This window comes from Nuphar pumila, chromosome 2 (assembly GCF_984573655.1).
Source record: "Nuphar pumila chromosome 2, dmNupPumi1.hap1.1, whole genome shotgun sequence".
Lineage (NCBI taxonomy): Eukaryota > Viridiplantae > Streptophyta > Magnoliopsida > Nymphaeales > Nymphaeaceae > Nuphar > Nuphar pumila.
In genome coordinates, this window is record NC_143250.1 from 48494578 (window position 1) to 48638756 (window position 144179).

At 37.9% G+C, this 144179-nt stretch overlaps 3 protein-coding genes and 1 non-coding gene across 4 annotated transcripts; 3 read left to right on the top strand and 1 right to left on the bottom strand.

Annotated features, from left to right (window-relative positions):
* Positions 1–39755: 39755 nt before the first annotated feature.
* On the top strand, positions 39756–39827 carry TRNAQ-UUG (transfer RNA glutamine (anticodon UUG)). The gene has a single exon. It is a non-coding gene; the product is annotated as a tRNA-Gln (tRNA).
* A 2273-nt stretch (positions 39828–42100) lies between these two features.
* LOC149845426 (uncharacterized) lies at positions 42101–76590 on the top strand. The gene is made up of 5 exons (XM_089997618.1): positions 42101–42526; positions 44326–44588; positions 62106–62223; positions 75065–75273; positions 76001–76590. The coding sequence occupies exons 1-5, from the start codon at positions 42185–42187 to the stop codon at positions 76452–76454; spliced, it is 1386 nt and encodes a 461-aa protein (XP_089853744.1). The 5' UTR covers positions 42101–42184; the 3' UTR covers positions 76455–76590.
* Positions 76591–79688: 3098 nt separating this feature from the next.
* On the top strand, positions 79689–82781 carry LOC149845427 (zinc finger CCCH domain-containing protein 56-like). Its single transcript, XM_089997619.1, has 2 exons — positions 79689–80635; positions 81746–82781. The coding sequence occupies exons 1-2, from the start codon at positions 79825–79827 to the stop codon at positions 82015–82017; spliced, it is 1083 nt and encodes a 360-aa protein (XP_089853745.1). The 5' UTR covers positions 79689–79824; the 3' UTR covers positions 82018–82781.
* Positions 82782–84104: 1323 nt separating this feature from the next.
* Positions 84105–88631, bottom strand: LOC149845428 (RGG repeats nuclear RNA binding protein A-like). Its single transcript, XM_089995742.1, has 7 exons — positions 88227–88631; positions 87289–87586; positions 87121–87189; positions 86841–86973; positions 85525–85683; positions 85348–85410; positions 84105–84543 (listed from the first exon to the last, which is right to left on the bottom strand). The coding sequence occupies exons 1-7, from the start codon at positions 88387–88389 to the stop codon at positions 84352–84354; spliced, it is 1077 nt and encodes a 358-aa protein (XP_089851868.1). The 5' UTR covers positions 88390–88631; the 3' UTR covers positions 84105–84351.
* Between the last annotated feature and the right edge of the window lie 55548 nt (positions 88632–144179).

A 144179-nucleotide genomic window follows, 5' to 3' on the forward strand; every position in this document is an offset into this window, starting at 1 on the left:
AAAAACCATCAAAATGGTGAACTCTGAGGCCAAGCCCATCCTTGGTGAAACAAATACGGCTATCCAAGTGGGGAGTTGGTCCGGTTAAGTCAACTTCTCTGTGGTGCACCTGAACGATTTTAAGATGATTTTAGGTATGGAGTTTCTGCGGAGCCAAAATGTTATGATGTTGTCAAAGTTTAACACGTTGATGATCATGAGGCCAAACCTGTCTCACACAGTGTAGTGCCTTACAAAGAAAGGCAAGTTTTCAGTGTTATCGGTGATGCAGTTGAAGAAGGGTGTCAAGCATGAGGAGCAAACATTCTTAGTTGTGCGCACAAAAGAAGGGAATGTAGAAGCATCAGTGTCGTCGACCCTAGTCCCACTGTTGGAGGAGTTTCGATGGTTGTTGCCTTTGAAATTGCAGAAGCATCTTCTACCAAGACGTGAGGTCAACCACAAGATTGAGTTGACCCTAGGAACGAAGCCTCCCGCAATGATTCCATATTGCATGGGGCCAACTGAGTTGAAGGAGCTGCGCAGACAGCTAGATGAGATATTGGATGCAGGCATCATTCATCTATTGAACACCCCATTTGGCGCCCCAGTCTTATTTTAGATGAAGCATGATGACTCCAAGCGATTGTGTGTGGATTACTGTGCGCTAAACGAGGTCACAGTAAAGAACAAGTACTCGTTGCCACTAATAGCAGACTTGTTCGATCAGTTGGGCAGTGTCTGAGTCTTTCCAAAGCTAGACTTGAGATCGGGTTACTGGCAGGTGGGGATTGCAGATGACGATAAGCCGAAAACAACTTGTGTCACTCGCTATAGTGCTTACAAATTCTTAGTAATGCCATTCGGGTTAACGAATGCTCCAGCCACGTTCACAACCGTAATGAATCAGATTTTCTACCCATACTTAGACAAGTTCATGGTAGTCTACTTGAATGACATCGTGATCAACATCAGCAACATGGAGAAACATGTCAGCCACTTGCGAACAGTGTTTCAAGTGCTGAAGGAGAATGACCTCTGTGTCAAATGAGCGAAGTATCTCTTCAAACAAGAAGAGATCAGCTTTCTTGGTCACGTTGTGGGGCGTGGTGTGCTGCACATGGATGGACAAAAGATAAGAGCCATCTAGGAATGGGTTCCGCTAAACAAAGTCCCAGAGTTGCGGTCATTCATTGGTTTAGCAAACTATTATCGGTGTTTCATCAAAGGCCATTCCCTTATTGTTGCGCCTTTCATAGATTTGTTGAAGAAGAATCATGTATGGCTCTAGACAGAAGCATGCCAAGATGCCTTCGATGACTTGAAGAAAGCCTTAGTGAGAGAGCCAGTGTTGCGACTGCCTGATCACTTAAAACCTTTTGAGGTCCACACATACGCATCAGACTTTGCCATCAGCGAAGTTATTATGAAGGAGGGTCACCCGAATGCATATGAGAGTCATAAGCTAAATGATGCAGAGAGGCATTACACGGTCATGAACGTGAAATGACAACTATCGTGTATTGCCTCAGGACTTGGCGGCACTACCTTCTGGGTGCCTAGTTCGTCATCAAGATGGATAATGTGGTCATGAGCTATTTTTAGACACATAAGAAGTTGACGCCTAAACAAGCTCAGTGGCAAATGTTTTTGGTTGAGTTTGACTTTGCCTTGAAGTACAAGGTTGAAAAGACCAATGTTGTAGTGAATGCCTTGAGCCGCAGGGCTGAACTGGCAGTTGCACGCACAGAGCCTTATGAAGTGCATTTAGAGGGCACATTGTTGAGCCGCATCCGTGAAGGTATGCAATAGAATTCGACAGTGCAACACCTTGTTTCTCTGGTACAGGCAGGGAAGACTTAGTGATTTTGGCTATAGGATGACCTCTTCATGACAAAAGGGGGATACGTCTTTGTGTCGTGGTGGGGAAGCCTTCGTCGAGAATTGCTTAAGGAGTGCCATGATACAATATAGGTCGACCATCTTGGTTAGGAGCGGACCTTAGCAGTCCTTGAGTGCGGCTACTATTGGCCACATATAAGGGACAATATAAAGGAGTATGTGCAAACATGCCTCATCTGCCAGCAAGATAAGGGACAAACCAGAAGGCTACTGGTCTTCTTGAGCCTCTACCAATTTCAGAATGTCCTTGGGATAATATCTTTATGAACTTCATTGTTAGTCTGCCAAAGGTAGAGGGTCTCAGTTCTATTCTGGTCGTAGTGGATCATTTATCAAAGTATGTCACCTTCATCTCAGCTTCTAAGGAGTGCCCTACAGAGAAGACTGCAGAGTTGTTTGTAAAGCATGTGGTGAAGCACTGGGATATACCAAAGAGCATTATAAGTGACCACGATGCTCGCTTCACGGGGAAGTTCTGGCATGAAGTATTTTGGCTACTTGGCTCTGATTTGCTATTTTCAACAAACTTTCATCTACAGACATATGGGCAAATAGAGCGCATCAACGGGATACTTGAGCAGTACCTTAGGCACTTTGTTAGTGTCAATAAGAAAAATTAGGTGAAGCTCCTTGACATGGCACAGTTTTGTTATAATCTGTAGAAGAGACTCTGCACACTCTTGCCGCACAATTTTGCCACAACCCGTTTGAGATAGCCACATGGTAGCAGTCACTGACTACGCACATTGTTGCCGCACAAGAAAAGAGAAGGTCATCCTTCGCCTATCAGTTTGTTCACGACTGACACAAGCAGAATGAGTTGGTGAAGGCATTCTTATACAAGTCGACAAAGAGAATAAAGAAGTGGACGGACAAACATCATCGACCCGCTGGGTTCCAAGTGTTGGTGAAGTTATATCCTGGTCACACAGGCATCTTCCGCGGGCGGCACCGTGGATTGCTCAGAAAGTATGAAGGACCCTTCACCATCACAAAGAAGGTGGGCAAGCTGAAGTTGCCCCCAGACTTCAAGGTGCACCCGGTGTTCCACCTGTGCAACCTCAAGCAGTTTCATCCAGACGATAGAGATCTGAAACACAGTATGCCACAATATGCTCCCATCATGCAGAGGGCCTTGACAGCACAACGGCTTGAGAAGCACCTCAGTCAGATCCTTTGCCACAAGGTCAACTACTTAGGCGAAGCGAAGAAATACTTAGTGCAGTGGAAGAAAACAGTTGAACCTACGTGAGAGCCAACTTTTCAGATGAACAACCACTACTCGGCTGAAGTCAGGGCTTACGACGAAACAGATGGCACTGAAGACGACACATGATTTGAAGGAGGGAGCATGTTCCCTTGTGACTTACATTATAAAGTTGCGCTTAGAGTCTATTTTGCTTTTGTTGAGTCTGGTGTAAGCTGCCTGGTTCAGGTGAATCAATACCCTAAAGGGGCAGCCCATATACTTGAACTGTAATAGCCTGCGGGCAAAATTATGAATGAATCAAATGTGTTCAGCTTTCTTTTGTTCACCCTCATTGTGATTGCTTCTTGTGATTGCAATTCTTCTCCCTCTATTCTCTCTTGCTCTCTGATTACAAGCTTTCGCGACTGACAAGCGAGCTGATAATTAGGCTTGCAGCGGTAAGGAAGGTCCATCGCCCCTCGCTGACCTATTGAAGGAAATAGGTCTGTGACACTGATGTTATCTTAGCAAAAGTTTCAGTAGCTTCAGCCAGCTTCAGCCAGCTTTGCGCTTTATCCTTTATTACATTCAATTTCATGTGGTTATGTTTCTATACATACCAAAAAAGGTAGATGCCAGACCATTTTTTAGCCTGACCAAAACAGACGTGGGCTATAAATCGACATCAGTCAGGCTCAAAAAGTGGTCAGGCACTTACCCCTACTTCCTATACATATACTAGTTCAAGAGTAACATTTTAGGGATAAAGAAATTTCTTTTTTCAACATCACGAGAAAACCTTCACCATGAACCAGACCGCTTAATGGGCCCACCATTCTATGAGTTATTGATAAAGCTTTCTCTAGTTTTAAAGACAGATTAATTGTTATTATTTTAATAGTTTTAACATGTGTCATGTTATGATTAGCACGCAATCATTTTTTTTTATTTTTTGGCTGATATAGAATGTTTCACTTGAGTATCGGTATCAACAAATACAACTGAATTGGTGGCCAAACGATTCAGGGCCAATACCAATACTGACAACATTGATCTGACCCATTAGGGTGCATGGACACCTTCCTAAATAACACACACACACACTGTTACGACAATGAAGTCATACATGATACTTCAAGTACAAGGTTTTGATGATGAGCAAGTGGAATCAACTGCATTTCAGCTAAGGCTATGAAGAAATTGAAGAATTCAGTGAAGAATCTTTGAAGACTAGTGTGCATATGTTTAATTCATTAAAAGTCTTAGATTCTTGTAAGAGCCTTACTTAGAGTGCATATTTAGGTTGCATTTCACCTTAAAAGTCTTTGGAAAAACTTTTCTAAACGAAACTCTTTTTAGAAAACTCTTTTCTTAAATTTTCATGTTTATTAGTCGACCAATAGACTTATCAGTCAACTAATCCTTTCGCGCCATATTTTCTAAAAAGTCATTCTTGTCAAATTAGTCGACCGAAGGTTTTATCAGTCGACTGGACAGAATGTCTGTTTTCTGGAAAATTAGCAGCAGTCGACTAATGGTTTTATCAGTCGACTGAACAGAACATGTGTTTTCTGAAAAAATTTAGCAGCAGTCGACTAATGCTTTTTATCAGTCGACCGAACAGAATGTTTGTTTTTCAGAAGTTTTTAGCAGCAGTCGACTAAAAGGTTTTTCAGTCTACTGATGATATTATCAGTCGACTAACTTTTCTCAAGTCGACTAAGTTTCAAAAGTTCAGATTTTCAAACGGCTCGATTAACAGATCAGTCGACCGACGATAACTGTCAGTCTACTAATAACTAACTATTAGTCGACTAACTGATGTTTCAATCGACTAATTTTGCCGTTTTCCTGAAACTTCAAAAAAGGCGTGTCTTTTCATTTTTCAAACATTTTGATCGTTCAAAATGGACAGTTTTGACACCCTTTCATACTCTCAACGTATGGAATATTTTAACTATAAATATGAGTGCATTCTACACTCAAAAACAATAAAATTCAATAGAATTATATTGAATTACTTCTTGCTTTTCACTCTTATTCATTCAAGTATTTGTTTTCTCATTCACGTGATATTTTCACTTCAGTTTTTCACTCAAATCACTTTGAGAGATAGTGAATTCGTGAGTAGAGTGTTTCAACAACCTCAAAAGCCAATTGCATCTCATTTGCATTCAAAAGGAAGACTCATAGGTTGTATTGTAAGTTGTTATTTATTTTCTATAAAAAGAAGGACTCCTTGGTGTAAAGGAGTTGTTTGCTTTCAGTGGGATTGTTACTGAAAGTGGGACCGGTTATGGTCTGTGTGATCTTATAGTTTACAAGGTTGATAGTGGAAAATCTCAAGCGGGTTTTGCTTGGGGACTGGATGTAGGTCGGGTTTGACCGAACCAGGATAAAATCTTGTGTTCTTTGTGTGTTTGCTTTGAGATTTGCAAAATCCTTCAATATTCCGCAGAAAGTTTTAAAAGCACTATTCACCCCCCTTCTAGTGCTCGTTGCCTCGATCCTAGTGCACTTTCATTTGGTATCAGAGCACAGGTTTGCTATTACTTTGATTTGACCATCATCTAGCATGGCAACTACAACATCTCAGCACAAAGAAGGAAGTTCCTCTGTTCGTCCTCCTCTCTTCGACGGAACAAACTATGGATACTGGAAAGTAAGAATGACAATATTCCTGCAATCCATGGATCTCGATATCTGGAGAGTTGTTTCAGAAAAGTACCAAACTCCATCAACTGATTTCAGCTGATGGACCGATGATGAAAAGAAGACTGCTTCACTTAATGTCAAGGCAATGAATGCCTTATATTGTGGCGTTGACAAGGTAGAGTTGAATCGCATCTCTTAATGTTCTACAGCTAATGAAATTTGGCATACTCTTCTCGTAACACACGAAGGTACGTCAAAGGTAAAGGAATCTAAAATTGCTTCTTTAGTTCATAAATTTGAATTGTTCAAAATGAAGCAAAATGAATCAATATCGGACATGGTAACTAGAATGACCGATATAACTAACACTTTGAAATCCCTTATAAAAGAATATTCACAAGTGGATTTAGTCAGAAAGATTTTAAGGTGTTTAACTCCTGAATGGGAGAGAAAAACCACTGCTATTGAAGAAGCAAATGATCTCAATACTCTCACTCTTGAAGACTTAGTTGGTAACCTAATGGCATATGAGGTCCAACTTCAAGACAGACAAGAAGAAGAGCCTAAAAAGAAATCTCTTGCTTTTAAGGCTACTTCTGACTCAGAAAATTCTGAAGAAGATGAAGATGAAGATATTGCCCTCATCACAAGACAATTCAGAAGATTCATCAAAAAGGGAAGATTTCAAAGAAAGGCAAAGAAAGCAGATTCTTCCATTCCCAATGAAGTAAAGTGTTTTAACTGCAAAAAGGCAGGACATATCAAGAAAGATTGTCCTCTTCTCAAATTCAAGCCCAAGGACCAATTCAAGAAGAAAAAGGCATTTCAAGCCTATTGGGATGATAGTGACTCCTCTTCCGATGAAGAATCAAATGAAGAAGTCGCCAACATGTGTTTTGTAGCACAAGAAGATTCGGTAAGTCAATTTGACTATGATGAGTTATTTGAAGCATTTAATGATTTATATGCTAAATTTAAGAGTCTTAGTTCTAAAAATAAAGAGTTAAAAACTGAAAATTTAACTCTTGACTCTCAAAATAAAGTGTTACTTCAAGAAATAGAAGATCTCAAGAAGGAAAATTCTTGCCAAGCACTTGAGATAAAAGAAATTGGAGTTAGAACCAATCTCTTACAAAATGAAATATTTAGTCTTAAAGAAAAGTCAAATGATTTTCTTTCTATAGTGACCAAATTCACAAATGGTCAAGAGAATCTAGAAAAACTTCTTGGTTCTCAAAGATGCTCGGTTAATAAAACCGGATTGGGATATAGCTTCTTTGATACTCAAAATAGACCAAACTATGTGGTGAAAAATCAAAGACATTATTCTCAACCTTTTGTTCATAAAACTAAACTTTCTAGTTCTAATAGAAATGCATCTAGAAATGTTTATTCTAAATTCTTTTATAGAAAAAATATTTATTATCAAAGGAAACCAAAATCCAAATGGATATGGGTTCCTAAGACTAACTCTCATGGACCCGAAAATAGAAAGGGGTCAAATGCTCTGTTTTCTGATTTTGTTGTAGGTACACAACATAAGGAGCAAATGGATATTGGACAGCGGTTGTTCCAAACATATGACTGGAAGGCCGGAGTTATTTTCCACCCTCCAAAATAAGGATGGAGGAACCGTCACCTTTGGTGACAATAACAAGGGAAAAGTGATAGGTATTGGTAATATTGGTAATCCAAAATTTCCCTTGATAGAAAATGTTCTTTTAGTGGATGGTTTAATGCATAATTTAATATCTATTAGTCAATTATGTGATAAAGGTTTTCATGTTTCTTTTGAAAATGATTTATGCTTAATTTCTGATTTTCAATCTAAAAAGATCATTTTTAAAAGTAAAAGAAGAAACAATGTGTATGAACTATATCTAGATGAATTACCCTCTTTTAATGAAAAATGTCTTATTGTTTCAAATGAAATTCAATGGTTATGGCACAAGAGACTTGGACATGTTAATTTTAAAATTATTTCAAAATTATCCAAGAATGATCTTGTAAGAGGCCTACCTAGAATATCATATAAAAAGGATCACTTATGTGATGCTTGTCAAAAGGGTAAACAAATTAAGAGTTCTTTTAAAGCTAAAGATATAGTTTCAACAAAACGTCCTCTTGAACTTTTACATTTAGATCTATTTGGACCATCTAGAATTCAAAGTTTGAATGGTAGCAAGTATGCTTTTGTTATAGTAGATGATTATTCTCGGTTTACATGGGTGATTTTTCTAAAAAGCAAAAATGATGCTTTTTCAGAATTTTCTAAACTTTGTAGAAGAATTACAAATGAAAAATCTACATCTATTATTAAAATTCGTAGTAATCATGGTGGTGAATTTGAAAATGAATCTTTTCTAAAGTTTTGTGATTTACATGGTATATCTCACAACTTTGCTTTTCCTAGAGCGGCTCCACAAAATGGAGTTGTTGAAAGAAAGAATAGACCTTTGCAAGAATGTGCTAGAACCATGCTTCAAGATAAAAATTTACCAAAATATTTTTGGGCTGAAGCAATTAATACAGCATGTTATGTCTTAAATCGTGTTCTTATTCGACCAATTTTACATAAAACATGTTTTGAATTGTATTATGATCGTATACCAAAGATCTCATATTTCAAAAATTTTGGTAGTAAATGTTTCTTGTTAAATACCAAAGACAATCTTGATAAGTTTGATTCAAAATCAGATGAATCAATATTTCTTGGATATTCTTCTAGAAGTAAAGCATATCGTATTTTCAATAAAAGAACATCTTGTATTGAAGAATCTCTACATGTTGCATTTGATGAGAATTGTGAGCAGGTTATTCCTCTAAGCGAAGAAGAAGAAGCAACACTTCAAGAAGAACCCTTGATAGAGAGTACTTCTCAAGAAAATATTCCTCTTCAACCGGTTTGGAAAGAAGTTCCTAATCATCCACATGAACAAGTTATTGGTAAAATAAAGAGTGGTGTCCAAACTAGAAGGCAGTTAGAAAAATATATTGCAAATGTTGCTTTCATATCTAAATTAGAACCAAAGAATATCAATGAGGCATGTGATGATGATTTTTGGCTTTTAGCCATGTCTGAAGAACTTAACCAATTTACTAGGAATGATGTTTGGGATCTAGTTGATAGACCAAAGGATCATCCAGTAATTGGAACAAGATGGGTCTTCCGAAATAAGCTGGATGAAAATGGTGAAGTCATTCGTAACAAAGCAAGGCTAGTGGCACAAGGCTATAATCAAGAAGAAGGCATAGATTTTGATGAAACCTATGCACCAGTGGCTCGATTAGAGTCAATTCGTATGATGCTTGCTTTTGCTAGTTACATGAACTTCAAGTTATATCAAATTGATGTTAAGAGTGCATTTTTAAATGGACACATCAATGAAGAAGTTTATGTAGAGCAACCCCCAGGCTTTGAAAATGAAAAATATCCAGAAAAGGTCTACAAATTGAAAAGAGCTCTGTATGGACTCAAACAAGCACCAAGAGCGTGGTATGAAAGACTACGAAATTTTCTAGAACAATCTGGTTTTTCCATTGGTCGGGTAGACTCCACTTTATTTATTAAACATTTTAATTCAGATATTCTTATTGTGCAAATTTATGTTGATGACATAATATTTGGTTCTACTAATGATTCTCTTTGTAAAGAATTTGCTAAGGCTATGCAGGAAGAGTTTGAAATGAGCTTGATGGGCGAATTAAACTACTTCCTTGGACTTCAAATAAAGCAAACTGAAGAAAAAATCTTCATCAATCAGGGTAAGTATACAAAAGAACTTTTCAAGAGATTTGGGATGGACTCATCGAAATCAAGAAGGATGTAACTGTCATTAAGGATTTGCTAAACTCTCTTTTCTGATCTTTGATCTTTGAAAAACTTACTTTATGGGTTGTAATATTTTTAAACTTGTAATCTCTATTTTGCTTATGCTATTTTTGCCCTTACTCTTTTTTATTCTGACAAAGGGGGAGAAAAAGATAAAGATAGCATTACATTGAAATTGCAGGAGATCTTGAGAAAAAAATGATAGCAATTACATTACAGGAGATCTTGCATGAGAAATGCAAAATTAAGAGAAAAAGAAAGCTTTGAATGAATGTATTTCTAAATACATGAAGAAATGATGAATGGAAATGCAAACCAATCAATATGTGATATATGTGCTTTAAATGTGCTAACTTTTAATGTTTTGCAGCATATTGATAGGGGGAGTAAAATCTCCATTTATGCATCTAAAAAGTTTCATCTTTGATTAAGTTTGTCATCATCAAAAAGGGGGAGATTGTTACGACAATGAAGCCATACATGATACTTCAAGTACAAGGTTTTGATGATGAGCAAGTGGAATCAACTGCATTTCAGCTAAGGCTATGAAGAAATTGAAGAATTCAGTGAAGAATCTTTGAAGACTAGTGTGCATATGTTTAATTCATTAAAAGTCTTAGATTCTTGTAAGAGCCTTACTTAGAGTGCATATTTAGGTTGCATTTCACCTTAAAAGTCTTTGGAAAAACTTTTCTAAAAGAAACTCTTTTGAAACTCTTTTTAGAAAACTCTTTTCTTAAATTTTCATGTTTATTAGTCGACCAATAGACTTATCAGTCGACTAATCCTTTCGCGCCATATTTTCTAAAAAGTCATTCTTGTCAAATTAGTCGACCGAAGGTTTTATCAGTCGACTGGACAGAATGTCTGTTTTCTGGAAAATTAGCAGCAGTCGACTAATGGTTTTATCAGTCGACTGAACAGAACATGTGTTTTCTGAAAAAATTTAGCAGCAGTCGACTAATGCTTTTTATCAGTCGACCGAACAGAATGTTTGTTTTTCAGAAGTTTTTAGCAGCAGTCGACTAAAAGGTTTTTCAGTCTACTGATGATATTATCAGTCGACTAACTTTTCTCAAGTCGACTAAGTTTCAAAAGTTCAGATTTTCAAACGGCTCGATTAAAAGATCAGTCGACCGACGATAACTGTCAGTCTACTAATAACTAACTATTAGTCGACTAACTGATGTTTCAATCGACTAATTTTGCCGTTTTCCTGAAACTTCAAAAAAGGCGTGTCTTTTCATTTTTCAAACGTTTTGATCGTTCAAAATGGACAGTTTTGACACCCTTTCATACTCTCAACGTATGGAATATTTTAACTATAAATATGAGTGCATTCTACACTCAAAAACAATAAAATTCAATAGAATTATATTGAATTACTTCTTGCTTTTCACTCCTATTCATTCAAGTATTTGTTTTCTCATTCACGTGATATTTTCACTTCAGTTTTTCACTCAAATCACTTTGAGAGATAGTGAATTCGTGAGTAGAGTGTTTCAACAACCTCAAAAGCCAATTGCATCTCATTTGCATTCAAAAGGAAGGCTCATAGGTTGTATTGTAAGTTGTTATTTATTTTCTGTAAAAAGAAGGACTCCTTGGTGTAAAGGAGTTGTTTGCTTTCAGTGGGATTGTTACTGAAAGTGGGACCGGTTATGGTCTGTGTGATCTTGTAGTTTACAAGGTTGATAGTGGAAAATCTCAAGCGGGTTTTGCTTGGGGACTGGATGTAGGTCGGGTTTGACCGAACCAGGATAAAATCTTATGTTCTTTGTGTGTTTGCTTTGAGATTTGCAAAATCCTTCAATATTCCGCAGAAAGTTTTAAAAGCACTATTCACCCCCCTCTCTAGTGCTCGTTGCCTCGATCCTAGTGCACTTTCACACACACACACACACACACACACACACACACACACACACACATATATATATATATATATATAATCCAATGAGAATTGTCCTCCCTTAATGGTGCCTAAATGAGATTTATTCTTCCACAATGATGATACAATAACTCTCATTTCTCATATGCAACCAAATATTTGAAAATGAGACAATTAGTCTAAAAAATCATATTTTGGGACATTTTACTCACTTTGCATGTGATTCCAAACCCAACCTTGAATTGAATAACAAAATCCCACCTAACCCACTCAGTTCTGGTTGAAGTTGGGGTTTAAACTATGCAGGGTCAACAACATGGAAGCCCAAACCTGACTCTTATAATTTAAAAAGATAAAGGTGATGGTCTTGTTTGGACCCTCTAGAAGTTAAAACTCAGACATTTAGTTTAAAAAATCAAAAAATGGTCATATTGTATGGATAATTTATCGTGATATCTTAAAAACCTTATAATTTTTTATATTTTTTGATGTCCAAAATCACAAACATTCAACATCATTAGGATTTTTTTACCCTTTGCAACTATAAGTTTAAAGATTTTTTCGATAAAATTATACTGCCCATCGAATATGTCAAACGCCCACTAAAATCTATAATCACATGTTGTTTTTATGTAAATTTAGACATTACGAACTCACATAAATTTATTTATGAAATCTCGATGAAACTGAAACCACCAAAATCGAAAATATCATACTTTTTTGTATATAATAAATATTTTAGCATAAAAATATTTGTGAAACATCTCTCGCAAATAATATACTTTTTGCATATATCATAAAATCACATAAATTTATGTGTGAAACTTTACTTAAAGGGAACCAACAAAATCATAAATATATTACTTACATATTTACAAATTTTTTGTTATATGTGATTTTTCTTAATAGTTGTGATTTTATTGAATCATATATATACTCATTTTTGTTCTAGGGCTTCTTCTTCTCTTTTGTGTCTGCAAAGAACTTCTAACCCTTGCGGCGATTCTTGCATTTCGAGGAGGTTGTAGTATCATCCTTATGATCAACTTCTTTATCTATAATTTTGAAATATGAGTTTCATACAATATATACATGCATATCCCCATGTGTATTTCCTAGGAGGTTACAATATCATCCTTGTGATCAACTTCTGTTTAGGGTTAACTATGTTTACGGTTGTTTTATCGAAATATATATTGTTTTACTTAACCTTATCTAATTTTGTTAATATTTGTTGTTCTTATGTTGGTATAATGGGACTAGGGTTCACTATGCACATGCATTAAAATGGCTAAAGTAATTATTGTGGTTATTGTAGGCAATCAATGATGATGTCTGAAATGGCTAAAGTACACTACCGTAGGTCTGATTACACTAATTTAAAAATCTATAGTAGTCACAAAAAAATATTACCTTTAAGAAATTTACAACTTTGATATTTCATAAAATCGGATATGCGGCTTTAACCCTCTGATATAGTTATTCTTTAAACAACTAATAAATATAGATAAATATTGAGGAGGAGGATGATATAAAATTGATGTTATTTAGTGGTGATGTTTACTTGAAAGTATGCAAAGTTAATAAATGATCAATTGATCAATGGAATGATGTAAATTCCGTGAAGAATATGCATCTATCTCAGGCACCATCTATCAATCTGAGTCATTTGTTGATTATTCAATTGTTCCAAATAGTAAATGATATTGATGTTGTACTTGATCAATGGATCACTACAAAGGATATGAAACCATATGGGAAAACTAGTGTCAGTGATCTTCATCGCAACAATTTAAAAGACATGTAGCATTTCTGGGCATACGACAATGTGACCCAAAGCAACTTGATTATAATTTAATTCGTAACAATTGTAGGTGGAAAGTTCATATTCTTCAGTCATTGATAAACAGTTTATGGGGCAATACTCCACACAATTACCATAAACGAATATCTCCCCTAGATGGAAGAAGATCTTTTTTGAAAAGTAGTTTGACCCCATCTGCTAGAGCTTAAAGAATTCCCAAGGGACCGGCATACTGAGGACCAATTTGTTGTTGTATCCATGTAGATATTTTTCTTTCCAGTTGTAATTTTGATGTAATTGATGATTGAGATGCAGGTGTGATGATGACTGTGATATTTTTATGGTTTAACTTGAACGCTAAAAATGTGAGAATGATGCATGCATGAAAGTAAATGAAGTGGTAGATACAATAAATTTTGATGTAGTTGGTGAAACCAAACAGTCAATTAGTGATAGCAGTGATCATGTTGATAGTGTAGAATCAGATGATATAGATGATGATGAGTATACCATGTTGATAGGAGATGGTGAAAGCGATGAAAGCTATGTATCAATGGCAATGGAGAATGTAAACCCTTGGTTATTGTTTAATGGGCTCTCATACAATAAAGAGCAATTGAAAATTTTAAAGCAGAGACATTTGATTGGTATGAGCAATTGTGTAATGAAAGGCTTAATGATTGAGAATAATTTAAATGGCTATCAACACACTCAAATGATCTAAAAATTACTTTGGGCAAAAGGTTTAATGTTCTCCAGCACCGCCACAATTTTTTTTTTTTAAAATCATGTGATCAGAAATAACTCTAAAGCAAAAATTTTAAAGAGCTGCAATAACATAGTCATTGTCGTATACACAAGGAAGAATGCTAATATGACAAATGATCATATCTGAAAGATCCATTGCATGAAGGTACACGAAGCGAGTTTCTTTCAAATGAAGAGGTATGATAGCAAGTATACTTGTGGTGGATTATTGGGCAACTTTGTAGTGAAGAAAGTGACTGCCAAGTGGATTTTAAGTGTTATTCACAAACACATGCACGATAACCCAAAGATAACTTCAAGAGAAATCATGAAACATCAATCGCGAGGAAGGTGTGAAGGTTACTTACAAACAAGCATGTTGTATACGAGAATACATCAAGACTGCATTATACAGTTCATTTGAATAGTCATTCAAGATGCTTCCTACCTATTTAGATCTTTTGATGAATACTAACTGAGTATCACTAGGGTATATTAAGATCGATTTAAGTATATATTATTATCCTTCGAGCTAAACATCAATGATTTTTAAAAGGATGTCCTTCAATTTTTATGGTAGATGACACATTCCTAAAAAGAAGATATGCGGGTATATTATTATTGGCTCATAGTATTGATCCTTGTGATGAGATGTTTCTAGTAGCATTTATAGATATTGATAAAGAATTCAAAGATTCATAGTCATGGTTTTTAGAGGTATTAAAGCATGAATTAATACACTTCACTGGCCTTAAAGAGAGAAGAGTATTGACAAATATCTCATATAGGCATTCAAGTTTAAATTATGTTGCCCCTCACTCATGGCCTACATGCCATGTTGGATTTTACATGAAGCATTTGATAGAGATTTTTTTAAAGAAATTTAGTTCACCACTCATTTCACTTTGTGGAGTGCAGCTCGAGTAGCCACGAAACAACAATGCAATTATTTTCTTAACAAAGTTAAGGAACAAAGCACAAACATATACAATTATATTGAGATTGATGTGCATCCAAAATATTGTGTTAATTGTCGCTTTCAAGTGAAAAGATATGGCCGCTTAACATCTAATATAATAGAGAGCTTCAATTTATAGATTATTGTCATATGTGACAACCTCCAAATTTCACTTATTGAAAAGTTTTGTCTCATGTTGATGAAACTTTTTGAGAAAAGAATGATTGTGGGACAACATATGATAGGTATTATGATGCCAAAGGCCAAAGAAAAGCTAGAAAAAATGGAAAAAAAGGCACAACAAATATATGTGCAAGTAATGCATTGCCTCCAACAACGGTACAAAGCCCGCAACCGATCTCACGGTTACAGTGTTGATATTCAGAGGCACTTACGCTCTTGTGAAGAGGGGCAAGTTAGCGAGATTCTTTGTGAACATATGATCACATGCATTTTGTATGAGGGCAACCTACCAGAAGATTACTACGACAAGTGGTTTAAAGTTTAATTGTATCGAGCTGTATATAATCAATATTCATTCTTTTCGATGGCGGATAATGTCTAACACATCGCTCCACCTACTCTTATAGTTGTTTATTCACTAAAAGTGGTTCACAAAAAGTGTAACCTAAGCTTAATAGACAGAGAACAAAATATAGAGATGTTGTGTCATGCAAGTGCAATATATGTGGTTAGGAATGACAGTGGACCGAGGTGGAGGCAGACGACAAGGTCTCCACCCCTACCCCATCTCAAAATTGTGCCCTCCATCCCTGCACAGGTTTTGATTTTAACCTTCATCCTCGTTTCATGTCCTCCATCCCCAGTCCAAATGGGGTGAGGTGGGGCGGGGCCCCATTTTTCCTTGGTCCACTGTCATCCCTAAAGAGTATTTTAGCATTTTATTAATGAGGATCAAGGATGGGGAAAAGCGGAGCAAGGCGAGGTTGGGGAAAGCATAAGTCCATCCTCTCCTCCATCCCCACACGGGTTTTGATTTTAACCTCTATCCTCATTTCATGTCTTACATCCCGATCCAAATGGGGTGAGGCCTGTTTTCTCCCGGTCCACTGTCATCCCTATATGTGGTGAGGTTGGCCACAACAGGCGGCACCATGAATAAAAATATGTATATTATATCCAGTGTTGTTTAATGAATTGCTTCTTTGTGTGCATGTCTATTATTTTTTAATTAATTGCTTATTTATGTGCATATAAAGTATTTTTTTAATTAATTATTTCTTTATGTGTATGTTAATTGTTTTTTAATTAGTTACTTCTTTATATGTATATCTAGGTAGTTCCAGATGTATGGTCATACACATTCTTATAAAAGAAATGGATTCGAAGAGCTCTTAGTTTCAAATAGTAAGGAACAACCGATCGTACATGAGGTATAAGAAATATCCCGAATCATATATGAATATTTAATATTAATAGTATATAATTTATTTTGTTGTTAAGAACAAGTTAATTAAAAAAACAAGTATAGAAGAGAACACCCCATAACTGAAAGAGTATTTGGCAAATAAACTCTCTTGGCAAGTGATGAAAGTGTCAGTTTTACACGTTAATTTGTTTATCTTTTTGTTATGTTTGCACGTAATTTTGTTTGTTTTTTTGTTATCACATTGGATTTACTATCTAGTATATGGTATGATTCACAGAAAGAATTCAAGTGGCTCACAATGAGGATAGAGAAAGTAACAACTTACCAAAGACCCTTTACCTTATCCCGTATTTCTCTAAGTTATAAAAGTGATGTTTATATTTTTTTACTATCGATTAATAAAAACTAACTGGTAAACCTTATCTAATCATAAAAAATGGTCACAAGTAAAAGGCAGCAAGGTGAGGCAACTGACTGTTTGGAGTGCAATGACTTGTCGTACCATTTTTTTGATATTACAAGATATGTTTTTTCACAACTTTGCATACTTACAAATCAATTTTCGTGTGCACAACAACATTACACTATATTTATGTTGCAGTTTTTAATTTCTTTCAATTTGGGAAAAAAGTACTTTATTCTTTAAAAAATGAGCATCAAGGAAAAGGACTTCAGGTTGTACAATTCTACACCGAACACATATTTAGTAGGTAAAAATTTTAAACAAATAGTATGATAACATAACTTAATAATGTATGTATTTTTTTTTGTGTATGTTTGTTATCTCCTTTTCGTGCGTGTTGCAAATTAAATTTTTTTTAGCATAACTGTTATAAAGATTAGACAATGTAAATGATGAAGGGTATTCCTCAATAAGAGAATAAGTAATTACTTTGCATTCATTTGTTAATTTATTTCGTACATGTACATGTTTTTCACTTGATATTTTATTGTTTTATATGTATGATCGTGATATATTTGTCATGTAATATTGCAGTACTTGGGTAGAAACTAGATATTGAACTTCTTAGAGGTATGTGTTTATATGTTACTTGTTTACTACTTTGAGATGTTTGTTATAGTTAGTATTTTGCTAATAAAGGGTTATTTTCAGCAAGATGTCATAAATATAAGGAATCATATGATCAAATTTTACAAGCACATAAAGGAGATGGCTTCCAAGGGTGCAAACGATAATGAAAATGAGAGACATCAGTTAGAGATGTGTCAGAAGAGTCTGGCCGGCTAGCTGAGCTATAATTATGCACATTTATAATAGATTAAGTTAAACTTATATTTATAATTGGATAGATCAAGTTAAACTTTGTAATTGAATATATCAAGTTAAACTTTGTAATTGAATATATCAACTTAAACTTTGACTACAACTTTGTAATGAAGCCCATGTATTGAATGTAACTTTGTAATTGTTAAACTTAAGTTATCTGATTTTATGCAAACTAACTATATTTAGTTATATGTTAATCATATTAACTGTCTGATTTTTATAATTATTAATAAAGAAACAAATTTGCAAAATTGTCCATTTTTTGCCGATCATTAGGATTTTCACAACCTTTTGAAACATATATGCGATTAAGTATGATATACGCAAATGAGTTGAAAATAGTTGCTGAAATTAATAGTCAAAAGAGAAGCATGTTGTGGATCACTGGTTGGAGAGACAAGACAAAAAAAGATTTAGATTATGCGAAAATAAGCACGTTGGGGACCACAATAGGTTTCTATATGAGTTGAGAAATTTGCCAAAATAAGAAATATTGTATATTTTTCATAGTTTCATAAATAATTAAGTACGATATTTGTGATATTTGTTGATTCACAAATAACTTCATGCGAGTGTGTGCAATATATGAAAAAATGTAAGCTATTTGCGAGATTAGTGGTAAGTGTTTTGCACATAAATTTATGTGTTTTCAGGATATATGTGAAAGTATGTTATTTGCAAGAGATGTTTTGTAAATTTTTTTATGCAAAAATATTTATTATATGTGAAAGAGTGATATTTTGGTAGTTTCAATTTCACAAATAAATTTATGTGAGTTCGTGAGGTCTAAATTCTCGTAAAAAAACCTGCAATTCTGGATTTAAGTGGGTGTTGAACATATTCGACGGGTAGTACAATTTTATCACAAAAATGCCTAAATTCACAGTTGTGACGGGTAAAAGGGTTCTAACAATGTCAAATATTTATTATTTTGGATATTAGAAGAATAACGAAAATTGTAGGGTTTTTAAAAATCATGACAAATTAGTTGTACAATACAATTATTTCCAGTTAGAAAATCATATTTAGGGACAGTTTACTCACTTCTCATGTGATTCCAAACCCAACCTTGAATTCACCAAACTCACTAAGTTTTGGTTTAAGTTGGGGTTTGAAGTATTCACTGCTTATTTATTAAAAATAAGTTATCTTTCAAATTAATTTAATGTAAAAATATAAAAAATTTATCATCGAATTTTAGTATAATATCAATATGTACTTTTTTCACCTATTTAAAATACACATCTGATGGTAAAAAATCTTAATCAAATACATGTTCACTGTTGAGTAAATGATAAATTCATCTAATGGTTTAGATACAACCAAAAATACTTGAAAGTATGATTTTTGGAAGGTGACAACGAGACCTAACAAAAACAACGTAGGACCATCACCCCTTCTCATTTAAAAATGTTCAAAATATGTTTTTTTCACTTAAAATTACATATGGACCTTTTTGTGTAGAGGTTGGATATCTGACAGCATCACATATTTGAGAAGACCAGAAAAATATTCACATTGACATTTCTATGTTCAAAACTATGGCATATATAGAGATATGGGTACGACACAACATGCGAGTTTGATTTTTTTTTTGAAAAATAGGCTGCAGTGATAATATATATATTTATTTATACCAACGGAAACTCCACTTGGCTGTCAGGAGCAGTTAGTGCACCTTGTGTTGGGAGGTTGCAAGTTAGAACCCAAATGGTATGGTTGTATAACTGGTAGGGTCTGCCTGACCCAGCTTTATCTGTCAAATATATATATTATTTCAGCACATAAATTGTTGATACATTATTAAAATACTAAATAATATTTAAAAAATAAAATAATGTTTGTACACGTCTGTGGCGACTGGTGTGCCACTGACATATTTTCCTACTAAAAAGATTATGTTCAGGTTGGGTTAGACACTAAGAAGGATCCAACCCATTGGCCGCCCTACCACAAAGTAGAGATATGAGGAAGGCCGTGCTGTGGTGAATAATCAACACTAGAGATTAGGGGTGAAAATGGGTAGGATATGGGTTAAGTACCCAAAACGACCCATATCCATTTTCCAGGCCAAACCATATAGGGAATACATCGGATAAGATCCGGCTGGACATATATGGATATATGGTTTGCATGTTGTAGTCAGATTAAATGTGGATCAAGATCCAGTTATATCCAATTCATTTTATACTACAGATAAAAAATAAGTATACTCAATGATGTTGCTATTTTAGTTTATGCAGTCATTAACACAGATTTGGACTTTGGAGATGGGTTTGCATATGGATGTGGACAGACATTCCCAACATCCGTCCCATACCCGACCCAGATTATCCCAGTTGATTGAAAGACGAAAATGCCATCACGGGATACAAGAATTTCCACGCGGAGGTTCGGTCATTTGAGCAACAACAGATGCATTTTTGGGAAACTGGGGTAGTTTGGTAGTTTTCTTCAAGAACAGTGGCATGGATTGAAGTTGAACCTGGAAGTTTCTGACTTTGGTATTAAATTCAAACTTCAAAGGATGCCGTCGGTGGGACATTTGACTTTCCTAATGACCGATTTGTTCCCCCTTGTTAATTGTTATGCCTCTTCCTTCGTAGGCAATACCGTCATTTGGAAAGCACGTCCTTGCGTGTCCGAATCGTGAAGGAAACCAACCGCGACGTCGGAAGGAAATACCAAAAATTAAGCCAAAATTGACCTTCAGAGACTAAATTACCCTCCGCATCTTCTTATTTTTTATTTTTGAAGACATCTAAGGTTTTGATTTAAGGATAATAAAAAACAATATAAGTTTTTGATATTGTTAAAAACACACATTAATTATCGTAGTTTTGCATTGTTAGAGCAGTGATAGTAAGTACGACAAGCAGAGCCAGTGCGGCTAGTCCTCTGATCATGAGTGTGGTTTTTTTTTGTGTAAATATAAAAAAAACACATAAATTTATGTTGGGTTAATTAAACATACACTTTAAATTGGGTTATTATTAACTCAAATTTGAGTTAATAAGATATGGTTACTAATTTGCCCTCAAAATAATATTTTTTACTTAAAAGAGTTTTAAGAAACACACCTAAAGTTTTGACTATTAACCCAATAAAAAACACACTTAAGTTTCCGTAATTGCACTACATATTTTAATGGCAACTTTGATGAAAGTAAATCCTAAGTCTTTTTTTTTTTCTTTTTCTTACACCTTATTTGGAAAATAATCACGTATAGGCTCATCTTCCTTGTCAAAGTGCTACGAAAGACTGTTTTTGGGATGTGTTTGGAAGCATTGCATTGAGATAGAACATTATTTCCACATGTAACAACACGGCTTTGCCAAAATGTGGTATTGAAGATGGAATTGCCGAAAACATCTGACAATGAAATATGATATTGGAGCTGTCAACTCACTCCCAATGTAGTGTTTTAGCAATACCATTGCCTCCAAACAGCAGAGTACTGGGAAAATCACAACACGCTTTCAATTCAAGTCTCCCAAACAGAGCCTTAGTAAATTCTGTCATAAGGAGTTGGGTATATAAAAAGAGAGATACTGTCTGATCTTCATCGAGAGCTGATGACTATTTTGGTAATTCAGAAGACTCTTAGCTACGCCATAAGCTGGTTTCTGCTAGCAAACAGCAGCAACTCATACCATTGAAAGGTCGTCTTCCCCTGGCAAATCATACAATTCTACCCCTTGCTTGTCTGGCTGATCCAACAAAGGTAAAAAAAAAAAAATCTTACTCGCCCCCTGCCATAAAATGATGTTTTGAGTAAATAACAAAAATGTTCTCCCGCCAGAAAGAGTTAAAATCATCATCATTTTTGCCCTAAGGAGTAAACTCCTCTGCTTTAACAGGAGTTTCTCGCAATATGTCGCCCTAAATGTTCTAGATCACCCTTTGACGATGTACCATCTGCTGTAATAGGAGCTCCCTTTGATGATGCAGCCTTTGACGTCATCTCCTGCCATGGGAGCACCCTCTGCCATCGTGTACTGCCGTCAGAGCATCCCTTTGTCGTTGTCTGTTGTCGCCAAAGCACCCCTTTTTGTCATCTATTGTCGTCGAAGCATAGTCGGAGCATCGTTACCACCATCGGCTGCATCTACCTTCTAGGTGTTTCTCCTCCACTATCGGATTAGAAAAACTTGTATCCTTTCGGTGAGTTTTGTGTAAGATTTCGTTATGTAAACAAATCAATTTGTAAATCTGAATGTTAAATCTTATAACTGGTTATACTATTCATGCTAAATAACACCTATTTTCATACTGAAACAAATCAATTTTCACCTATCCACCTTCTGGGCGTCGAAAAATAGTTAGCATGATTTATTCTTATGAAGGCCAAACATTACAACGATATGTACTTATGAAGGCTAAATTTCTACAATGATTTGTAAGTTTGAATTTAACAATGATTTATACATTTAATGCAGTAGCGATTTGTTCGATGCAACAACAAATTATACGTTTGAAGCAGTAGCGATTTACGATTCATGATTTATACATTTAAAGCAGCAACGATTTATACATTTAATGTAGTAGCAATTTATGACTTACAATGATATGTACTTATGAATGGTTCAATTTCTACAATAGTTTGTATGTTTGAAGTAGTGTTTTGTATGTTCGATGCAACAACAATTTATATGTTTGAAGCAATAGTCGTGTGTATTTAAGATTTATGAAGTTACCATGATTTATAATTAAGTTTGCTAAATCGTACTACAATGTTTACTTATGAAGCCAAAATGTTACAACGATATTTACTTATGAAGGGTGTGATTTGTACAATGATTTGTATGTTTGAAGCAGCAACAATTTATATGTTTGATGCAGTAGCAATGAGTAATTATGAAGTTACCTCGATTTGTACTTAATTTTGTAAATCATACAACGATATCGACTTGTAATGTTGGTGATTGTGTAACAAATGTGATAATTTATAATAATATATACTTGGGGAGGTAGTTGTAACATATAATGATGCAGTTAAATTTATGTATTGTGCATGTTAGCAATGACTACAATTCGTAAGACAAGAAAGCCTTCACCGTTGGAGGGGATGACTCTTGGAGAAATCATCCGCCAATTCGATATATCTGAGGGTTATGTAAAATACCAAAATATAATGAACATTGAGAATGAAAAAGACATGAACAAATTGTTGGATATTTATTATGTGGAGCCTGACCCATCAGATATTGAAGATGAAAAGCAAACGAAGAAAAATGAGGAAGAACTAAAGATAAAAAAGAAGAAGAAGAAGAAGGATGACGAAGAGAAGGAAAAGCAAAAGAAGAAAAAGGAGGAGAATGAAAACTACACGCACTTATGAGGCAAAAGGATTTCTTTATGCTGACCATGCAAAATTAAATCAACATGCACATCATCCTTCATGTTATCTGTCATGATCGTCAGTTGCATCACACTATACTATACATCGAGTTGTTATTTACCGTGCCAATTAAAGAAACAACTTATCATATCTGTGTGTTGACGATAGCGATTCACGTGACAACGATTTAATGACAGCTACGACGCTGTGAAGTGATTTCAATTTTAATCGCTAAATGAACAATGATTTAAATACGCAAATTGCCATCGCAATCGCGCAACAATTTAAATACCGCACACACATTTCAATATCATAATACAAATATCTTACAAATTGACACTAGCAAACACATAATATGTAACAAATTGATATACATATCGCATAATATATTATAAATCGATACAAAAATTCAGCATAATAGCTTACAAATCGATATTAACAAACAAAACAATATTCGCAAATCAATAGTATATTACTACAATCGTGATTTGCGTTATACTATTCTAATATTTTCTATACAAAGGCAAATTGTTATGGCCGACATAGACGTTATTGCGTAAATCACATAAATCGTCAACCGAAATTCAGGTCTCACAAGGTATATTAATTTTTTATAACAAGCGGGATGTGAAACGACATTTCTTTTATAAATGAATGACACATATTTTCGTAACAAAGGCAAATCGTTGAGGCGATTTATGATTTATACATTTAAAGCAGCAACGATTTATACATTTAATGCAGTAGCGATTTATGATTTATAAAGTTACCAAGATTTGTACTCAAGTTTGCTAAATCGTACTACGATGTTTACTGTTGAAGCTCACACGTTACAACGATATGTACTTATAAGGGGTGTGATTTCTATATCGATTTGTACGTTTGAAGCAACGATTTGTATGTTTAAAGCAAGAATGATTTATACATTTGATGCAATAGTGATTTATACTTGTAGACGATAGCGATTCACGTGACAACTATTTAATTACAGGTATGATGCTTTGAAGCAATTTTCATAGAAATCACTAAATGAGCAACGATTTGTACACACAAATGGCTACCTTATGTTGCTACAATGTAAATTTCTCACGCACAGATTTCAATTATATACTACAAATATCTAACAAATCGACACTATAAAACATTTAATATTTTATAAATATGTACAAATATCGCATAATATATTATTATACCTAACCCTATACCCTAAACCCTTAATATCTTACTAAACCCTAACCCATAAACCCTAAACCTAAACCCTAAACCCTAACCCATAAACCCTAAACCTTAACCCTAAACTCTAAACCTAAACCCTAAACCCTAACCCTAAACCCTTAATATCTTACTAAACCCTAACACTAAACCCTAATCCTTAAACCCTAAACCTAAACCCTAACCCTAACCCTAAACCCCAAACCCTAAACCCTAACCCTAACCCCCAAACCCTAAAACCCTAGACCTCAACTGTAAACCCTAAATCCTAAACCTAAACCCTAACCCTAACCCTAACCCTAACCCTAAACCCTAATACCTTGATTTGTATACTGATTGTGTATATCGATTTATAAGCTATCAACAAGAATTTCATATCGATTTATATGATATTTGATCATCAATTTGTGTTATACTATGACAATATTTTTGTAACAAAGGCAAATTATTGTGGCCGACAAAGATGTCATTGCATAAACTACCTAAAACGTAAACCTCTTAAAGGTATATGTTATTTTATTATAAAATCTTTGGCGGGTCCCATAAGCATTAAACTCTTTTGCTATAAAAGGAGATCCTCATAATATTTCCCCCTAAATATTCCATAAAAAATCTTCGCCGTCGTCTGCTTTCGCCAGAGCACCCTTTGTCGTCTCGGTGAGTTTCGTGTAACCATGTGTTTTTATGATTTATGAAGTTACATTGATTTGTACTTAGGTTTGCTAAATCTTACAATGATGTTTTTTTGTTGTGTAGGTTACCAATGGCTTACATTTGTAAGAGAAGAAATATTTTGGCGTTAGAGGGGATGACTCTTGACGAAATCGTCGAACAATATGCTTTGTATGAGCAATTAGAAGTGTACTATAGAGTAATGACACTTGAGAATGATATAGAAAGGGATCAATTTTTGGTAAAGTATAGAGCGGAGCATAATCCATCAGATATTGAAGATGATAATCCAACTAAGAATGATGAGGAAGAAGTAAAGATGAAAAAGAAGAAGAAGGATAATGAAGAGAAGCAAAAGCAAAGGAAAGAGGAGGATAATGAAAAAAAGCAAAGGAAATCAAGGCGAAAGAAGGAGGAGGAGGATAGAGAAAAGCAAAGGAAGAATAAAAAGGAGGAGGAAGAGAAGCGAAGGCAAAAGAAGGAGGAGGAGGAGAGAGAAAATCAAAGAAAAAATAAGGAGAAGAAGGAAGAGAAGCGAAGGCAATTGAAGAAGAAGGAGGAAGAGAAGAAAAGGCAGTTGAAAAAGAAGGAGGAGGAATAGAATCAAAGACAATTAAAGAATAAAGAAGAGGAAAGACAAATGAAGCATATTCAAGATGAGGAAGAGAAGAAAAGGCAAAGGAAGGAGAATCATGATGAGGAAGAGAATGAAAGACAAAGGAATGATAAGGATGACGAGAAAGAGAAGGAAAGACATAGGAAGGAGAAGGAGGACAAAGAAGAGAAGAAAAGGCAAAGGAAAGAGAAGGATGATGAGGAAGAGAAGGAAAGACAAAGGAAAGAGAAGGAGGACAAGAAAGAGAAGGAAAAAGAAAGGAAGAAGAAGGAGGAAGAAAAAGAAAGGGAAAGGAAAAAGCAAAAGATAGACGCGAAGCAGCGGAGGAAGAAAGAAGTACAAAAGCAGAGGAAGGGAGGAAATGAAGAGGAGAAAAAGTGTTACAGAGGTACGTTAATCACTATTGTATGTCATGATGTATTGTTGTAGGTATTATTATATATAGTGATTACTATGTATAGTGATTACTAAGAATAGCGATTACTTTGTATAGCGATTACTATGATAGTGATTACTATGTATAGCGATTACTATGTATAGTGATTACTGTAATAGCGATTACTTTGTATAGTGATTAATATATATAACAATTACTCTGTATAGTGATTACTGTGATAGTGATTACTATGATCGTGATTACTATGATAGCGATTACTATGACAGCGATTACTATGATAGCGATTACTATGTATAGCGATTATGAGGTTACCATAATTTATACTTGAGTTTGCTAAATCGTATAGCGATGATACGAGCAAATAAAATAACGTTTGTTAAAAGTAATTTGATACGCAAATCACTCAAGTCAGCCACGATTTACTGTGATAGGTATTATTATGTATATCAACTACTATTTATAGCGATTACTATATATAATAAGACTAATTATGATTTGATATTTTGTGTTACAAGCATGTCAGAAGAGAAGCAGCGCAACAAGTAAAAAGCTGAAAGGCCGGTGTCAGTGGTCTATAGTTCTGTCGTGGTAAAGAAAGCTTAGTGAATATTAGAAGGACCGATTATGAAAGATGCACTTCGGTGGCCTTTTGAACCAACATTATTTTGAAAATTGCTTGAACACCATGACCCACCTGGTCAATAAGTGAAACCATAAGATGAACACATTCCTATTTGGGGGTTTTGAGATTACCATGACCCTAGAAGATGTGGCACAAATTACAGGTCTTAAGTGCCATGAAAGTGTTGTCCTAACACGAGATTCAAACTATAACCCAAGGGACAAGTGCACGACCCTTCTAGGAATATCGATGGAGGAATGACGTGAGTATATTTATGGTGGAAGTAATTTCTCATCAATGAAAGTTTATTTTTTCTATAATAAATGAGAAGGCCAGTCCGCTGCATGTGCATCTGAAACGGCTGACCAAGTGTTGTGCGACTTTTTTCTTTATTTTTTTGGACTTACTTTATTTTTTTATTGTTCTGGTTCGAGAATAAGTTACTCGTGACTGCAGTTCCTGAAATACTTAGATGAAGTCGACAACTGGGCATGGGGTGTTGCTATGCTCACACACTTGTACAGTCAACTTTACCGTGTGACTAAGGGTACGAAAACTGTCAGGGGGTTTTGGCCATTTATTCAGGTACTTGTTTATTACATATTTAGTACTTGTAGACTAAGCTTGTTGAAGGTTGTAGTCTTACTAATATATTATTTTTGTAGGCCTGGATGTGAGAGCATATTATCGCCTTGCGTCCTCAGTTTGGCGTTGCAGTTTGTGGTTTTCCCAAGATCGGCCAGTGGGCTACAATAAATATCAAGGAGGAAAATGCTCAGTTCATTTTAGATGGTCTGCAATTAAATGAGGTAAATGGTTTAAAATCGTTGTAATGTTTAGCATTCTTAAGTAATCATCGTTTTAGGATTTTGTCTTCTTTAGTATAAATCGTTATCAACTTAGCATCTAACTTTCATTAGCGTAAATCATTGTAATGTTTAGCATTCTTAAGTAATCATCACTTTAGGATTTTGTCTTCCTTAGTATAAATCATTATTGCATTTGCATCTAACTTTCATTAGCGTAAATCATTGTAATGTTTATCATTCTTAAGTAATCATCGCTTTAGAATTTTGTCTTCCTTAGTACAAATCATTATCTTCTTAGCATCTAACTTTCATTAGCGTAAATCATTGTAATGTTTAGAATTCTTAAGTAATCATCGCTTTAGAATTTTGTCTTTCTTAGTACAAATCTTTATCGCATTTGCATCTAACTTTCGTTAGCGTAAATTGTTGTAATGTTTAGCATTCTTAAGTAATCATCGCTTTAGGATTTTGTGTTTCTTAGTACAAATCGTTATCACATTCAGCATTTTGCATGAATAATTATGTCTATATCTAAACCACAATCTCGATTGTACAGGTTGTATGGAGACCATATGGAGATAGGGAGGACGAGGATGAAGATGTTGTTGTTGTGGCTGTGAGACTGTCTGTCTGCGATATTTGACTCTTTAGCAAATATGAAACCGAGTTGCAGCATGGTACTCGAGTACTTCTACAAGCTGACTTGGGACAGTCGATACCGAAAGTGCTTGTGGTATTGAGAGGGAAAATAAATAGTGGTGGGGCCAAGAACATTAATTGGCATGAATGCTTCAGGAAATAATTAGATAGCTAGAATAAAGGAGGTGTTTATGCCATACCATATGATTATAAAGAACAACAATATGACACCAACTATTTCAAACAATATTGGCAACCCATGCATCGAAATCGATAGATTGAGGAGAAACAACCTGAAAGTAAGGTCACTCTTGTCCCCGAGCATGTCATCTTCCAGCATAGACGTAATGTTCATCATGTCCCTTTGGCAGATACTACAATTCCTTTGGTTGCAGTACATGATACAGAGTAAACATAACTTCCAAAGGAGAAGGTATTGTCTGACAAAAGGTTAACGATGATGGAGCGGGAGAATAAGAAGTTACGAAAGTATGTGCAAAATTTGGGGGGACAAATTGGGTCATTGATTGAGATGATTACCAGTGGGTTTAATAAGATCAAGGGAACGAAGAGGCCACCGAATAAAGAGATTTCACCAAGGCAAAGAAAGAGATGATTTGTATGTCCATCTGAGTCGTCAAGTGCCAGTGAATAAACATATTGTGTGATTTGTATATCCCGATAATTCTATGTTATAATTATATCATTCTTTGTTGTAATTATATAATCCTTTCATCAATAAGTGTAACACAGAAGTGCCACTGAAAAATCGACAAGACTGCATAAACTTAAGTTACTATGATTTGTACTTATGTTTGCTAAATCATATAGCGATTATTAGTTTAGGGTTTATTATTTATAGTGATTCCTGTGATAGCGATTAATAGGTATAGTGATTATGAAGTTACCACGATTTGTACTTGCACTTGCTAAATTATATAGCGATTATTAGTTTTGAGTTTATTATGTATAGTGATTCCTGTAATAGCGATTACCCAGTATAGCAATTATGAAGTTACAATGATTAGTACTTACGTTTGCTAAATCATATAGCGATTACTGGTTTAAGGTTTATTATCTATAGTGTTTCCTGTGATAGCGATTACTTAGTGTAGTGATTAATAGGTATAGTGATTATGAAGTTACCACGATTTGTACTTACATTTGCTAAATCGTATAGCGATTACTAGTTTTGAGTTTATTATGTATAGTGATTCCTGTAATAGTGATTACTCAGTATAGCGATTACTAGGTATAGCGATTATGAAGTTACCATGATTTGTACTTAGGTTTGCTAAATCGTTAAGCGATTACTAGTTTAGGGTTTATTATTTATAGTGTTTCCTTTAAGAGCAAGGAACGTCACATAACATTAGTTTAGAGTTTAGGGTCTAGAGTTTAGGAAAATGTCACCTGACACACTACTGATGTTATGCGACGTGTCATTCATTTACATGTACTATATCGTTTCGATGATACTAGCAAATGAAATGACGTCTTTTAATTAATGCATAATATAATTTATTTATTTATTATATTCTTTGGGCATGATTTTTAAAAATAGGCGCGACGTGAAATGACGTGAAGACGTAAAAATGAATGAAGCATCACATAACTTCAGTAGTGTGTTTCACAAGAAACACAAGACGTTTCCTTTAAGAGCATGGAACAAGCAACATTTCATTTAAAGAAGAACCAGAACCTTTTCTATAACCTGCTTCATGAGCAATGAACAGAAAGAATGACATTTTCTTTAACCTCCTTCATCGCAAAAGTTGTATCGATGTCGAAGAAGGATGTTACGATTCAGTCGAACATCCATAAAAAGGGTACATTCGATTCCTTTAACCTGCTATATCTTTTTTTATGTCATTTATAGTTCGTTTACTGAATATAATGCTAAAGTTTGTTTACTGAATATTCAGCTAATTTCAATGCAACATCCACAAAACAAGGTTCCAGAAAACTCAACAAAGTGCTCGAAGAGAACATCGACCGGATATGAGATGAATTTGCAGAAGGAAACACTATCAGTAATTTTGTACGTATGAAACCACTATCAGTTATACATTTACGTATGCCATGGGTATGTATATTAACAAGTGCATATTTGTTGTAAACAAATTATACACGATTTTGTCATGTATATTCAAAGCAAGGGAACAACCATGCTGGTCCGCGTTGTCACCCCTTATTTTATGGTATATCGGTTATCTTATATGTTTATTTTCTTTTTTGATTTACTAATATACCTTCGTGTTTTAAACTTACTATTATTATTGTTTCGTTCAACAGAGTATCGTCCGCTGAATGTCATACGCGGCTGTATTTCTAAATGGACTACAATACTGGGGTAACGATGACCAAATGGAAGACTTTTGGTCAAGTGAAAAGGTTTGTGACCATATCGATTTATAAGATGTTAAATCTATTTAAGATCGTGTTTTGATTCTTAATATCGTTTTTTAAGCTATCAATAGTAATTTGCATATCAATTTATGATATTGTTTTGATTCTTAATATTGATTACTATGTTGATTCTAAATATCAATTTTTAAGATATCAATAGAAATTTCCAAATCGATTTAGGATATTGTTTTGATTCTTAATATTGATTTCTACGACGATTCTTAATATTGATTTAAGATTACCGTTTTGATTCTTAATATCGATTTAAGATATTGTTTTGTTTCTAAATATCAATTTTTAAGATATCAATATGAATTTCCAAATCAATTTAAGATATTGTTCTGAATCTTAATATCGATTTTTATGCTGATTTTTAATATCGATTTAAGAAATTGTTTTGATTCTTACGATTTCTATGACGATTCTTAATATCTATTTTTAAGCTATCAATAGGAATTTCTATATCGATTTATGATATTGTTCTGATTCTTAATATTAATTTCTATGTTGATTCCTAATATTGATTTAAGATTTTGCTTTTGATTCTTAATATTGATTTATATGCTGATTCTTAACATCAATTTTTATGCTATCAATACGCATTTCCATATTGATTTTGTAAGATATTTTATAATTGATTTGCAGATATTGATTCCTACATTGTGGCAATCAAAAAAGCATTGGGTCTTATACGTGTTGGATGTATGAAAACAAAAAATATGGTTATACAACTCCTTGGACTTTAACGTTGGTGTAGACCATGACATTATGTATTTGGTAAGTTTCTATCTATAATATTACCGTATCTTGTACCGTGTCTCAGAATTTATTTGGTTTTGCATAAATCACAGGTTGGATTTTTCAGAGACATGTTGGGTGTCGTCATTGGCCTGTGGAGGTTTCATGTCATAGAGGATGCTCCTTTACAAAATAATGGTGTCGATTATGGCATCTTTGTAATAAAGTATATTAAAGCAATATAGTATGTACGAGAACCAAAATTCACCATTGTATATTATACACTTAAACATGTTTTATTATCCTATATTATTGGTGACTACATTTTTATATTGGTCTGACTTTCGATTTTTTTTTCTAGGATGATATACCTGGATTCCGCACAAAACTATGCAAAAAATTGATGGATTTTCTAATTGAGGAAGATACAAAAACCCAGGCTGCATGATTACCTAGAAAGCAATGAAGGACGTGAGGCCCCCAGAAATAAGAGGAAGTCGTTTTAAACGTCTAATTGTTTTCAAGGATAACGTGAAGAGGGTTACATTCTACTGCTGAGAGAGAGATAGCAATTTTTGGTTCAACATTCAATTTTCTGAACATGATAAAAATTTTTTGTATAGACATTTATAACAGATTTTGTAGATTGTGTATACAAATTTTATAAGACTGTACAAAATTCATATTAATCCATAAACCAAAATTACGCACCTGGCACATGTGTTTTGAATACGCAAATCGCCACCTTAAGCACGCAAATCACAATAATATAAATTCTATAGGCACACATTTCAAAATCATAATACAAATATCTTGCAAATCAACACATCTTATAAATCGATATAATATTACATAATATATTACAAATTGTTTCTTCATATCGATTTATATGCTTATTCTTAATATCGATTTCTAAGCTATTAATAGGAATTTCTCTCTCAATTTTTATGATATTTTATCATCAATTTGCAGATATTGCTTCCTAACATGATATCCACTATAAATTTATAGAATATTATATCAATTTTTGTGAGATATTGTTTCGTTTATTAATATTGATTTGTAATATATTATGCTAAGTTGTCGTATATCGATTTGTAAAATATTATGTATTTTCTAGTGTCGATTTGTGAGATATTATTTTGGTTGTTAGTATCAATTTGTAATATATTATGCTGAATTATCATATATCGATTTATAAGATATTATGTTGAATTGTCGTATAACGATTTATAATATATTATGCTGAATTATCGTATATCGATTTGTAAGATATTATGTGTTTTCTAGTATCGATTTGTGAGATATGGTTTTGTTCGTTAATATCGATTTGTAAGCTATTATGTTGAATTGCCGTATCGATTTGTAATATATTATGATCAATTGTTGTATATCGATTTATAAGATTTTATGTATTTTTTAGTGTCATTTTTTATGATATTTGTAGTATGATTTCTATTGTAGAATTACAACACAAAATTATAACATTACAATAAAAAATTATCGATTTACAACAAAGAATTATAAAATTACAACTAAGAATTATAGAATGCTAAACATTACAATGATTTACACTAATGAAAGTTAAATGCTACAACTATTTTGTAGCTGAAGAACCCACACGCGATAACTGTGTTTTGTTGCTCACTTTTGAATTGAATTGAGCCTGTCATGAAACAGAACAACATCAGACACTACATTAAGTTCAATAAGAAATGCAAACATCTTCCCCAAATTATTACATACCAAAAGACTTGTCAAACTCATGTCATCGTAAATAGGTCGGGAGGATTGCAGGTTCCAATGTTGTAGTGCACATCTGTAGGGTACTGCTGCATGTTGAAAATTATACAAGTTAGATATTGATAAGTTGCACGTAATATAATTTACATGAGAAGCAATATACTGTATTACATACTTGTTCATGCGAAGGGCTTGGTTGCTTAGGGGTTGGTTGTTTCATAGATATTTTCTTGTCAACCAATTCCACTGCACCCTTTGTCCTCTGACGATTGCGATCAGAGGCATGTTTCTTTTTTATTCCCTTTGCTAGATGAATATTTTCATCATAATCTACAATGTTTACACTTAACTTGTCGAAGATGATGTTTACGTTTCGGCGCAACGTCTTATAAGGGTCAGAGGAAACATGATTTTCACCTATGCTGTTCGATTATGTTTTCTTAAATTGGTCTTCATGAGCTGCAACAGACTCATGGTGAATTAACTGCACTTTTTCAAGTATTTCCCTTGACATTTTTCTCATACATACATAGACTTTTTCGCTTTTTGATGTCAATTCTGCAACATGCATAAATGACCTACATAGTTGTTGGTAATGGGAGTCTATGTGGCACTTCTCATCAATACTAGATGGACTGACATTATTTGTATCCAGCAGTTCAATTTTTACTTGTCTCGTCCATCTTCGCCTTATATATGATTCAGGTATTTCTTGTATCTTCTCTTGATTAAGTGCCTTTAATGCATGATGATATAAAATACCTTTGAATTCAAACATTTTGCACATACATTCAACTGTTCTATTGTCAATATTGTACGTAACATGTGTTTCTTTTTTTTTTGGATGCTCTTCGCCCTCCCATACAACATGGTATTTGTTCATATTCTCATATTGCATACGTCCTTCTATGTTGCAATTCATGACCTGTATAACCTCTTTCTTAGTCCATTCAAATACAGTTAGTGTATACATATCTGCAGGTCCTGCTAATATTTTCATGCCCAAATTTAAAGAGCGGGTGTTGAAGCATTTTACATCTTGTTTAAGCTCATTCTGTCTAAAACTGTCTACAAATAATTTATATTGTTTCATGAAGTGAAACATTGTTAAACATGAATACAATGCTTTTTTCAGTGTGGCATGCATAGATTCAGCTCTTTGTGTGCTTATCATACATGCATAAAAGTATTGTCTTCCATATGCCAATGCCCATTTCTCTTTATCTGCATATAAATGTTGTAACCACACACAGTCTTAAAGGTCATACATCTGAATCATTTGCTCCCAATTAGACATAAATGTGACTTCGTCTATGCTCTCAAGTACACACTTTCTAAACTTTTTATCAAACCCTATCTTCTGATTAAAAATGTGTCCTATATTCTTTGTTGCATTTTGAAAGATATGCTACAAATATAAGCAATGATGTGCATATGACTATACATGAGACACAACACCCACAATTGCATGATCACTATCTGTAAGTACAACTTCGGGGTGCTTCCCATTCATTGCCTGTGTAAATACTCTGAACAACCACTCAAAGGTTTTCTTGGTCTGGTCATACAAAAAAAGCGTCACCTAATATGCAACTCTGTGAGTGATGGTTCACTCTGACAAACTGCACAAATGACCATTGTTCCATATTAATCTTTAATGTCATATAAAAAACAAGCACATCATTGAAGCATTCATAATCTACTCTTGACTTTGAATCTGCCTAAAACATATTCACAACATACCCATCTTCATCCAGTTGAATTGCACTAAAGAAACCAGGGTCATTGCTTGAGTGTTTCTCTGTAGGTAATCAACCAAAGAAGATATTCCTTCATTCTTCATGTTGTCTGACCTCTTCTTTCTCAAGTGATTTCTTAGATCCATAGGTGTGAATGGTACATTCTCGCGACCACCATCTATGTGCACACACAAATTGTATGTCTTATTTGGTGCAATGTCGGCGCTATCAGCTATTTCAGCAATTGCAGCATGCGCTTCAGTTACTTTACAACATGACCTTAACATAGGAGTCATAAATGAAGCTGCTAATTCATGGTTATGATCATTGATTAAAGTATGAACTACATATTTCTCATTCAAAAGTCTTCTTAACACCATTCTCGCTGGACAACCACATCTTGAATCTGGTTTGCTCTTTGTTGGATTTTCACTTGACTTCTTCCAACCTTGATTAGAACAAACATATGCCTTTCTCACCATGACACCCTGTGCATTTTTTGCCTAAGAATACCTTCTAACACTGAAGCCAACTTTTAAGGCATAATCATTATAAAATTTTTATGCACCTTCCTCATTATTAAACTGCATTCTCTCTACGGGAACAGAGTCAAGTGTACTATCATGTATACTTGAGGTGCCTGCACCTTTGTCAAGTGCACTGTCATGATCATCTACCTCATTATCAAATTGCATTTCGGCTGCTGGAATATTCAAGTCAAGAGTGAATTCAATGCCTGCACCCTTCTTATCATGTGCATCATTAGTGCACATATTTACTTCTTCAGGTGCATTGATAGTATGGATGTCCGTTGCTCCATGACTTTCCAATGATTGAGATACATCATCTTCACTGCAACTAGTTGATATGCTCAACACTGTCATGAGCAAAATATCAATTTGTGTTAGCCAGCGTATACATTTACTATGATTTATTCAAGATGCATATAACAACAATTACCAATTAGTTAAGCAAATCAAAGAAATGATTGAATGAATCACAATATCAAAGCAACAACATAATAGCTTACAAATCGATAATAACAAACAAAACCATATCTCACAAATCGACACTAGAAAATACATAATATTTTATAAATCGATATACGATAGTTCAACATAATATATTACAAATCGGTATATGACAATTCAACATAATATCTTATAAATCGATATACGACAATTCAGCATAATATATTACAAATCGATATTAACAACCAAAACAATATCTCACAAATTGACACTAGAAAACACATAATATCTTACAAATCGATAGCAATTCAGTATAATATATTACAAATTGATATTAACAAACAAAACAATATCTCACAAATCGACACTAGAAAACACATAATATTTTACAAATCGATATACGGTAATTCAGCATAATATAGTATAAATCAATATTGACAAACAAAATAATATCTCACAAATCGACACTAGAAAATATATAATATCTTACAAATTGATATATAACAATTCAACATAATATATTACAAATCGATATTAACAAACAAAATAATATCTCACAAATCGATACTAGAAAACACATAATATCTTATAAATCGATATACAATAATTCAGCATAATATATTATAAATCGATATTAACAAACAAAACAATATCTCACAAATTGATATACATGTTACTACAACCGCGATTTGCGTTACATTACATATACTGAGTGAATAGATCAGATGGGGTAGAGGCCCTTGCTCGCATCTGTAACCAAGCATTCTTGTCAACAGATCCCACCACCTTACAAATATCTTCAAGTTTCCAATCATCAAAACGATAAAATCTACCTGCAATAACAAAAAATTGCCTTAATGACACTCACAATGACATACGTTCTTCAACATTAGCATAATGACATGGAAAGGTACTCACCATGCTTTAATGGCACTTGTTGGTTTGTGCGTCATTGTTTTTTTCATACTGCCCAACGAAAATGAAGAAGAAGAGAAGACTGTAAAAAGAAATGGTCGACAAATCCCCCTATGACGCCCACCAATGATCGAACCAGTCGTTTGATTTATAGTTATCTCCACGAGGTAGGAACGAACCCGAATCAGTTTTCTATCTCACACAAGGCAAGAACGAGAAGGCGGCCATGTGTTGTAACACAAGCTAAAAACAAAGGCAGAACATGCAAATCTATTTACGGGGAGCGGGATGACATTTTCGTCCAACACATATCTATATTATGAGAAGACATTTCAGTCGAAAGCATATTTACCTTTTTTTATGTTATTTTATTATAAAGTCATCGTGGGCAACATTGGCATATGAATTATCACAGGTCCCAAGATATTCCTCCATACACACCGAAACACACGAATTTGTGTTTCGGGGAGAACACACAACACCCTCTCCTTTATCACCCACCATCCATTTCACCACCACCCTTCTCTTCTCGCTCATTTTTTTTACATTTTCCCACATGTTTTTCTCATTATACACAAATAAGAAAAAACTTTCTTTTAAAAAACTTCTCATAACAAAAACTTTCATAGGCCCAACTTTCTTTTATTATGAGAGTGTTTCTTTCTTCCAAACATGCCCACAGGATACATTTGAAAGTGATAAAAATGTAGAAAAAGTGATACAAGGTCTAAAAACCGTATGTTTTTTCAACCCTGCCAAACGAACCAGGTTTTTTCTTTGAAAGAGTTTTTATAAAAAAATACACTTTTTTATAGGAATCATTTATTCAAGAAAAAGTGAAAGAATGTTTTATATCAAGAGAAAATGATGATTTACACTCCCCACCACATATCATCTCACCACCACCACCACCGCCACCATCCCACGATGATTTTCCACCACCACCATCTATCTCATCGTCAGGTGGTGGTGGTGGAGCTTCTTTGGCGCGACTTTTATGGGAGGTGGGTGATAATGGTGGTGGTGAGATGGATGGTGAAAAATCATTGTGGGGATGACAGTTTTATGGGAGGTGGATGGTGGTGTCGTGGAGTGGTGGTGGAGCTTCTTTGGCATGGTTTTTTGAGAGGTGGGTGATGGTGGCGGTGATGAAATGGTGGGTGGGTGGTGGTGATATAATAAATATATGCTTTAAAGTTATAAAGTAAGATGAAAAAAAGACATTTTTTTAGAAATGTTGGATAAGTTGAACAGATTCTTCCAAATTCACTAAGTACAATCTTCACAAGTGGATTTTGCCATTGTGAAATAAGAAATCAGCCGTATAACTTAACTTGGTTTGGATCAATAATGAACTAATTCAGGCTGATGAAATAGGGTTATATTCGATTCAACAAACATGTTTACAAGTTCATTTTTAATGAATTGAGTTTGACCAAGCTTGCTTGGCTTGGCTAGGCTTGGATGAACTTGTAAAGTTAGGATATAATGCAATCTTACAAACTCAAATCCTATAACATATACAAACTAGGATATTGAGGGTTTCTTCATTAAGAATGTGTTGTACATGCTTGATTTTCTAAGAATCAACTTTTGGAGTGTATAATTATGAACCTAAGTAGGTTTTTGTAGATTCTGATTTTATTTTTTTATGCGGAAGGAAGACCCTCACTGAGAATCGGGTCACTTAATGGGCCTGCCTCTCTGCGAGGTAAAACTCCAGGTTGAGGAGGCATTGAAATTGAACGGTCTAAAACTTGCTTAAGTTTAATACTAAAAAAATTATACTTTTCAATACAAAACACATTCCAAGTGTCAATTCCTAGCAAATGGATCATGCTAAATACATTTGTGAAGTCAGATTTGCAAAAAGGAAAAAAACGAAAATGCCAAATCATATTGGTGCAGTTTATAATGTGTATGTTTTCATTTCCCCATTAATGTATCCTTTCAAAAAGAAATTTTTTAATTGTTTAAAGGATAAATGTCCAAATGAAATAACTGGAAAAAAAAAGTTGTACAAAAAAGTTGTATTATAATTTTTAAATTTTCCTCTGAACTTTTATGGGATCTCCTGACTGCATCCGAGACTGTAAACAAACAAGTATGATAAGAACTGCCATTTCTCTGTCTGAGAGTGTTTTCTATGTGTAAATACTAAATACATAGATATTGTGACTTCACAAGAAATCACAAAGTAACAAAGATGACCTTGACATTTGCATGTTTGGTTACATCTAGTGCCAAATCACATGAGATGAAATCACGTGATTTGGAGTCATGTGATTTTTTTTTAAAGGCCAGCTGGGGTTAGGCAGGCCCCCACCAGTTACACAACTTACCATTGGGTTTTGAACTTGCAACGTCCCAACCCATGGTGACGTGCACCAACAGCTCCCACCATGTGATTTGGAATTACATGAGATTCACTCCAAAATGTGATTTGAAATCACATTTGTGGTTTCTCATTTTCCGTTTCTGATGTTTGGTTAGTTGTGCTAATTATATTCATTATTTCATTTGCATGAGATTCTAAATATCATGAGAGGTTACCTATGCTACCATGACATAGGTTAATGCTAAAAAAAGATGATATTTTTTTCATGGGGATTGGGGAAACCACTCTCAGGATCAAAGACCTAGTCGCACCGGCTAAAATTGATACCTACCACATGAAATAATCTTTAGGAAAGACCAGAAACAGAAACTGCTGTTGCAAGATTGGTAGATGGTCAGACTTCAGATAATTTTCCAACTAATTACCAATTGAAAGTGTGTCTTAGTGCCAACGGGGAGTGCAAGTCACCTTGTGTTGGGACTTTGCAGGTTCAAAACTCAATGGTATAGTTGTATAACTGGTAGGCATAGTGACAAATATTGCGAGATTTATGAAAATCTCGTGATAATGTCACGAGAAATTGCCTGAAAGTTTAAAATGGCAATTTCTCGCAAGATTTTCAAAATATCACAAGAAAAAACATAAATATTGCGATTTAAATGCGATATTTACATTTTAAGCACTATTTATTGCAAAAAAAACATGTATTTTTATTTTTAAATAAATTTTATTAATATTTTCTTATAAAAAATAAATTATATATTTTTTAATTAATTTTTTATTGCCAAAAAAATGCAAGGTTTATGAAAATTTTTCAATTTCTCGTGAGTTTTTGAAAAACGAGAAATTACCGTTTAAAACGTTTGTCACTAACCCAGCTTGACTTTCAAAAAAAAGCAAGAAAGTTTGTTGCAGTATTCATAATTAGAAAACTTATAAATGTCGATTGTCACACAAATGGTCCCATGGTCTAGTGGTCAGGACATTGGACTTTGAATCCAATAGCCCGAGTTCGACTCTCGGTGGGACCTTTTATTCGTCTATTTTTGAATTTGCTCTTTTTGCAATGTCTTTCCATTTATTCGGCTTAAAATTTTCCACGCCTGTACTTATGTCTCGAAAATTCCAACGCCGGAGGACGAGGGTAAAAGTCTTGCATGACCTCAACTATTTGAACAATGACCAATAACTACTAAGAATTTTTTTTTTTAAGAAGTTCGTGTCGAATAATGTGAGATCACTGAGACACAAGCTTTTATAGAGCCCACCAGTGAAAGGCACTCACACCCCTGGCAGGAGTCGAACCTGAGATGAAGTGGTCAGCACCTTCTCCCTAGGCAAGCTACCACTCGGGGGACCTGGGTGGGTGTACCAAGAGTCCAAGTTAATCACACAAGACAGCTTATTCTATTTTAGATAAATAAATTGGTAGTGTCACCTTCTTGCTTGATAGATCTCAGCTTCTAACATGTTGGTTAGGCAAAATGCAAAAAAGGTAAAAATAACAATAAATTTTTCTTTAAAAAAAATCTAACTAGATCCTAAATGAAAGTTTATGAAAAAGGAAAAAAACTTCTGCTGATATTTAACGTTTTGTCGGACAGTAAATTAAAGTATTTGAAAACAAAATGCTGATATTTGTCACTATGGTTTATAATACACAATACAAGACGTGAACGTTTCATGCTTGTTTGGGTAAACAAAAATTTGAGCATATTTAGATCATGTGCTTTATATGTAGAATCATACTTGTTGATGGATGGTTCACGGTCCAGTTGGCGTCTAGCTAAACCAATCTACTAATTGACATTATCTTGTCTTTGATCTTAGCACTGGTTAAAGTTGATGGCTGATACAAGAATGAAGCAGAAGACCGGGGCTCACAAGGATCCATCAAATCCATATTTTAGATTTTTATCATTTTGATCTTTTGTATTGGAGTTATTTTAAAACTTGGTTCATTTACAATGGATATTGAATTTATATTAGATCCAAAAATTCATAAGTGTGGATAAGTTTTATCTTTTTAAAAGGTTATCAAGGCAGATAGTTTACTTGAATTAGAATTAGGAAAAATATCATTTATTTATAGATTGAGTGATCTTTGTAAATGGGTGAGTAAAAAAATGAGTTAATTTGAGATATTGAATTTAGTTATTTTCTTGTTTTCCCTTATTTATCTGAGTTTTTTAGATATTTCTTTAGTTGAAGTCTCACTGTAGTACACAAGCACATACTTCATGTGAGAGAAGAAAATGATTTTTTTTTCAATGTTCTGTAAACAGACTCCAAACCAATCTATAACTTTGATTGAATTCGTAGCCACAAGTATCAGTTTTTTTTTTGGAAAATACGCAAAAAATGAGACATTTTCCCGACATTTAAAGCGGTCAATATCACATGATTAATTTTTTCCTTTGTAAATAATTGATTTGTATTATAAATTATTATTTTTTATCAAAATGCAAAAAACATAGAAACTTCCAATTTTTCATGAGAAAATATATGCAGGTATTTAGCCTTTAGAAAAAAAATCCGGCATTTTCCCCTTTTAAACTTGTCATGATGGTTGGGGTACATTAACCATGCTTAAATCTCTCTCTCTCTCTCTCTACATTCCTTGTTCAAAACGCAGCCTATCTAATTAATCAACAAATTCAGCTATTTTTTAATGAGTAATGCTACGGTTACCCCCACATACTAGAAAACATGGTTGTATGTTGTATCTTCTCAATTAAACCTTATGAATGTAGGAATCATGATTTGGATCATGTTTTTGGGTATAAAAATAAGATTTTTTAAGTCATAATTTTTTCATACATTGTGAGCCGTTGATTTTTAAAGATTTTAAAAAATATACATGTACCACTACCACATGATCCAAAACTTATTTTCTAATAAATAATGCTTATAGATCATATCTATCAGCAAAAAAAAAAGTTTAAAAAATTGAAAATCTGAAGCTTGTGAGTTTATCGTTACTATTATTTAATTATGGTTGGGGTAGATTAACCATGCTTCTCTCTCTCTCCATATTCACACACACGCAACATCCCTTACTGAAAACACAACCTATCTAATTAATTAACAGATTCAGCATTCAGCTATTTTTCACTTCACTGCTTATCATCATCATAAGCTGTTGAATGGAAAAGGTTGGCACCAGTAAACACTGTTCCACAGAAACCGGATGTCCCTGCTATTATCCGAAAAGAAAGGGGTACTGATGTAATTCAACCATCCTAAAGAAAACTCGGTCTCTTCCTTCTCTTCCAATCATATCCAGACCTCCCTCCTCTGCGTAGGCAATGGGAGGCTGGACCTCCTCCTCCTCCTCCTGTACATAACCATCTTTTTTTTCCTTATCATCTCCCTAGAAAAGGAAAAAATGGCAGCTATATCTCTCCTTCAACCCTGTAATCACCTGCTAGTCTCTACTAGGAGCCGTCCACGTTTTTTGTTTCATACCACTAGGTCCTCCCTGTTCAGTTTTAGTGGGTACCCATGTAGTGTAGAAAGGAAAATTGTGGGTGTGAAGAGATTCTTCTTGGTTCCTTGTGAAAGAAAAGATGTGTTGTTTAGGGTCCATGGCAATCAAAACGATAGTGGTGGTGTTGAAGAAGAAGAAGAAGAAGAGGAGGAAGAAGAAGAAGGAGGAAGTGAGGAAGAAGGAGAAGAAGAAGTTAGCTTGCCTGAGAGGTGGGATGTTTTGGGTATTGGGCAGGCAATGGTAGGTCTTTGAGTACTTTGCTTTTTTTGTGTGGTTAATTTTATGTTTCTGGTGCAAGACTTTAGCCGTTTCTTGTTATGCCTGTCTGATAGGCGGTTTTTGTCGTTATTAATTGTTTTTTCCTTTCTCTATTGCTCTACATGTCCCTCATTTCTTGTGGGTTTATTGCCCGTAAATGTTTGGAAAAGATGCATGAAGGTATATGTGTTCACATTTCATACAACAGCTGGTTTGGAAGAAAGGATGTGCACTTTAAACTGAATAAGCCAAATAAATAGATCCCTATGTTTGCTTTTGTGGGATATGCATATTACATAATGTTAGCTACCTGAGTATGTGCAAGAGTCAAAGACACTGTAGCTATGATACAATCTGGCATAGGTGCAAAACTGTTACACTATTACGTATTACTATGAAAACTAGGGTTTTGTTTGAGAAGGGCTCCACTCATTTCCCAGAAGAAATTTGGGGTTTAAACTCATATGCATAAAATCAGATACAGGGAGTAAATGGCTAAATATTCTCTGGCCAACAGTGCAATAGTATTGGCAGTTGGCATGAAATGATTAGCCTATTAGCAGACTGGTTATCAAAACTATGATGCCACTGCACTTATGTCATTTTTTCTGTGAGTTTGTAGTGGAGAAACTGAGACTGCCTGATACTAGTTTGAGGACTTGTGAAGAAGTTATCCAGCTGGAGTTATTATGTTTAAGTAACAGGCGTAGCAACCTCATCGATGAACCATGAGAAATAAAATCGACGGCCAGACTCATTTTCTTCTCGGGCTCATGGATGTACTAGCATAAATGTTGCTATTGTGGTTGTGATGCACACTTACAGGAGTTGAGAATATACATGTCCACGACCAAGTGACACGGCAAAATAGCCTCAATTATTTAGTGACTGTTGAGAAGGAAAGTGTTGCTTACATGCTTTGTGAACAGGAGAAAAGAGCAGCCTGTTAAGCAGCATGTTCTTCTATATCTAAGTTTGTACAAGTTTTGATCTCTAAAATGGATTATGATAATCGAGAAGTTTGATTAATGATTTCATGAAATGATGTGGAGCATGACTGCTATATGATTCAAATTAGGTGCATGTCAGAATAGTTAGCAGAACCAATCACATCTCCAGTGTCAGTTTTGGGCATCATAAGAGAAGTTACAGTGCCGACTAACTAATAAATAAATTTCCTTTTAGCACTTCCTAATGTTTGCAGCATTGAATACCACATACCTAATATCAATCAATTTTATGGCTTTGAGTGTGACTCATAATGGTTTAAGGGCCTTTCTGTACATGCCATAATCTTTTTGTAGTATTGACATGAAATCAATCCCAAGTTCAATTCGCGGGACTGGTGACATGGGGGAAAGGCAGCATCATATCCTGGTATTCTTATAAGTGGTCACTTGGAAAAGAGCTAACTGGACCCGAAAGAGAGTCACCAGGCCTACCATGGGGTGGGATACCTTGAACATGAACAATGGAGCATGGTTTGGTGATATGGTATGGCACTGATAGTTTAAGGGCCTTGTTTTTTGTACCTTGTTCATCATAGGGCCTTTGGGCATATTCTTTGGTACCTGATAAAGTCTTCTTCTGTGGCTTTTCTTATATCTTTCCGTGCATGTGACTTCTAGCTATAATATGATCACTTTCTTGTAGATATTTCTTTTTCATGTTTGGCACACATTTCCAACTTCTATTGTGATATTGTTCGCAATTGCATTATGAAATGCATTTAAATTTTACCTCTTTTTTATTAGTGCAGATATTGGCTTTTATGTTTTCAGGTTGATTTTTCTGGTATGGTGGATGATGGGTTCTTAGAGAGATTGGGTCTTGAGAAGGGGACAAGAAAACTTGTTAACCATGAAGAAAGAGGCAGAGTTTTGCAGGCCATGGATGGTTGCAGCTTCAAAGCTGCTGCTGGAGGTTCTCTTTCAAATACATTGGTGGCTGTAGCGAGGTTAGGTACTAAGTCCATTGGAGGTCCTGCTTTGAATGTTGGCATGGCTGGTGGTGTTGAGAGTGATCCACTGGGTGGCTTTTACAGGTAACCTTTTTATCAGTTATGCCCAGTTGAACTAAAAAAAAGTGGAATGACTGACTCTAACTTGGAATGAAGCTTGCTTGTGTTATGATTAGGGTTCAATAATAAAAATAAATCAGGCACACACAAAAATGAATTTAACGTGGTTCAGTGTGTCTAGCACCTACGTCCACGATGGGTTAACTTCACTCAATGAATTCTGGTGGTGGAGCCTTCCACTATTTATAATGTTTACTAGAGAGAGAATTTAGGAGATTTATAAGGAACTTTCTTAATTATTGCCTAAACTTAGGGTTTAAATAGGAAACTTAGTATTTAGTGAGAGGTTTGGTGCCACCTCTTGTTTCCTCTTCTTCATGGATTCCTTCCATGTGTGGGTTATGGAATCCTACCTTGCGACTCTCTTGAGATGGAAGGAAACCCAATTTCCTTATCACCTTGGGTTTCTTTTTCATTGTGGGTTTCCTTGTCATGGGAAGTTTTCAACTTGTGATGAGTTTCTATGTAGAAGTCCTTAGCATGGTAAGTTTCTTTCTTTCTTTGGAGTGGGCTTGACCCACCAACTGAATTTCGACCTAGACCGTGGGTATGTACCTTCTCACGATTTGGACTGTGGGTCTGGATCTTCTCACTAACATGCCCCCTCAAACTGGACTCGAGAGGAACAGAGAGGCCCAATTTGATTTTAAGATCCGCAAAATGAGAGTGAGGAGGAGATTTGGTAAAAGTATTCGCAATTTGCTTGGTGGACTAGACATATTTGGTAACAAGAGTGTTCAACGCCACCTTCTTGCAGGAGTGAGAAGCCGGTTTGATAGTGGTCTGCAAGGCTGAAATATTATCGCAAAATAAGGTAAGTGGTTGACGGAGGTAGACGCCAATATAATGAAGAATAAAAGTCAACCACATGAGCTCTGCAGTAGTGGAAGCCATGGAACGATATTCGGCTTCAGAGCTGGACCGAGCAACCGTAGGTTGCTTTTTGGCACTCCAAGAGATGCAATTGGCTCCCAAAAAAGTGCAGACTATTCTTCATCAGAGAAGGCATACAAAGAAAGCGAGGTCTGGGAGAGCAACCGAATCCCATGACCAATAGTACCATGCACATAATGAAGAATTCGCTTGACCATTTGAAAGTGATAATTGGTGGGACTTTGCATGAAATGGCTCACATAGTTTACACTGTAGGAAATATTAGGGCGAGTCATAGTGAGATACTGTATACCCTCACGAGACTTCTGTAAAACGTATAATCATGAAACCATAGTTTGCCATTGTTGGAGATAGTGACATTAGTCACCATAGGAGTAGCAACCGGCTTCACACCAATCATATGAGCCTTGTTAAGAAGTTTATAACCATATCTTTTTTTATTCAAAAACAATCATTCAGAAAACCGTTGAACTTCAATCCCAAGAAAGAAGTGTAGAAAGCCAAGAGACTTCATAGCAAATTTCTGACTAACTTGCTCAATAAATTGTGTCAGAAATTTGGAGTCATTGCCCGTGAGAATAATATCATCAACATAGAGTAGCAACACAATTGTCATATGACCATTTGAACAAATAAATAATGATGGATCCACACTACTAGAGAGAAATCCAAGGGAGAGCAAGAATGAACTAAACCAATCATACTAAGCACAGGGTGCTTGCTTCAACCTGTACAAGGCCCACATAACTTGCACACGAAATCCGGTTTGTGGGAGTCTTGAAATCTAGGAGGTTGTTAAAAAAACACAGTTTCATTTAAATGCCCATGCAAGAAGGCATTCTTGACATCCAATTGACATATATCCTAGTTATGCATGAGAGCCAGGGTAAGCACAATGCAGATGGTAGCTTGTTTTATAGCCGAGGAAAATGTCTCCATAAAGTCAATTCCTGAAATTTGATCAAATCCATTGGCCATAAGTTTGGCTTTTAACCTTTCCAAGGTCTCATCACTCTTCAACTTAGTCGTATACACCCATTTAATATGGATAACATGCATGCCAGGTTTTCGGGGAACAAGTTCCTAGGTGTTGTTGACATGTAGGGCTCTTATTTCTTCTCTCATAGCATCAAGCCATCCCTTGTGAGCTAAATCAACTTTTAGGGTTCTAGGTTCAACTTAGATCCATGCGACTTGAATTTGAATCCAACTTTGTTATCTCATCAAAGAAACATGACTCTCATCCGAACCATGAGGTAATGATGGCTGCCATCTCAAACTGTGGACATGGAAGATGCCGAAATCAGTATGATAACAGGAATGAAGGGATTCTTCCCAATCCAAATGTTCCTAATCCGAATGGAAATTGTCAGAATATAACATGGCAGATGTGTGAAAAGCGGGAACATTCATGTTCTAATTGTTATTGGAGATATGTTCCAACATACCGTCCTCCTACAATTACTTATCCAGTGTGTTTTCGTCAGTTTGCACCACAGGCGGGTATGACAAGGGAAGAGGTTCATGACCAGCAACCTATAATGCAACTGTTGAGCATGGATCCTCCTCTCCGAGACGGACTTAGGATATGGACTCTTTGAGAGCAGCCTTTTTCCAGGTTGGCATGCATGGCATTAAAAATTCTTATGGTTCACCATAGACAGCAGGGCAATATCAGCAGTCCACGCCCCCTATTGGTTCTCAGTAGCCTACTAGTTTAGATCAACCCACTTGGACAACTTCTTCCACTCCTGACCTCACAGCCGAGTGCTTGGTTTCTAGATTTAAGTGCAATACATCATGTCACTGGTGATGCAGGTAAACTCTCAAATCTAGCTTCTTATCGCAGTAATGGAAAAATAGTCACTGGTGATGGAAAAACACATTCCACTACCCACATTGGAACCACCACCATTCACACTTTCCATGGTTCATTTCATCTCAAATACATTTCTTGTTCCTAATCATAAGGTTAATCTTGTTTCTGTGTCTCAACTTTCTGATCAATCTAACTCTTGTATATTTTTCTCTTCTTCTTCCGTTTCTGTGAAGGACATTCACACGAAGCGGAGCCTTGTTGAAGGAAAGAGATGTAGAGGGTTATATGTTCTCAATGAAGCTCCTGTTGGTCGTCCTCAAGTTTTAGTATCAGATGAAGTAGTCCTTAATAATAATGTTTTATTGTGGCACAAGCGATTGGGTCACTACAATTCTACCTTTCTTGATATTTTATGTAATAAAGAGCTTATTCTCTTAAAGAATAAGTCCAATGTTCGTTCCTTGTCGGGTATTCATGAGCTCCCGTTCAATGTTTTTAATAAAAAAACTTCATTTCTTCTTGAGTTAATACATTATGATGTTTGGGGTCCAGCACCCGTGATGTCCTTATCTAGATCTCGTTTCTATGTAATTTTTGTGGATAATTTCTCTTGTTTTACTTAAATCTATTTTTTGAAAACTAAAGATCATGTATTATCTGTCCTTCAAAAGTTTAAAACTCTTATTGAGAATCAGTTTTCTCGCAAAATATTATGTTTTCATAGTGATGGTGGTGGTGAATGTGTCTGCCGCTTTTTCTAATTACCTCGATGATAATAGAATCAAACATGAGTTGTCTTGTCCAAAAACGTCTCAACAAAACGTGATTGCTAAGAGAAAGCACCGACATATATCTGAAACAACACTCACTCTTATGAAGGAATCCCAAATTCAGCTTAGTTGATGGATGGAGGCATTTCACACAACGACCTTTTTGATTAACCGCATGCCTCTCACTCCTCTTGAAGGATATTCACCCTATTTCATGCTTCACGGACAGCACCCTGATTATTCTCTTTTAAGAACCTTTGGAAGTAGATGTTTTGTGCATATTCATAATCCCCTCTATGATAAGTTTTCACCTAAGGCTCAAGTATGCAAATTTGTTTGCATATGATGATGTATACAAAGGATATCGGTGCTACAATCCTGGCACATCTAAATTAACTGTTTCATGGCATGTTAATTTTCATGAAAACGAGTTTGATGCTACCAACCATGACAACCATTCTAGTCAAATCAGCTCACGTGAATGCCTTGAGTTTCTTACCAACAAGTGTATCCTTGTGCCTCGATAAACTAACAGTTAGTGGGCAAACAATTTCTGCTATGCAATCAACAACAAGTGTTGATCATCAGGCTGCAGCCATTCCAAACAAAGGTGTTGATCAGACAAATTTTGTTGCTGAATTTTCCTTCCATCCACAGGTATATCACCGGTGTCATCAGTCCTCTGTTGCTGATCAGATTCCTCGTACTTCTTCTCCTTTCTTGCTGGAACCTTCCTCTTCTGCTCCAGCTGAATCCAGTGATGCACCTCAAATGATTCAGCCTCGCAGATCTGCTCGCATCCAATGTCCATTACAACGTTGGGTAAGCTATGATTCCTTTTCAGCTAAGTTCCATATTTTTGCCACGTTCCTTGATTCTTGCCAAGAACCCAAGTTTTATCATAAAGCTCAACATTATCCTAAGTGGGTTGAGGTCATGAATGAGAAGATTTCTGCTCTCTATGAGTGTAACACATGGGAAATAGTGCCTAGGCCAGATGATAAAAATGTTGTTGGATGCCGGTGGGTCTACAAAATTAAATATGGAAGTGATGGCAGCATTGAGCGATACAAAGGGGTATACTCAAGAACATAGTCTAGATTTTGATCAGACATTCAGTCATGTTATACATATGGGTACCATTAGTGTCGTTTTGTCTCTTGTGACTTCATATGGATGAAGCCTTAGTCAAATGGATGTAAAAAATACGTTTATTCATGGTACATTACATGAAGAAGTGTACATGGACCACCCACCTGGATATCCTAAGGAGGGTACCGAGATCACAGTGCTTCGTTTAAAAAAGACTATTTATGGTTTGAAGCAAGCATGCCGTGCGTGGTTTGTAAATGTCAGTGTTGTTGTTCAATCTTTAGGCTTCATTCGTAGCTAATGTGATTACTCATTATTTGTTCATTCAGATTAGTTTCACATTACTATCATCCTTTTCTACGTAGATGATCTTGTTATTACAGGCAGTGACCCAGGTCAGGTATCAAAGTTGAAGTCCATGCTCAGCAAACGATTTCATATGAAGGATTTAGGCTCTATGTGGTATTTTCTTGGCATTGAGGTTGATCAAACCAGTAGCTCCCTTATTTTATCCCAACGAAAATATGCCATGGATATTCTTTATCACTTTGGGATGGGAGATTGCAAACCAGTTCAGACTCCATTTGCAGTCAGTGTGAAGTTGCTTGATGATGATCCTCATGATCCTATGTTGCCCAATCCAGAACAAATCTTATTGAGCATGAATGCTTAAGAGAAGCATTAAAAAATGAAAGGGGATAAAAGCCCCTCTTTATACACACACAAGAGAGGGAAACCTTAATAGAGTGCCGAAGGTGTATCGTACAATACGCCCTGTATCATACAATACAACACGATACAGGGGTGTATCGTATGATACACTCGATACGGGTACGATACACGTGTATCATATCGTAAACCCTAAAATTTATGATACGACATGATACAGACAACCTTGGTTTTGTGTTTTTCTCTTTAATTCTTTAATGTCTTGAATGCACTTAGTGCTTGTATTGTGCCTTTGTGCTTTTGTATTGTCTTATAGTTGGACTTATGCACGTGCATGTGCACTTTGTGTTTATGATCTTGTAAGCCCTTAGAGGCTCTCATTTTGTATTTTCGCATATTTCATTATAGGGAGCACCCTCCATAGTGACTCCCTCATTTGGTTTGGCCATAGCATGGGTCTCAACATGATCAGACCCATTATTTTCAGACTCCTGAATTTCAAAATCAGATGGTTGACCATTATTGAACAAACGAGCATGAGCACTATGTGTGTTGTTTGGATTATAACTAACTTAGGTCCCCACTTGTGCGTCACAAATTTCAGATGACTAATTGTCCCACTCTCTAAAGCTGACCATCTCCTTAGACTGTTCACTTGAGGAGAACATCGTGCCTGACTTAGAATAAGAAAACATTGTTTCATCAAACACCACATGCCTTGTAACGCCCCAAAATTTCGACTTGTGATTTCGAAAACCTTATCGAAAAACCTTTCAAAGATTTAAAGTTTTAACTTTTAAAAACGACAGCGGAAGATATTTAGAAAGGAGCACAAGTCAACAATCCTGGGTACGTTAGCTGGAAAAACCATCATTCACATGAACAACAACTTAAAAGAATTGAAGAAATAAGGCAATAGATTAAAATCTGCAGTTTATTACAAAATGAACATTTTGTTCCAAAGTTCAATAATCTAAAGAAAACTAAAAAAGACTCAGAGCCAAGCCGCCAACAGAAAGAAGATAAATCTTGATCCATATTGCACCACGCCATCGGCCGCCTGTGCAGTCCTACTCCTCACCTGCCCATGAAATGGGTCAGTTTCATAACAAACCAATAGGTGCACGAACAGATAAGTAGAATGAAAATAAAGCAAGACATTCATGAGATAAGCAGTTATGATATTTAAACAATCAATACAATTGTAATCTATTCTAACAAGCGTAATATGTGCAAAGAGCTGTTAGTTGAAGCATTTCAAGCAGTGTAAGTCTCAATCATCTACAACTATTCATGAAGATATTCTTTAAGTTCTGATATTAACTGACCTGTGGTACGCACAGACGCGAAACGTAGAAACAGCCGAGACCGATCCGGGGGTTTATTATGTCAGGTGTTTTCATTAACCCGGATGGCTGACTGAGTCCGCTCCTAAGGGGACGGTCAGTGACCAAGAGAGTAAATCCCTAAAGGCATTCGTGGCCCATGGATGCATCCAAGTTCTGCAGAAGTACCTGCGAGTTACCACCTAGGATAATTTATGGTAATCCCAATTCCCCTAACTCCGATGACTGGGGAAGCCGAGTCTTTTGCCCGTAGGGTGGTTGTTAACAACCTGTCCATCAGAGTTTTTGTACCATCCATCCTCTCCCTTGATGAACCGTGAAGGTCGAATGGGTACGACGGGGGTTTCTTAACTGCCGCCCCATTCTACATGCTCTGGTCTATTAGACCCACTCGAGCATCTTGCCTGTGAAGGCGAATGATCACCATTTATGTGATCTCAGCATTGTGCTAAATGCACGTATTGAGGTTGTTATAGCCTCATCCCCCAAACATCGTAACACATAAGGGACGTACTTGTCCAAAAGTACGGTCGTACCTTCCTAGAGGTACGTCTACGATGAGAGGGCAACAAAATGTCTTGTGATACTTTTGGTTCATACATGACATGTATTGCTGTATGAGCAAATGGGCCTGTGGAGTCCGGTATTATCTCATTGATATCAATAAGGAGTTGCTTGATCACTTCGAGGTACTCAATGACGTCCCATACTATTTGTATCATACTTGTCTTCAGGTCTAATTACGAAAGTAAATTTGTGGGTTTCTCGATAGATAACCCATCACAAAGTTTTATAAAAGTCTGTATTATACTTGGCATGCTCGAATACTAAGAAACAAGAAGTCTCATACAAGATTCATCAGGCAATAACCAATAAGGCATCTATAGTAACTTATAACAGTGAGCAAGGCGGAAATACAGTAATAAGGTCTTTCTAGCAATGAGTCTACTCGTAGAGCTCACAATAAGCATGTAATTTCAAAAGAATACAGATGCAGAAACACAACACAGACAATCACCAGTTAAGAAATTCTACGAGTGAGAATGCATGCCAAATAAACTATTCTATCACAGAATCCTTATAATTTTATTTCATTCATACAAACCCTTCGTGCGACTTTCCCCTACCTCGGGATGTCGTGCAGCTGCGTGCGTCTACGCGTGTAGATGATACGAGGCTCAGGCCGCGAAGCCAGAGCGGGGTTCGATACGATGTCTGCAAAAGTATGAGAATTCAGCGCTACTCTATTTATCATGCGAAGAATAGAAAGTTAGGTCTGTCTATCGAAAAAGAGAGAGGCAGCAGGGGTGTGCCCCTGCTGGCCGAAATCAGAAAGGCGACAGGGGGCGAGCCCCTGCCTGCTGACAACAGCGGGGCGACAGAGGATGAGCCACTGTCGAAAACAACGTGGCGGTAGGGGCCAACCCCTGCCGACAGCAGCGAAGCGACAGGGGCTGAGCCCCTGCCGACAGCAGTGAGGCGGCAAGGGCTGAGCCCCTGCCGATCGCAACGAAACAGCAAGGGCTGAGCCCCTGCCGACAGCCACGAAGCGACAAGGGGGGGGGGGGGGGTGCAGCCCCTGTCGACAGCACGAGATGGCAGGGGACCAGCCCCTGCCGGCAGCATTGATGCGGCAGGGGGGGGGGGCAGCCCCTGCCGACAACCATGAAGCGGCAGGGGCTGAGCCCCTGCCGACAACCAAGAGACGGCAGGGCTAGCCCCTGCCGTCAGCAACAAGGAGCCAGGGGCCAGCCCCTGCCGACAGTCGAGAGGCGGCAGGGGGCCAACCCCTGCCGACAGAGAGAGGGAGAGAGCTCGGGACGGGGGGTGTCAGGGAGAGCAACCGACCTCCCGTCGGTTTCCCTATCACCCACAGGGATGAGGGGGTGTCGCAGGGGCCTCGGTCCCCTGTCGGCACTCTGGTGAATTCCCAGAGGGAAAAGGAAACGACAGGGCCCCCCGATGGGCATAGGGGAGGCCGCGGCGAGGGCTGTGAGCCGCCTATCGGCCTCCCGACGAGGTGACAGAGAGGGGGGGGGTGAGGAAGAGAAGAGGGAGGAGAAAAGGGAGGAGGAGGAAGAGTGACGTACCTGGGAGGCGGTGGCCGGCGTCGGCGTGGGGCGCAGCGACGGCGGCGGTGGCGAGCGCAGAGAAGGAGGAGAGGAAGGTCGGCACGAGGAGGAGGAAGCTTGAGAGGGGAGGCGTGCCTCCCCTCGCCATCCTGCGATGCTCTTAAAGAGCTTGGGGGGCGATAAATGGGGAAACCCCGATGGGTTTCCCTTATCAGGTCACAGGCGCGGTGGAGGGTCGCGGCACACAGGGGAAAGGGTTTTAACAAAACCCTTTCTCCTGTGTCGGGTTATTAAAACCCTAAAGAAAAGGGTCCCGGGTCGGGTTCGGACCCGACCCGGCCCGGGTCCATTTTTTTTGTGAAACGTGGGTTTTACATGCCTAGACATGTAGACCCAGTAAGAGGAAAGAGACAACAATAACCCTTTATGTTACTCACTATAGCCCAGAAAAACACATGGTAGGGTTTTAGGAACAAACTTATGATTTGCATAGTCTCTAAGATATGGGAAGCGACGGCAACCCAAAACTCTTAGGCTTGTATAATCTGGTTTTCTCCCAAACAATATTTCATACAGAGATTTCATCGATAAATTGGGTGTAGGCAGCCTATTTATGAGCCAGGCAGCAATAAAAAAGGCTTCAACCCAAAACTGAACTGAAGTTTGGGCATGAAACACCATAGTGAGCCCTAGTTCAGTAATGGATCGATGGTGCTGTTCGGCCATACAATTCTGTTATCGAGTTTTGGGACAACTTTTATAATAAAGAATACCATTATCTATTATGTAGTCTTTTGATTCAAGGCTGCAAAACTCGCCTCCCTCTTCAGTTTGACAAATTTTGATTTCTTTCCCAAATTGAGTATAAACAAGTTGGTGATGCTCAACAAATTTGGAAAACAATTAAGGTTTGTACCTAAGTGGGAGCACCCATGTGTACCAGAAATATTCATTAATAAACACAACATAGAACCTGAATTTTTGGTGGGAGACTACAGGGACAGGCCTCCACACATCACAATGGATTTTTCCAAAAATCTCTTTGCAATGATCCTTAATAGGTAAGAACGAAAGATGACACATTTTTTCCATTTGGCAACTTGAATATGACACTTTTAACAGGATTTGTTTTTATTGAAATAAACTTGTTTTTAGAAAAAAAATCAACTAATTTTGCATGAACGTGCTGAAGTCGTTGATGCCACACATCCCAACCGTGTCTCTAAATGTCGAGGAGAAGAACACCTTATTGACACACACCTTGATTCAATGATCTGTCGAAGCCATAGAGATCGTCTACTCTACTCCCGGTTGCCACCACTTTGTGTATCCTTTTGTCCCTAATAACAAAATCATTGGATGAGAACTCAAATATTCATGACATGTCAAAGGTTAAATGACTCACTGAGACAATGTTCTTCTTGATCTCAGGAACAACTAAGACATTATTCAGTCTCAGTGATTTGAGATTACCTAAGTTAGCAGTGATATGTGATGTGGCTCTTGTGACTGGGAACCATGCTTGATCTTGACTATTTGCAAGTTTCATGGTTGCAAGTGCCTGGGGAACATTTTTTGCCTGTTACACATGATTGAACTGGTGCTAGCAGTTGAGGGTACTATGGTTTAGTTTATGGCAGATCTGACACAAGGCACCTTTCTCCTTGCCTTCTGATTTGGCTGTTGTTTGATTAGGACTTGGATTCCCAAGTTTCAATTCATCTTTGTTTTGATTGGATCTGTTCCTTGCTTGGCTGGCCTGCATGAAGCTACACCCTTTGGAGTTGAATTGTTGCTTCCCATTCGATCAATATCGATGGTTGTTCACTCTCTGACCAACAAAAGCAGTGTTTTGATTCCTACCATCCTCTGAAGAGTGAATGGAACACAGTCTCTCTTCTTGCAGGAGACCCACAACCTCACTGTATGAGGGTGTGGGTGGCTTGAGCATTGTGGTGACAAAAGCATCATACTCTATGCCTAAGCCATTCAACAGCCAGAAGACCATGGTTTCGTCCTCAGCGGGTTTGCCTATGGCGACAAGGTCATCATAAATTTTCTTGAATCCTTGAACATAGTCAACAACATATTGATTTCCTTTTCGATAGGTTTGAAGCTTTTGTATCAGCAGGAACTCACACTCTTTAGACAAGTGAATGAAAGCTTCACCAAGGTATTCCACACCTCTGATGACGTATGGAGGGCCATGACCAGCCCGAGCACCTCATCAGACAAGGTGCCCGTGATCCATCCTTGTAACAAGTGGTCTAGTTTTTGCCAAGCCATGAACTTTGGGTTAGGTTGATCGCCATAAGAACCTTTAACTATTGGTGGTGGCACAAGAATTTCTCGATCAATCTGTTAAAATGTAAAACTGTACATATATATATATATATATAAATACATTTTTCATTTCTTTCTTTTCTATAATTTTTTTCCTTTATTTTTATTTTTTGTCTTTATGTCATCTAGTTCAGTTTGAACTAGAATGACGGTTGCTAGTCAAGCCCTGTCCAGACTTGACTAGCAATAGAGCTGTTGGACTGACACTTTCCAACAACTCTAAATGAGCTGTTGGACACATTCCAATGCTTCTTAAGCAATTGGTTTTTCATATCAATAAAGAATACATTTTTATTTTTATTTTGTTTCCAGTTATACCCTTTTTAAGGGTTATGCTTTAGTGTCATTCTTGACACTTGCCCTTGTGAATCTAAGCTCATGTTTCGAAGATCCCCATTTCATTTCATGGTATCAGAGCCGCGGAAGTACTAAATCTTGAGGAAAAGCTGCCTTGGTTTCTGTGCCCGTTTGCAAAAGTGTTCACCACTTGAAGATAAGTGTTTTATCACTTCGTTGGGGAAGATTTCACATCTTGTTGTATTGTTTTTTTTTCTTTTTTATTTTCCTTCTTGTTTCTCTTCTATCCCTATTCTTTCTCTCCTTGTAATCGATGGATGACAATGATAAAGTTACCATTATGCCTATGAAACTAAGTGATACGAACTATGTAACATGGGCTTCAATCATGAAGCACCATATATGGGGAAAAGGCCTATGGGGGATTGTGGATGGTTCCGATTCGGAACCTAAGCTATCTCTTACTAAAAAGGAGGGAGATAAAGAGGTCCCTCTATCGGAAGAAGAGAAAATCAAGGTTATTGCCTCATACGAGAAGAAATGGAAAGAATGGAGAATATCTTATGCGAAGATAATGTCATGGCTTATCAATAGCGTTGACATTAAAAAATGCTCAAGTCTTGCCAAATTAGATCATGCCGATAAGGCATGGGAATACCTTAAGAATATGTATTCCCTTAAAGATATTGCACACGTGTGCAACCTCCAAGAAAAAGTTCGAATGATGACACAAGGAGACAAAACTATTCGTGAATATTATAATGCGTTGTCCGAACTTTGGGAAGAACTTTCCCTTTTAGAACCAAAGTGACATTGTGCCGAAGACATCGAGCTTCGTCAGAAACAACTCGATGCTGAACATTTTTACCAGTTTATCACTGGATTAAGGCCGAAATTTGAAACCACTAAATCGACCCTACTTCACTGGGGAAAAATTCCTTCTATTGTTGAAACTATTGAAGAGTTAACAATGGAAGAAAATCGTCTCCGAAAAGGTTCTTTAAAAATTGAAGATGATTCCATTTTAGTCGTGTCTAGACCAGGGAATCATGTTCAATCATATAGGCCTCCTCACTTTAACCGACAAAATTGTGACTATGATAAGAAGAAAGTTATTTGTCATCATTGTCATGAACCGGGACACTACAGGCCACAATGTCCCAAACTTAAGGAGCTGAGAGAAAAAAGAGCTGCAATTGTTGGATCAGAGCCTAAAGATCAGGATGCATCAGTTTCCTTGGCCCAACTAATGGAGATTCTTCAGCCTCTCATCAAAGGTGCCTCTTCCTCATCTGAAGCTTCAACCGGCGCAACAGCCTCATCTTTTTCTGATTTAGGTAAAATTTCTTGGCTCCTTGACTCTGGTGCATCTTTTTATATGACCCCAAATAATCAAAGTCTATCCAAATGTGTTAAAAATAAAACAAGTGTGTCAAAGGTCTTTACTGCTGATGGGACTTCTCTTGAAATAGAAGGAATAGGAAATTTTGAAAAAATTTTATAAAACAAAAAAAATTTCTATTCCAGAAATTAGATATGTTCTCAAATTAAATTTAAATATTTTATCTGTATCTCAAATTTCTGATTATGGGTGTAATATTTCTTTTTCTTCTCATGGTTGTTGGGTACAAGATCGCCAGTCAGGCAAGCTGATTGGGGAAGGCCATAGAGAAGGAGGACTCTATTACATGGATTTTTTGGAAATGCCGAAGAAAGATTTTTGTTATAATATTCAAAAAATAGAGTTGGAACTCTGCATAAGAGACTTGGTCACCCACACATAGCCAAAATCCAACATTTTCCAAATCTAGGAAAATTTTGTAACTCTGAATCATTTGATTGTAAAGATTGTATTCTCGGCAAAATGAAAAGATTACCATTTCAGAACAAAACCTTTTTCTCTTCAAGACCACTTGAATTAATACACTCGGATGTTTGGGGTCCTGCACCAGTAATTTCTAAAGGAGAATTTGTTTACTATGTTATTTTTGTCGATGATTTCTCCCGACATACGTGAATGTACTTTCTCAAACATAAGTCTGAAATATTTTCATACTTTCAAACTTTTCATAATATGGTTAAAAACAAGTTTCAAAATGATATTACTTTTTTTCGCACAGATTCAGGGGGAGAGTTTTTATCCACAGATTTTCAAAATTATCTTAAATTGCATGGCATCACACATAAAAGATCCTGTCCTTATACACCTCAACAAAATGGACTGGCAGAACGAAAACATTGCCATATTATAGAAACCACTAGGACTTTATTAATAGCAAATCAAGTCCCGAAAGACTTTTGGGCAGAAGCTGCCTTAACTGCCACTTATCTCATTAATAGGATGCCATCTTCTTCGTTACAAAATATCACTCCCATTGAAAAACTTATGAACATTTCTCCAGACTACTCTAGCCTAAGAATATTTGAGTGCAAATGTTTCATATTTACTGACAAAAATGATAAACTTTCCCCTCGTGCGATTCCCTGTGCCTTTTTAGGATATGCTGAAAACCAGAAAGGTTATAGATGTTTTGACTTCAAAAATAATAAACTATATGTGTCTAGAAATGTTTCCTTTCTTAAAAAGGAGAGCTTCTTTGATTTTAGAAAATTAAAAGACGTCACTGAGTACTCCTTTTTGCTAGATCTAACATCAACATCTGATGAATATGACCTTGGCTGTAACTTTGATGATGATAAAAGAATTATTGATCTTAATGTTGAAAATGAAGAAGTTCATAGAGATACTAGTATTCAATATTTCAGGCGACAAGAGTCTAATCCTCCATGTGCACTTGAAAAATATTCTAACATTTCAACTAGACAATCATCCCGAGTCTCGAGGCCTCCAGGAAAGTTTGTATCATACGAGTCTTTCTCACCCACGTATAGGGCAATTATTGCATTAATTCACTCATATGAAGAACCATCCACATATTTTCAAGCAAAAAATGATATCAAATGGATAGAAGCCATGAAAGATGAATTATATGCACTTGAAAAGGCTTCTACATGGAATATTCAAGATCTTCCTCCAGGGAAGAAAACTATAGGATGTTGATGGGTTTATAAAATTAAAACCAAGAGTGATGGTACTCTTGAAAGATATAAAGCCCGTTTAGTAGCCAAAGGTTATGCCCAAGAATATGAGATTGATTATGAAGAAACCTTTGCTTCGGTGGCTCGTATGACTACTGTCCGAACCTTAATTGCCTTAACTTCTATAAAAAAATGGTCTATTTTTCAAATGGATGTCAAAAATGCTTTTTTAAATGGAAAGCTAGTTGAAGAAGTATACATGGAACCCCTCCTGGTCTAAGTATTCCTAAGGGTAAAGTCCTTCGCTTAGAAAAAGCTCTTTATGGACTTAAACAAACATCAAAAGCTTGGTATGATAGGTTTAGTCGTGTTATGATTAATACTGGTTTTCAATTCTGTTTAACTGACACTGCTTTGTTTATTAAGAATTTTGATACAGGGATCATTGTGCTTCTTCTCTATGTAGATGATATGATCATCACCGGAAGCGATAAACAGAAAGTTGAAACAATCAAAAAACTTCTTAAATCTCATTTTGAAATGACTGATTTGGGCTTGTTGCGATATTTTTTAGGCATTGAAATTGCTTATTCTCCTAGAGGATATTTATTATCTCAGACTAAATTTGCTTTTGATATTGTTTTCAGGTCTGGTATTACTGATGATAAGAAAGTTGACACTCCAGAAGTTGTTAATGTTAAAATGAAGATTGATGATGGAGAACTTCTTGCAGACCCTACTCCTTATAGACAGCTTGTCGGGGCACTTTCCTATTTATCCATTACCAGACCAGATATAGCACATGCTGTTCACACAGCAAGTCAATTTCAACATGCTCCTACTTCTGTTCATATGGGAGCAGTCATGCGTATTATCAGATACATCAAGTCCTCTCTTTCACGAGGACTTTTCTTATCTTCCTCATCTTCTCTTGATTTAATTGCATATACTGATGCTGATTAGGGAGGTGATCCCAATAACAGACACTCAACCACTGGCTTTTGTGTCTTTTTAGGGGAATCATTGATCTCGTGGAGGTGTAAAAAGCAGTAGAAGGTATCTCTCTCATCCACCGAAGCTGAATACAGAGCCATGTCAACCACGACCATGGAAGTAATTTGGCTCCGACGATTGCTTGCTGACATGGGAGCTGAAGCAACAAAGGCTTCACAAATGTGTTGTGACAACAAAAGTGCGATCTACATTGCCAGTAACAAAACATTCCACAAACGTACCAAACACATCGAAATGGATTGTCACTACGTCAGAGAGGAATATCTACACGGGATAATTGATCTGCCATATGTCACTTCAGAATATCAGTTAGCAGACTTCTTTACAAAGCCTCTCGCTGCTCCCCGATTTCACTTTCTCTTAGACAAACTTTTGCTCATTGTACCGTAAGTTTGAGGGGGAGTTTTAAAATGTAAAACTGTATATATATAATTATATTATTATATATATATATACATTTTTCATTTCTTTCTTTTATGTAATTTTTTTCCTTTATTTTTATTTTTTGTCTTTATGTCATCTAGTTCTGTTTGAACTAGAATGACTGTTGTTAGTCAAGTCCTGTCCAGACTTGACTAGCAATAGAGCTGTTGGACTGACACAGTCCAACAACTCTAAATACAATGAACCCACTCATATCTTGGCTCTCAATCAAACTGAGTTGGGTCCTCCATAGAAGGAAATTGGAGTGGTTCAGTAAAAATTTGCTACGTTCAGGTTAAATGGGTAGGGAAACTTGACAACACTCTCAATGGATGATGAAGCCATGGAAGACTACAAATCTCTCTCACCCAGGACATGTAGCACTGATACCATAAAGATAAATCAGGCACACACGAAAACTGAATTTAACGTGGTTCGTTGTGTCTAGCACCTACATTCACAATGGGTTAACTCCACGTGGAGCCTTTCACTATTTATAATGTTTACAAGAGAGAGAGTTTAGGAGATTTACAAGGAACTTTCTTAATTATCGCCTAAACTTAGGATTTAAATAGGAAACTTAGTATTTAGTGCGATCCATTGGATCTCCTCTGGGTTTGGCGCGAAGGAAGGAAACCCAATTTTATTATCACCTTGGGTTTCCTTTTCATTGTAGGTTTCCTTGTCATGGGAAGTTTCCAACTTGTGCTGAGTTTCCATGTAGAAGTCCTTAGCATTGTAAGTTTACTTCTTTCTTTGGAGTAGACTGGACCCACCAACTGAATCTGGACCGTGGGTCTGGATCTTCTCACTAACAAATGAATTATGGCAAAATGAATTTTGAAAATACCTAATTTAGTGCTTATTTTCTTTCTACACAAAAGGAAAAGGGACATTTTCTACTTTTTAGATGTTTAATGATGTCTCTTTTCTTTATGCATCTATCTTGTTATGTCTTCTCTTATTCTCGTTGAAGTTGGTATTAGTCAGTTGAAACATAGTCTCTCTTTTATGGTTTTCTGGAAAGCTATGTCACATAGGTGCGGGTGCGGATGCGGCACTTTAAAAAAACTTGGGTGCGGGGTTGTGGGGAGAATATATATATATATATATATATATATATAAAATTTTTAACAGTTTTAAGTTAGCACTACTTGTATTTGTGTTCCTTTATGTATTTATATATATAATATAGATAAAAATGGACTTGATTAGGGTTAACTGAATCTACTTTTGGATAAAAATGGACCTCAGTGTGGTTACTTCACCTAACACAAATGAAGTTGTGTCCAAGTGTTGCACCTAGGCGGGTGTGACACGGGTGCGGTGCCCTGTTAGAAGAGTCCGTGTGACATAGCTGGAAAGTGTGGTATGAAGTTTCATTTTTTTTAGTTATTCTAGAATATGATTGCCAGGAAGTTTATTGAATCTAAATTCACATTTTTTCTCCAATTTGATATTGGAAGATGACAACTTTTGATATCTGACATGTCATTACTGTAAGCTGAAGCATGATTCTTTGGTCACTGTTTAGGACAATTATGACAGATTCTTTTTGTTAATTTATCATGTAGATCACTATTTACTGCACTTGATGTTCTTTCTTTTTGTATGCATCCACGTTGTTACACAAGTTTAATGCACGTGATGCAGTACCTTAGGCACAGCATGGGATTTATGATATTGATATAGTGTACTTTCAGATCGAAATTGCATCGAGCAGATGTAGCTTTTCTATCTGCACCTATTAAGGATGCAACAACTGGAACAGTGATTGTTCTTACCACTCCAGATGCACAGCGTACCATGCTTGCATACCAAGTGAGCTTCTTTGCCAATGAGAAATTTTGGGCTTTAACGTTTTGGTGGCATTCCTTTTATAATTAAGTTACAATACTTATAATTCCGCTTTTCTTCTATGTTTTAGGAAGTATTGTTCCATTTTTGTATGCTTCACTGGGATCAAAACAGATAGCTATATGAGCTACTTTGATATTTTAAGTACTCTACAAAAGTCCCAAAATTAAAAAATGAAAGAGGTTCATAGTTTGTTTCAATGCAATTGTCATTTTTGGCTTCCTGGGAAGTTGATTTAACAAATTATAATAACTTAAAAAATGAATGTATAGTATTCCTAAGGAGGTGAAAAAAGTATTTAAATATGTTAATGGGGTAAAAGTTGTGAATTTTGCATTTTCCCACCTACCTTTTGCCTAATTCCTGCACCTTCTTTATCTTAAAAGTCAGAAGCCTACTGACATTTTCAAAATGTCAAGCATCTCCACCCATCATTTCCATCAATATAACCACGGTTGCATATGTCAATTGGCCAAGTTACTTTTAGTAGTTAACAATGTTATTGTGGGGGGAAAACAGTTAAATTTCATTTTTTCGGGGCAATAGTCTTTTTTGGACCCTAGTGCTTTTCCTTCTGCCATCATGATGGGGGTTAATCACAGGTGGGTTCGTTAATATGTTTCCTATAGTGTTTTTGAATTTTCAACCGTGGCAAGTGGGTCTAAAGAATTTGGTAGAGCAGGTGGGCAGATGTAAAGTTCTGTAACAGATCCCTCTTTTATGAAAAGAAAACAAACTAAATGATGTAGGATGTGAAGGAAAATAATACCTTTAGGTCAACATTGCGAGGATTGAATACATAACTGGAAGAATTATACTTGAAAAAAATAGTTACATATAAAAAATGCCATATTGAATAATGCATATCGGGTCTGGATATGGATCCAAAACCCATGAATATCAATATCATTCTAACACTATTCTAACACGCTCCCTCAAACTGAGCGTGGTTGACGACCATAGATAGTTTGGATTTTAGATTCTAATGACGGTGAACTGTAAGAGCCTTGGTGAAAAGATCAGCCACTTGGTCCTCTCCTCGAATAAAGACTGGCTGAATTTCTCTGGCTTAAACTTTTTCCCGAACAAAATGTTGATCAATCTCGACATGTTTCATCTTATCATGTTGAACTGGATTAGTAGAGATAGCAATCACACTCCTATTATCACAATAGAGCAGAGAGCTCGATATATGCTGATGCAAGCTGAATAAGACTTGTTTCCGCAATAACAACTGCCATAGCCCGATATTCCGCCTCTGTACCCCAACGCCTTGTGAGAGAATCATGGGCTCAATCTGGATCAGAATATGCTACAACTTCGATGGAGATATGAGGACTCACCGAAGAAGTTCGGAGATATATGAGACCATTTGAAAGAGTGCCTTTAATATATCTAAGAATCCTCTTGACTGCTTCCATATGACACATTTGAGGTTTAAGCATAAATTGATATACTTGATTCACTAAGAAAGATAAATATGGACACATGAAAATAAGGTACTATACGGTACCAACAATGCTTCAATATTTTTCAGATTCGGGAAAATTAGCATCATCTGAAGAATTATGACCCAACTGAGTTGGAATAGCCATGGGTGTAATATCACGTATTTTCATACATGGACATTTTTAGGTTTTTCGAATATTTGGCCAAGTATAGAAGAAAAATCGTTTGATTCTCAATTTTTGGCCGATGCTTTTGAGTATGGGCTTGGCCAAGGTCTCATCAACTAGGTCTAAACGAGCCACTTAAAACATGAGAAAAACTTTAATTTTCGACTTTTAAATTCAAGCGAAATTTGAGTGAGATTCAGGTTATTTTTGGACAAATTTCAGAAGTGAAATTCGAGTTATATATCGTAGATGCATCTTGAAATTCTGAGCGCAACAATATTTTATTTTCCTTAATTCGAGCTACGGTTAACCCGAAAATGGTATTTTTTCAAAAATTGAGTAGTTTGTCGGTTCAGATCTAGATTTAGATCGGACCCGATCTGATGGATTTGATTCAAATTAATATGGATTTGGACTCTATCAAAGACCCATATTAATCTGTATTTGATCCAGCTCAAGACCCATTTGAATTTTTGAGATGGATTTAGATCGTGGATCCACGCCCAATGATTTTTCCAACTTTAAATTCATCAAAAACCTTTAAATTGGGGTTTATTAATGTTAAGAACCCTAATTTTTGAAAGCTTATGAAAATTTATTTATTATTTAATATTAAATAAATAATTAATTTAATGTAATTCCAAAAAATTATTTTGAGGGTTGTTTAGGACTCTTAATAGAGCCCTTAAACACACCTAGAAACATCTAAGAAGTTTAGAAATGCATGGAGTTTCAAATAAAACAAAACTTTGAAAAAGTTAAACTTAAGGGTTCCGAACTTTACAGAAAACTCTAAGAGAAAAGAGAGTTCCAGCTGAGGCTGCACTCTCTTCTCCAGCCCACCTAGAGCCCTATAAATAGATCAAAAAGAAAGAAAGAAAAAGAGAAAGGGGAAAAGAAAGACGAGAGAGAAGGAGAGGAAAAAAAAGAAAGGAGGAAGAAGAGGAGTTTGGACTTCTCCAACCATCTACCCACGTTTTTCAACTTTCACCATTATTTTTCTTCAAGTTTTTATTCATGGTATGAGTTTTCTCTCTTGAATCAAGTGAGAAATTGATATAGATTGGATGTCCATGCAATATTTTGATGGAAATCCATAAAAAAAGTGTTTTTATGCATGTTTTCTCAAAGATACATGGAGGATGATCCATGGATCTTCCTTCATGTGTGTATTCTTGATTCTTTTCATCTTTGCAATGAAATAAAATTCTGTACATGCTAAAACAAAATTTTTATTTGTGGTAAAAGTGTTTATTTAGAGGTTGTTTTTTATGGATATCGATTTTCATGGATGTATTCTTGGTTCTTTATATCTTTTCAATGAAATAAAATCATGTACATGTCAAAACAGAATTTTATTGCTTGATAAAAGTAGCATGTTGAGTGGGTGTTCTATGCTTGTTTGGATTCCCATGGATTTTCCATTGAATGGGACGTTGGATGCATGTATGGTGGTGTGAAAAAGAAAAATCTGTGTAAGCATGTATATTTTCATAGAAGTTTGCATGAGCATGTCAATAACCAATGCATACTTGATTTTGATTATGCTATACATGTCTATTCCATGGTAAATTATTGTTTCATGAGTATCATTATATAAATCTGCATAAGGATGTGTATTGGCTCATGAACCTTAGCAAATATTAATGTATACGTATTCTTGGATGTGGACATGTACAAAACATGCTACTGTTTAAGACATGACATTACCTGTAAAGTATCTTATATGGCGTTTATTTATGTCATATGCTTATGCATATGGATATATCTATTCGTTACTCAATATGAAGGAAGGACAAATTTTTAAGATAATGCCATTGAAAACCAAGTTAATACTATCAAGTAATGGCAAAGCATCACCTTCATCATTATGAGCATAAAAAGCAAACTGTTAGATACTTCATCCATTCATCATTAGATGTTGAGTATGCATTTGTGATGCACAACAGGTGGTACCAGTACCCTGTGACCCTGGCACGACCAGGGAACCCGACCCACCATTTGGAAGGCACGAGTGGACCCAGCAGCAGGATCCGACCACATGTGAGTCGACTCGATGCAGGGAGATAACGCGCACCTACTTCAGAAAAAGGAAGACCCGACTCAACACCGGTCAGGGTCCGGATTCGGACCGAGACCCGGATCCAGTGGCCATCTTTAAAAGCACGGCTTAGGGTTGCGTGAGAGCAGTTTTGGAGAATAATTACTTGTTTTCTTTTCTCACCAGCCTTACTTTCTTTCCCTGTCGTTTTCCCTTTTCTTTCATTACTGTTCGTTGTTTACCATTTCTTTTAATTTGTTTATCAACAACCTGTCATTGACATTGGGTATTTAATAAAATAAGTCCACCATCACCATCTGGGTGAGTTTTCATTGTTTTAAAGCCTGTTCAGCCTACGACTGTACCCAGTCGTGCCTTTCCAGCCTCCATCAAGCTCACGCGAAGGTTAGAGATCGCCTCCAGCAACTGTGTCTTCGCTGCCTTTATAGCAGCCCGCTGAAGGCTGCATCAACGTGGTATTAGAGCCGACATCCTCCATCGACAGCCGCATGGCTCAAGAGGCGATGACCGATTCGGCACACGGCAGAGAACAGGAAGAGATCAGCACCGAAGACCCTATGATGCGTATGATGGAGATGACGACAACCCAACCAGTGGGTACCACCGTGGGCAATGGTGCAATAAGTGTCATCGCGGCTGCAACGATCGACCCAGCCCAACTGGGTCCTCAACCTGCGATATCTCAGGAGGGTTTTGGAGAAGGTCTGCACAGGCCTATCTATCGAGAGACGCTTCAACAAGGTATGCCCACCCTGAACTCTGGTGCGACTGCGATGCTGCCGACTCTGGGGCCTCTTGGAGATCCTCCCCTCACTGGCGTGAACCCGCAGACCTGGCATCGACCCACGCACCTGGGAATGCAGGCTGGACCCGGCCTGCATGGCCCGAGCGTGACGTCGGATCAGTCCGTGGGTGTGCTAGCATCAGCTCATGCAGGGACGGGACTGTCAACCCTCCCAGCACCCACGCACAGGGGTGCGGTCGTCGGCAACTCGAAGTCTAAGGGGATCGATCCCCTGTGGTCCGGACCTGACCCCTCAGGGACCGGTCAGGAACTTATTTTAATCGGGTTCGAACCCGATTACCGAGGACCACCCTTTGGGTTCTCAGGAGCGGGTCCGGGTCTGGCAGCCCCATATCCAGCCTACCCAGTTGGGTTTGGTTCGCAGTTCGCTTCGAATCCAACCCAACCCATGAATTTTGAACCCCAAAATGGATTCCATACCGACCCGAACCCATACCGACCCCAAATTGAGCTATAGATACAGGTGTATCTTGATCTTTTGACTCGGATTCAACAGATGCAACTCTTTTTTCTTCTCTTCTTTTTAACTTTGGACATTGAGGCCTATAGTGCCTTGGTTCATGACAAACAAATGACTTTTCTTTTATCAAAGTCACCGTTTTGCCTTCCAAAATGAAGCGGCTTGTAAGTACGAGTATGATTCTCCGGTCTAGACATAGCTAAAACTGAGTCATCATAAACTTTTGGAGTATTTTTTCTAAGTTTATTTTCCTCCATAGTGAGCTCTTCTATAGTATCAACAATAGAAGGAATTTTTCCACGATGTAAAAGGGCCGATTTGGTGGATTCAAACTCTGGCCTTAGACCATTCTCAAATTAATAGAAATGTTCCATATCTAGTTGCTTTTGGCGAAGCTCGATATCTTTGGCACAATGTCATTTGGGCTCAAGAATAGCCAACTTTTCCCAAAGTTCGGATAACTCATTGTAATATTCTCGAATAGTTTTATCTTTTTGAGTCATTGTCCGAACTTTGTCTTGTAAATTGCACACATGTGCAATATTTTTAAGGGAATACATGTTTTGAGGTATTCTCGAGCCTTATCGGCATGCTCAAACTTAGCTAGACTAGAGCATTTTTTAATGTCTACGCTATTGATGACCCATGACATAATTTTTGCATGCCTTATCCTTCACTTTTTCTATTTCTTTTCTTAAGTGGCTAACGCCTTAATCTTCTCTTCCTCCGTTAGCGGAACCTCTTAATCACCCTCTTTCTTGGTAAGAGATAGTTTAGGTTCCGAATCGGAACCATCCACTATACCCCCATAAACTTTTCCCCCAAATGTGGTGCTTCATAATCGAAGCTCACATTACATTAGTTAGTATCATTTAGCTTCATAGGAATGATGGTGATCTTATCATTGTCATTCATCTTTTACAAGGGTAAGAGAGGAATAAATAGGAGAGAGAGAAAAAAAAAGAAAAGAAAAGAAAAGAAAAGAAAAAGATTATACAAGGGAATAAGATAGAGGATACAAAACCAAATTTTTTGTAGCACAAGTCTGCCTTCAAACAAATCTTCTTGAGCCAACAAGAACAAGGTGATGAAACACCTTTTGTAAATGTGGCACGAAAGTCGAGGCAAAAGCACTTCAAGATCTAAGGATTTCGTAGCTTTGATACCATGTAATGAAATGGTAGTCTTCAACAAATGCACAAATAACTCACAAACAAGTGTTTATTAGAGACACTACAAGCATGACCCTTGAAAGGGTATAAAAGAAAAAACACTTGAAAAATAAATAATACTTTATTCATGCACAAAATGCTTAAGAAGCATTGTAATTTATATTAAAGGTGTTCCCTTGCGACTTACAGTGTACAGTTGCGCTTAGAGTCTGTTTTGCTTTTGTTGACTCTGATGTAAGCTGCCCGTTTCAGGTGAATCAATACCCCGAAGGGGCAACCCATATACTTGAACTGTAATAGCCTGCGGGCAAAATTGTGAATGAAGTAAATGCGTTGAGCTTTCTTTTGTTCACCCTCGTTGTGATTGCTTCTTGTGATTGCAATTTCTCTCCCTCTATTCTCTCTTGCTCTCTTGCACTCTGATTACAAGCTTCCGCGATCAACAAGCGAGCTGACAAGTAGGCTTGCGGCGGTGAGGAAGGACCGTCGCGCCGCGCTGGCCCATTGAAGGAAATAGGCCCGTGACAAGTGGTACCAGAGCCTGTTCTCGTACTGGAGAAGGGACTCCAGAGTCTGTGTCGACAGGCACGCCGACAGGCTGCGATTTGTGAGCAAGACATCGTGGCGCCTTATCAAAACTTGCACAACACCAAAGGCAAGGCAGTTGCTGAAGCTGAGGAGATGGGTTCACCTCGGGGCCAAGAAGAGTTGGTTGCAACAGTTAACAAGCTGGTGGAAGATGTGACTTCACATGAGGAAGCGATTTCACGCGCATGTGAATCATTCAATGGACTGAATGATGTGGTGGCGAGCCTGCAAGAGCAGGTAACCTTATTAATAGGGCAGGTCACTTTGTTGACGACTACAGTGACCGACTTGCAGACTGAAGTAGGGGAGCTTCAGTTGAAGAACCGTACGTTGCAGCAGACGGTGACCATAAATGGTGGAAATGGTGAGAGGCCATCAATGATTGACGTGCCAAGACCCACAAAATTCAATGGTTCTCGTGACAGCAAGGCCATTGAGAACTTCTTGTTCCAAGTAGAAGACTACTTGGATATCCAGAATGTGACCCTCGAAGATCTGAGGATTAAGGCTGCAACGACCTTACTTGATGGAGATGCTATCGCTTGGTGGAGGCGGAAGCGCAATGACATGGATAGGGGTCAATGTGTGATAGACACCTTTGATGACTTCAAAATGGAGTTGCGCAACTACTTTATGCCAAGAAATGCACAGAGACAGGCTTATTGGATGATTCGTGAGCTCAAACATACTGGTTCGTTGCAAGACTATGTCAGAAAGTTCCAGAAGCTTATGCTGGAGATACCTAACATGCTAGAAGACGACATGCTCAACTGGTTCATTGTGGGACTTCAGCCATGGGCACAGTCTGAAGTGGAAAGGAGTAACCCCCGTATTTTGGAGGATGCATATGTGGCGGCAGAGCGCTTAGTTGACACTCAGCGCAAGCCTTTCACCCCATCAACCAAAATTGGGAAGAAGCCGGACCACGGAGGCAAGAAGGATGAGCAGCGCAATGATAAAGGTGAGGCGTCGACACACCATCAATCCGAAAAGAAACAGAACTTCACAAAGCATAACAACAACAACAAGGGTGCGGTTGTGACATGTTGGTTATGCGGCGATATACATATCGCCAGGCAGTGCCCAAAGCGCCTTGTAAAGGACGACCGACAAGCCAATGTTGCACAGGAAGAATGCAACGATACTGAATGCAGTGACACTGAGACCATGCAACCAAGGATGGGGGCCATGTGATCGATCAACGCTGTTAGAAGTTGAGCAGCTAAGAACATGCAGGTCAGTAAAGAACTTATGTACGTAGAAGTCATTATGAATGAAAAGTCTACTTCAACAATGATAGACTTCAGGGCCACACACAAGTTTGTCTCGCGGGAAGAGGCAGAGTGGTTGGGCTTGAAAACTGGGCCAAAGCAGAGGACTATCAAAACAGTAAACTCTGAGGCCAAGATCATCCTTGGTGAAGCAAGAGATGTGGCTACTCAAGTGGGGAGTTGGGTCGGCAAAGCCAACTTCTCTGTGGTGTCTCTGGACGATTTCAAGGTGATTTTGGGTATGGAGTTTCTGCGAAGCCAGAATGTTATGATGTTGCCAAAGTTTAATATGTTGACGATCATGGGGTCAGACCTGTCCCACACAGTACAGTGCCTTACGCAAAAAGGCAAGTTTTCAGTGTTATCGGCAATGCAATTGAAGAAGGGTGTCAAGCATGGGGAGCAAACATTCTTAGTTGCAATGCGTGCAGATGAAGGGAAGGTAAAAGCAACAGTGCCGCCGACCCTAGCCCCATTATTGGAGGAGTTTTGGGGGGGTGATGCCTCCGGAATTGCCAAAGCGTCTTCCGCCAAGACGTGAGGTCGACCACAAGATTGAGTTGACCCCGGGAGTGAAGCCTCCCGCAATGGTTTCATACCGTATGGGGCCAGCTGAACTGAAGGAGCTGCGCAGGCAGCTAGACGAGATGTTGGACGCAGGCATTGTTTGTCCATCAAAAGCCCTATTCGGTACCCCAGTCCTTTTTCAGATGAAACATGATGGCTCTAAACGGTTATGTGTGGATTATCGTGCTCTGAATAAGGTCACGGTGAAGAACAAGTACCCATTGCCATTGATAGCGGACTTGTTCGATCAGCTAGGCAGTGCCCGTATCTTTTCCAAGCTAGATCTGCGATCGGGTTACTGGCAGGTGAGGATTGCCGAAGGTGATGAGCCGAAAACAACTTGCGTCACCCGCTATGGTGCCTACGAATTTCTAGTAATGCCATTCGGGTTGACAAATGCTCCAGCTACGTTCACGACTTTAATGAACCAGATCTTCTACCCTTACTTAGACAAGTTTATGGTAGTCTACTTGGATGATATCGTGATCTACAACAACAGCATGGAGGAACATGTTAGGCACTTGCGAACAGTGTTTCAGGTGCTGAAGGAGAATGACCTCTGTGTCAAACGAGAGAAGTGTCTCTTCGGGCAGGAGGAGATCGGCTTCCTTGGCCACATTGTGGGGTGTGGTGTGCTGCGTATGGATGGGCAGAAGATAAGAGCCATCCAGGAATGGGTTCCGCCAAGCAAAGTGCCAGAATTGCGGTCATTCCTCAGTTTGGCAAACTATTATCGACGTTTCATTGAAGGCTATTCCCTCATTGTTGCGCCCCTCACAGATTTGTTAAAGAAGAATCGGCTATGGCTCTGGACAGGAGCGTGCCAAGATGCCTTCGATGACTTGAAGAAAGCCTTAGTGAGGGAGTCAGTGCTGCGACTGCCTGATCATTCGAGACCCTTTGAAGTCCACACGGATGCCTCAGACTTTGCCATTGGCGGAGTTATTATGCAAGATGGTTATCCGATCGCATATGAGAGTCGCAAGCTGAAAGATGCAGAGAAGCATTACACAGTGCATGAACGTGAGATGACCGCCATTGTGTATTGCCTTAGGACCTGGCAGCACTACCTTGTGGGTGCCGAGTTCGTCGTCAAGACGGACAATGTGGCCACGAGCTATTTTCAGACGCAGAAGAAGTTGACGCCTAAACAAGCTCGACGACAGATGTTTTTGGCTGAGTTCGACTTTGCCTTGGAGTACAAGGTTAGAAAGACCAATGTTGTGGCAGATGCTCTGAGCCGTAGGGCTGAACTGGCAGCTGTGCGCGCGGAGCCTTCTGAAGTGCATTTGGCGGGTGCATTGCTGAGCCGCATCCGCGAAGGCACGCAGCAGGATCCGACCGCACAACACCTTGTTTCTCTGACGCAGGCAGGAAAGACTCGGCGATTTTGGATACAGGATGGCCTCCTCGTAACAAAAGGGGGACGCATCTTTGTGACACGGTGGGGAAGCCTTCGCCGAGAGCTACTCAAGGAGTGCCATGATACACTATGGGCCGGCCATCCTGGTCAGGAGCGGACCTTAGCACTCCTTGAGCGCGGCTACTATTGGCCGCTGATGAGAGACGACGTTGAGGGGTATGTGCGGACATGCCTCATCTGCCAGCAAGATAAGAGGACAAACCAGAAGACTGTCAGTCTCCTTGAGCCTCTACCAATTCCAGAACGTCCTTGGGATAGCATCTTCATGGACTTTATTGTTAGTCTGTCGAAGATAGAGGGCCTCAGTTCTATTTTGGTTGTGGTGGATCGTTTATCAAAGTATGCCACCTTCATCTCAGCTTCCAAGGAGTGCCCTGCAGAGTTGTTCGTAAAGCATGTGGTGAAGCACTGAGGCATACCAAAGAACATTGTGAGTGATCGCGATGCTCGCTTCACGGGCAAGTTCTGACGTGAAGTGTTTCAACTACTTGGCTTTGAGTTGTTGTTTTCAACAAGCTTCCATCTGCAGACAGATGGGCAGACAGAGCGTATCAACGGGATACTGGAGCAGTACCTTAGGCACTTTGTTAGTGCCAATCAGAAAAATTGGGTGAAGCTCCTTGATGTGGCACAATTTTGTTATAATCTGCAGAAGAGCGAGTCTTCAGGCCATAGTCCGTTTGAGATAGCCACGGGGCAGTAGCCACTGACCCCGCACACTCTTGCTGCACAAGAAAAGGGAAGGTCATCCTTCGCCTATCAGTTTGTCCGCGACTGACACGAACAAAATGAGTTGGCGAAAGCATTCTTACACAAAGCGGCAAAGAGAACGAAGAAGTGGGCGAACAAACACCGTCGGCCCGCAAGGTTGCAAGTTGGGGACCAAGTGTTGGTGAAGTTATATCCTGGTCGCACAGGCATCTTCCGCGGGCGGCACCGCGGACTACTCAGAAAGTATGAGGGACCCTTCACCATCACAAAGAAGGTAGGCAAGCTGGCATACAAGCTGGAGTTGCCTCCAGTGTTCCACGTGTGCAACCTCAAGCAGTTCCATCCAGATGATGGAGACTCGGAACGCAGTGTGCCACAACGCGCTCCCATTATGCAGAGGGTCCCGGCAGCACAACGGGCCAAGAAGCACCTCAGTCAGATCCTTCGCCACAAGGTCAACTACTTGGGGCAAGCGAAGAAATACTTGGTGCAGTGGGAGGAAATAGCAGAACCAACGTGGGAGTCTGCATTTCGAATGAACAACCGCTATCCGGCTGAAGTCAGGGCTTACCACGAAACAGATGGCGCGGAGGACGGCGCATGATTTGAAGGGGGGAGCATGTTTCCTTGCGACTTACAGTGTACAGTTGCGCTTAGAGTCTGTTTTGCTTTTGTTGAGTCTGATGTAAGCTGCCCGATTCAGGTGAATCAATACCCGAAGGGGCAACCCGTATACTTGAACTGTAATAGCCTGCGGGGCAAAATTGTGAATGAAGTAAATGTGTTGAGCTTTCTTTTGTTCACCCTCGTTGTGATTGCTTGTTGTGATTGCAATTTCTCTCCCTCTATTCTCTCTTGCTCTCTGATTACAAACTTTTGCGATTGGCAAGCGAGCTGACAAGTAGGCTTGCGGCGGTGAGGAAGGACCGTCGCGCCGCGCTGGACCGTTGAAGGAAATAGGCCCGTGACAGAAGGGGTTTACCCCTATATATACAAAAAAGTGGAAGAGAGAGGAGAGCTCATTTTGAGCTCTCCAAAAGAGACGTTGGACTCTAGTCCAACGACTCTTATTATAGCTGTTGGACTAGAGTCCAACAACTATTTGCACAGTCAAGTTTTTGTTGGAACTTGACTGGATTAAATATCTAGTTCCTATTGAACTAGATGCTAAAAAAGAAAATAAAGAAAAATAGAAAAAGAAAATAATAAAAGAAAAAATATAATAATAATATTAAATAATATATATGTATTACAATTTACATTTTAACATTCTTTATTCTTCTTCATATAATTTATTGTTCCATAAAGATATTGGACTTACCAGAAATATCAAATTTCTTAAACACAACTAAGAAGCTACATTGGCAACCCATCTAATTGAACTTTCATAATGAAAGCTGCATTGGCAATTACATCTGCAAATGAGAGGGAGACATGCTTAAAAAAGAGGGTGCACAAACTCTATCTTGAACATGTATGAAACTGAAGGGTGATTGAAGAGGCTTTATTGAGGTTTCCATTGTTAATTCTTACATTTCAGGAATTTGCACATTACCTATGGTACAATCACATCCAGTCAGAGGGGTCTCAGATTTGCAATATAGCATTTTCTAATACATCCAATCAGGGGATTTTCAAATATGCAATATGGCATTTCCTAAATTGAGTCATTCATAATTCTTTGTGGCTGACAATGCCTTAATATGCACACACACGCACATGCACACACACGCGCACAATCATTTTCTTGGGTATAATAATAGGATCATGTTCTGTGTATTCTTTCCTCATTTTATTTTTTACCTTTACTCAATATATTGTTAACTCCATTATGTAATATTGAGTTTCAAGCAAGTGAACTGATCCTTAATTAAGTTGTAACTGAATCTGTAAACATAAGTGTTGAAGGTAAAGCTGAAAATGTGGTACTATCTAGTAATGCATATCCAAGTTTGTCAAGTCATAAAAGTTTAATATTTTGGTAGGAAAACTTGAGTTTTGTGATGTCACATGATAAAAAAGTTGTTATCCTATTAATATCCCTACAACAACAGCTGTTGCTATAGCTGAATATTTTGCTATGATTTGGCTTTATCCATCATCTCACTGATTAAATTATTTTGTCACCAGGGTACATCATCCGCTGTTAACTATGATTCATGCTTGGCTGGCATGCTTTCTAAAACAACCATTCTTGTTTTAGAAGGCTATTTATTTGAATTCCCTCAGACAAGGAGATCAATCTTAAGTGCTTGTGAAGCTGCTCATAGACATGGCGCTCTGATTGCTGTTACAGCATCTGACACATCATGCATTCAGAGATACCATGACCATTTCTGGTGAGTTCTCAAATTGATTATTGCATCCAAAGATAAAGTATCATGGAACTTGGACTATGTCTGGGAGCTACGCTTGGAGGGAGTTTGGTGTTGGATAAATGAAAGCATCCTATTGTGGGATCCACGAATATCTCCTCTCTTTGAGTAATCCCTGTTTTGTTGCCTAAACAAATGAGCAAAATCCTCGGCTACCTTCTCAACTCTCCCTAATGCCTTCCTTCCGAACAGCCACTTCCAATGGAGTTCGGCCCAACTCCTAAACTCCATAACTCCAGCATAATTACCTTGTTCCAGACAGATACTGGAGTATGAATGTGGGAAGTCACTTTTGAGTTTCATATTACTTTTGCTTGGTGATTTATTTCTTCACTTTGCATTGCCATGCCCAAGTAAGTGGGATGAGTTGTCAACTCTGTTGAAATTGGAATTTATAATTTATCCCACATTCACATTTTATAAGCAGGTGCTATAAGTTCATATGATCAAAACAGGACATAATAATATTGTTGTAATTCCATAAAATAAAAGGAACCATCTCTCTACTTTCATCTTTTTCGCATGATTACTGCAAAAAAATGTGACAGCCATGCCCAGTTCCGGGGGGGGGGGGGGATTTTAATTGGATCATGCTACTTTTCTGCTGGTGTTTTTCATGGTACTGCAAGGGGGTTGGTTTCTCCTTTTTTGCTACTTTCTCATGGCTCTGCTCTTTTCATATTCCTTGTAGGGAAATAATAGGGAAACACACAGACATATTGTTTGCAAACAGTGATGAAGCAAGAGCTCTCTGCCATTTCAGTGCCAAGGAGAGCCCTGTCTCAGTGACAAGATACTTGAGTCACATTGTCCCTTTGGTCTGCGTCACGGTTGGCCCGAGAGGTTCGTTCATCGGCGTCAAAGGTGAAGCGATATACATACCTCCAGCACCATGTGTGCCAATTGACACATGTGGCGCTGGTGATGCTTATGCTGCTGGAATTCTGTATGGTATTCTAAGAAGAGCTTCTGATTTGAAGGGCATGGGTGGTTTAGCATCTAGAGTGGCTGCAGTGGTTGTGGGGCAGCAGGGAACCCGCCTCCGACTCCAGGATGCTACTGAGTTGGCAGCATCACTCCCATTGGGTTGTGGTGGCTCAGGAATTTGTTTGGATGTCTTCTTTGATCACATTTCTAGCATTTAATTTATTTTTTCAACTGTTCATTAATTGCTTGCAATTTTGCTTTTCTTCCCTCAGACGCTCATGTGATAGAGTGCCTCTTTCCTGACTCGAATAATGCTTTCTGTGTAATACAGTACTCTCTCTCTCTCTCTCTCTTTGGCCAGTTAGTTGAGTGATACCAATTACTTTTTTCATGATAAGATTTTGTAATTTCCACGCCCCTTTTTACCAACGGATTGCAAGAGCTGACAGTGCACGTCTCCCTGTGATGGGACGTTGCAAGTTCAAAATCCCAGTGGTACGTTGAATAGTAACTAGTGGGGGTCTGCTTGACTTTCAAAAAAATTAAAAATTCCACGTCTTTTTTTGTGGCTGTCATGCAGGGGAATGTCCTCCATGGCTCCACTCTTTTTGGTGCCCATAAAGACGAATGGCCAACATGGGCGTGTTCTTGGTCCCCTTGAATGCATCTCTCTAGAATTCACCACAATGCTGTAGAGAGAGATGCCTATCTTAGCATGCTGGCTATCAATATAGATGCTGCAGCTGGGCATTTGTTTTTTTTTTTTTATGACGACCGAGTCACGATGAATGCGGCCATAACATACGATGTCAAGTGGCTCAAATATGTTGCTTGCAGATATACATTGTGATTCAGCACCTTAGGCTTCATCCTTTTTCCATCTTTGTAAGTGAAGTAATTCTTCAAGAACGATAAATATGGCTTCTTTTTTGCTTAGAGGGCTCTGCTTAGAGATGTCAATGGGTTAGGTGTAACCTGATATCGGTCCTGAATCTGAATCCGAGTAATTGGATTTGGTAGCTAAATTTGGATCCGATTAAAAATTGGATTCAGATTTGGTATTAATTTTTCATTGAAATCCGAATCTGAATCCGATTAAAACCCAAATCCAATTAAGTGTAAATATTGGGTTTTGCACTAGTCGGATACAGATTCGGTTCTATCTTTTTCATTCTGACTCTGAATCCGAATCCAATTAGGTCAGATCCGATTAAGTCGGATTAGGTAATGCTTAGATCCGACCCAAATCCAACCCATTGACATCCCTAGCTCTGCTCATTGGTAGGGGCGACCTGAGAAAGTCAACAAGCTGAAGAAATGTCATGAATTCAAAACCCATGAGTACACATTCCTTGTTGGGGGCCAAAACTAAATGTAATCCCAAGTAGGCAAGAGGGACTTGGGCTTTTTACATGAACTAGCTGCCAGTGAAGTGGTTTTTCCCAACTTATTTAAATAATGTCTAAATTACTAGACTCGAACTAAATGTCAAATAAATGTTGATTCTATTCCATTGAATCTAGAATATCTTCTATGGTAAAAGACATTTTACATGGAGAAACCGCCCACAAGATCATAGACTTAGCTGCACTTGCTCTGATTGCCGCACTTGCAATTGTTGTCCTGACAGTGTAAAACTCCATGTAAATGACTTTTACCTTGCCCCCAAGGAATCACCACGCTTGGGCTTACGCAAGGGGTGATGCCCATGGGATTTGAACCTAGACCACCAGACTAGCGACCCAAGCCCCATCCCACCACGCCAAACCTCTTTGGGGCATGGTAAAAGTCATTTACATTGAGAGAGAGTTTTCACAATCAGTCACATATAGCTGTCTAAAGGAAAATAAATTCATGCCATTGGCCCCAAGGGGTTTGGTGCAGTGGAAGGGACCCTGGCCACGGGTGGTCAGGTTTCCATTCCCATTATGAGGGCAAAGATAAGCCTGGCTCAGCCCTAGGGGCAACAGGTGCACCACGAGTTTACTAGGATAGTGGCAGTAAGTACAGCAGACTTAGCCAGCGAGACTAGGTCTTTGATTTTGATGGTGGTTTTCCCGTTCTGCATGAAAAAAAAATCATGCCATTGATTTTGAAATCGTGCAAAGGAGATTATCCTGTTTCCGAATTCCCTACCACTGCTCAGTCAAATTAATTATTTTAAGTATATTTTTTCCTATAAAAGCATTAGCTTAACAACACAGGCTTGATTTTTAAGTTTCCCGTCATATCATTCTCTCACTGGCCAATTTCGTTGGTAACCCTTCGGAATTTTACTATATTACACCAGCAGAGGAATCGGTGACGGTGATGGTGACGGTGACGTGGGGAGAGATCAAGGCTATTGGGTTTGAAAAGGGTAATAGCGATCGACTGAACCAGAAGCCAACTCCCTAATTTGATTGCAGTTTCACAACGTAAAGCCGCGGACCAACAGAAGCAAAAGAAACCAAGGGGAGAAGAAAAAGAACGACTTGGGCCCCAAAAGAGGAGAGGGTGAAACATCGACATCGATCCCATCTCTCTCCCACAATCTTATTCGAATTTCTCCCTACAAATCGAAGACTTCTACTCGGATATTTGATGGGTTCTCTTGGATGGGTACTCTCTCTCTCTCATTTATTTATTTGTTGATTTGGTGATGTGGGTTTCTGTCAAAAATGTGATTTTCTAAGGTTTGGGTTTGGATTTCGAGAACTTCTATGAGTTTATTCAAGGAAAGAGAGCCTCCTCTCTCTCTGGAAGGAGAGGCTGAGAGGTTGTTTTTTCTCTTATTGAAATTTCTGGCCTTGAAGGATTCTTGGATCGATTTTTTTAGAGAAGTCATTTATTTTTGGGGGCAACTTATTTGTGGGGTGGCTTTTGATGGGGAGAATCTGTTAGTTGGACTTGATTTAGGGTTAGGATACTTATTCATGTATCATTACCATATATATCTTTTCAGGGTCTTCTTGAGGTGTTTTGTTATGATCTCTCCCTCTCTCTCCGCACGCACGCACGCACGCATGCTCGAATGCACAAATGAAGTTCTGTTACAATCTTGAGATGTTTGCAATGCCCTTTCATTCTTGGATTTTCTCAAGATCCTGTGACTGTAAATCACAATCACAACACTTTCTCAAAGTTACTGAAACATGAGAAAACTACAACTTGTGATTGTTCTTGCCAGCTGTGATTGTTCTTGCCTTGAATATTTCGAAAGTTGGTCACAAGATTGACCTTGTGGCCAACAATCACAGCTTCTACTTTCTCAGCTGTGATTGTTCATCCCCAACTGTGACCAAAGCAAACATGTTAGTTTCCGTGATTAAGAGAAGGGACTTGTTTGACTTACAATAGTTTCCCAGTGTTCTTTTTGCATTTGGGATTTTCTCTTTTCCCTTTTATTTGTGTTGCTTAATTGGATTCGTTTTGTGGTGTTGTTATAGTGACTTTTATAATGAATTGCGCAGAAAGGTTGATATTTCTTTGATGGTGAATCCAAACTAGTGAATATGGAGGGAAGCAGTAGGACTAGTTTGATTTGTACATGAAGCTGAAGGATTCGATTTATACAGTTTTAAGTGTTAAACTGATCTTTCTTTGATTATGGATTATGAAGGGAGCATCAGTTTCTCTGGTGACGCTGGGCCTGTGATTAGAGAGATTGCTACAAATAGTGTTGACAGTTGGATCGCTGGGTTGAATGATCAAGCAATTTGGGCAACAGAAGAGGATTATAGTGCTTTGAATGGAGATTCAGACTATCTATCAGGTTCCAGCTTTGATGGGCGGCAGTCGCAATCTCGATCAGGAAGTGAACCTCCTAAAAAAAGATCGAGGAACGCTCAGGTAGATCCACAAGAAAGTGGATTTGGCAGGGAATTCTCATCTGTTAGTCGGATGAAGGCAATTGGAAGGATGTTTTTTAAGACAAAACTCTGCCGCAAATTTAGGCAAGGGACTTGTCCTTATATAACAAATTGCAATTTTGCTCATGGAATAGAGGAGCTGAGGAAGCCACCTCCCAATTGGCAAGAAATTGTTGCAGCCCAAGATGAGGATCACTCTCAGACTTCAGAGCCAAGAGAGGAAAACCAGATACAGTCTTTGAGTTCATCAGCTTTAGGAGATGAACAGAGATCTTATAAAGGGAGACACTGCAAGAAGTTCTACACAGATGAGGGCTGTCCTTATGGAGATACATGTACTTTTCTACATGATGAACAGTCAAAATCTCGGGAAAGTGTAGTGATAAGCTTGGGGCCTACAGTTGGTAGTGGTTATGGCAATGAGAACAGTGGTGGCAATGGGTCCAATCAAAAGCCCTCAAATTGGAAAACCAGGATTTGTAACAAGTGGGAGATGACAGGATATTGCCCATTTGGGGACAAGTGCCATTTTGCTCATGGTCTAGGAGGTATGATTAGTTTCTCTTAAACTTCACTCTGCATGAAACATGAAATCTTTATCTTTTGACTGTGTGAAACATGAAATCTTTCTTGAGCTAGCCAATAGACTGTGAATCATTATTCAACCTCAACGTTGATTTTGCTTGAAACATGAAATCTCTGTGGAGCAAGCCAACAGGCTACGGATCATTATTCACCCTTGAGTTTCAATATTTCCCTGGGAATCAGGATTTTAATTTTGTTCATTTAGACTCTATATTTTTGATAGATGACTTTATTTGTTGCAAATATGCATGGTTACCAGGTCAACTCCATATAACGTTTTAGTTAGAATGGGATGCAAGCTGACTAATCATATTTTGCTCAAGACTCGGACTGAGTTGGGTCTGGGCAGGATGAGGTATATGGTGGATGGTCTCGGTCTGTGTTGGTCTCAGAAAGTACATTGGCATGGGATGCTTTGGGCCTTCATCAAGATGTGCTTGAAGGCTGTCATTTCATACTCTAGGTTGGATATTTCTACTGAATGCTTTTCAATTTAATTTAAATTTTATGTTGACTTTCATGGCTACTCGTGCTCTACAAGACTGCTCCATGTTTTGCATTTTCTTGGAGAATTCTCAAAATGAGATATCGAGGGTGCACTATTTCTCCATTCCCAAACTCAACAATGATGTTTTTAGATTATGTTAATGTAGAACATACTTGTCAGTGGTAGCTTCTGTAGAAGCAGGACAGAATAGTTGGGGCCCTGTGCTGAAAGGTATTCTGGATGCCAATGTCTTGAAAGGTGGTTGATAAGGAATATGTTGATATCATTTCTGGAAATTGGTTCCCTTCGGGTAAATAAATTCTCACAAGTTGCAGGTAGTAATTATTTATGCAAGTTTTAACTGATATATCATCTTACTGCTGGGATCTTACATGCAACCTTAGAATCCATCCCTGGGAGAGTGCACTTGTCATTTCTTAGAGTAAAACTCATCCTTGAAGAAATGCTAGGAGTTTGGATATTTGAGAATGTACAAATCATATGTTGTTGGCACTGTGAAAGAGTAGTTTCTGATTAGTTTGTTAATTTTTTCATATTTAAGAATTGTCTCTCTTTCCTGGAACAGAGCTCCACAAGTATGGAGGGGGGCTTGTGGAGATGGATGGTCGAGATTCTTCAACTCCCAATGATTCAAAGCGGGCTGGATCATCTTCAAAGAGTCAGGATGGTGCTGCATCTTTCATGCCAGTTGCTCATACAGAGGTCTACAGTATGGGGGTTCCATCTCAGAGATCTGTGGGTATAAATCAGCGGCAGGGACCACAAAGGCCATTACAGAAGTGGAAGGGTCCAGATAAAATCAGTAGGATTTATGGTGACTGGATTGATGACGAGTGAAGCACTCAATGTTAGTAAAATGATGGTTAGAAGAAGAAAGAACCTTGCCATATTACATTTAAGTTGTGTGAATCTGATGACCATCATGAACAGGAATATGACTGGATCTCTTGGTTGTTATGGGTGCACACTATATTTTCCTTGTGAAACATTTAGATGGCACCTAAATCATTTGAACAATGGTTCTTTCTTTTCTACTATCTTTAGCCAGCGACACATTTCGAGGCCGAAGAAGAATGATCATTTCATTTGTCATGTCTTATAGAGTTTTTTGAGAGCATGTTTGTGATGCAGCTATGCTTTTCGACACCTTATGCATCTGACACCGTCTTCTGCAGTGTGGCTGGAATTTTGCAGAGGAATCCTAGCTCGGTAAAGAGACTAAAAGCAGCGATGGAGATTTCATGTTGTTTGTTTTGATACTCTCCATGAAGGAGAATGAGAATTATGCTATAGCTATTGCCAGCTCTTTAGTCTTAAGTTCTTCAGTGGTTGACAGTTATCATCTGATGCTATTCTACATGACTTCTGTGATTTAGTGATAGCTTATGTAGTCCTGAGGATTGTCATCTAGTACTCTCAAATTAGTGTAGAATTTCTCAAGGCCTGGTCCTTCAGAAGGAGATGAAAATGAACCTCAATCAGCTGGTGTGATTTTTGACTTGTACGCCTTTGGAACTATCCCAGTGTAATTCCAGATAGTAAAAGTTAACGTTCTCCTTGGGCGTTAGCTTTTTTATCCTTCTATGCATCTTTCTCAGCAAGTCCTGTAATGTATTGATTTTTTCTTTTTCTTGAATAGATACAATCATAGTCACAAATGTCGTTCTCAGGATTTTTCTCAGCAAGAGAAAATTCTCGGGATAAATAATCAAATATGGTTTAATATTTATTCATAGCTAAATGCCAACTAATATCTAATATTCATGACTGTGAAATACCTAATGTTCTTTTAAGCTTTATGAGAAATCTTCTCAAAACCAAGCGATCAAGTTGCTTAACACATTCAAGGGACACCTTTTTAGTCCCATATCGATGGTGAGAGGAGAGAGTCCCACGCCTTTGGCTATAAAAAGGAGGCTGGCCAACGTGCGGTCAGTGATGGGCGGTTTTTCCCCTGGACTATCAATTTTTTTTTTCCATTCCCTCTTGTGAGTGCCCATACTGCTAAATAAAGCACAAGTTTTACTAAAAAAAGAATGCCCTAATGCTGAGTGCAGCATGTTTACTTGTTTGCTTCAGAATTTATTCTGGTGATAAAAAACACCACTAATTCACCACCGTGGGTCACCCACGTGGTCAGCAGGGGGTTGTAAAGGAGTGAGTTGAAGATTCTGAATCAAACCCCGCTGGTGCACCGGTGTGTCCATAGCTTTCAGAGATGGTCCACGTAAGGCAGGGTGGTCGCCCCACATGGGGTTTTCCCTCACTTTGGTTCTCGTAAGAAAAAATGCCACTAATTCGTGAGGTTGAAATATATCGGTATTTTGAGAAGACATAATTCTACCCTAATAGATATAATGTTACAGAGAGAAATCTTGTACGGAACACTATCATGCTCGGGTTGCTCAAAGCTAACAATGTCGCTCAAAAAGAACAATCTGCACGATGCGTGGCATCCTACGTGTACTCAGAAAGATCATGCAGACAACCATTCCTCCCACCTACTGGGCGATCCCAATAATGGAAGGCTATACCAAGTGTGAGCTAGCCAAAGAGCAGGTGCATGTCAGAGGCAACTGGACGCTATAAAGATGGACTGCATTCGAATTCCTATAGTTAGATGGCTCACCAAGTGCTCACCATTCTGTTGCTGCCATGAATACCAGAGGCATACAAACTCTTGAGATGTTTGGTCGCAACGAGAATTCCCACTGAGACCTTCATCCACATGTTGCAGTTGAGCAGAGACAATAGGTCTACAAATGACATTGTTTTAGAACCGAAATGGCCATGCACATCAGAATCTCAATTACCATCTGCGTAGGTGGGACAAGGATTCCCATATTCTTGTTGGTACGAGCAAAGTAGAAAGCATAGACTAGATTCTGGAAAGACGGGCAAGAATGAAGTAGAAAGAGTGCATGGGATGCAAACAAGAAGCATGTTATGTTCAGGAAAGAAGGAAAACTGCGTGCAGGCGTTGAGATGCCTAATTGTACATCTCTAGACCAAAAAACAAAAATAGAAGAAAAATGAAAGCATTCATCATTGTTAAATACAACTGATAAAATGACATTTTTTGGGTTTTCCTTGACTTCCACTCATTCATTGTACTGCTCCAAAACCATCAAAACAAAACACGGTGCTGAAAGAAGAAATGCCTGCAGATGCTTACTTGCCACCCAGAGTAGGAAACAGATCAGGGTCTTCAATAGAGGGGGCCGCCACACTGTTTGCTTCACCTGGCAGGAAGCCGCCTCTGAAGCCACCACCCTCGCCACGTCCCCGACCACGCCCGCGTCCTCGGGGGTTGTAGTACCTCCCCGCTTCAGCAGGCTTCAAGAATTCATTTATGCTAAGAGACTTCCAGTGAGCAAAAAATGGATTTGATCAGCAGGGTGAACTGATAAGCTAAAAACTTGAAAATGCAAAATATACAGCAAGCGAGAATTTCATTTCATGCAAGAAATTTGCAAAAGCCAAAGCAAATGCAATTATTGGAATAACAGAGCTCTTAGTAAGCAACAACAAAACTAATTTAAACTCTTTATCTTCGCATGCTCAAAAAACAGTGACAAATTATGCAAACAGGCAGTTCAAGAAGTTGGTGCACGATGTTCACCAGCACTTCATCATACCACCTCTTGTGGATTCATGTGCTTTTTAGAGTCTACACAGAGATAAGCAATAATTCCCAAGCATCCTCTGCAGTATTTTCTACAAAATTTCTCTCAATGCCTCAGAAAACTCCTGTTTGTTTAATCATTAAGGTAGGTTTTTTGTTTAACATTGGGAGCACTGCGACACTGACAACAGTGATATTCCATTTAATTCCTGAATATCATCTAATTTTGGCTTTAAATGGCAAGTTGGATATAGTGATATGGGTCCATTATAATTCTTGGCAATTGGCATCTGAAGGCACATTTGTTAGACATCAGAATTAACTCTATTACTTGAAGACAACCTTTAGATCAGGAATTCTGTAAGATATTTTTGGCAGTTGTGAATTGAGCAGAAACCAAGATTGGTAACAAAGAGCTATCACATTACATACTACATTTCTCTGTGCAAATCTGTTGGCCTTATTGCTATCAAGAAAAGGAACTAAAATATGAGAACTAATATTTTGACAGATTGCTAGGAGACAGGGGTTCATGTTTTCACCTTTTTAGCCTTTTCATCTTTATCAGAAATATCTTTTCGCCTCGCCAGGTCCTTGTCAGACCGCTGTTAAACAACATTAAAGAAAATAGCTTTAGCATACATCAACAATGTCATGTATAAGAAATTGGAAACAGTTTTGGATAATCCATCAGCAATGCAGAAAACTACCATCCTCACCAGTTGGATGAAAACATCATCATTGTCCTTCTTAAGTGAAAGCTGCTGCATTGATTCAAATTCTTTGTCTAAATTGACTTTCCTCTCTTTTTGCTTAAATGCTAGCAAGTTCTTTCTCTTCTCCTCAAGTAACTTCTGATATTCCTCCAAAGTCATCTCCTATTAAATAAAAAACAAACCAGTCATATGCCAGCTATGTAAAATGGGTACTTTCTGGAGGTGCTCACACCTGTGTCGATGCAGTAGGATGCAGGTATGGGTACTGATACATTTGGGTATGGGTTAAATCAGCTTTGGATGCAAACCCAGACCCAACCCATTTTCCTGATTGATCAATATCTAGTCAAACATGAGGGGCCCTTCATCCATTTTACGGTGCATAAAGGGTTGTTTTCATCCATTCTTGTTTATTTTACAGTCGTTTACATCATTTTCGTATAACCCAGCTATTAGCTGTGAACTCTTCATGAAGTGTCAAATGCGGTAGTATCTTGAATTTGGAAAACATAAACAAAATTTCCTAACAAATACATTAATAAAAAGGCAGTATCAACATATGTAGACCCTCTTTACCAACTGAAAATGACTCACCAGCTAGTCTCAATGCCAAAATCAGACATGCATACCGGAACAAAGGGGCATAAGCCAAATGCAAGTTTTGCTTGCAATTTAATCGTTAGAAAACAAAAGCACCAAACCGATCCTGATAATTTTTAAAAATCTCAAAACTTCTCACAGTAGCAGCTATAACTTGTGCTACAGGAACAGAAAAAATCTGGTGTGTTTCTTACAAACTTCTTGCTAGAGACTTGAGCACAAGGGCGGGTCTTCCCGTCATTAGTAACAGTAGCTAGTGAAGCCATAAAAATTTACCTCAGAGAAGGTTGTGTTAAGGAATCCGTGGTAATAATTTTATTATGAACACTTATATGCTACCAAATATTTTTTGGAGAAAGTATAGACTAATGAATATGGAGAAATGAAGGCAACAAACTGTGAGCACTATTATCCACTACAAGAAATTGGGTGACACTTGTCAGCTTCACTCACAACGTTGCCAGTTTGATTGCCAGAAACAAACAAGTCAGACTATCATTCAGGCGTTGATGGTTTATCTTGAGGAATTAATGGACTTCCATCATTAAAAATGTCAATTATAGATTTAAATTTCCAAAGGTAGGACCATAGAGTGATTTACCACAACAGATCAGGCTGTTAAAATTGGATAAAACAACACGAGACAAGAACCCAATAGAAGATAATCCCACACAAGATAGATGTCAGGGTTTAATCCGAAGTTCTTAGAAGGTTTTTACCTTGTCCTCTGGTTCTTTATCCTCTGGCTCATTCTGAGGAGTTTCTTTGTCCTCTCTAGCAGGTTCTTCTCCATCAGGTTGCTTTTCAGGACTAAACCTCTTCTCATTGTCATTAACAAGTTTCTCATTTTCCCTAACCAAACAAAGGTCACAATAACAGAAACAATAAATGCAGTGCAAAAAGCACATAAAAAAACAGCTGACAGATAAAATTCAACAACAAAACAATCACAAATCCTTCATCTGAAGGTTTCAACAAGAACTGAAAAGAGTTCCTTACTGAACAGATCCTTCATCAGTTGGAGTTCCCCAGTTGCTGCGGCCAGCCCCTTCACGCTTAAATTCATTTCTGAACAATAGAAAATCAAATCCTTAGAAATGTAACTATATAGATGCGTTTGCACACAAACATATATTCACTTAAGGTATAACTAAAAAGCATATCAACCCGCGTCCTGTTCCACTATGACGATCGAATGGTCTTCGTGGACGACCAGTGTCTGCTAAGTCACCATTAGCGAATCCTCCACGACGAGCACCACGGAATGAACCACGAGTCCCACTGTACCCCCCTCGACTTCTTTCTGATGGCTTCTCAATTTCCCCATCATCAGTGGCACCATAACCACCAGAATATTCATTACTGTTCAAGTCTCGATTAAATCCACCACGACCACGGCCAAACCCCCGACCACCAGAACGGCCCCCACCCCTCCCCACGCTAGCTTCATTTCTTGATTCCTTCACTGTAAAAGGAGCCAAACCCATTATGAGGAAAATAAAAAAAAGGACAAATGTCCAAAGACCGCACTAACTCAGTTATTCAATCAAGCAACCTGATTTCAATTTCCTCACTACAAAAATTCCAAAAGCCCAAGCACAGACAATCAGAAATAGTCAAAAGCAGGGGAAAAGTACCAGCACAATACCCAAAATTAAGGTTTTAGAGACCCTGGTCAAGCAAAAAAATTCTCAATTCTCAATTGATTAAACAGCCTGAAGCAGCCCATGGATTTCCAGTGACTTCAGGATCTAATAGAAGTCAACTGAATCTGTTTCAAGGTTGATGCAGATGGAGTTCGGCAAGGAGTGGGTCAAATCCATTATAAACTATTATGGTAAAAACATAAGGAACCTATTTGGAAAAAATCTTGTCTCTCTCTCTCTCTCTAGAGAGAGAGAGAGCAAGATTTGCCATCAGAGAGACCAAGCAATTTCCTCTCAAGTTCTCAAAACAAAGAAAAAAACCCACACAAAGCTAATAGCCCTCAGTTCTAGACAGCAAAATCATCTGTAACCAATAAAACGAAATTGAAGAACCACCACCATTAAACAACAAGCCAAAAAACACAAAAAATAAAGAAAGATGAAGGGAGAGAAGATGACCTGCTTGTGTGGGAGGGAGTGGTTTGGTGGGCAGCTTTGCAGGCTGGGGCTGGGCAGCTTTCTTGGTGGGCACAGCCTTAACCTGCTGAGCAGAGGCTACCAGCTGCGTTAAGTCACCAGTATCATCACCACCCAACAAATCAAAAGGGTTCACGGTTGCCATTTTCCTGCCCAAGTTGATGATGAAAATAGCAAACCTCACAAATGGAAACTCAAACTTCCCTTATCAAAGCATATACAACATGGTGGTGAAGATCTGGTACTGGTTTCTGATGCGTTGGTGAGGGTCCTCTAGCATCTACCTCATTGGTGTGTTTGGAACTGGGGGAGTGCAAGGAGAAAACCCTAGCCGCACCTAAGTAGTTAGGCAGCAAGCCAGAGAGAAAACCTAATCTTAAAGCTTCTTTTTCTTTTATTTTATGCTTAAAAGTTTTATGTATTTCAGATATTTCCCACTTTACTAAATACCCCTACACAAGTACTAAGTTGACACACAGCAGATTGTTGGGACGAAACGGGCCGGACCCATGTAACATGGATTCAAATCCATTTTAAAATTCATTTAGTTGTGTCCATGTCAGTTTTACGCAGCGCTACTGGAAACTCTATGCACTAGGGATGCAAATGGGTCGGATTTAAGATCAGAAAATATATTTGGAGAGTCGGATCAGTTCAGATCACGTAGATACGAACTGATGTAAACTGAAAACCAGTTTTACAAAGAATTCTACCCAAACTACGAATTATCTAGAAAAAAAAATAAATCTAGAAATAACAAGAAATTTAAGAAAATTATTGAAAATCAACTAAAAATAAATGAAAATAAATGAAAATGACACTCTCAGAAATCAAACTCTGGTTTACTGTACCATTAGATTTTTTCATTATTTATAGATGAAAATTTTCTAATCTTGATAAACCCAACTTTCAATCTTGACAAAGTATATCCAAGACATTTTTCTGAATCTATTTAACTTCTTATTGAATATAGACCCAATATCTAAATACAAACTAGACCAAATTCAAATATAAAAATGGATCTTAATGGATCCTTTATGGACCTGAGTATGCTCTGCTCATGCATCAGGAGGACTCTAGACTCGGGTTTAAACTGTATATTTGATTTTTTTTAATAAATGAGACAGAGGATACTGAATTTTTAATGTTTAATCAATGATTTTTTAAAATATTTAAAAATATTTTGTATTAAAATATTGTTAAAAGAGTAATAAAAATGAAAGAAATTGTGTAAATGACACTTGTAATATCATGTGTTTTTTCATGGTTTTTAAATTTGAAAACTATGAAATTTTGACAAAGTATTTTAATGAATATGATAAAAATAATGAAAATTATCTTTAAAAACAGGTGACGTCAGTTGGGTCTGGAAGTAGCCCAGGGCTCATTGACAAGACCAAAATGAGACGATTAATCAAGCGAAAATCAAGTTCAGGCAAAAATTAGGTAAGTATACGTTAGATGTATTTTATAATTCTGAGAATGCTGGTGCTTAGTTTTTCTGAAATCGGGTTATGGTTGGCCCGAAAAACATATTTTTTTAAAAATGACCGGCCTCTATTTTTATCTTTTTTTGGATTGGATTGGACTGGATCCAATCCGTTTAATTCAAGTTGATATGGATCTGGTCCCAGTCCATGACCCATATTAACTAGGATCTCATCCAGGTTGAATCCATATGGATTTTGGGTATAGATTTGGATCTTGAATCTAAATATGGATCTAAAGTCTAAATATGACCAATTTAAAACTTTAAAATCAGATTAAAGGTTAAATTGAGTAGAACTGTACGGGAGGACTTTCAGAGGGAGGCGTTACCCTCTGAAATATTCTTAGAATAAATTATCTAATAATTAATAAAATAAAATTTAAATTTGTTTAATAGATAAGGTAGAGTTCTACATGAAGTAAAACTCTACCTAAATGGGTCCTCTAATGGAGACATTACCCTCTAGATAAACCTTTAATATATATATATATATATATATATATATATATATATATATATATATAGGAGGATAATAAGGAAGAATATTTAGAAAGGTAGAGTTCTACCTTTGGTAAAACTCTACTCTCTACGAAAGAGAGTCCTCTAGAGGGGACGTCACCCTCTAGAGAAGTCTTCTAGATAAGAAGATATAAGAAAAAATAAGAAAAAGATCTAAAAACAATATAAAAAAAGGTTGGATTCTCCCCCTCTCTAGAATTATAATTCTGGAGAGAGGGAGCCCAACTCGTGGGAGAGAGAAAAAAGAAAGAAAGAAAAAAGGGGAAAAAAAGAGTGAAAGGAAGAAGAAAAATAAGAAGAAGAGGAAGGAGAGACAAAAATTTTGCTTTCTTTTTGAACATCCATAATTTTTTTTATTCTTTTCTACGTTCTACCAATGTACAAGTTTCTTTCTAAGTCTTATGAGAAGAAATGAGTGTGAATATGATTTGATGCATACATATTTGAGGAAAAAAGAAAAATCTGACTTTATATATATATGTGTGTGTATGTATGTATGTATATATAATGTTGACTATATATATAGGTTTATTTCTCAATGACAATCGATTTTCCCCTGTGTGTACAAATCTGGAAATACATGTAAACATATTCTAAATTTGTCGATACTTATGATTTCATTTTCACATGAAAAAAAAGGACAAAAGCATGTAGATAGATTTTCGGTCTTTCATGCTCATGCAATTGAGAACATGCATGTAAATTAGTAGTTGTTGAGTTAGTGTTTGTGCAGCGAAAGTCAGACTTTGCGATTTTTCAGCCATATACATGTTTGTTGTCATATATATATATATATATATATATATATATGTGTGTGTGTGTGTGTGTGTGTGTGTGTGTGCAGATCTGACCCAAATCTACCAAGTTTTCCAAGCACGCAGATCGGGTCTTGCCTATCGATTTTCCTCTTGTAGACAGATATGTTGTTCTCTTGAACACACAGATCTGTATCGAGTGTATACTCGAGCCAATCCGGTCCAGATTTGCTGAGTACGTGCTTGTTCAACTTGTGATCAAACATATAATTGTGACACTTAATCATACAAAATTTTTTTAGAGCTGTTAACTACCAACACCTGTGGACTGATACTGAACTCATTTTGGTCATATCATTAACTGATATCAGATTATATCAAATATGATTTCTGGCTAAGTGTCATTAATATTTGTTTGTCGTCATATTTTATTTCTTAAATCAAATCTGATTCGACAACATGAACTCTTTTTGTGTAAGAACTATTCAGAATTTTGAATAAGGTGAATCAGTTGGCTGCTGAGAAAGAAGAAAAAAAATCTATTTATGATTGTCGTTAGAGCTGTTTTCCTAAATTTGTTGTTGCTATTGTCTGACTTCATAAACCTGACTTCTGTGAGGGCTATTAGCATAGTGTTTATGCTCTCTTTCATCAATGTTATGTTTGATATCATAATTGTTTGATGTTGTTATGTGAATTGACATAAAAAAAGTTTTGATGTTGTTGTCAACACCATGTTGGAATTTTTTTATGTTGTCATGTTGACTGATGCAAATTGTTCTTGATGCTGCCATATGGACTATAATCAATGCTGAAAAATATGTTATACATACGTGTTTATATGGACTGTTGTTGGGCATAATAGTGCTGCATATTTTTGTGCAATATTATGTTGCAGACAACATGTCACTCGACAACATGTTGTTGTGCATGTGATGCAACATAAGTCTAGCTTATCGGTTGGTCCTCGGTTCGGTTAAATCTGGACCAGATTTGCTTATTCTCAACTTTTATGCAATCAGATCAGATTTTCATGGTTTGTGGCACATGGATTTTGATCAGATTGATAATGTTTTTATATGTTATTTTTATAAACAGTATAGCTATGTTCGGACCTACAATCAATTGGACTATAGAGATATACTTATCAAATGTGGTTTGATTGTGCATGCTTATGTATTCAAGTACTATATTACAAATGTGCATATCATACGTATATAAATTTTGAAGTTTATTTTGATGTTTGCATAAATATGATCATGTGTATGATTGGGTGTCTATGCATGAACTGAATGATGATAGTATGTGTTGCAAGCATATGTTCGCATGCATATGCAATTAACTTTTTGTGCATTCATGTTGTGTGATTGAATGTGCATTATGGATATGTTTTGAAACAAGTATCTTGCATGTTAATTGAGATTTTGCAAAAAGATGCATTTGTTGTCATATGTGAACCACTACCGGTCATGTGAGTCAGGAGCATGTATTGCTCCAATGTTGTTGATTTAAATTTATGCATTGCAAAAATTTGTTTCTGAATTATTGGCTTTCCAAAATTAATTACACTGTTATATTGTGCAGATTAGGACTCAAAATTGGTTTTGCATGTTGATTTGTAAAACGGTTCTTGTGTGAAGAAACTAAATTTATTTAAAAAGGTAAAAGAGACCAAACAATGTAATTAATCTCTTTATTGATGTTTCTTCCATAGTGTGAGAATCTTGGATGGTGGTTTTAGAAAAATTGTGAGGATACTATAACTCCGTATGCGATTGTGCCCCTAAACCCGATATAGTGATTCACCTCTCAACCATGATTTTAGAGAGATTTAGCTACTTTGTCTGGGGGGGGGGGGGGTGTTGACTCAGCTGTAATTATTGGTATGCCAAGAAAGTGATGTCAGTGGATGTTGATTTTCTTGATCTCCTGCCATTAGATGTTGATTTCTAATATTTCGATGAATGATGATGATTCTTAATATTGGTCGAGAAACAAGTGTGAAGCCCAGTAATAAAATATAAATTGTGTGTTAAGCTACAACTGTAAGATCCACGATTTTTAATTTTGATGTATAATGCGTAATTATGTTGAAATCGATGAATTTTTATGTTTTAAGAATTTCTGAGGATTTGCTTATTTTGAGAATCGGGTAAAATCACGTAATTTTATATAATAGAGCGATTTTGAGAAATCTAGAATGAATCAACCTCTGAAACTTTGAGGGTAAGTTTAGAATAGGGTTGTGATGTTTCACCCCGAATTTGAGACCCGAACGACGAAAAAACCTCGTCAATGCATGTGAATTACGAGTCTTGATTTAATATTGGACCCGAATCTTAGAACGCTTAATTCTATCAAACGAAACATGATTTCCTCAAGAGACAATGTCCAATTTATGTTAATTAGGGTTATAAAGAGAACTAAATAATTTGATGGAATTAAATTATTATTTTAATGCATTAAATAAGCATTATTTTGAGATATATACAATATGCGATTTTGGATTTGGATCCGGAGCATCTAGTGGACCCAAACCCCATGGACGACCCCTATAGTGGACGTCCATGGCCATGGTTGATCAGCTGGTCAAGGGCTGACCAGCTGGATGGCAATTTTGAAATTATCTTGCATGGATTTAAAAAGGAGGCCTTCATTGGTTATGTATCTTTTCCAACACCCTCATGATGAAGCCTAGGCTCCATCATGAGGGGCGCCTTTTCCAAAAGGGAGCCATGGGGCTGGCACCTCATGGAAAATTTGAAAGGTTTTTAAAAAGTTTCAAACTCTCAAAACCCATTGAACACGTTGGGTGGCAGCCAAGAGCGCCCCCTTGTAAATTGTTTAAGTTTTATGGCTTTTTCTAAATGGCGTTTTTGAAAGTTCTATAAAACTTTTTGAAAAAACAACATGCATTGGTGGTTGGGGGGCGTGGAGCTCCCCAGCCCTCCATCTTGGAGGGATTAAATTTCAGTCGTCCAACCCTTTTTCAAGCCTCTACAAAAACTTTAGAAAAAAAATGGGCTCTCTTGTTGGACGACTTTTGCAAAAACTCCTTCACTTCTCTCTCTTTTCTCTAGCTTCCTCCCTCCAAACCATGGGAGTCTCCTTGACGTAGAGAAGCTGCAGCACATCACCATCACCTTCTTTAATACAAGCTAAGGTGAAGACTCACCTTATTCGTTATGATTCCGGATTGGCATAAAGCCAATGGTTCTTTGCATCAATGCATGCAAGCCCAAATGGCGAATTAGTTAGAAATGTAGTTTTAAATCTCGAATCTTCATAGTTTTACATGAGCTTTGCATTGCATACATTTGCAATCTGTTTTCTTTCAATTTCCACATTGTTATTTCTGTTTTGTTTCATTTTCTTCTATATATGTTAGCTGCTTACTCCATCTTGATAATGTTGTCTGGTTTTATGTTTTGTTCTTTTCTTTCTGGTTGTTTCATGGCATTTTCATCTTAAGGGTGTACTGGACCGAGCTGGGCTCGTCCAGCTTACGCCCAATCCGCTAGGCCGTCTCTCTTTGAGTGTTGGAGCACCTGTTGGTGTGCTCCAGCCATTAGCTCTTTCTTATTGGGTTTTTGGCTCAACCCAGTCCCAGCACATTGGGACTGGTGTTGCAGCCAAGATCTTGGTCGGGGGTCACAACGTGACCACTCCCTTTAGGATGTGCGTAGGCCAGGCCGCTGGTAGTTGATGTGTGTCAACCTCTTGTGTTTCTTTTTTTTTTTTTTTCGCTTTTCCCTTTGGAACCAAGGACTGGAGCAGGTTGGGCCGACTATAGGCGTGCCGAGCACACCCTTTAGCAGCTGTGAACCGAGCCCTTGGGCCCTGGTTCACATAGGCAAGGGTGGCTCGGTCTGATCCAGTGGACCAGACCCCTTGTACCGTAAAACTGCGCTTAGGATTGGAGCTGGGCGTAGTGCGGGTGGCCCGCGCGCCCAGCAAAAGCATTCAAATAATTTTTTTTGTACTAATATATTCTGTATATATATATATATATATATATATATATATATATATATATATATATATATATATATATATATATATATATATATATATATATATATATATATTAACGTTGTTAGTTTTCGACGTGGGTTAAGGTGCCGGTCTGAACCAGGGGTTCAGACCCGCACCTTAACCAGTTTTGACCAGCGTGGGCGCAAACCTAGCCCAGCCCATTTTCACTTGGCTGGAGCTGGGCGCGCACCACATGGGTGTTGTGCACCCCTTAATACCCTGTTAGCATCAAGTGGGTGCAGATCTGAACCGTGGTTCAGACCTGAACCCATTGGCAGTCCAGCTAGCACCTAGTGCTAGCCGCGGCTCCACCTATTTGGAGCTGGATGCCAGCCAACTTGTGTTGAACGCCGCAGGCTCTTTTCCTTTCGGCTGAGCCACTTCGGGCTCAGGTCTGAACTGAAAAGTTCAGACCCTACCCTGCTTAGTAGCTGTTGGACCGAAGGACCAGAACCCTTTTAGCGTGCATGACAGTCGGGTCCGAGGGGCCAGACCATCGTTTAAAGTTACAACCTCGTTGGCGGTAAGAGTGTAGACCATTGCTTTGGTACACTCACAACCTCGTAATGCCACTAGTCTGGCCGCCAAAACAATTGCTTTTAACCCTGCCCGAACCTACTACAAATCAAACCCAATTAGGTTCAAACTAGATTTTTGGTCTTTGCCCGCACCTTCCATTAGTCGGTTAGGTTTTGGCACGAGTGCATGCTTTGGTTGCATGGATTCCTGTATATATATATGTATGTATGTATATATAATTAAGTGCGAAGGTGTATGTGTATACGTGTACATAAGCATAGGTGTGTGGAACCTCGAGTATGTTACATAAGCATACATGTATATATAATTAAGTGCGAAGGTGTATGTGTACACATGTATATTAAAACACATAATGATTGCTTCGGCATAGCCGAATGGACATGCGACACTCGGGTGTCCCGTCCAAGTATTATTCTCCAGATGTTGTTACGCTCCGAGGTAAATATAGAATTCCATAGAGTTGTTCCACTTTCGGTTTGGCAAACGGTTTGTTTCGGGTCCGCGGGTGCGGCACCCCAAACCGTGGTAATGCTAATGTAATACACATTAAATGGGTTATTTCAGAATCGCCTTCGACACGTAAGTGTGTCGTGTTGCTTAAGGAAGACCAATATGTTTTAGTTTACATACGGCAAATTAGAAAGCATACAGTTGAACATGATTGTAAATTCATGAACTTAGTGACTTCGTTGATTTAAGATCACTATTGTTGTTCAAAAACTTCAGGTTTCGGGTCTGCAGGCGCGACACCCATACCATGGAAATAGCTAATGTTATTCCGATAAGACAGAATATTCCAGATTTCACTATAAACACATAAGTGTGTTGAACCTTGTGTAATGACCTGTTGTGTCGCAATGGCACCTTCCCTGCAAGAGCGATGATTAACCTTGGGAAAACCAATGCTATTCCCATTAGACGGGGGGATTGGTTAAGTTCACTTTCAAACCCTAGAGAATGCAAATGTTATTCCCATAAGATGAAACCTTAGATAAATTCTATTTTAATCCTTTGAGAATGTGAATTGATGAAATACCACATACATGGAACTGCCTACCTGCTTACATACTTACTTGTCTTCCAGAGATAGAATTGTATAATGCCTCTGATTATTGTATTGTGCAAAATGACTGAAAGCTTATATTACTCTTACACTTTGCACTTAGCACAATTTGTCACTGTTACTGAGTAGTGGGTACCCGGAGGTGGTACATTGCTTGAGGCATTGGTAAGCGCACCCAATGCACTTACTTCAAGAAATGAAAAGAATAGAAAGATCGAACACCATAGGGTATGAATAAACAAAAATGACTTGTTGTGGGCTCAGTTGGAGTCCTCGGGCAGTGGCCCTTGTGTTGTGTAAGGACTCTTGTGTGATATACCCTAAACTAAAATAAATAATATGGTGTTGTGACTGCTTTCACGAGTGGTGTGCTCCATTGGCCGCGTGAGGCTGAGCACGTGAATGGGCAGGCCAAGTCCTTGTTTTGTGTACCCCGCAGGGACCACGAGGCAAATTCCTTGTTGTGAGGTATGAATGAACATGAGCCTAAGAAAGATAAACCTACTTCGCCCCATTCACAAAGTGGTTCACCTTGGGAGAGGGTGGATGGTACAACTCTGAGTGACTTGTCGTTACTACGACACGTGTTTTGACAGGAGCTGTAGCGTCCTTTGGCCTCCAGTCACTCAGAGTCAGGGAGGTCGAGGTTGCCTTCTAGGACCTCACTACTGCAGTAGTATGGATTGCAATTCTTGCCTATGCGAGTGTTTTCTCCTAGCCGTGTGTTGCTCGCATGAGGTTGACTCGGTCTGTAGCTTCTCCGGTTACCACACTAGAGCTTGAATAACAGACGCCGGGTGCATGTCTCACAGAATGCGAGGTTTTCTTCGTGTACCCGAAGGAGTAATCAGAAGAACTTAAGAACTAACCAAACAACTGACTTACAGTAGATGTTACTTTACTTTAGTTGTTACGTATTTACTCTACTTGCTGTCAGCACTTGTTACTGCTCGAGTACTTGTTACAGTCACTTCAGTGTTACTTTAGTTATTTGCTGCTCAGTACACTTTACAGTTTAGTTTGCTGCTTTAGCTACTTGTTTCCTGTTACTACAGCTTGTTGACTAGTACTTGTCACTTTGCACTTATCTGACAGAGGCACTTACACTTGTCAGTTCTGTTATTGCTTTTCCTTTCGATATATGTATATGATGTGGTTGTTTCTTCACCACCTCATAAGAGGCCTGACCCCGTTTTATGGGTATGTAGGTGACGAACACGTATAGTGCGGATGCGATGATACGCGGTGGAGGCTCGGAGGACCCACACACTTGTTCTGCAGTTCCTGTTACCTGGTGGTTTTGAGTTTTGGGATTTTGTTCAGGATGTAATCCCTATTTTGAGACTTGTACTTATATTTTGTAAACTCTTTATACTATTGGGGTGTTTACCCTTTTTACTTCGTAGCTACACTTTTGTTATACTGTTGGTTACTTGTTGCACTCACCTGTGGTGGCTGCCCAGACTTGCGGCTTTGTTGTTTTTCTCACACCTGCTTTCCGCTGGTTTTCTAGTTAAACCTTTCAAAAAAAATTCACTAAAAATTCTAAGTTTTTCCAAAGTCGGGTTTAGGGAGCCACAGAGTTTGGTATCAGAGCAGAGTTTTAAGTGTGCGGTCAGAGCTTCATCGTGCATCATCCATCACACTGTAAGTATAAGTTAAGCTTCTTTGCTTCTTTATTTTCCGCTTCTTAGTTAGTTTGTGTATGTGGTTCCGTGTATGTGTTAGATGTCGACAAACCCAACCTATGACAAGATTTTGGAAGCTCTCCAAAACCTGACTCGAGGCGGAGAGGCCTTGAGCTGAGCCGTGCGACATTTGGCATGTAATGTGCATATGTTGGCACCTCCCTGTGCCAAGTGTTTGGAAGATCACACGGGACAAATCTGTCCCCGTGAGTTGGCTGAGTGCCCCTACTGTAGTCTTCATGGGCATGTCGAAGAGGAATGCCAGACGAAGCAGAGGGATGAGCTCTGGAAGAGCAACGCAGAAGACATCGACGATGTATCTTCGGTCACTGGACCATTAGTTGTGGAAGTGGATAGCCAGGACGGAGAAATGCGTGGAGTGATCGATTATCCCCAATATTCTCCCGAGTCCTATCCATATACGGTTTCTTCAGAGTACATGCCGCCGATCCAGATGGAAGTTCAGGAGATCTCTGACACGCCGTTGAGGGATGTTGTTTCTCCTCCATGTGTTAGGCCGAGGCGCTATGGTAGTCAGAAGGACTACAAAGACTTCTACACCAGCAAGCCATGAATTGTATTGTGATGTTTTGATGTTAGAAACACTGAGTCAGTGTTTCGTTTTTGGTTTTGTTTTGCTTGAGTTGTTCGCAGTGCTTGTTTAACCCTGTCTTGACGAAGGGTATTTCTGTAATGTTTCCAGTTTCCTTATTAATAAAATGAAAATTTTCTATCTCTGTGTACTTTCCAGTTGCTTACGTCTAGATTTTTACTTATTTAGATGGCGTGGCTCTCAAGGTGTGATGACCTTATGGAGACTTTGAACAACCTTACAGAGGTTGTAGGACGATAAGCGAAAACCATGAGGAACATGGGCGAGCATATCCAATAGGCCGCCCAGGGACTGGGAGCACCTGCCCAGATTCCGGTAGCAGCGGTGCCATACAAACAGTTTATGAGTTTGAATCCGCCATCGTTTGACGGAAAAGCATCACCTGAAGCTGCTGAAGACTGGATCCGAGAAATAGAGTGTATATTCCGTGTTTTACAAGTTGGAGATGATCGAAAAGTTGATTTTGGGACTTACCGTCTCAGGAAAGATGCAGAAAGGTGGTGGGCGACCACCTGAGAAATAAAATGTGACAATCAACCAGTGGATTGGGAGCAATTCGTAGAAGCGTTCTACGCGACTTACTTTCCAGCTCACAGGAGGAGCCAGAAAATGCATGAGTTTCTTGACCTTCAGCAAGGGAGTTCTTCTCTTGCAGAATACGTCACACGTTTTCGCAGCCTGGAGAGGTTTTGTCCGAACTTATACATGACGGAAAAGGAGCGAACACTTAAATTTGCTCGGGGTCTTAAGCTAGTCTTACGGACAAAGGTATACACTCGTGCACCAATGACGGTAGACAAAGCTTTAGAGACGGCCTTCTTACTTGAGTATGACTAGACCGAATCGCAGAAGACTCCCGCACCACTTCAGCAGCATCATCCTGGCCAAAAGAGTTGGCCAAGAAAGAGACAATTCCATAGGAATCAGGGTGGAAGGAAGTTTCATCCTCAGTCAAAGAAGCAGCGCAACAACAACAACAACAACAACAACAACAACCGCCAGATATAGTATCAGAACCGTAGACCTAAGTATAAGCAGCACCAACAGCCGCAACAGAGGCAACTTACTGCGGCCAGTTGTCTGAAATGTACCACTGATCATCTAGGGTGACCCTGCCTGCGAGACATTGGTGGATGCTTATATTGCGGAAAGATGAGTCATTATATCAGAGATTGCAGAAAGAAACAGGCGGACGACCAGCGCAGGAACACACCAAGTACTTCCCAGCCGGTGCAGCAGCGACATCCCTCGACACAGCAGCAACAGCCGTCGTATCCACCGAAGCCAGCGAACCACAAAGTTATTGTCGGTCGAGCATACACGGCAACAGTTGATCAAGTGACCAAGGCAGAGTTGGTCCAAGGTACGATCCCAGTAACCGGACATGAAGCCTTTACTTTGTTTGATTATGGTGCTACTCACTCATTCATAGCAGCTAGATTTGCTCATATTTTATTATTGACAGTCGAGTCTTTGAATTTCCCGCTGGATGTTCGCACTTCGACTAGGGAGCAGTCTTTTTGTAACTCGTACATTTCGAACATCGAGGTGTCAGTGGCAGGGCAGAACCTGTCAGCTGACGTTATCCTGTTAGACATGACAGAGTATGATGTCATTTTGGGCATGGATTGACTTTTTGAGTACCATGCTCAAGTCTTTTGTCGGGAAGGCAAGATCATTCTTTCACGGCTTGATCGTCCTATTTTGGAGATCAAACTTCCTCGACCTCTGCGTGATAGCCGCATGATTTCTTCTTTTAAGGCTCAGAAGTATCTGCGGAACAGGGGTACTGCATTCTTAGTCAGTATTGCCCTAGTGGAACCCGAGATGATTTTGATCGACGACTTGGATGTGGTCCGAGATTTTGCCGATGTGTTTCTGGAGGAACTACCCTGGTTACCTCCGAGGCGTGAGATAGAATTCGGTATCGAGTTGATGCCTGGAACTACACCGATTTCCAAAGCACCATACCGTATGGCTCCAGCAGAACTAGAAGAGTTAAAGCAACAATTGGAAGAACTTCTCGAACAAGGTTTTATCCGAACTAGTGCTTCATCGTGGGGAGAACCAGTGTTGTTCGTAAGAAAGAAGGATGGATCTCTGAGGTTGTGCATCGACTATCGGATATTCAACCAAGCGATGATCAAGAACAAGTATCCGTTACCGAGGATCAAAGATCTTTTCGATCAATTGTAGAAGGCGAAGGTTTTCTCGAAGATTGATCTTAGATCGGGTTACCATCAGCTTTGTATTCGAGAAGATGACATTGCAAAGACAACTTTCAGGACTAGATATGGGTTATACGAGTTCGTGGTGATGCCTTTTGGCCTCACGAATGCTCCAGCAGTGTTCATGGACCTGATGAACCAGATCTTTCGTCCATTTGTAGACTCATTTGTGATAGTATTTATCGACGATATCTTGGTCTACTCGGAGAATCCGGAGCAACATCGAGAGCATTTGCGGATTGTTTTGAGTACTCTTCGTGAACATCAGTTGTTCACCAAGTTCTCTAAGTGTGAGTTTTGGCTCGAGCGCGTCATGTTTCTTGGCCATGTGATCTCGAAGGACGGAGTATCCGTCGATCCAGCGAAAGTTGAAGCAGTTCTTGGCTGGAAGCAGCCTCAATATGTCTCTAAGATTCGTAGTTTTCTTGGATTGGCCGGTTATTATCGATGTTTCATCCAAGACTTTTCGAAGATCACATTACCTTTGACGAAGCTTTTACGTAAAGGTATCAAGTTTGAGTGGAACAGTGCCTCTGAAGACAACTTCCAGATCCTGAAGTTGAAGCTGACGACCTCGCCGGTGTTGGCTTTACCCTCTGGTAGAGGTGGGTTTGTGGTGTACACAGACGCCTTTGGTACTAGTTTAGGTTGTGTGCTTATGTAGCATGGCCGAGTGATTGCCTATGCCTCTAGACAATTGAAGACGCATGAGCGGAATTATCTGACACACTATTTGGAGTTAGCAGCAGTCGTGTTTGCTCTGAAATCGTGGCGACATTATCTGTATGGGGAATCGTTCGAGGTCTTTTCTGACCACAAGAGCCTCAAGTATTTGTTCTCTCAGAAGGAGCTGAACATGAGGCAACGTCGTTGGCTTGAGTTCATCAAGGACTATGACTTCACGTTGTCTTACCATCCTGGTAAGGCGAACGTTGTGGCTGATGCACTTAGCCGCAAAGCGAGTGGTGTTCTGACTAGTCTTGTGTGGAGCCAGAAGCTTATTGAGGATTTCGTAGCCTGAAAACTTTTTTCTGTTGGTGGTGGTTCAATCAGATTGTCTGGTCTGACCATTCGATCCGAGTTTTTGCTGAAGATCGTAGAGGCTCATAAGCTTGATGACCAGTATGGCAAGTTTCTAGCATTGGCGGAGCAAGCAGACTCTTCTTTTAGAGTGTCTGATGCTGGTGGCATTTGTTTGAGAGATCACCTTTGGGTTCCGAGCAACCCTGAGCTGAAGAGAAAAATTCTTGACGAAGCTCATATGTCGAAGTACACAATTCATCCTAGAGGAACGAAGATGTTCAAGGACTTACAGCGAAAGTGTTGGTGGCATGACATGAAGCGCGAGATAGCGGCTTACGTTGCGAGGTGTTTGACTTGTCAACAAGTCAAAGCAAAATACCAGTGTTCTGGTGGTACCTTGCAGAGGATTGAGATTCCTCAATGGAAATGGGAAAATATTACGATGGATTTTGTGGTAGGATTGCCACTGACTAGGCGTAAACATGATGCGATATGGGTAGTCGTGGACAGACTCACCAAGTCTGCCCACTTCTTGCTGATCAGGATCAGTCAGTCGATTGAGAGTTTAGCTAACTTTTATATCAAAAAGATCGTTCGACTTCATGGTGTGCCGAAATCAATCATTTCTAATCGTGATCCCCGGTTTACTTCGCGACTGTGGGGTCAGTTGCAATCTGATTTGGAGATGAAGTTAAAGTTTAACACAACCTTTCATCCTCAGACAGATGGATAGTCCAAGCGGATGATTCAAACGTTGGAAGATATGTTGCGAGCTTGTATGCTTGATTGGAAGGGTGAATGGGATTCACACCTATGTTTGGTAGAGTTCGCGTATAACAACAGTTACCACGCTAGTATCGGGATGACCCCGTATGAAGAGTTGTATGGGAGACCTTGTCGGTCACCATCTTATTGGGACGATATCAACGATAGATCGAGCGAATCACCGATTGTTCTTCAGCACTACACGCAGCAAGTGCAGAAGATTCATGAACATTTGAAGGCAGTGCAAGATAGGTAGAAGAGTTACAGCGATAAGAGACGTCGCGAATTATCTTTTGATGTTGGAGACATGGTTTTTTGTCAGAGTTTCGCCGACTAAGAGCGTGTTTCGTTTTGGGAAGAAAGGAAAGTTGAGTCCGAGATACGTTGGACCGTTTGAGATCATGACAAGGATTGATGAAGTGGCATATCGTGTCGAGTTGCCTCCACAATATGCTCACATTCATAATGTTTTTCATGTGTCGATGCTCAGGAAGTACATTCCTGACCCATCGCATGTCATTCGTTACGAAGATGTGGACGTGCAAGAAGATCTGACCTTGTCAGAACGGCCTATCGAGATTATTGATCGACGAGATCAAGTTCTGCGTACCAAGACTATTCCGCTAGTTAAGGTACGGTGGCAACACCATGGCATTGAAGAATGCACATCAGAACGAGAAGCGAGCATGAGAGAGACATATCCAGAACTTTTTGTAACCTCCTAAGGGTGATTTCGCGGTCGAAATCCTTTTTTTAGGAGGGGAGGATGTAAGATCCACGAATTTTAATTTTGATGTTTAATGCGTAATTATGTTGAAATAGATGAATTTTTATGTTTTGACAATTTCTAAGGATTTGCTTATTTTGAGAATCGGGTAAAATAGCATAATTTTATGTAATATAGTGATTTCGGGAAATCTAGAATGAAGTAACCTCCAAAACTTTGAGGGTAAGTTTGGAATAGGGTTATGATGTTTCACCCCGAATTTGAGACCCGAACGACGAAAAAACCTCGTCAGTGCATGTGAATTACGAGTCTTGATTTAATATTGGACCCGAATCTTAGAACGCTTAATTCTAGCAAAAGAAAACTGATTTCCTCAAGAGGCAATGTTCATTTTATAGTAATTAGGATTATAAAGAGAACTAAATAATTTCTTGGAATTAAATTATTATTTTAATGTATTAAATAAGCATTATTTTGAGATATATACAATATGTGATTTTGGATTTGGATCCGAAGCATCTAGTGGACCCAAACCCATGGACGACCCCTATAGTGGACGTCCATGGCCATGGTTGACCAGCTGGTCAAGGGCTGACCAGCTGGATGACATTTTTGAAATTATCTTGTATGGATTTAAAAAAGAGGCCTTCATTGGCCATGTATCTTTTCCAACACCCTCATGATGAAGCCTAGGCTCCATCATGAGGGGCGTCTCTTCCAAAAGAGAGCCATGGGGCTGGTGCCCCATGGGAAATTTGAAAGGTTTTTAAAAAGTTTCAAACTCTCAAAACCCATTGGACACGTTGGGTGGCAGCCAAGGGCGCCCCCTTGTAAATTGTTTAAGTTTTATGCCTTTTTCTAAATGGCATTTTTGAAAGTTCTATAAAACTTTTTGAAAGAATAATATACATTGGTGGTTGGGGTGTGTGTAGCTCCCCATCCCTCCATCTTGGAGGGATTAAATCTCAGCCATCCAACCCTTTTTCAAGCCTCTATAAAAACTTTAGAAAAAAATGTGCTCTCTTGTTGGACGACTTTTGCAAAAACTCCTTCACTTCTCTCTCCAAACCTCCTCACTTCTCTCTAGCTTCCTCCCTCCAAATCGTGGGAGTCTCCTTGACGTGGAGAACCTGCAACACATCACCATCTTCTTCTTCAATACAAGCTAAGGTGAAGACTCACCTTATTCGTTATGATTCCGGATTGGCATGAAGCCAATGGTGCTTTGCATCAATGCATGCAAGCCCAAATGTCAGATTAGTTAGAAATATAGTTTTAAATTTCGAATCTTCATAGTTTTACATGAGCTTTGCATTGCATACATTTGCAATATGTTTTCTTTCAATTTCCACATTGTTATTTCTGTTTTGTTTCATTTTCTTCTATACATATTAGCTGCTCACTCCATCTTGATAATGTTGTCTGGTTTTATGTTTTGTTCTTTTCTTTCTGGTTGTTTCATGGCATTTTCATCTTAAGGGTGTATTGGACCGAGCTGGGCTCGTCCAGCTTACGCCCAATCCGCTAGGCCCTCTCTCTTTGAGTGCTGGAGCACTGGTTGGTGTGCTCCAGCCGTTAGCTCTTTCTTCTTGGGTTTTTGGCTCAACCCAATCCCAGCACATTGGGACTGGTGTTACAGCCAAGCTCTTGGTCGGGGGTCACGACGTGACCGCTCCCTTTAGGATGTGCATAGGCCAGGCCGCTGGTAGTGGTTGTGTGTCAACCTCTTGTGTTTCTTTTTTTTTATTTTGTTTCGGTTTTCCCTTTGGAACCAAGGACTGGAGCAGGTTGGGCCGACTGTAGGCGTGCTCAGCACACCCTTTAGTAGTTGTGAACCGAGCTCTTGGGCTCTGGTTCACGTTGGCAAGGGTGGCTCGGTCTGGTCCAGTGGACCAGACCCCTTGTACCGTCCAACTGCGCTTAGGATTGGAGCTGGGCGCAGTGCGGGTGGCCCGCGCGCCCAACAAAAGTATTCAAATAAATTTTTTTTGTACTAATATATATATATATATTAACATTGTTAGTTTTTGGCATGGGTTAAGGTGTCGGTCTGAACCAGGGGTTCAGACCCGCACCCTAACCGGTTTTGACCAGCGTGGGCGCAAACCTAGCCCTGCCCGTTTTCACTTGGCTGGAGCTGGGCGTGCACCACGTGGGTGTTGTGCAGCCCTTAACACCCTATTAGCATCCAGTGGGTGCAGGTCTGAACCGTGGTTCAGACCTGAACCCATTGGCAGCCCTGCTAGCACCTAGTGCTAGCCGCGGCTCCACCTATTTGGAGCCGGGTGCCAGCCAACTTGTGCTGAACGCCCCAGGCTCTTTTCCTTTCGGCTGAAAAGTTCACACCCTACCCTGCTTAGTAGTCGTTGGACCGAAGGACCAGAACCCCTTTAGCGTGCAGGACAGTCGGGTCCGAGGGTCCAGACCATCGTTTAAAGTTACAACCTCGTTGGCGGCAAGAGTGTAGACCTTTGCTTTGGTACACTCACAGCCTCGTAATGCCACTAGTGTGGCCGCCAAAACAATTGCTTTTAACCCTGCCCGAACCTACTACAAATCAAACCCAATTAGGTTCAAACTAGATTTTTGGTCTTTGCCCGCACCTTCCATTAGTCGGTTAGGTTCTGGCATGAGTGCATGCCTTGGTTGCATGGATTACTATATATATATATATAGGTAGGTATATATGTATATATAATTAAGTACGAAGGTGTATGTGTATACGTGTACATAAGCATAGGTGTGTGGAACCTCAAGTATGTTATATATATATGTACACATGTATATTAAAACACATAATGATTGCTTCGGCATAGCCGAATGGACATGCGACACTCGGGTGTCCCGTCCAAGTATTATTCTCCAGATGTTGTTACGCTCCGAGGTAAATATAGAATTCTATAGAGTTGTTCCACTTTCGGTTTGGCAAACGGTTTGTTTCGGGTCCGCGGGTGCGGCACCCCGAATCGTGGTAATGCTAATGTAAGACACATTAAATGGTTTATTTCAGAATCGCCTTCGACACATAAGTGTGTCGTGCTGCGTAAGGAAGACCAATATGTTTTAGTTTACATCCGACAGATTAGAAAGCATACAGTTGAACATGATTGTAAATTCATGAACTTAGAGACTTCGTTGATTTAAGATCACTAGTGTTGTTAAAAAACTTAAGGTTTCGGGTCCGCAGGCGCGGCACCCATACCGTGGAAATAGCTAATGTTATTCCGATAAGACGAAATATTCCAGATTTCGCTATAAACACATAAGTGTGTTGAACCTAGTGTAATGACCTGTTGTGTCGCAATGGCACCTTCCCGGCAAGAGCGACGATTCACCTTGGGAAAACCAATGTTATTCTCATTAGACTGAAGGATTGGTAAAGTTCAATTTCAAACCCTAGAGAATGCAATTGTTATTCCCATAAGATGGAACCTTAGATAAATTCTATTTTAATCCTTTGAGAATGTGAATTGATGAAATACCACATACATGGAAATGCCTACCTGCTTACATACTTGTCTTCCAGAGATAAAATTATATAATGTCTCTGATTATTATATTGTGCAAAATGACTCAAAGCTTATATTACTTTTACACTTTGCACTTAGCACAATTTGTCACTGTTAGTGAGTAGTGGGTACCCGGAGGTGGTACATTGCTTGAGGCATTAGTAAGCGCACCCAGTGCACTTACTTCAATAAATGAAAAGAATAGAAAGATCGAACACCATAGGGTATGAATAAAAAAAATGACTTGTTGTGGGCTCAGTTGGAGTCCTCGGGCAGTGGCCTTTGTGTTGTGTAAGGACTCTTGTGTGATATACCCTAAACTAAAATAAATAATATGGTGTTGTGACTGCTTTCACGAGCGGTGTGCTCCGTTGGCCGCGCGAGGCTGAGCACGTGAATGGGCAGGCCAAGTCCTCATTTTGTGTACCCCGCAGGGACCACGAGGCAAATTCCTCGTTGTGAGGTATGAATGAACATGAGACTAAGAAAGATAAACCTACTTCGCCCCATTCACACAGTGGTTCACCTTGGGAGAGGGTGGATGGTACAACCCTGAGTGACTTGTCGTTACTACGACACGTGTTTTGACAGGAGTTGTAGCGTCCTTTGGCCTCCAGTCACTCAGAGTCAGGGAGGTCGAGGTTGCCTTCTAAAACCTCACTACTACAGTTGTATGGATTGCAATCCTTGCCTATGCGAGTGTTTTCTCCTAGCCGTATGCCACTCGCATGAGGTTGACTCGGTCTGTAGCTTCCCCAGTTACCACACTAGAACTTGAATAACAGACGCCGGGTGCATGTCTCACAGAATGCGAGGTTTCCTTCTGTGAACACCCCAAACTTTCCAAAAAATTCTAAAAATTTTCCTTTTTACCCCTGGGTCCATCTTTGAATAAATCAGGTCAATTTTTGATAAAATTTCCATTTATTTCTCGGATTCGCTGGAATCTAAACTCAATTTTTATTTCAAACCCATTTTATGAAGAAATTTTCCAAAAATAAACTCAAATTCTCAGTAAAGCCTTCTTTGGTAAATATTTGTAAAATTTTATAAATGGTCTAGAAATCCCATAAGTTTTTAGAGTTTTGTTTTCAAAAATACAAAAAAATGTAGAAAATTTCAAGAAAAAAAAGAAAAAAATAAGAAAATAGCTTTCTAAAAAGCACTTTTAAAAGTCGAGTTTCATGAAAAACACTTTTTTAGCAAATTTTTTTGTTAAAAAACCCCTCTTTGTAAAATCTTGAAAACAAAAGGGGCCCTTTTGCAAAACTACTTTGAAGACCTTTCGTAAGAAGGCCAGGAGAAGGGCGCCTCTCTCCCTCTCTCAATCTCTCCTTCATCCCACTGAAACCCTCCTCCTCCTTCGCTTATCTCCAACCGACTACCTTCCCGAACCTTCCCCTTTTCCTCTTTAAAAAGAGCACGCAGGGCTCCCAGTCTTCATCCATCTTCACCCCACCATTGCTCTTTCTGCACACATCTTCTTCATTCTTTGTCTCTAATCCTCCCCTTCCTTAACCTGTCGGCTGAAGCAAGAGGCTACCTACGATTTCAAGATCTCAGCGGAAACACTTCTCGTAGCAGACCCGCTCTCATCCCACCATGTTCTTCCTCTCCTTCACGCATTTTTCTGATTCTTCCCCAACCGATTGAAGGAAGTCGATCGATTCCCAGAAATTACAGGTAAGTAACCCTTCTCTCTATGATTCCTTCAGAAATCGCCCTTTTCTTTCATAGGACCACCTTGTTTTCCTTAGGTTTTCGTGTTTCCCTCTGTCGTTTTCTTCATTTTCTTTTTTTTTTAGGCATAAGGGTAGGACTGACCTGCCTGTAGCAGGAACGATCCGCCCTATGCGACATCAATGGAACCCACAGGTTCAAACACCCTTTTTTTTAGTTGCAAATTTTGTCTTTTTTTTTCGTTTTAGTTTATTTAATCTTCAACATTTTCTTTTGTTTTCGATTGCAACATCTCGTCATTTGGCAATATGTTTTCTTATTTTGTGAGGCCTTCCCTTTACTGCTATATAATGTCAATTTCAATAAATTATTTAATTTTATCTCCATTTTAATATATCGATAGTTTGCATTCGAATCTCCTACGGCTGCCTTCCTTTGATTTTTCAGTTTTTTATCCACATCCCCCGATGTTAACCCCTATATTCATCCCATCTGTAGCATTACATGGTGGTTTCTTCATTTTACTGATGTATTGCTCAAAAGTATAGGTTCATTGTACTCCCCCCCTTCCTCTTCTTCTTCCTATTTCTCTGATTTTTTTTTAGAAAGGGAGATCGACCATCTCGACAGTTGCAGGTAAGTGGTTCATCCACTTCCCTTCTTTCATATATTACTTTATTATTATTATTATTACTTTGATTTATTTCATTATTCACGTTTATTCCAATTCTCAAAGTTATAGTAAATTCCCTGTTCTGTTTTATGTATCAGCATGACTAGCACACCGTTAGTAGTTTTGCAGCCTCATGTTAATCTTTATTAAAAACCCTCCCTGCAATGCATTTCATCCGTTTGTCCTCAGGGGCATCCAAATTTTAGCGTTATATGTGATCCAACATTCCCTTTCTATTAGAGCATAATCTAGAATCAAGATTCTTTCTTTTTTGGGTTTCATCTTCAGAAGCATTTCCATTTTGATCATGACATTTGTGTATGGTATAAGCAGTTACCATTTAACTTCTACGTTAATTTGATCTACCGCATCCTTCCTGTATTGGGACCCCTGCTAATCTAACGGCCGCCATCTTATGAAATATATCTACTATGATTGTGATTACGGGAATACGCCAAGCTCCCTTTAGTTTATTGTCAATATCTGATGGGTAACTTAAATTCATTTAGGCTGGCACTTTGAATGCTCTGTTGGATGCATGGTCGATTTATTTATCATCCTTGTCAAACTCGTTTTGCAGGAAAAATCTCCCCACCTTCGACTATGCTGATATAAACAAAATTGAAATCACCTGCCACCTTTCACATATGTGGCAGTTCACTTGCCACCCATCTCTTCAATTACATCACCGTGAGATGGATTGTTTGCACGTATTTTAGATGTTCTGTATTTTTTTTCTTTTTTGTGCATTTCCCACATGGAGTTTATTCCTTGCTGTTTTACCCACCCTCTTCACAAGCACACGCCACCACCACATAGCATAATTGTTGTCGACACTTTTTCTGCAAATTGTACTCTTCACTCCATTCACCCACACATACGTACAGGGTACTCACTGCATTGTTCATTCCGTGTGAGTATCAATGGTAAAATTCGATCTGCTAAAGGTTGCTACCGTTGAACATAACCATGGGAGTTGCTGAAGAACCCCTTTTTCACTAGTGCAACTGGCCATGCCAGCCAAATTATCAGCGTTGATTCTTTTGAAGATCTGATCAACAATGCTAAAAAAAAAGGGTTGCAATTCTCAAATGTTGCATTGAGGGTTTTCTCGTTCCAATTCATGTGAAGTCCATGAAGAAATCTAGTGGTGATTGTCGCAGCTCCCCAGTTGATATTTCTGCAAAGCGTCCATATTCTTCAGATGTATCCAGGAAGCGACAGAAGTTAAGTCTACAGCTTAGGGGTACTGATAATCCCCACGGAGGAAGATGTTGGTTTGGCGTTTGATGGTATAAATCCTATAAGAAAGAGGCATAGGAATTTTTCATCTAGGAGATTTAGTGAAGCTGAAAGTGATGATAATTGGGGGATGATCCGAGTTATATGGAGAAAGAACTCAAGTCTGTACATACCATAGACATCAAGTTCTGAGGAATCAAAATCTAAAAAAAATCCTCTTTACGGTAATGCTTACCCTGCTTTAATACTTACCTATGCCCCATCTGACAATGCTCAAGGCAGTCACGTACCTCACCTCCCTACTAACCCCCCCTACTGTAATCCCTTCATCACATACATCTAACCTTCTTACCGCCCATGTTTTCACTTACAACACTGGCACCACAATTTTCATAAACAACTACCAGTCACTCACTCTACACACCATTTAATCCATCCATCCTATTATTACACTTCCAGCCACCCTATCATGACCACAAACTTTATTCCATTCATCTGTAAGTATACAGCCTTACAACACCTCCATCCTTACCATGTTCCTTGTCACAACACACCAATCTGCTACCTATCACCTTCCACTTCCCTCCATTTACATTGTCTATTCATTTGTGTCGGTCATTTCCCTTACTGCTTAACACCATCAACATACATTTGCCTATGGTATTTCGCCTCAGCACCAATTTTTTTTACCTGATATTTAGTTACTCCATCTACATTTGATCTTCACATTAGCATTCATCACTTGTAAACACCATCATATGTTAACAATGGTTTGTCACCATTTTCCATATATATCTGTGTATATTTTACCTTCATCGCATGCTCCCAGTACAGTAGGCATATCTATTAAGTCCCTCACCACACCTTCTGCAAAATACACTTGCAGCTCCCATTAGCTCCATCAACAGCTACATCTCACTACCTCCATACACATAGCCTTTGTCACTTCATCCATCATGCAATGTCAACCAGCTACAACACAACGTTCACTGGTAATACCCCTTGCTATATTTTGCACTTAATTAGCACCCTGTTACAGCAGCAACACCACTATATTTACAACAATATGTATGAAGTCATCTTCACTCTCAAACCTTCAACCTAACCCAACACCTTCAACCTTATTCATAAAACATTCATTCCATTCTTCTGCTATGGCACATTTCTCCTACACTTTCCTAGTATAGTGCAACACATGTCATTTATTTCCTTCACTGACCCAACCTTCACTGCCACCTCCATAGGCACATGTTTTCCCTCCATTTCTTTTATTATCTCTTGCACAATACCACACTCTAGCAACACTATACTCAATACCTCCTGTGTTTCATCTTCACTCCATCTCATCATATTCCCAGCTGCAATACTTCCAACAGTAACCTACCAAAATATGGTCACTTCATCGTTCAAACATGTCACTCCCATGTACATCGATGCACCTCATCTATCACATCTCATAGCCTTGGTAGTACACATATTTAGCCTTCTCATCGAAATTACATCATAACTTTAGTGTGTATATATACCAAATCAGTTCATGCATGTCTTCTTATGACTCCATCTCCCATACTTTCTCATAGATAGATACTCAATAACATTGGCATAGTATTACTTAGGCATCCTCACATATATGTGTATATCTCCAATAAAGTATATACATGACATTTAGATATTACATATGTACCTTTTCACTGAGAGTAGACTTAAATATGTGCATTTGCATTTTTATATCTTCCATTATCTCTATCTCATACTAACCCAGCTTTACAGGAAATATATGGAAAATGCCACTTTCCACCCCAAATTAGGGATTTTGTAAATTTTCAATTTCAATGATGTAATAGTTAGATGTCAATGAGAATCTTTATATTCAACTTTTAGATAGAATGAATGAGCATTGCCAATGTCATAAATTGCTTGTTTTTATACTTTTTGCCTTTATTTTTCAAAATCTCACAATGGTGAAGCACGAATGGCACGTGCACCATTTTATAAGAGGTGATTAATCCTAAGTTGATGATTTACATCAATGGCCATAGTCAAGATGTAAACAAAACTTAGGATTTTTATCTTTTATGGAATAACACTGGATTCACACTGGATCATTTTTCAAAATCATCACATTTTCCTAAACATTTTCCTCTTTTATCAGAATTTAGTTTAAAATTAATTCAATACATATATCAATGGCCATAGTCAGGATATATTGAGAGTTAATTTCATTTTAAACTCTATAAAAGCACCAAAATGTGTTTTATTCTTCATTTAAATTTAAATATGATTATTATATAATACATTCAATGACCATAGTCAGGAATGTATTATATTTTCAAATCTTATTTTAATTCACTTAAAGAATGAAATATGATTTTCAAAGTCAATTTCAAAATTCTTTAAATTCATTTCATCATTTAGGATAGAACATCATATTTTCAAAATTTCTTCTCCAAAACTCCAAGTGATCTCAAACATCTTTCTTCAATCTCTATTTCAATTCATTTTTATTTCAAAGATTTAAAAATTTTTGATTTCAAAGTCCAATTTGACTTTGAAATTGCAAATTCAATGTTATATTCAAAATTCCATTTCCAAATTCAAGTCCAATTTCAAAGTTCAATTTAACTTTGAGATTTCTGATTCATCTTCTGATTCAAAATCAAGTCTATTTTCTTATCTTCAAATTCTAAATCAAAATTTGAGATTGATTCTGAATCTCAAAATTCAATTCTTTTCTAAAGTCTTAAATTCAATCTGGTTTTTTAATTCCATCTTCAAAAGTCCCATTTGGACTTTCAAAATCCAAATCCAAAGTTAGAACCCAATCCCATCTTGGATTCTAGATCTTGGATCTAATTCCATATTTAGGATCCAGAATCCAACTCCATCTTGGATCTAAGACTTTAGATCCAAAATCCATTTTAGGATCCAGAATCCAACCCCATTTGGATCTCAGACTTCAGATCCAAACTCCATTTAGGATCCAAAATCTATTTTAGGGTCCAGAGTCCAATTTTCCTTCAGGATCCAGATTTCAAATCCAACTTCATCTCAGATCTTAAACCTCGGATCCAATTCCACTTAGAGTTCCAGAACCCGGATCCAACCATATCTCGGATCTCAAATCTCAGATCTAGTTCCATCTCAGACATTAGATCAAAATTTCATTTCGAAATCTTATTTCATCTCCTATTTTCAAAGCCAATTTCAAATTTATTTCTCAAATCTAAATTCAAATTCTCATTTTTTCAAAATTGATCCTTGAAAATCGATTCTAATTCAAAGTCCCTTATGACTTTGAAAAATCATTCATTTTTCAAAATTCCAATTCTAAAATCCTCTTTCTACAAATTTATCTCTCTAAATCCTGATCATTCCAAAACTTGGAAATTCAAGTCTCTTCTTCCAGGTCCATTGTAAATCCTGAGTTGGATTCCAAATCTAAGATCCAAATCAATCCTTTAAATCATTTCTTCACTCCATTATCAATTCCATCTCAGAAAACTTGGAAATTTTCAAATCATTTTCCAAAAGAGCATACATCTTTACATTTACACAAGCATGATTCTTTGTGCATTTTTTTATAGACTTAGAATAAATTCTTAGGTAATATTAAGGCAAAGCAAAAGACATAAATTCGATCCTTGGTTTGATTACCCCTGGTAAAGGCGTCATGAACGGTTAAACCTCGTACCGACGAGCGAGCCCCGTCTCCCGATTTTTCCATAAATATTTCAAAACGGAGGCGAGTAATTTTCTAAATATTTTCAAAATTAAGGTCAAGTGAGACCTTTGCAGAAGATTCTCTCTCTCTCTCTTCTTTCTTTTTTTTTCTCTTCTCTCTTCTTTTCTGTCTTTTATTTCTCTCTTAAAAAAAGAGAAATATGGATTAGAAAGGAAAAGAGAAGGAAGAGAGAGAAATACCAAGAGGATTTTTTTTTTGCAATGATCACAATTTTGGCGACCGTGATGGGACGCGTCTCCGTCTGGTCGAATTTGTGCCTTTTGCCTTGCTTTAATCTTATCTAAGTCTTTATTCTTCAAATGTCGGCTTCATTTCCATGCAAACCTTAGGAGCCTAGACTCTATCCTAAGCTGACATCATTGCATATAAGATTTAAGTATGGTTTGGTAGGACCATATTAAGGAGATTATTCCATGCTCACATTAGACTTAGGTCTGAATTACAACTCTCCTCAATTCTAGGGATTGAATGCAAAACAATGTATGCAAGTGTGTGCTTCTCTTTATTTTAAATCTATCTCTTTAGGACTTGCATTAGAACCATCTAATTTCTTGCATGTTGAACATATTTTTGAAAGCCTCCCTACCTATATTGTCCCGGTCTTCACGTTGCTGGGCTGTCTCACTGAACCATAGTTCGGGAAAGAGCCTCACAACTGGGCCACTTATTTGGGTTCGCGCCCCTCTACCACGTACCTAAGGGCCATAGTCCGAGGAATATCGGTAGGTGCTCAAGGATGTTGAGAAACGATTAGCTTAGAACCGGAGAAATATCTTTATGCCATGTACTTCGAGCTTCGACTCGAGTATATCGGCATACCTTGATTGGAATCAGATGATCTGAACCTTAGAGTTAAGATTAAGGTCCTCGAGCCTTTTCAAAATTTGCATTTAGAGTCAGCTTCTAGGGAGTGCTATTATGTGCATCATTGCTTGTATAAATTGATTCTTTTGTAGATATTATCTTGAAAGTTCTTATTTTTCAAAACCCTGGGTATTTATATCATAAAAACTCTTTTATTTTCTCAAATCCAGGATTGTATATTTCTTATTTCTTTATTCTTTCGTTTCTTAAAACCCTGGACATATCTTTTAAGTTTTTCCTTTCTTGCAAAAGGTCCAGGCGTATTTTCTTCTTTTCTTTTGATTTATTTAATTTCTTTTGATCCTGCCTGCAATTTTTTCAAAATATTCAGATCTTGTCATCCATCTTCAAAAATATGTCTTTAAATTTCTATCTTCTCACCCCAAATCCCTTTTTATCAAAAAGATCTTTTATCAGAACCTTTTAAGTATCTCATTCATCGTCTCTTTTTCCCAAAAACTCCTCGAGTTTTAATCCTTCCTTTATTCTACAGAAAACATCATTGTTTCACCATGGTTCAAACAAGAGCGGGAAGAAAAGCAGCTCAGCAACACAATGATAGTGAAGTGGAAGAGATGAACTCTTCCAGATTGTCCCGAAAACATGATTCAGATGAGGATGATGTCGACCCGACGATGTATAAAATCTTTCAAAAGATGATGGCAAAAATGATGTCCGAACAAGCTGGGGCAAGTTCAAAGAAGACATCCTCTAAGGGCAAGATCAAGAAAAAGCCAGTAAAGAAACATGTCAGGATCAACAAGAAGAGGGTCCAGCAGGACAACACCTAAGAAGGTTCAGAATCAGCAGGAGAGGATTCTGAAGAAGAGCAGTTCGTATTCGTCCCAAAACATTTGCGACAGCTCAAGAAGAAGGCAGAAAAGCCTGAATCAGTCAACAAACCTAAAGATGGGGTTCCGGCGGAAGACTCAGTTCAAATATTGACAAAGATGGTCAAAGACCTACAAATCCGAGATAAGGGAAAGAGGGTATATACCAGACAAGACTTCTACCTTGGTTTAGATGGGGACAACAGCTTGGAAGATCTCCCCCAAAAATTTATTAAGTTCGATGGGTCCGGCAATCCAAAGGCCCATCTCGCGATGTTTTTTGCGGAATGTGCCAGATTCAGTGAAGATAATCGGGCCCTCTTCTTGTGCTTTCCTCGCAGTTTAGAAGGCGTAGTGATCATGCATGTATTTTAGCATTTTATAATATTAATTCATGCATGATTTGATGAATAATGGTATTAAATCTCCATATTTATCGTTAGTTTTGAGAAAACACATGAAAAAGATAAATATTAGAAAAAAGCATAAATTGTAAGTTAATTTGGCGAATTAGGCCGTTTAGGAATTAGTTAGAAATATTTTATTTAGGATATTAGACTTTTAGGAAGTTTAGTAGTTAGTGTAGGTTTTTAGAAGTTTTTTTAGAAAACATTTCTTTTGAAAACCTCTTTTTGGAATTTTTGTAGAATAGTAGGAGTAAGTTTTAAAAAGAGAAAAACCCCTTTCTCTCTTTAAAACCCTACGTAGGGTTTGAGAGGGGGGTCCTTCTTTGAAAACACATTTCTCCCTCTCTTCTCAACCCTTCTTCTCCACCGGATCCTCTTGATCTCTTCTTCTTCCTTCCTCCTCTTTCTCTCAACCCTTCCTTCATTGGTGGAGATCTTCTACAACAGAGAGATGGATACAAAGGAGAGACCAACTTCTTTTCTCAACCTAATCCAACCGTGCGGTAAGCATTGCCTCTTCTTTTCTTCTTCTTCTTCTCCTTTCCTCTTCTCTTCCCCTCTCATTTTATGTAATGTTTATTCTGATTTTTCTGTAGAATAAGCATATCATAACATATAAAGTTTTGCTTCATCGTGCATCTCATTACCTATTTGCTGTTTTGATTTTTCTGCATACATCTGCTGTGAGTCATCATTCATCATTTAGCAGCACCCGCATCCGCAATTCATTTTAGTTGTGAGAGCAAATTGAAATCACTGTGAAATCATCGATTTCACATATGATTCAGTGAGATCCCCGATCTGGTTCATTGATCTCTGCTGGAAGTTCTTTGTCATTCGGAAGCTGCAGAGTAGATCCATCGTGAAGCAAACCCTACCAAAATTCCTGTGTTGCTGCCGTGGGAGTCCAGATCAGCCGAAATCCATTGCACTTGCTGGATTCCATCCTCAGTGCTGTCCGACTTCTTGCATCTGTCAGATTGGACGTGCCTCTGTATATGCTATTAAATCTGGCAGCCTCATACTCCATCTTCTAAATCCCTGTTCTAGAAACCCTCTTCACGGCTGAGCCCATTTTCACGACAACCATCTCCACTCCACCTGAGCCCTTTACCCAATAGCCTCATTACCCAACACAATCCATCTTCTAAATCCCTGTTCCGGCATCCCATTTTCACGGCTGAACACCACTCTACCTGAGTTCACTGGAAAGCCATTCACGGCACCTGATTTTTATTTTTCTTCTTCATGGCAACCGTGAGCTTCATCATCGGGCAGAATCCACTCTTTGGCAGCCTCCATGAAAGCACTCATCAGACATCCTTTGCTCTGCCTAAAACTTCTGCAATTGCCGGAACTCCATAGAAAGCAGAGCTGCCGTGAAATTAGTAGCCAGAATCCTCATTCCACTTCACCGGCAGTGCCTCTGCTGCTCACCGGTAGCTTACCCTCTCTCTAAGCCACCGTGAAAGTGATGGGTTCCCCATGTTTGCCGTGAAAAATGAATTTCACAGTTTGCCTTGAAAAATGAATGTCACAGTTTGCTTTTGAAAAAAAAAGGGTTTCAGAGTTTACTGTTTTAGAAATCAATTTCACGGTTGGGTTGTTTTCAAAAGTGATTTTTACGGGTGTTTTGTTTGTTTTTAAATTGAGTCTCATGGCATATCATGTCATTTTAGGCATATTATTTCATTTTTAAGCATATCATTGCATTGTAGAATTCACAAAGCATTTAGTATATTATTTTTTTTTTGTCATGTATACTCTGCATTTAGTTCATTTAGCCTTTTGGTTTATTTCCACTTTTATAGTGTAGTGCTAGTTGTTGTGTTTTGTGCTGCTTTGTGTATTCGTGTTTCACAGGACAACGTGGAGTGAAGGTAAGCGAGAAAGATATATGGTGGAGCATATTTGACATGTGACACGAGACTCGAGCGCACGAGACAGTTTTGCTTTTCTTTTAGAATTAGGAGTTTAACTTTTATTCAATTTTTGGGTTTGTAATAAAACCATTTTTAAGCCCTCTACGTAGGGCAAACATTTGATGTAATAGTTAATTAGATTTACTTTTCTCTTACATTTTCATTGTGGCAATAAAGAAATAGTTTAGCTTGTGTGTTTGAATACAAGTATTTCCCGTTCCCTGAGTTCGACCCAGACTCCACCACTCGTGTGAGCCGGTTTTTATATTTTTGGTGTCTGGCTTTCACTGGATTTTCATTAAAAATATTGTTTTAAAAAGGGTTTTCATAAAACTCACACCACGTAGCCACAAAATGGTACGCAGAGCATATCAACCCCGTTGAGCTGCAAAATTTTGGCAAGGTCGTTAATCTGTTTGTAGAAAGGTTCATGTTCAATACTGAGGCACTGCCAACCGTCAATCACCTATATAATCTGAAACAAAGAGATTAGGAAAAAGCCGTAGATTTCATTCGGAGGTGGAGAGATACCTGCAACAAGATGAGAACCCCCATTTCAGAGGAGCACGCAATTCAAGTTATCTTGAACAATTTTTCTCAGCCTCTTAGAAGTCTCTTTTCCACTTACCCATCTAAATCATTCATAGAGCTTATCGAACGAGCTGAGTGGCTCAAGATGGGGATGGACAATGGGAATTATAAGGGTATCACTCTCATCAAGGGTGGTCAAGACCTCAAGAAGAAGGTAAATTATACCTTTTCAGCTAACTCTGGAGGCAGTGACAACAAAGATAACAAGACCAAGCAGATGGGTCAGCAAAAGGAACCCTTCAAGCAGAATGACAAGCCATTTCCCGCCAAGCAGAAGGAGAAGATAAAACATGAAGGTTAGGGTTATGACCGCCAATTCACTGCTCTAGAACAGTCCCTCGAGCAAGTTCTGGAGTACATGTTAAGCAAAGATATGATTAAAATTTCGAGAGTTGCTGATCCTCCGGTTTCCTTGGAAAAATGGAAGGACAAGTTCTGCAAGTTTCACCGAGCAGTGCGGCACGACACAGAGCACTGCTTCGTCCTAAAGAACATCATCCAAGATTGCATTAATAAAAATCTTCTGATAGAGGAGGAAGAGGAAGAACAACCCGCTGTCCTAACCAAGCCTTTCCCGGACCACTCCAAATGATGCTAAAGTTTCTCTGTTTTTCTCCTTTTCTTAGTAGTAATCTTGTAGGGGTAAGTCAGCCCCAGTCTCCTGCGATCTCTTTTAATCACTTGTAAATATCCAAGTTTTGTTTTCAGTCATTACTTATCAATAAAATGGCAATTTTCTTCCTATTTTTGATGTTCAATTCTTATTTCTTTTGCCATATTGGGGCATCTTTTATTGTTAAAATTGCATTTACGCTTCAAAATATTCTTTTGCCATCAAATTCCTATCCTTTTTGGGATGAGGGGCAATCCCGACATCATCCATGAGAGAAATGATATTGCCTATGAGGGTTTTTCAAAATCATAAAAATTTGAAAAAAAAAATTTGCAAATTTTTTATCATAATCACCAAAAATTCAAAATTTGACCCAATCTTCTTCCAAATCAACCAGTGTTGATCTTCTGGTTTTAAAACCATCATCTTCCAAAAATCAACCCTTGTGTTGATATCCTTTTCTAAAAATGGTTTTTGAACCACCATCTTAAATCAACCCTTGTGTTGATATCCTTTTCTGAAAATGGTTTTTGAACCACCATCAGAAATCAACCCTGGTGTTGATCTTCTCTTGCCAAAATCAGTTTCGAGCCATTACCTTCGAAAATCAGCTCTTATGTTAATATCCTTTTCAAAATCGGTTTTAAAACCACTGTTTTTAAAAAATTTAACCCTCTTGATGATCTCTCCTCAAAATCAACCCTCGTGTTGATTCTTCTTCAAAGATCAACTCTCGTGTTGATCATTCTTCAAAATCAACCTCACAATTGATTCTCTTTCCAAAAATGATTTTTTTCGTAAACATTCTCATCTCATTTTTAAAGTTCTCACATGCAGGCAGGATCAAACAAATTCTTTCCCTTAATCAACTCTTTTCATTTGTCGATTTTTATCAGTCTTATCCATTTTTATTCATCTTTATCGATTTTCGTCAATTTTATTGATTCTTTATTAATTTTATTAAGTTTTCTTGTCAATTCTTATTTTCAATTACCCTTTCAGGTTAAAGGATAAACCTGATGCCTCTTTCCCATGAGGTATTCCTTTTTTCTTCTGAATTTCCAACTCAGGTTAAGGGACAAACCTGAATTTTCCGCTCAGGTTAAGGGATAAACCTGAACCTCGTCCCGTGAGGTCCTTCTTCCTTCAAGATCAGGGATAATCCTGAAGTCCTTCATCATCTACCAAGTATTATCAATTTTTCTACCAAATTTTACCATCTTTGTCAATCCTTGTCAATTCTTTATTTCCGATTCTTGATCAATTTTATTGATTCTTTATCATTTGTTATCAATTCTTTTAATTCTTTATCAACCTTTTATTAAATTTTGTCGAATTTGTCAATTTTATTCTTTTACCCTTTCAGATTAAGGGATAAACCTGAATCATCTTCCATAAATTCTTTAATTTTCATTAATACTTAATTTTCTTTTATCTTTTCCTTTTAAAGATTCGGGTTCTGACTCGAGTCTTCTTTTTATCTTTTCTTTTGAAGTTTCGAGTTCCGACTCGAGCTTTCCTTTGGTTCTAATCCTCGCATTAGACCAATTGTTTTCCTTAAAAATTCGAGTTCCAAAAACTCGGGTTTCCTTTTTTTTAAGATTCGGGTTCCGACTCGGGTCTTCCTTTTATCTTTTCTTTTAAAGTTTCGAGTTCCGACTCGAGCTTCCCTTTGGTTCTAATCCTTGCATTAGACCAATCGTTTTCCTTAAAAATTTGAGTTCCAAAAACTCGGGTTTTCTTTTATCTTTTCCTTTTAAGATTCGGGTTTCGACTCGGGTCTTCCTTTTATCTTTTCTTTTGAAGTTTCGAGTTCCAACTTGAGCTCGCCTTTGGTTCTAATCCTCGCATTAGACCAATCATTTTCCTTAAAAATTTGAGTTCCAAAACTCAGGTTTTCTTTTATCTTTTCCTTTTAAGATTCGGGTTCCGACTCGGGTCTTCCTTTTATCTTTTCTTTTGAAGTTTCGAGTTCCGACTCGAGCTTTCCTTTGGTTCTAATCCTCGCATTAGACCAATCGTTTTCCTTAAAAAATCAAGTTCCAAAACTCGGCTTTTCATTTATCTTTTTCTTTTAAGATTCGGGTTCCGACTCGGGTCTTCCTTTTATCTTTTCTTTTGAAGTTTTGAGTTCCGACTCGAGCTTCCCTTTGGTTCTAATCCTCGCATTAGACCAATCGTTTTCCTTAAAAATTCAAGTTCCAAAACTCAGGTTTTCTTTTATCTTTTTTTTTTAAGATTCGAGTTCCGACTCGGGTCTTCCTTTTATCTTTTATTTTGAAGTTTCGAGTTCCGACTCGAGCTTCCCTTTGGTTCTAATCCTCGCATTAGACCAATCATTTTCCTTAAAAATTCGAATTTCAAAACTCGGGTTTTCTTTTATCTTTTTCTTTTAAGATTCGGGTTCCGACTCGGGTCTTCCTTTTATCTTTTCTTTTGAAGTTTCGAGTTCCGACTCGAGCTTCCCTTTGGTTCTAATCCTCGCATTAGACCAATCGTTTTCCTTAAAAATTCGAATTCCAAAAACTCGGGTTGTCTTTTATCTTTTCCTTTTAAGATTCGGGTTCCGACTCGGGTCTTTTTTTTTTATCTTTTCTTTTAAAGTTTCGAGTTCCAACTCGAGCTCCCCTTTGGTTATAATCCTCGCATTAGACCAATTGTTTCCCTTAAAAATTCGAGTTCCACAACTCGGGTTTTCTTTTATCTTTTCCTTTTAAGATTCGGGTTTCGACTCGGGTCTTCCTTTTATCTTTTCTTTTAAAGTTTCGAGTTTTGACTCGAGCTTCCCTTTGGTTCTAATCATCGCATTAGACCAATCGTTTTCCTTAAAAATTTGAGTACCAAAACTCGGGTTTTCTTTTATCTTTTTCTTTTAAGATTCGGGTTCCGACTCGGGTCTTCCTTTTATGTTTTTTTTTGAAGTTTCGAGTTCTGACTCGAGCTTCCCTTTGGTTCTAATCCTCGCATTAGACCAATCATTTTCCTTAAAATTTCGAGTTCTAAAACTCGGGTTTTCTTTTATCTTTTTCTTTTAAGATTCGGGTTCCGAATCGGGAAATTCTTTTATCTTTTCTTTTGAAGTTTCCAGTTCCGACTCGAGTTTCCTTTTGGTTCTAATCCATGCATTAGACCAATCGTTTTTCTTAAAAATTTGAGTTCCAAAACTCGGATTTTTCTTTTTATCTTTTGCTTTTAAGATTCGGGTTCCGACTCAAGTCTTCCTTTTATCTTTTCCTTTGAAGTTTTCGAGTTGCGACTCGAGCTTCCCTTTGGTCCTAATCCTTGCATTAGACCAATCATTTTCCTTAAAACTTTGAGTTCCAAAAACTCGGATTTTCTTTTTTCCCTTTAAGATTCAAGTTCCGACTCGGGCCTTCCCTTTTATATTTTTCGTTTGAAATTTCAAGTTCCGACTCGAACTTCCTTTTGGATCCAATGCTCGTGTTGGAACCAATCATTGCATCAAAAAATTCAAGTTTTCCAACTCAATTTTCTCTTTTATCTTTTATCTCGAAGATCCGAGTTCTGACTCGGGTTTTCCTCTTTTATATGCTCCATCTTCTTGAATAATCCGAATTTAGGTTTATTCTCTTTAAAATCCCTTTATTCTCCTTCAGGTTAAGGGATAAGCCTGAGTTTCCCGTTCAGAATAAGGGATAATCCTGAAACCATTCATAGAAGCAGCGCAGCCTTCTATAATGGTGTGAACACCCCAAATTTTTCAAAGTTTTGTAAAAATGACCCTTCTGCCCCTAACTCCATTTTCTGAGAAATCCAAGCAAATTCTTCAGACTTTCTGGATTAAAAACCATATTGATCCATTCAAAATCGTTTTCAGGTTCAAATCCGGTGCTTTAAATCCATATTTCCTCAAAACCCAGATCCTAACTCATTTCTGAAGAAGTTTTCTCAAAATGGCTTTAAAATTCTCAGAAAAAATTCTCTTTTGTAAATATTTTTGCAAAACACCAAAAAATTTAGTTTTAACCTTTGTTTTCTCACAAACTTTAGGATTTTATTCTAAAAATACAAAAAAATTGAAAAATAAAACAAAAAAAATGGAAAATTTCAAGAAAAATGAATGAGTTTAAACTTTTTAAAATCGATTTTGCTAAAAAAATCATTTTTAAACCATGTTTATGAAATTTTTTGTTAAGGGAGCCTCTTTTTGGAATAAACCAAAAATTTTTCACAAATAAACCCTAATCGCCCCCCTCTCTTTCACTCTCGCCGCTTTCCCCTCTCTCTCTCTTTCTCTCTCCTCCATTGCCAATCGCCCAAACGCTCGAGGCCGTCACCCTCCATCTCCAAACCCATCTTCCTCCTCCATCTATCTCTAACAACCTTCTTCTCGAACCTCCTCTTCCCCTATAAAGAAATCGCATAGGGGAACCCTAAAAGGACCCATGATCACCCCAGCACCCTTTTTTCCTTTATTCTCGTCTTCTCCTTCATCTCTTCAGCTTATTTCCTCTTCCGGTTCTCTCTGGCCAAGAGAATAAAATAAAGCCCCCCAAGAAAGAAGAGTTTCGGTAGAATCACAGCCGGCTATCATTCAATCTTCCTTCATCAGCCATCAAATCGCCACAATCCCATTTCTTCCCTTCTCCCTTCTGGTGGATTCCAATTAAACACAAAGATCGGCTATCCTTTCAAAAGCTCTGCCTCATAGTGGAATCAAGACCGAAGAAGGTTCCGCTGTCCCAACAGTATTTAGAGCCATCGCTTCATATCAGAGGAAGTGTTACTACCCGATCCAGCGAGCGGTAAGTGAATGATCTTCCAGCAACACGCCTTAAGGATTCATCCGTTCAACTTCAACCTCTGTTAATCTAAGGTGAGATTTCTTCCCCTTCCTTTTTATTTCCTCTGTAAAATCATCGTTCCATGCTTTCTTTTCTTATGATCTTTATATAATATCCATTATCCTCTTCCTTTTTTTTTATTTACTAAACGCATAATCTGCAGGCTCGATCCGTATATAACGAGATTGGCCTGCACATTGCAATATAAACGGAATGAAGGCATTCCTACATTTTTGCTTTTCTCTTACTGTTCCCCTATGAATTTCCTTTTTACGCACTTTGAATGCCTGTATATATTTGATATTTTGTCCCTTGTTTCCATCTCTTTACCTATGTGTTAAATCTCTACGCTTATTTGATTCTCAATTTATACTAGACTCTCATTTCCCAGTTTGCCTCTGCCATGGGTAATCAAGTAAACATCAAACCTGCAAGCTTTCTAGCTTCAGGTCGATACTAATGAATCTTTCTCATCCCCTGTATGTTTTATATTACGCATCCAGTGTATTTCTTATAAATGTTGTATCATATCTTTCCCGTTTTGCAATTCCCATAGTTATTATACTGAATCATCTCTCTGATAAAATTGATTTCCTGTCTGACTTCAATGGCATCCAGATGGCATCATACTGAATCTTTCAGTATCGATTTCACTGGATCTCATATGACATAGCATTTGTGTCTGAATCAAACTCATAAGCTGTTAGATATCAATGTTTTGATAAAATTCTATATCTACCATGAAACGCCTTGTTAAGTAGTGACCCATTGGGTTTGTTGGACCCTCTTTTGAACTCTTGCTTTGCTCCCCCTTGTAAATATGGGTTGGCTCATTCTCTTTACAGGCTTAAATATGCGAGCGTTTCACTTTAGCCTCAAACCCATCACCACCAGTTTTTGATCCCCTGCATCCCGTTGAAGATTGTTAACCGATTGCCCCTTTCAAAGGCATGACTGTTTTATTTTGCGTCAATGGCTCTCTTATTTTTTTTTTAATCGAGAAGGTTCGGAGTCAAGTTAATTCTATTGATGATATAATATATATGTTTTGATGATACTAAAATGTGAGGTGATGGGTGGAGAACTGGAAAGAGAAGATGATCGGTAAAGAGGATCCCCATTCCTCAAGCCATTCAAGAATGACCAGTTAAACAAAAAGATTGGTTCGTGAATTCCTTGTGTGTTAACCGTGATGACCCCTTGTCATCTATGAGTGTTCATATCAGCTCATTTTATCATCATATTACCCCTCCCCCTCAAATGGCACCTCTCTGCTGCCTTGTGTTTGGTGACAAATGCGTGAATGACAGTCAACTTATGATATCTTTTGCCACCAGATATCATGAGAACATTACAGCTAGGAATCATTCATGATAGGGTTCATACCAAGTTTGTGTTCGATTGTTAAAATTAGCTTGATAGTAGGGATCATCCTGGGGAGTTAATCGAGTTGCTGAAAACTGCCTGAATCAATAACCATCACCTGTCAGTGAAAATTGGTTCATTAATGCTAACATCTTTCACATTTGGTCAAAGGAGCGTTTACAGTAAGATACCCAGATTCAGGATAAGCATCATACCACGCGTGGTACATCCTGTATGCCCTTCTGTAATCTTGATCTGAATACAACAGTATTGTCTATCAAACAAACTTAATGTCCAAATTGCATGGCCATGAGATGTTCAAGCCCTTAAGAGATGACTTATGCAACTCGGAAGGTTCACCCATGAGAAACCGGTGGTTTCATGAAACCAAAAGGTATTGATCTGGTAGAATGGTTTGCAGGAGTTTGAGCCAATCAGGTTTAAAATAAATCCTCTCCAGCATAAGATCTTCAAAAGTCATCCAACCTCGGGATAAAAAGGTGAGTGGTTACTCTGTAGAATTTTAAAATTTTTGCAGCATCTTTATGTTTTACTGTCAAGATTTTCTCTCTCTTTGTAATTAGGCTGTTATCTTCCTCTGTATTTTGCGTTACCTTTATTATTCTTTCCAGAGAATTGAAAATATACAAAACCATTTGAAATCTTACTAAGGTTCAGCGAGTTGGGTTGGAAATCTAGAGAATTTTCTGTTACAACAATGAAATTTTTGCCTGAAGAGGCATGATGTTCCAGCATCAATTGTTTCAGAATTTTGTGCTAAAATCTCTTGTCCAGCATCGATCCACTGTTTTGCATCTGGGTGTTTATATCATATTTCAGTTTACCATTGTGGGCAATTTGCCAAATCTCGGGAAATCAACCTCTAGTCGGTAAGTATAAATTGGTCCACTTGGGTAACTTGCGGTTTGATCATGCCAAGTGCTAAAATGTATGCATCAGATACTAGGCCAGGTGCTATTCTTTATCAACAAATTGAGGTTGAGTTTCATTTCCTCTTGCAGGGGAAGTTTAATTACTTATTATATGATTTTTTCTCTTTTTGCAGGCCATTTACTCAGAAAATTTAAGGACTCTTGAAGCACTGCTAATGAGAGTGCTTGCTGTTGAAGGCTTCCATCAATCACTTTCTTATGCTTATCAAGAAACATATCTTTTCACATAGCGCCTGGAAATGAGAATCATGGACGTTGTGTTCACCTGTAAAACTTTTTACACCAGTGTCAGAGACAGTCATTTAGTCAAACAGACATGAAGAGGCTGAAGTGAGAAGTGGTTAAAGACGGGTACAACCGCTCATATCCGCAAAATTCCAGATGATAAGGCATGACATGAAAGGTTAGTATTATTTCCTCTCAACTGAAGTGTAATTAGTAAATTTTGTTGCCTATATTTATTGTAAAATATGTTCCTATTGCACCAGGAAGCTTTATTTAGATCTTCCTGCGAATTTTTGAGTGACGCCCCCCCCCCCCCATTGAATACTTCTCATTAATGTTAGCATTGTATATGTATGGCTGTAAGCATTTTGATATGTTTGTTGCTTAGATATTCCTTTACTCATCAATTTAGAATGTCATTTATGTGCTTTGATATCCATCTTTAGCTTAGGATATCATATACATTCTATTTCTCTATGAACATATGCACTCCTGTCAAACATATATATCATGTTCGGGCAAGCCCACAGATACCTCTTCATCAACATGAGTATGACATCTTCCATCTCACAAGCTATTTTATATACTTTAAGTATATGTATCTATATATATGTGTATGTATATATACCCACATCCATATATGAATATATACCTATATATATATGAGTATACATGTGTATATGCATGTATATAAGTCATTTGTCATCTTTCCATCATTTGTATCTTCAAGCATGAGTATTTTTACCATCAACATCTATGTGATATATGCAAATTTCTTCCGATTTTTACATTAATCCAACTGTTTTGCAGGAAATATGTAGAAAATGTCATTACTTGGAGTTATAAATTCAATTTTAAATATTGTAATAAGTTAGGTATTAATGAGAATGATTATATTTTCAGTCTTTAGGAAGAATGGATGAGCATTGTAAATATCATGAAATTGCTTGCTTTCACGCATTTTTGCCTTCATTTCTCAAATTCTCACAATGGTGAAACACGAATGGCACGTGCACCATTCCGTAAGAGGTAACTGATGCTAAGTTGATGATCCACATCAATGGCCATAGTCAGGGTGTGGACAAAACTTAGCATTTTTATCTTTTATAAAATAACACTGGATCTACACTGGATCCATTTCCAAAATTCATCATATTTTCCTTAAATATTTTCTTCTTTTATCAGAATTTAACTTAAAATTAACTCAAAATGTATACCAATGGCCATAGTCAGGGTATATTGAGGGTTCATTTCATTTCAAATTCTATAAAAGCACCAAAATGTATTTCATTCTTCTCTTGAATTTAAATATAGATTATTATATGATACATTCAATGACCATAGTCAAGGATGTATTATATCTTCAATCTTATTTTAATTCACTTAAAGAATGGAATAGCTTTTACAAATTCCAATCTCAAAATTCTTTAAATTCATTCATCATTTAGGATAAAATTGCATCATATTTTCCAAATCCTTTTTCATAAACCCAAGTGGTTCTTTTCTTTATTTCTCAGATCAAAACCTATTCAAATTCAACTCTATTTCTCAAAAGGATTCAAGAATTCAATTTCAAGGTCCCATTTGACTTTGAAACTTCAGAATCATCTTGTATTTCAAATTCCAAATTCTATCTCAAATTTAAAGTCCAATTTAACTTTGAAATTCATTTGTATATTGAAGATTCAATTTCAATTCAAACTTAGAAATTCTTGATTCATCTTCTAAATTCTAGATTCAAACTTCGAATTCAAAGTTCAATTTGACTTTGAAATTCATATTCAAAATCAAATCCAAAGTTAGATCCTAAATCCAACTTGGATCCCGATTTCCAAGTTCAAATCTCCACTTTTTGGATCTCAAATTCAGATCCAAAACCCATTCTAGGATCCAGGATTCAGCATTCATATCGGATCTCAGACTTCAGATCCAATTCCTCTTTAGGATCCAGAGTCCAATTCTACATTGGATCTCAGACTTCAGATCCAAAATCCATTCTTTAGGATCCAAAACCAATTCTACTTTGGATCTTAGATTGCAGATCCAAATTCCATTTAGGATCCAGAATCCCATTCTACTTTGGATCTTAGACTCCAGATCCAAATTTCATCTTGGATTCCAAATCTCGAATCCAATTCCATTCAAAATTTCAGATCCAAATCTCATCTTGGATTCCAAATTTTGAATCCAATTCCAAATTCCAAATCCAAATTTCACTTTAATTCCAATTCTTAAAACGAATTCCATTTTATTCCAGATTTCAAATCAAGTTTTCATTTCAGATCCTAAATTCAGAATTCAACTTTGAAACTCTATTCAGAATCCAGATATTGGATTCGGATTTTATCTTGAAATTCCAACTTTTGCAAATCCCATTTCTCAATTCCTTTAGATTTCCCACATTTCCTCCTAAATTCAAAACTTCAAAATTGGAATTCAATTCCATTCTAAATATTCATCCAAGTTCAAACTTCTAAATTCAAAGTCCATTTATGACTTTAAAAATTTCCTTCATTCTCTTTTTATCTCAAAACTTCAAAATCAATTTCCAAATTCTTGATTTATTTTCCCAAGCTCTTGATTATTCCAAAAATTTAGAATTTTAAATCTTAAAATTCTAAGTTAGAAACCACTTCTTCACTCCCTTATCAGATTCATCTCATAAACACTTGGAAAATTTCAAAACATTTTCAAAAGAGAGCATACATCTTTGCATTGCACAAGCATGATTCTTTGTGCATTTAGACTTAGGATAAATTCTTAGATAAATTTCTTAGCAAATCAAAAGGCATGAATTCGACCCTTGGTTCGATTACCCCTGGTAAAGGCGCCAGGAATGGTCGAACCTCGTACCGACGAGCGGATCCCGTCTTCCAGTTTTCCCGCAAATATTTCAAAAACGGAGGCGAGTTATTTGAAAATTCTTCAAAATTAAGGTCAAGTGAGACCCGCAAAAGAGTTCCTCTTCTTCTTTTCTCTTTTCTCTTCTCTCTTTCTTTCCGTCTTTTATCTTTCTCCCTTCAAAAAGGAGGAAATAGAGGTTGGAAAGGAAAAGAGAAGGAAGAGAGAGAATATTACGAGAGGAAAATTTTTGCGATGATCACAGGTTTGGCGACCGAGATGGGACTCATCTTCGTCCGGTCGAATTTGATGCCTTTTTCTTTTGCTTTGATATTATCTAAGTCTTTATTCTTCAAATGTCAGTTATATTTCCATGCAAACCTTAGGAAGCCTAGATTCTGTCCTAAGCTGACATCATTGCATATAGGATTTAAGTATGGTTTGGTAGGACCATATTGAGGAGATTATTCTATGCTCACATTAGACTTAGGTCTTAAATACAACTCTCCTCAATTCTAGGGATTGAATGCAAAACAATGTATGCAAGTGTATGTTTCTTTTCATTTTAATCTATCTCTTTAGGACTTGCATTAGAGCCATCTGATTTCTTGCATGTTGAGCATATTTTTGAAAACCTCCCTACCTATATTGTCCCGGTCTTCACGTTGCTGGGCTGTCTCACTGAACCATAGTTCGGGAGAGAGCCTCACAACTGGACCACTCATTTGGGTTCGCGCCCCCCTACCACGTACCTAAGGGCCATAGTCCGAGGTATATCGGTAGGTGCTCAAGGATGTTGGAAAGCCATTACCTTAGAACCAGAGGAATATTTCTATGCCACGTACTTCGAGCTTCGGCTTGAGTATATCGGCGTATCTTGATTGGAATCAGATGATCTGAACCCTAGAGTTAGGATTAGGATCCTACAAGCCATTTCAAAATATTGCATTTAGAGTCAGCCCCTAGGGATTGCTGTTTGTGCATCCTTGTTTGTATATCTATGATTGTATGATATTTGATATTCCCTATATTCTCCAAAACCCTGGGTATATATTATTCAAAATTTCCTCCTTATTTTAAAACCCAGGTGTATTTTCCTTTTTCTTCTCTTGATTCTTTTTTATCCTGCCTGCAATTCTTTTCTATATTTTATTCCTTACCCTCATTTACAATAAAACATCTTTTGTCAGGATATGTCCTTTTCAAAATTTATCTTTATTCACATTTTACTTATCTATCCTTTTTTAGAAAAACAGTGCGGTTGTCACAAATTTTTGGTGACAACCCGATCCCTTGTAATGGGATGTTTTCATTTTCAGAATATGATTTCCTCCTTTATTCAAATTTCTTCCTAGATCTTTTCTAAAAGACCCATTTATGCTCTACAGAGAGTATCAGCGTTATCAGTCGAGTCAGGCAAAGCTCAGGAGATTACACTACTCTAACATCCCAGTTATAAGCAGAAAGTGTAAGGAATGGATTCTCAAAAGTTTGTCAAAAGAGGAGTTCAGGACAGCAGAAGTGAGATCGATCCCGCGATATACCAATTATTCAAAAAGATGATGGTTGAGATCTTGTCTGAACAAGCTGAAGCCAATTGTGGAAAAGCTCCCACAGAAGGAAAGGCACCTGTCACTTTCCCCATGAATGAACACAACAATATCAATGTAGGAAATTCCAAAGTCAGCAGGGGCAGCAGTCAAGGCAACCAGGGCAAAAACTTGAGAGAGCATAAAAGCCAGATTGGAAAATATTATGAAAACCATGATAGACCTCTTCAATACAGTCCTCAGCAAAAAGGCAAGAAGCAAGAAGAACCAAAACGCAAGGATTGGAGCAGGGATCGAGATTTCACTCCTTTGGATGAGCCGCTCGACCAAATCCTCGAATACATGATGGCCAACGGATTACTCAGGCTCCCTAAAGCCGCCAGCCCTTCCACCATCATGGGAAAATATATAGACCAGTTCTGCAGATACCATCAAGTAACAGAGCATGACACTGAGCATTGCTTCATCTTCAAGAATATAGTTCAAGACTGCCTTGATAAGAATCTCTTTGTCAAAAACGAAGAAGAAAAGCATCCGGATCTCCTAAACATGCAAGCTCAGTCTAGCTACCAGGAAAGGGTCAGTGCTCAGCAGAAGCCAAGCAAGCCGAAGAAAGCAAAACATGAAGGTTGGGGTTATGATCGTCAGCTTACCCCTCTAGGTCAGCCGATCGAAGAAGTTCTCCAATACCTGCTCGAGAAAGAAATGATCAAGCTCCCAAAGCAGGATGATCCCTCTGTCACCAAAGGGAAATGGAAGAATCGCTTTTGCAAGTTTCATCGAGCGAGGGGGGGCATGACACGGAGCGTTGCTTCGTCCTCAAAAACATTGTGTAGGACTACATTGACAAGGAGCTTCTAGTGCTAGAGGAAGGAGAAGAGCAGACTGCAGTTCCGCCCGAACCATTTCCATACTACTCATAGAGTTGAAAGTACCAAGAGTTTTTCGCTTTCATCCCTTTCTGTCAGTCGCTTTGTAGGGGCAAGTCAGCCCAGTCTTTGTGATTTCTTTCTAGTTAAAATACTTGTAAATATTCAGTTCTGTCATCAACTTTTGCTTATCAATGAAATGTCGATTTTCTTTATATCTTTGATATTCAATACTTTCTTCCTTTTGCTATATTGGGGCATTAAAATTTCTTTTTCAAAAATTCGGGACAATCCTGACATCATTCATGAGAGAAATGATATTACCTATGAGGGTCTTTCAAAAATCATGAAAATTTTAGTTCATATATTTTATTACAACCTTTTTCAAAGATCAACCCCTTGCGTTGATCATATTTTCTGAAAACTGATTTCGAATTATCACATTTCAAAGATCAACCCTTGTGTTGATCATATTTTCCAAAGAATTGACTTCGAATCATTACATTCAAAGATCAACCCTTGTGTTGATCATATTTTCAAAAAAAATTGATTTTGAATCCTTACATTCAAAGATCAACCCTTGTGTTGATCATATTTTTTAAAAAATTGGTTTCAAACCATTACATTCAAAGATCAACCCTTGTGTTGATCTCATTTTCCAAAATTTGATTTCATTACATTCAAACATCAACTCTTGTGTTGATCATATCTTCCTAAAAATTGATTTCAAATCATTTGCATTCAAAGATCAACCCTTGTGCTGATCTCATTTTCCAAAAATTTGATTTTATTGCATTCAAAGATCAACCCCTGTGTTGATCATATTTTCTAAAAATTGATTTTGAATAATTGCATTCCAATATCAACCCTCGGGTTGATCATATTTTCTACAAATTGATTTTCAAATCATTGCTTCAAAAAAAATTAACCCTCATGATGATCTCTCATGAATGATCCCCTTTCAAAGATTAGCTCTCGTGGTTAATCCTTCCTTCCAAAATGATTTTCTCATCATCTTCTCTCATTTTAAAAGATCCCACATGCAGGCAAGATCAAATTCTTTTCTCAACTTCTATCAACCTTTTGTTTATCCATTTTTATCAGTTTTATCAAATTTTATTTTTATTATTATTTATCCATTTTATTAATTCTCCTTGATTCTTATTTTCAAAAATTACCCTTTCAGGTTAAGGGATAAACCTGATGCCTCTTTTCCCATGAGGTATTTCTTTTTCCTTCTTTCTTTTTCCCTCCCCCTTCAGGTTAAGGGATAAACCTGAAACCTCATCCTACGAGGTCCTTCTTTCTTCAGGATAAGGGATAGTCCTGAATGCCTTTTTTCTTTTAAAGCTAAATCCTTTTCTTCATTCAATTCTATCAATTTTTATTCCTTAATTAAATTTTAATTCTTCCAATTTCTTTATCAAAGCTTTTTCATCAACTTCTGTCTAAATTTTATTCTTTTCCCATTCAGGATAAGGGATAATCCTGAAACCCCTCATAGGATCGACAATGCTACCTGTGAGAATTCTTTTACAAAGATTCTTTCCATAAAATTTCCTTGATTCTTCTCTTTTGTCAAATCTTCCATCAATTTCTATCTCTTCTCATCAATTCTTTTTAAATTTTATTTTCTCCCCAATCGAGATAAGGGGGCAATCAGATCACATGCAAATAAATTCAGTCCTCTAAAATGGTCATTCTCAATCCCAGGTCCGGTCCTCGCACTGGCAAATTTTCAAAACTCAATCTTTTGATTAAAAACTTTCTGTCGAAAACCCGAATTTTCACTCGGGCTTCTCCCTCTGTTCTTTCGTTCGAAGTTCTGAGTTCCGACCAGGACTTCCTTTTGAATCCAATCCTCGCATTGGAAATCCATCATTTTAGAAATCCGAGTTTCAGTTCGGGTTTTTCCTCCATTATCTTTCGTTCGAAGTTCTGAGTTCCTACCAGGACTTCCTTTTGAATTCAATCCTCGCATTGGAAATCAATCATTTCTTTAGAAAACCGAGTTTCAGCTCAGGGTTTTCCTCTATTTTTCGTTTGAAGTTCTGAGTTCCGACCAGGACTTCCTTTTGAATCCAATCCTCGCATTGGAAATCCATCATTTCTTTAGAAATCCGAGTTCCAGCTCAGGTTTTTCTTCTATTATTTTCAGTCGAAGTTCTGAGTTCCGACCAGGACTTCCTTCTGAATCCAATCCTCGCATTGGAAATCCATTATCTCTTTTGAAATCCAAAGTTCCAGCTCGGATTTTTCTTCTATTATTTTCAGTCGAAGTTCTAAGTTCCAACCAGGACTTCCTTTTGAATCCAATCCTCGCATTGGAAATCCATCATTTCTTCTACCCCTTCAGGTTAAGGGATAAACCTGATGCCTCTTGCTAACGAGGTATTTTCTTTCCTTCTTTCCCAATTCAGGATACGTGGATAAATCCTGAAAACAGACCACATGCAGTTAGGATGTGATGGTCCATTGAACCCGGAATTTCTCATATTTTACTCATCTTTACAACCCAGTCCTTGCACTAGGGTATTTCCCAAAATCTTCAATCATATATTGAGCTCATTTGGAGGATCCGATCTTCGCGCCAATAACTTTCTACATTCAATCTTTTGATCAAAATCCTTCTTCTACAAAATTCAAGTTCTGATTTAAAATCTCCCAAAAGCTGATGTATTTCAAATGTCCCAGTTTTTACTGGTCAGGTATTTCAAACGTCCCAGTTTTTACTGGTCAGGTATTTCCAAAAGATCCAACACTCGTTGGTCGTGTATTTCAAACGTTCCAGCTTCTCGCTGGTCAGGTATTTCAAACGTCCCAGCTTTTGCTGGTCAGGTATTTCAAAAAGATCCAACACTCGTTGGGCATGTATTTCAAACGTTCCAACTTCTTGCTGGTCAGGTATTTCAAACATCCCAGCTTCTGCTGGTCAGGTATTTCCGAAAAGATGCAACACTCGTTGGTCATATATTCCAAACGTTCCAGCTTCTCGCTGGTCAGGTATTTCAAATGTCCCAGCTTCTGCTGGTCAGGTATTTCAAAAGATCCAACACTCGTTGGGCATGTATTTCAAACATTCCAGCTTCTTGCTGGTCAGGTATTTCAAACGTTCCAGCTTTTTGCTGGTCAGATCCAACACTCGTTGGTTATATATTTCAAACGTTCCAGCTTCTCGCTAGTCAGGTATTTCAAACGTCCCAGCTTTTGCTGGTCAGGCATTTCAAAAGATCCAACACTCGTTGGGCATGTATTTCAAACGTTCCAGCATTTTGCTGGTCATGTGTTTCAAACGTTCCAGCTTTCGCTGGTCAGGTATTTCCAAAAAAGATCCAGCACTCGTTGGTCAAGTATTTCAAACGTTCCAGCTTTTTCGCTGGTCAGGTATTTCAAACGTTCCAGCTTTTTGCTGGTCACGCATTTCAAACGTCCTAGCTTTGCTGGTCATGTATTCCCAAAAAAGAACTCAGCTTTTGGTCGTGTATTTTCAAAAGACCCAGCTCTCGCTGGTCATATATTTCAAAAAGTCCCAGCTCACAATTTTTGAGCTCCCAAATCAACCTATTTTCCATAAATCAAACCTTCAGGGTCGATTCCTCCACTCTCTCATTTCCAAATCTTCAGGTTTCAATCTCTCAAATATGTCATTTCCTAATCTTCAAATCTCTCAAGATTATCAATTCTCCAACCTCTGGGTATAATATTTTTAAAAATTCACCATTTTCTCAACCCTCGGGTTATAATCTCCCAATTTCGATCATTCTCAATCTTTTTATTAAAACCCAATTTTTCATAACCATTCGTGTATTTCCCAAAAGACCCAACACTCGTTGGTCATGTATTTCCAAAATGTTCCAGCATTATTGCTGGTCATGTATTTTAAATGTTCCAGTTTTACTGGTCAAGTATTTCAAAAGGTTTCAGCTTCTCGTTGGTCACGTATTTCAAAGGTTCCAGCTTTCGCTGGACGGGTATTTCAAAAGATCTCAACATCTATTTTGTCATGTATTCCAAAAGGTTCCAGCTTTCGCTGGTCATGTATCTCGAAAAGGTTCTAGCTTTTGCTGGTCAGGTATTTCAAACGTTCCAGCTTTCGCTGGTCATGTATTTCAAACGTTCCAGCTTTTTGCTGGTCATGTATTTCAAACGTTCCAGCTTTCGCTGGTCGGGTATTTCAAAGGTTCCAGCTTTTGCTGGTCATGTATTTCCAAAATCAAAAGATTTCAACTCAAGTCTCATCAAAATCTATATTGAATGAGTATTTCACATAGAATTCATGAAAAATTTACCAATTTGCTAAAAGTATTTGTTGATTTCAATATTCTTATTACACAAAAAGAATTTCCTCATATTACCTCTAATATTTCCTTAAAAAAGGTGAAACCTTTTGCGAAAAAGAGGTAAAATTCAAATCTTTTTCTGTTGATCAACCAAAAGGATGTAAGAAATGTCCTCGATATGCTCAATAAAAGAAATCTTCAGTGATGTTGAAAAGCCAGAAATGAATTGATATTGATCTTGGCTATGGCGCGTGTTTTAAATTGACTTTCTGGCAATCAGGCAGTGGAAATATCTTGAGCCATAAAAAGAATCCACTCAGTCCATATCTCCTCATTTATTCATTTAAAGCTTCAATCAAATATCCGCAAAAGGGATCTCTCGATTGTCGTCAAGATGAAGACGAATTAAGCGAGTAGACCCCTGGGGCCAAAGAAGATTTGAAACATCTCCAAGATGACGGAGTTTGTGACGGATCCTTCCAGGGAAAGTTCGAATCACTGTTAAGATGAAGGCAGATGTGATGGGCCTACCGACAAACCCTAAAAGATATTTGATTCCAGCTATCATCTAAAGACCTTTTGAGCCAATATCATATATAATCCTTGAGAGAAAGAAGGATCAGAGCATCTCCGAGATGAAGGAGTTTGTGACGTACCCTTCCCTGAAAAAGAGAAAAAGTCAGGACATTCAAATGAAGGATGATGTGAAAGACCGAGAAAGCCCAATGACTCAAAAAGAGTGCAAAAAGATCATCGTAGGAAAAACACCCAGATATCAAACTGCCAAAGTTGCCAGAAGTCATCTTTTCTCATGCAAAATTCTTTTATCAATATCTCTTCATTTCCTGCTTTTATGAAATTAAGAATATTTCTTTTATTCTCATATCAGGGAAGTGGATAGCTTCCTTGAAAAAAATCATCAGTGCTAAAATTTTGAATTTGACTCTTATAACTGAGGAGTTAACCTCATTTGGGGGAAATACTCTAGGTAAAAGAGAGAATATCTTTTGCACATACGTGCACATTTCCAAGCGTTTGAATCTACTATGATTTTATCTTATTGGCAAAATTTTCTAGCTATTCCAAAAATAAAATAAACATTCAATATCCATTTTGATGCAACCTAGCGTTGTTTATATTTCTCAAAAGAGTTGCCTCTGAGGGAAGTATCTCTTCCTGTCCCATCACAGTTTTTCTCATTAAAGAATTTCGTAGGGACGACCCACTCAGGATAAGGGTCAAACCTGAACCTTCTGTGAAAGATTCTTTGATTTCAAAAGCTATTTCAGTCTCAGCAATAAGACGCCCAATTTCTTCCCCTTTTCAAAGCTTTAGGGAACTCTATATTTCCTCCTTTCGCAAAAACCCCTCTCGGATTTGTTCGTCCAAATTCCGAAGGTCCCATCATGTTTTCTCCATTTTTGAGAAACCTGTATGGTAGATTTCCCCCACTCAGGATAAGGGTCAAACCTGAACCATTTGCGAAAGATCATTTAATTTCAAAAGCTATTTCAGTCTCAGCAATGAGACGCCCAATTTCTTCCCCTTTTCAAAGCTTTAGGGACTCTATATTTCCTCCTTTCGCAAAAACCCCTCTCGGATTTGTTCGTCCAAATTTCGAAGGTCTCATCGTGCTTTCTCCATTTTTTTGAGAAACCTGTATGGTAGATTTCCCCCACTCAGGATAAGGGTCAAACCTGAACCATTTGCGAAAGATCATTTAATTTCAAAAGCTATTTCAGTCTCAGCAATAAGACGCCCAATTTCTTCCCCTTTTCAAAACTTTAGGGACTCTATATTTCCTCCTTTCGCAAAAACCCCTCTCGGATTTGTTCATCCAAATTCCGAAGGTCCCATCGTGCTTTCTCCATTTCTGAGAAACCCATATGGTAGATTTCCTATCCAGATTAAGAGTTAACCCGGAACCTCGCTTCGCGAGGTATCTTCCTTGCAGGTTTGGGTTAAACCTGAGTCACATTCCAATGAGATTCCTCATTTTTGATGAGATGTTTTCTTCCAGTCCCATCATGGTTCCCATGCTTCGTATATCCATCCAGGATAGGATTCCACTTGAGCTTCAATTCACGAGGCATGTCTCAAAATGTCCCATCAAGGTTCTCATGTATTCCTTTCCTCATTCAATACATTTTTGATATATCTTCGTCCCATCTAGGTTAAGGGCTAAACTTGAATCATTCCAAGAAGAGCATCTTGTCTCACCCATGAGACCTGATCAAATTCTGATTTTTCCACCATTTCGGGATTTTCACCCAAAAGTCCCATCACGATTTCCTCATTCTCTGCTCAAACATACCATCTTTGAGGATTTCGCCTCCCCAAAACCATTCAGGATAAGTTGAAGCCTGAAGAGCCATATTTCCAAAATAATTCTTCCACACCCAGTTCAGATCTGCTGACTGGGGCATTTTTTTTTTTTTAAAAAAAAAAAAAATTTTTTTGAGTGTTATCTTTGCCACTAAGCTCGGCTTTCAACCAGCTTAGTAGCAAAGAGGGGCATCTGTGAACACCATAATTTTTTCAAAGTTTTGTAAAAATGACCCTTCTGCCCCTAACTCCATTTTCTGAGAAATCAAAGCAAATTCTTCAGACTTTCTGGATTAAAAACCATATTGATCCATTCAAAATCGTTTTCAGGTTCAAATCCGGTGCTTTAAATCCATATTTCCTCAAAACCCGGATCCTAACTCATTTCTGAAGAAGTTTTCTCAAAATGGCTTTAAAATTCTCAGAAAAAATTCTCTTTTGTAAATATTTTTGCAAAAACACCAAAAAATTTAGTTTTAACCTTTGTTTTCTCACAAACTTTAAGATTTTATTCTAAAAATACAAAAAAATTGAAAAATAAAACAAAAACCAAAAAAAAAAATGGAAAATTTCAAGAAAAATGAATGAGTTTAAACTTTTTAAAATCGATTTTGCTAAAAAAATCATTTTTAAACCATGTTTATGAAATTTTTTGTTAAGGGAGCCTCTTTTTGGAATAAACCAAAAATTTTTCACAAATAAACCCTAATCGCCCCCCTCTCTTTCACTCTCGCCGCTTTCCCCTCTCTCTCTCTTTTTCTCTCCTCCATTGCCAATCGCCCAAACGCTCGAGGCCGTCACCCTCCATCTCCAAACCCATCTTCCTCCTCCATCCATCTCTAACAACCTTCTTCTCGAACCTCCTCTTCCCCTATAAAGGAATCGCATAGGGGAACCCTAAAAGGACCCGTGATCACCCCAACACCCTTTTTTCCTTCATTCTTGTCTTCTCCTTCATCTCTTCAGCTTATTTCCTCTTCCGGTTCTCGGAGGTTCTCTCTGGCCAAGAGAATAAAATAAAGCCCCCCAAGAAAGAAGAGTTTTGGTAGAATCACAGCCGGCTATCATTCGATCTTCCTTCATCAGCCATCAAATCGCCACAATCCCATTTCTTCCCTTCTCCCTTCTGGTGGATTCCAATTAAACACAAAGATCGGCTATCCTTTCAAAAGCTCTGCCTCATAGTGGAATCAAGACCGAAGAAGGTTCCGCTGTCCCAACAGTATTTAGAGCCATCGCTTCATATCAGAGGAAGTGTTACTACCCGATCCAGCGAGCGGTAAGTGAATGACCTTCCAGCAACACGCCTTAAGGATTCATCCGTTCAACTTCAACCTCTGTTAATCTAAGGTGAGATTTCTTCCCCTTCCTTTTTATTTCCTCTGTAAAATCATCGTTCCATGCTTTCTTTTCTTATGATCTTTATATAATATCCATTATCCTCTTCCTTTTTTTTTATTTACTAAACGCATAATCTGCAGGCTCGATCCGTATATAACGAGATTGGCCTGCACATTGCAATATAAACGGAATGAAGGCATTCCTACATTTTTGCTTTTCTCTTACGGTTCCCCTATGAATTTCCTTTTTACGCACTTTGAATGCCTGTATATATTTGATATTTTGTCCCTTGTTTCCATCTCTTTACCTATGTGTTAAATCTCTACGCTTATTTGATTCTCAATTTATACTAGACTCTCATTTCCCAGTTTGCCTCTGCCATGGGTAATCAAGTAAACATCAAACCTGCAAGCTTTCTAGCTTCAGGTCGATACTAATGAATCTTTCTCATCCCCTGTATGTTTTATATTACGCATCCAGTGTATTTCTTATAAATGTTGTATCATATCTTTCCCGTTTTGCAATTCCCATAGTTATTATACTGAATCATCTCTCTGATAAAATTGATTTCCTGTCTGACTTCAATGGCATCCAGATGGCATCATACTGAATCTTTCAGTATCGATTTCACTGGATCTCATATGACATAGCATTTGTGTCTGAATCAAACTCATAAGCTGTTAGATATCAATGTTTTGATAAAATTCTATATCTACCATGAAACGCCTTGTTAAGTAGTGACCCATTGGGTTTGTTGGACCCTCTTTTGAACTCTTGCTTTGCTCCCCCTTGTAAATATGGGTTGGCTCATTCTCTTTACAGGCTTAAATATGCGAGCGTTTCACTTTAGCCTCAAACCCATCACCACCAGTTTTTGATCCCCTGCATCCCGTTGAAGATTGTTAACCGATTGCCCCTTTCAAAGGCATGACTGTTTCATTTTGCGTCAATGGCTCTCTTTTTTTTTTTTAATCGAGAAGGTTCGGAGTCAAGTTAATTCTATTGATGATATAATATATATGTTTTGATGATACTAAAATGTGAGGTGATGGGTGGAGAACTGGAAAGAGAAGATGATCGGTAAAGAGGATCCCCATTCCTCAAGCCATTCAAGAATGACCAGTTAAACAAAAAGATTGGTTCGTGAATTCCTTGTGTGTTCACCGTGATGACCCCTTGTCATCTATGAGTGTTCATATCAGCTCATTTTATCATCATATTACCCCTCCCCCTCAAATGGCACCTCTCTGCTGCCTTGTGTTTGGTGACAAATGCGTGAATGACAGTCAACTTATGATATCTTTTGCCACCAGATATCATGAGAACATTACAGTTAGGAATCATTCATGATAGGGTTCATACCAAGTTTGTGTTCGATTGTTAAAATTAGCTTGATAGTAGGGATCATCCTGGGGAGTTAATCGAGTTGCTGAAAACTGCCTGAATCAATAACCATCACCTGTCAGTGAAAATTGGTTCATTAATGCTAACATCTTTCACATTTGGTCAAAGGAGCATTTACAATAAGATACCCAGATTCAGGATAAGCATCATACCACGCGTGGTACATCCTGTATGCCCTTCTGCAATCTTGATCTGAATACAACAGTATTGTCTATCAAACAAACTTAATGTCCAAATTGCATGGCCATGAGATGTTCAAGCCTTTAAGAGATGACTTATGCAACTCGGAAGGTTCACCCATGAGAAACAGGTGGTTTCATGAAACCAAAAGGTATTGATCTGGTAGAATGGTTTGCAGAAGTTTGAGCCAATCAGGTTTAAAATAAATCCTCTCCAGCATAAGATCTTCAAAAGTCATCCAACCTCGGGATAAAAAGGTGAGTGGTTACTCTGTAGAATTTTAAAATTTTTGCAGCATCTTTATGTTTTACTGTCAAGATTTTCTCTCTCTTTGTAATTAGGCTGTTATCTTCCTCTGTATTTTGCGTTACCTTTATTATTCTTTCCAGAGAATTGAAAATATACAAAACCATTTGAAATCTTACTAAGGTTCGGCGAGTTGGGTTGGAAATCTAGAGAATTTTCTGTTACAACAATGAAATTTTTGCCTGAAGAGGCATGATGTTCCAGCATCAATTGTTTCAGAATTTTGTGCTAAAATCTCTTGTCCAGCATCGATCCACTGTTTTGCATCTGGGTGTTTATATCATATTTCAGTTTACCATTGTGGGCAATTTGCCAAATCTCGGGAAATCAACCTCTAGTCGGTAAGTATAAATTGGTCCACTTGGGTAACTTGCGGTTTGATCATGCCAAGTGCTAAAATGTATGCATCAGATACTAGGCCAGGTGCTATTCTTTATCAACAAATTGAGGTTGAGTTTCATTTCCTCTTGCAGGGGAAGTTTAATTACTTATTATATGATTTTTTCTCTTTTTGCAGGCCATTTACTCAGAAAATTTAAGGACTCTTGAAGCACTGCTAATGAGAGTGCTTGCTGTTGAAGGCTTCCATCAATCACTTTCTTATGCTTATCAAGAAACATATCTTTTCACATAGCGCCTGGAAATGAGAATCATGGACGCTGTGTTCACCTGTAAAACTTTTTACACTAGTGTCAGGGACAGTCATTTAGTCAAACAGACATGAAGAGGCTGAAGTGAGAAGTGGTTAAAGACGGGTACAACCGCTTATATCCGCAAAATTCCAGATGATAAGGCATGACATGAAAGGTTAGTATTATTTCCTCTCAACTGAAGTGTAATTAGTAAATTTTGTTGCCTATATTTATTGTAAAATATGTTCCTATTGCACCAGGAAGCTTTATTTAGATCTTCCTGCGAATTTTTGAGTGACGCCCCCCCCCCCCCATTGAATACTTCTCATTAATGTTAGCATTGTATATGTATGGCTGTAAGCATTTTGATATGTTTGTTGCTTAGATATTCCTTTACTCATCAATTTAGAATGTCATTTATGTGCTTTGATATCCATCTTTAGCTTAGGATATCATATACATTCTATTTCTCTATGAACATATGCACTCCTGTCAAACATATATATCATGTTCGGGCAAGCCCACAGATACCTCTTCATCAACATGAGTATGACATCTTCCATCTCACAAGCTATTTTATATACTTTAAGTATATGTATCTATATATATGTGTATGTATATATACCCACATCCATATATGAATATATACCTATATATATATGAGTATACATGTGTATATGCATGTATATAAGTCATTTGTCATCTTTCCATCATTTGTATCTTCAAGCATGAGTATTTTTACCATCGACATCTATGTGATATATGCAAATTTCTTCCGATTTTTACATTAATCCAACTGTTTTGCAGGAAATATGTAGAAAATGTCATTACTTGGAGTTATAAATTCAATTTTAAATATTGTAATAAGTTAGGTATTAATGAGAATGATTATATTTTCAGTCTTAAGGAAGAATGGATGAGCATTGTAAATATCATGAAATTGCTTGCTTTCACGCATTTTTGCCTTCATTTCTCAAATTCTCACAATGGTGAAACACGAATGGCACGTGCACCATTCCGTAAGAGGTAACTGATGCTAAGTTGATGATCCACATCAATGGCCATAGTCAGGGTGTGGACAAAACTTAGCATTTTTATCTTTTATAAAATAACACTGGATCCACACTGTATCCATTTTCAAAATTCATCATATTTTCCTTAAATATTTTCTTCTTTTATCAGAATTTAACTTAAAATTAACTCAAAATGTATACCAATGGCCATAGTCAGGGTATATTGAGGGTTCATTTCATTTCAAATTCTATAAAAGCACCAAAATGTATTTCATTCTTCTCTTGAATTTAAATATAGATTATTATATGATACATTCAATGACCATAG

Excerpts from the sequence above, each read along its gene's own strand:
- LOC149845426 (XM_089997618.1), top strand. The coding sequence starts at position 42,185 with ATGGCAGCTATATCTCTCCTTCAACCCTGTAATCACCTGCTAGTCTCT. Across the intron at positions 44,589-62,105 it reads CCACTGGGTGGCTTTTACAG|ATCGAAATTGCATCGAGCAG; the intron begins GTAACCTTTTTA and ends GTGTACTTTCAG. Across the intron at positions 75,274-76,000 it reads AGATACCATGACCATTTCTG|GGAAATAATAGGGAAACACA; the intron begins GTGAGTTCTCAA and ends TATTCCTTGTAG.
- LOC149845427 (XM_089997619.1), top strand. The coding sequence starts at position 79,825 with ATGGATTATGAAGGGAGCATCAGTTTCTCTGGTGACGCTGGGCCTGTG. Across the intron at positions 80,636-81,745 it reads TTTTGCTCATGGTCTAGGAG|AGCTCCACAAGTATGGAGGG; the intron begins GTATGATTAGTT and ends TTCCTGGAACAG.
- LOC149845428 (XM_089995742.1), bottom strand. The coding sequence starts at position 88,389 with ATGGCAACCGTGAACCCTTTTGATTTGTTGGGTGGTGATGATACTGGT. Across the intron at positions 87,587-88,226 it reads ACTCCCTCCCACACAAGCAG|TGAAGGAATCAAGAAATGAA; the intron begins GTCATCTTCTCT and ends CTCCTTTTACAG. Across the intron at positions 85,684-86,840 it reads ATAAAGAACCAGAGGACAAG|GAGATGACTTTGGAGGAATA; the intron begins GTAAAAACCTTC and ends TTTATTTAATAG.